Genomic DNA, 142,776 nt, shown 5'->3' on the forward strand with positions numbered 1-142,776 from the left:
CTCTTGGTGTGTGCTGTATTTTTTTTGACAGTACAGTCGTCAGCTCTCCCTCACAAAAGAAACGCACTAGTTACAGTTTTCAATGAATTACAAAATCAATTTAAACAGAGAGACAAAGAACAATAAAGACAGAATGACCTGCAGCATTTCTGTACATGTGATTGTGAAACCTGCAGTATAGGAATGTTTTCATTTCTATGGAGTACGATGTAATTTAACGTTATTTAGGAGGATAAAGAAGAAGAGCAGACAGTCTCAGTATTTATATCTCTCTGTTGATCAACAAGCTGCTGAATCCATGATTGAAGCTTCATCCGTTAACAGCTGATCGTTTTTATTCAGAGTTCAGGGTTAAAATCTGAACTCCTCTCTGCTCCTCGCTGAGCACTGCTCAGGTAGAACCTGCAGTCCAACAGCGCCCTCTGTTGGTCAGTCTGTTCTACTTGCTTAAAAAGGCCCCTCTCATGCTCTGGCTGTGTGTGTGTGTGTGTGTGTGTGTGTGTGTGTGTGTGTGTGTGTGTGTGTGTGTGTGTGTGTGTGTGTGTGTGTGTGTGTGTGTGTGTGTGTGTGTGTGTGTGTGTGTGTTTAAGGAGTTTGTTTAAAAATGTGTGTTACAAAGTGATTGATCAATGCAGCTACACCTGGCCTACCTGTCCTCTCTTAGATTTATTTAAACTAGTCCTCCTAATGCAGGTTTGATAAAACTAGTCCTCCTGGTGCAGGTTTGATAAAACTAGTCCTCCTGGTGCAGGATTATTATACTAGTCCTCCTGATGCAGGATTATTATACTAGTCCTCTTGGTGCAGGTTAAATAACACTAGTCATCCTGATGCAGGTATATTAACACTAGTCCTCCTGGTGCAGATTTAATAAAACTAGTCCTCCTGGTGCAGGTTTAATAACATTAGTCCTCCTGGTGCAGGTTAAATAACACTAGTCCTCTTGGTGCAGGTTAAATAACACTAGTCCTCCTGGTGCAGGGTTATTATACTATTATGCTATATATTATTATACTTTATGTTCTTTCTTTAAATTACACATATATTTTTATCCCTGCACGGGTTATGTACATTTCTTGTATAAGTCTATTTTTAATTGCACAGTTTAAGTTTGTTTAATATAGGGGTATTCTTTAAATCTTTTTTCGGGTTAATATATATGTATGGGGGGGGGGGGGTCGGTTTAATCTGCCTTTGTAACAAATGTTTCATGTCATGTACGTCTTTGTAACCTGCTACTGAACGCTTTGAATTTCCCTCGGGATCAATAAAGTATCTATCTATTTATCTATCTATCCATCTATCTATCTATCTATCTACTAGTCGTCCTGATGCAGGTAGTGGGTGTAGCATAGTTAAGAGAAGAGCAGCTATGATCATGTGATCATTCGTGTGTGTGTGTGTGTGTGTGTGTGTGTGTGTGTGTGTGTGTGTGTGTGTGTGTGTGTGTGTGTCTGATGAAGAGGAGAACAGCAGCCCTGAAGCACAATTACTGACATCAAAGATTAAATTATTTCTTTTATAGGGAAAATGCTAATGACAGATTTATTTAGAGAGCGAGCGCATACACACACACTAATGATGAGGACAAATGAACGCTGTGTTAAACAGAATCTTTAAGAGCTCCTGATTGGTCCATTGAGGCGTCATGTCGAAGTGATATCAAACCGTTTTTATAAACTCCTGCTGACAGGATTAATGATCGATAAAGACAAAATGAGCTTGAGGCTAAAAGCTAAAGGAGCACAGGGTTTCAACAGGAGGTGGTGGAGACCAAAACAGAGCTAAAAGAGCGTTAACAGTTTTACCTCTGGTTTTTGAAACTCTAATCTTTATGTGTCACAGCTGTTAAAGTAAGCAGATTCAAAGTTTTATTCACACAAAAACACCACATACATTAAAATGTCAATGTTTTATTTTACGTAATTGATGCTGATTCTTCAGGAACTTCATCAAGTAAAAACACTTTATTGTGTAAATTATAACCTGCTCTTATAGATACAGTAGGTTTATGATGAACAGCTGGAGGGTGAACTCGTGCAGGTTAAAGACAAAAAGGTGAGGAAGCAGAACAGCACAACACTGACTCACCAGAGAAACAACGTCAGACTCCAGCAACTTTTAAAGTCAGAAAATCTGGACTGCAGGAGGCCGAGGTTCTGTAAAGGTAAAGACAGGTAAACATTTAATCATAGGGCAGACACTTTGTAAAGATGAGGATGGGCGGGCTGATGACAGCGAGGTGAACTTCAGGGTTAAGCGAGGGTTCTTAACAGTTTTAGAGAAGAAACAGGGAGGATTGTGTTTCTGTTTTGTGATGTGAGGACGAGCACACAGTGTGCAGTGTTCAGTCAAATAGAAGCTCTCAGGCTCAGTGTTAGTGTGTCTGTGTGTGGTTCTCTGTCCTGTGCTGCCCTCTGCTGGTCACCCTGTCATTACATCATTACCACACACAATCTGATTTATTTACAACTCAAACCTCCTTCAGGTAGAATCAGCTGAAAGTGTAAAGGAGCATTCCCTGCAGCCAGGTGTTGATGATTCAGTAGAAGAGGCTCTACCAGGTGACCAACCAGGTGAGCTGCCAGCGTGTTTTTCACTCATCAGGTCGTTGAGAAAAGGAAGAAGACGAGTGAAAGAGAAGACGAAAAATAATCTCTGGGGAGATTTGAGGCCGACCTCCTTCCTCATACTGTGTCTCTACATGTGTTTATTTTAATTTAAGACAAAACAAGGTGTGGGGGAAGCGAGTCAAAAAAAACAAACTTTCCCAGGTGCTGGATCAGAAATATAAAACTGAAAGCAAGTCTCAAAAAAGGATCTGCACACTGTATTAAAATCCCCCTGTAATGTTTCCATCTCACAGATCTTCAGGCATCGTCAAACGTTGCACACATTATTTTGGATAAATAAAAACATGTAGGCCCACAAAGCGCCCTCTCCAAGGCGGCTGCGTAGTAATGGGCCGAATGCAGCACCGAGCCAGAGAGCAACAAAACACTATTCATCACAGAACAATGAGAATAAATATGTGAGAAAAAACATAAATATACATATTAGTATGATTGTAACTTCTTGTGATGAATCTTTTGATTAAAGCAGAACGGTTTCAACAAGTTGCAGGAAACCTCTGAAGTCGCTGCTGTAGTCTCGAGAGGCGAGTTGGATAGCCGACGTCTGAGCTGGTGAGTGGCGACCGCAAAAACGATTGTAAAATGATGTTCTGAAAGCGGAGGAATTAGACATGTGATAGCTTCCGTCGACCGGTTCCAGCCTTCCCGGTTGATCTGTCTCATTTGTCCACAATAAGGTTAGCCTGACACCGGCTCTCTTCTCCTTCACCGGTCAACGTGACGCGTATTTACTCTCAGGTTAATCTGCTATTGTTGAACTGGAGTATTTCCCTGCAATGGCAAGAGAGTGTTGAAAGCAACGAGGTCGGGGGCAGGACCAAGACGGATGAAAGTCCTTCATATAACTCGGAGCTGGTCCAAGCTTGAGCCAGTCAAAAGTTTTTAGCTCACTCTTAAAAGTAGAGAGTGTGTCTGCCTCCTGGACCCTGACTGGTAGATGATTCCAAAGGAGAGGGGCCTGATAACCGAAGGCTCTACTTCCCATACTACGTGGTCACAACAGTTTTGCATGCTTCTATTTTGGTCATGATAACCCCGCACCCCCAGCCCCCGACGTAAGTGGTGCTTTCTTAGTAGATCAGCAAGGAGTTGGTGCTACTCTGGAACCGTTTTTTCCTGGCACAGAGCCGGTTCTTTGGCGGTCTGGTGCTAGCTTAGGCACTGGCTCTGAATCAGCTCTGGGACTGGCTGAGTGGAAAAGGGGCCTTAGAGACTGTAAGTACCACGAGCAGGCCTGCAGTCTGGGAGGCGTAATGTTCTCAAAGGGTAATACCGCATTATGAGCTCTTTAAGATAAGATGGTGAGGAGATGAGAGCCAGTGCAGAGAGGCTAACATGGGAGTAATGTGATCTATTTTCCTAGTTCCAGTCTGTACACGAGCTGCAGCATTTTGGACCAGGGGAAGAGTCTTCAGAGACTTAGAAGGGCAGCCTGATATAAGAATAATATCCAACCTGGAGCTAACAAATGCATGGACTCGTTTTTCGGCTTCATTTTGAGACAGGTTGTGCCGGATTTTTTTTGCAATGTTACGAAAGTGGCTCTTTGTCTGGGAGCTGAAGGACATATTCTGATCAATTTGAACTCACTGATCCAGAACGGTGGGACTGGATGCCAGGCTGATGCCATCTAGCACACTTCAGTCTTGTCTGAGTGAAGTAGCTGGTCATGTTTAGATAGCTGATCAGTGTCCAGGTGTCCAGGTGAGCTGGTACAGAGGAAGGAATAATGGACAGAGTTTCCTTCTGAAGTTCTGACAGAAAGGAGAAGTGATAAAGTTCTGTGACTGCGTTGGTCTTGGTGCAGAGTTTGAGCAGCGCGAGACTATAAAAAGACCTGCAGGCTGAACCTGGACCTGATCTGAGCCTCACACTCTCTGAACTCATTATTTTACTCTCTGCTCCGTCCTTCACTCCTCCTCTTCATCACACACCAGCCTGACAGTCAGACTGCAGGGCAGGAGAGCCCACGGTGCCAGGAGCCATCACATCACAGCGCGAGAGAGACACACACACACACACACACACACACACACACACACACACACACACACACACACACTGTCCACCTGAGGACTCACAGTACTCGTGGTCAGACACACAAGGGGGTGTAGAGGGGTGGGGGGCGGGCAGCAGGTCTGCAGGATTTTGGGTCAGGCTGGGGGTGTATGTGGGGAGTGATGAAGATGAGGAGGGACACTGTGGGCCTCTTCACCGCTCAGTGGTCAGCTCACCACGCGCGCGTGTGAGGATCAGATCTGTACTCGTCTCCTGACAGGCCGTCACATCAGGACCTTAGAGGAGGGGTGGTGTGGTGGAGGACCTGGATCAGGTCCTTGAATCTTTTTTTTTAATATCTTCTCCTTGAAATCTGTAAAAGCTTTAAACAGTTAAACCAGAAATGATTCAACTACATGTTATTAAAGTTCATGTAAGTTACTGACAAAGACCACGGCAATAAAGATATAGCAATGTTAATATGACTTGGGATGAAGGGACGAGTGTAAAGGTAGAGGGACGGAGAGACTAAGAAGAAGGGATGAGGGTAAGGTTTGAAGGATGGGTGATGAAAGGATGAAGGGATTTTAATTATCCTTTTTTTATGCAGGAAAAGAAACTTGCTGAGAACAAAAAAAGAGTGTAAGGGTTGAGGAATGGCGGGATGAAGGGTTAAGTTTAACGGTCGAGGGATTGAGCGATGAAAGGTTGAAGAGTCAAAAGGGATGCGGGTAAGGTTTCAGCACACTGTACAGTATTATATTACTGTACCTGTGTGTGTGTGGTTTATGGTATCGTGGTAGCTGACAGTTTGTGTACGTTACCGTGGGAACCTGAGAGATCAGTTAAACCGTCTGATGCTAAATCTGACTGATATTTATAAGTGTGTGTTTGGTTTTGTATAGGTGTGTGTATATACAGCATCTTTGAGGAGCCTCACTGTACGTGTGTGTGTGTGTGTGTAGTTCATCAGACTGAGGTCTGAACCACACTGGTTGCTCTGCAGAGTTTAACTGTAACTGTTTGTCTTCATGCTAACTCTCCTATTTGTGGACACACCGCATGTTAAACCACACTGATGTTACTACAGCACAGTGTGTGTGTGTGTGTGTGTCTAAAGGAGGACAGAGAATAGAAGTCTGTGACACTTGTGTCCGAGACTTTAAGTTGATGTCAGGAAAAAAACATTTAAAAATCCTAAATCAGACATAATTCACCTGTTTGACATCACCTGTTACCATAGCATGTTCAACACCTGTGTGACCATCTCCCTTGTGTCCTTCACCTATTTGACAACACCTCCACCTCACAGTCTGTAACTTGTGTGTCCATTTGCCCAAGATTTCTGCCTCTTTCTCTCCACTGTAACTTTACTAAATGTTGCTAAGTGCTAATGATGGATAGACATTAGGTCTTTGTAACATAGCAATGAGTTAATTCTTTCACCTGCTCCTTCTGTGAAGTGTCTGGAGATAACATTTCTTATGAATTGGCGCTCTACAAATAGTCAACAACGACTCCAAAACTGTCACAAATGTTGACTTACACAAATCTGTAGTCGTGCAACCCTTAGTCTGCAGATTTAAGCTCCAGGAGAGCTCAGCGTGATTTTAACTTCACACAGATGAGACTTTTTTGTGATCAGACTCTTACATCCCTGTAACTTTACTGCACTGGACACAAAACACTAGACTTCCTGAAGATTTTAGATTTACCTGCTGAGAGAAAAACAATTAGATTAGATAGAGCTCTAAAACGAGTGACAGAGTTCTCGTCTCGTCTTTATTAAAGCTCCTGGTTTGTGCCAAAATCAGCTTCAGGTGTTGCATTCGAGTTTCACAGGTGACACAGAAAGAGTTCAGCTGCTGAAAGAGGAACAGATTCACAGAGACAGTCCGAGAGCTTTAAGAATTCATTCGTCCAAAGCGTCGTCCATCAGGGTAAAACAAAGTTTCTACAGAGTCCTGTTATAAAACACAAAGTGACGTAATGAGGGAAGGCGACGGATTAAATCTGGAAGTATCCACATTATGTTGACAGTAAGATTTAATGTTTCTACTTGTGTTTAAATCTGACTTTTCCCACGTGCTGCGTTCACTGTCCCTCTGTGTTTTATATAGACGATTCATTCAAACAGAAATCTTCATTATCGTCGTCCTCTTCAGTGTTTACATATGGCTCTAACATCAGCAACTCACTACATTCATTAAGACACCAAATCAAACTGTTTGTAAATCAAAGGAAGCTTCAAACGTCTCAATCATCAAATTTCGGCTCCACCTGTGGAAACCAAGGGACTCACATCAGCGTCTGAGCACCAACTTTTTAAATTTAGAGCTCTTAAATGAGTTTCAGCGCTACCCCTTTAAATGTTGTGCTCGAACAGAAACATCTGAGCCTTTTACAATGTTAAGCTTTCAGACGAGGGTCTGGGTTACTCCCATTTAAATGTAGAGCTGTAAACATGAGCGCATGAGCTCCACAATTTTAAATGTAGAGCTCTAAAACAAGTGTCTTATTGACCCCCACTGAACATTAGAGCTCTGAAACGAGTGTCTGAGCTGCACCTTTTCAAATGTTAAAGCATGTGAGCACCACCTTTTTACATGCAGAGCTTTAACATGAGCGCCTGAGCTTGAGCTCTAAAATGAGTCTTAGCGCTGCCCCTTAAAATGCTCTGTTCTAAGACGAGTGTCTGGGCTCCACCACATACAGTGTAGAGCTCTAACACGAGTGTCTGAGCTCCACCTTTTTAAACCCAGGGTGTCCGAGCTCAACGTTAAGAAATTAAAGCTTTAACAGAAACATCTAAGCTCTATTTTTTTTCAATGTTCAGCTTTAAGACGAGGGTCTGCGCTCCACCTGTTTAAATGAGGAACTCTAAAACAAGCATCTGAGCTCCACCAGTTTAAATGAGGAGCTCTAAAACAAGTGTCTGAAGCTCTACCTTTAAAAATGTGACAACTATATTAGCGGCATTCCTTCAAATTAGTGAGCTCTAAGACGTGTGTCTGACTAGAGCTGAGACCTTTTAACATTTAGAGCTCTTAAATCAGAGTCTTAACGTTATCCCTTTTAATGTAGAGCTCTTGCAAAAACTGTATGAGCTCCATCATTTGAGCTCCGTCGTTATAAATGCAGAGCGTGCGGAGCTCCACCTGCCTAAACCAATCCATAGCACAAGCGTTTGCCGCTTCCTTTAGTTTTTTGTTTTTGTTTACAGAGCAGAGCTGTTCGAGGTCAGCTCACATGATTGTCTCAGACACACAGAGGACACATATGAAGACAAGCAGCAGACACATCGTGTCTGTGTGAACGATAATAAAATAATTCATCACTTTGATTTTTTTTTTTTTGTTTTGAAATGTTCGGATGTAAATCTACGTCTTGAACTGAACAAACATTATTTTTATTTATTTATACGATCTATCTGTCAGCGCTGATGAACACAGTAAAGTCCATAATTGTAGTTTTTGTATTTCTCAGTCTTCCAAAGACAAATATAAATAAATGTCGTTGTCATGGTAACCATCACTCCTCAGTCTTGTCTTCAGTCCGGCTTGCTGTCAGCTCCGCCGACTCCCTTTGACCTTTCTCCATAGAGTCCAGATCTACGTCTCCTCTGACCTCCTCCTGCGTCTCCTCTCCGTTCGCCTCCTCCTTCACGCCGTACGCCTCCTTCTGCCCATTCAGCAGGAGGCTGTGCTGCTCCTCCTCCTCCTCCTCCTCCTCGGGAACCTCCTGCCCCTCCTCCACCTCCTCCAGCTGACGCAGGATGATGGGGAGCTTCGACTGGGAGTTCTCCAGCAGAGCGATGTCGCTCTCCTCGTAGCGAGGCAGAGGAGCGTCCTCCTCCAGCTTCTTCTCAAAGTGAAGACGTTTAGCTCGTCCGCTGGCCAACGCCCTCTCCAGGATCTGCTTCTCTGCCAGACGCAGCTGGATCGCCAGACGAGAGTGCAGCGACAAATCCGGCTTCTCCAGAAGGGAGCGGTCCTCCTGAGCCAAAATGGAGACGGACGGGGGAGAGAGAAAAGAAGAAGTTAAGAACAAATCATTTAAATTCTCCATGTCAGATTCCTCGTAACTTGTTTGACCTTTGAAATATTGTCCTTCATCTTTAACTTTTCAGAATCAACAATGACGTCGTTTTGTTGCGCTTGTCAGTGCCCATGACCTCGGTTTCAGAGCGCTTCTCACCCCCGCTTATTGTTGTTGGTTACAAAATTCAACTTCTGCATCCCTCGATAGCGACAGGCCGGTTTTAATTGCTCTGTTTGCTTAATATTTTTCTTTACTCAAAGAAATGTCACCAAGAAAACATGAAATCTAAGTTAAAGATTCCTGTCCTTGCAGGAATAATTGACCCCTGACGTCTATACCATGTTGTATTGTGTAGATTGTGTGTGGACCCGGGCTGACGTACCTCTGATGTGGTCTTGTAGGTCTTGAGCAGCAGAGCGGCTCTCGTCTCGAGGAAGGTCCACAGTTTGATCTCGTTGTCCCAGCTGACAGGGAACTCGCTGTTTCCGAGAGTGAAGATCTTACCGACGGCCCCCTCCCCCAGCAGGTAGTCCTTCAGCTCCTCTGAAACCAGAACCATGATGAGATCCTCCTCACAGGGATCAGGGGCCGTTGCAGCAGCTCTGTTTACCCTATGTGTAAACTAGTTAGCTGTAGCTTGTAGCTTGGGAGACGTAAGGTTCATTACATCTCTGAGGGATGAACTCTAGCCACTGAAACCCTCTGCACCTCCTCCTCCTCTTTTAAAGTGACCCCGCCTTTCAAGACCAGGACAAGACGACCCTGACACTTACTAGGTCTACAGATAACATCTGACCCCGTTGGACTATCTGAGTTTGTGCAGCACCTTAAATGTTAGCAGTGTGTGAAGTCCGTCCTCAATTAGAAATGAAAAACGTATTAGTCTACGTCTGATCTTCTCCAGAGCTGCTGCAAAACCAGACCAGAGACCAGAACCAGTGACAGACAGACCCTGTCCTGTCAGAGTCCAGGTCTGCAGGGGCTACTGATACTGATTAGTTCATGTTTAAAACTAACTCATACATTTAGTGGAATCATGGACAGCTGGACAGATGTGACAAACACAACTGGACGACAGACACGATTCAGTAAAACACACAAAAAAATATCTTCTAACCTTTGACACTAAAAAGGTCTGAAACTATCGTATGTGTGTCTCACCCTCGGTCATACAGAAGACTCGGAGAAAGGCGAGCAGCTGAGCAGAGATCGGCGGTTCATTACAGTGTAGAGCAAAAGTAGAAGACCTGAAAAACACATACACAAGCACACACACACAGTATTAATAAACTTCTGTTCTCCCCACCTGTAACTTCTCCACTTCTTCTCTCTTCATCTGTTCTTTCTCCAAAAGTACTCGCTTCACTTGTACCCTCCCCACCTGAACCTTTTCCACCTGTACCTTTCCCCCCTCCCTGCTTCTCATATTGACCTATAACTGTCTGTTGGACAGATTTTAAAGGAATGCTCCACCTGATGCTGTCTGACCTTGTAGTTCTAGAAACAGCTGATTCCCTGACATGTCTCTGATCAGTTTATCTGTCTGTGTCCTCTCCTCCTCCTCTCTCTCTCTCTGTATACGATGCTGTTAATCACAGACTTCCTCTCTCAGTCTATGCAGCTGATCATGTCGTCACCGCGGTCTGTGTTTGCTTTGAAGTTGATGTGTGATCAGATCTGTCTCTCTCTCTGTGACAGAAACATCGGGACTGTTTCATCTCTCTGTGCAGAGTCGGAGCGTCACCACTAACAGATTAGAGGAGTCACATTTAAACGCTGCTTTGAATTAACAGGCTGATGATGAAGAGATTAAACTGGTTAATGATGAAAGTATTGGAGGGTAAATGATATGGGGGGGGGGTGCAACATTTAAACAGTTTAATTAAGAGTGAAGGGCTCTGCTGTGAGCAGCAGAGGGTGAGAGGAACACAGATTGTCCTGCAGATCACACTTTTAAACCTCAGCTTAAACACAAGCAGCATTCAAACTGCAGTTCCTTAAGTGTCCACTTGGGGCTGCCTCTAAAAGAACCACAAGTCCCAAACACACTCGTGTTAAAACAACAATTTTTAAAGCAGAATTAAAACATTTTCTGCCTGGAACTAAAAGACAAATACAGTCTGAAAAGGGGGGGAGACTCATCCCTTTTGATTAAATGAAGGATAAGATTTAGTCATAGTTAGGTGTGTGACATATTTGACTGCAAGCAAGCGGGCTGTGGTTGTTTTCAGGTGGCTTAAGACCGGCTTCAGCTGCACCTCTTTGCCTGTTACTAGATTAAACGTTTGGCTGAGACAGCAGATGTCCCTAATTTATACGTACGCAGGTATCCCTGCTCTGGAGAGCACCTCGGCCTTCATGGCAAACAGGCGCTCGCTCTTGCTCACGCCCAGTTTGATCTTCACTCTGTCATGAGCATTATCCTGGAAGAAGAACCCGTTGTGGATCACAAACTCTGCGTTCGATCTCGTGCCGTAGAAGATGTAGATCTGCAGAGGGAGAAAAAAAAATCATCACCAGTTTAACCCTTTGAACCACAGACAGGGATGTGTGTGTGTGCGTGTGTGTGTGTGTGTGTGTGTGTGTTCACCTGTTCGTTCTCCTTGTAGTCCTGCAGAGCGACACACTCGCAGCGATCGTCCTCCAGGTTATATCCTGTAGTGATCTGTTTAAAGACACATCTATCCATTAATTGTTTTGTTTTAGAGTTACATCTGTTTTATATTATGGATTTCACTCTGTGTGTGTACCAGTCCGTTGGTGTGGTTGCACATGTCCCACAGGGGGATCAGGGCCAGAATGAGCCTGCCGCCGTCCTCAGTCGGGATCTGGTTCTGACGGGTCATCACGGAGGACACCGCCCACCTGTCACAATCAGCCAATCACATTTGTAATTTGTAATTTTTGTAATTTCTTTCAAGGATAGCCCCTTGAGATGCATCATCTCATTTTCAAGGGGGTCCTTACAAAACATAAATTAATCATCATAATACAAAATCAATATAAAAGGTAAATCCAAAACATAATACCAAACATTTAAACACAGAGACACCCACACCACAAACACACACACACACACTCACATTCACTCACACTTAATGCTCCCCCAAGCCTAGCCACCCACCAACCAGCCAGTATTACACAATCAGAAAAAAATCTGAAAAAAAATTAAAAAATAAAATATATATATAAAGAAAATCAAAAGCAAGAGCAGGATGTTTGACAATGAGTAAGTAGAGATGATTTAAAGATATGGAAAGAGGTGATAGTGAGCGAGGTAGGTTATTCCAGTCTAATGGAGCTTTAAATTTAAATGCACGGCGACCAATTTCTTTCCTGATTCTTGGTGTGAGGAAAAATAGATGATCAGTATGCCTTAGGCTATACTGTGAACTGAAAGGGATTAGAAATTGTTTCAAGTACGGGGGAAAATTAAAATAGATACATTTAAAAGTAAATAGCGACCAATGAAATGTCCTTCTGGACTTGGGAGCCAGCCAATTCAAGGACTCATACATTAGGCAGTGATGGGTCCTATATGGACACCTCAGAACAAATCTACAGAGACTGTTATATAAGGTAGTGAGAGGTCGAAGATTTGTCTCTGAGGTGTTCCCATAGATAACATCAGCATAATCAAGGATTGGCAGCACCAATTGTGTCACAATTCTCCTCCGGACATGCAGTGAAAAACATTCAACAGAACGATAAAGTGATTTTAGACGGGCATATATTTTTTTAGAAATTGAGTTGATATGAGGTTTGAAAGATAACTGGGAATCTAGCCAAAGGCCCAAATATTTAAATTCATCTACTTTTTCTAATGCAGTTCCATCCAGGAAATTAATATGCCAGTTTTTTGTTAAGGGCAAAGAATCTGGTCGAGTGCAGAACAACATAAAATATGATTTTTTCTTATTCAGAAGAAGTTTATAGACAGAGAACCATTTTTGGACTAGATTAAAATCAGATTGTATTGAGTATTGAATTTGTGAAATGTCCGAACTGGAGGAGTATATTACAATGTCATCTGCATATAAATGAATTAGACAGTCAGAACAGACTTGTGAGAGGTCATTGATGAAGATCATGAATAATAGAGGACCTAAAGATGAACCTTGTGGCACACCTTTATCAATAATCTTGAAGTCTGACTGGCTGCCCTGAAAAAAAACACACTGACTTCTATAATGAAGAAAAGAGTTGAAAAACAACAAAGAGTCAGTAGAGAGACCAATAGCATGTAGTTTATCTAAAAGGAGATAGTGATCAACCATGTCAAATGCTTTAGCAAGGTCAATAAATATAGCACCTGTAGACATATTGCTGTCAGATGCTGACTTTATGTCATTGGTGAATTTTAGTAGAGCAGTGGTGGTCGAGTGGTTTGGTCTAAAACCAGATTGGTGTGTTGATAATAAGTTGTGATCATTAAGATATTTAGATAATTGATTAAAGATGAGTTTTTCAAATATTTTTGCAATGCTATTAATAATTGAGATTTCAGGGTTAACAGATTTTAGGATGCGGTTAAAAGGATGCTGAAGTTAATACATCATGTTGGTGATTCATAAAAAAGTCTGAATTCATGATGTGGTGACAAGAAAACCACTTTAAAATATTTGTTTTGATGGAGTTTGGTTTGACCATTTGTGATGCAACATCCCGATAATCTCAACTAGAGCAGTTAGGTTTATTGATTTACCATCGTAATTGGGATGTGCACATGCGTAACATCACATCACATGGCGTGTGATGTCAGTCATGTGACCTGATGCACGTCGTCATACTGCACTTTTGTGTTGTTGTTGGTTTTGTTAGGTTTTGTTGTTTAGGGGTGGCTGTAACTCAGTTGGTAAAGTCGTTGGGTTCGATCCCCAGCTGAGCACCAAGTCCGATGTTAAGGGTAAGACACTTAACCCAACATTGCTCCCGCTGCTTCGGTGGCGGTGTATGAATGGATTACTGTTGTACATACTCTCTGATGTACACGCTTTGAATAAAAGCGTCTGCTAAGTGAATTGTAACATTGATGCAAACCAGAAATGGATGTTAGTTCAGGGAGTCACGCTCTACTATTATACCAGTTTCGACAACAACTGATCTCTAGCGAGCCTCATCAGCTGATTTGCTTCAAAGCATCCTATTGGCCAAACAGTACTTTTGCCGCCTTATTTAAACTGCTCTAGCCTGCCTACTGCATGTGCATGTAGAGTCCAAGTGTCCCCTGCTTGTAAAAATGTGAATTCCACACTGACGCTGTCTTTCAGTCAGTTATTATCTGGTTTATTTGACCACACCTAAACACACGTACACACACTGACCTGTAGTCATCAAAGGTGAAGCTGTCCTTCAGAGGCAGTTTGCTGGCAGCAGGATGAGTCTGCAGAGGTGGAGGAACACAGATCAGACCGGGTTTCACTGTGCGTGTGTGTGTGTCACTGATTAATCCGTACAGGTGAACACAAAGGATCATACCCATCAGATTGAACACAGTGACCACTCATCACCACATACACAGCACCTGAAACATTAACTGGAGAGCTCCTCATAAAATGGAGGAGGAGGAGGAGAAGGAGGGGCGCCGGTAGGCTAGTGGTTAGTGCGTCCCTGCACTACTGTACGGAGGGTATAGTCTCTCAAGCGGGCAGCCTGGGTTCAAAATCTGAGCCGTGGCTCATTCGCCACTCTCTCTCTTTCCCAGATTTCTGGCTCTATCTACTGTCCTATCTCTACAATGAAGGCCCTAAAAGCCCAAAACAAATCTTAAAAAAGAAAACAAATGTAAGAAGTCCATCCTTTAGGCAACGTCTGAACTTATGCAGAGCTGCTGCAACACGGTACAGAGCTCATTTAAGGAGGTAGACAGCTTAGTTTAGCTGAAAGCATCTCATTACAAAAACTGAATGTTTCTTGTTCATCTTTTGAAGAAGATATTACAAGGAATTATAACATCTAAAAACAGATTATTCTGATTTCACTACATGTGGAAAAACTGTGTATCTCTCTGTGTGAACATCAGCATATATCTGTGAGTCTGATCTCACACACACACACACACACACACACACACACACACACACACACACACACACACACACACACACACACACACACACACACACACACACACACACACACACACACACACACACACACACACACACACACACACACAGTGATGAAGGTACATTCAGGTCAGTTCAATTTAAACCCAATGTGACAGCCCGGTCATCTGAACAGGGCGGGCAGGAGCTACAGGAGGAGGACGTTTGGTGTGTGTGTGTGTGTGTGTGTGTGTGTGTGTGTGTGTGTGTGTGTGTGTGTGTGTGTGTGTGTGTGTGTGTGTGTGTGTGTGTGTGTGTGTGTGTGTGTGTGTGGGGTAAATAGTCTTTTAACCTGAGTATAGTCGTTATCAAACTCGGCTTCCTGGACCTTTTGATAAAATCTTCGTTCTCCATTCACGTTTAGATATGAACAATAATCTGATAATCTTCAGACCATTAAGACTTATATTTTTATTCCTCCCCCCTCACTGACATCAGGTCATTTAGATTACAACACTGCCACCTAGTGGAGTGCAATGGAAGTACACTGTAAAAAAATAACAGCTAGAGAAGGAACAAAAGCATTTCTCCATTGAAGAATTTTAAACATTTAATTATTTAAATCTGTAAAAAATAATAATAAGTAACAACCTTAAATATTCAGCCATTTACACAGAGCTTCATCTCACTAACCCTCCGGCTCAGCACTGACATACTGCATGCTACCATCGAGCGCATCACGCTGTATGTCCTGCATTCAACAATAGTCTGTAGTCTGACCTCCAGTCGTTAGCTTTGTTGCAGTATACCCGGCCTAACTAAACTGGTTTCTGGTCTTTGAATGAGGAAGTAAACTGCATTTTGGCCGAATCAGTACATAAGACTAGTGTAGCAGCGGATCTAAAACAGCCATACAGTTCTATTCATAAATACACCTGAACCTGAAACCAAGACATACCTGAGACCAGAGTGCTCCGAGAGTGAAACAAGACCAAGACATTTAGGGATCAAGACCAAGGCCAGGAGAGACCGAGACAAGACAAGTCTTATAGAGTACTATAACTCTACCTGAAACCCTGCAATCAATGAATCAGCCTCACCTGCAGGTCGTCACACAGTCTGCTGTACATCGTGTAACTCAAACTAAATACAGTTTCTGTCAGAGTGTGTGTGATGTTACAGAGCGAGATCAAAGCTGCCCGTCTCTGCTCGACATCAACACTGACTCATTATCATATCCGCAGATTATGAGATTATAATTCTTACTATCGGCCGTCTGTGACATATTTCATCATTATCTGTGTCATTACACTGAGGCAGTCTGTGATCGTTTCAAGTTCACTAATTAACACGGCGCTGATATGAATGTGAATCACTGGGATGTGTTCATTTATTAATCATGAAGTTTATAATTAAAGTCAGAGCATCGCTGTGATACATCGTTTTATGACTTATAAAGTTTATCAAACAGAGTGTTTAAAGGGTCGAAAGTTTATTAATTAAGTATCAGTGACCATCAGCCTCAGCCTAAATAAACCTCAGATCTCTTCTTCACAAACTAAACCGGGATCATTCCAACATCTCTGTCTGACTTAATGCTGCTCCCTGCTGGTCATAGTGCAGTACTACAGGCACAGAGGAGAAAGATAATGTTCTTACAGCTTCACCTTCTGTTAGCAGACGGGTGAGGCAGCACCAGCTTATCAGAGCAGAGGAGGAACTGGCTCATGTATGACATCATGACTGTTTGTGTGTTTGTACCTGCAGCAGTTTGTAGAAGTACGCATACTGTCTCGCGGTGTTCTTGTACTGGCTCAAGACGTCCTGGATGGCCTGAGTTCCCAGCAGCAGCTGCACCTCCTCCTGCTGAAAGTAGAGCGGTGTGTCGTACTCCTGAGGGAGACTGTGGATGTACGGCATCCACGGTGAAGACGGGTCAGCGCGCTCGCACAGCAGGTGGAACGCCAACGTCACGTTCTCCATCGCCTGCAGGATCCTGTCCTGACTGTGCAGAGGACCTGAGGGGACAAGGACGAGACAGGGAGGGAACCGGGACGAGGAAACGAGGGAGAAGACGAAGACACAGAGGGAGAAGGAGGAGACAGGGAGGGAACCGGGAGGAGGAAACGAGGGAGAAGACGAAGGAGGATGAGGAAGACACCGAGGGAAAAGGAGGAGACAGGGAGGACAGGGAGGAGATGAGGGAGGATGAAGAAGATACAGAGGGAAAAGGAGGAGACAGGGAGGAAGGAGGAGGAGACGAGGGAGGATGAAGAAGATACAGAGGGAAAAGGAGGAGACAGGGAGGAAGGAGACGAGGGAGGATGAAGAAGATACAGAGGGAAAAGGAGGAGACAGGGAGGAAGGAGGAGGAGACGAGGGAGGATGAAGAAGATACAGAGGGAAACGGAGGAGACAGGGAGGGAGGTAGGAGGAGATGAGGGAGGATGAAGAAGATACAGAGGAGACAGGAAGTAAGAGGGAGAACACAGGGAGGGAGAATGTGGAGACAGTGATGGAGGAGGAGGAGGCGAGGGAGGATGAAGAAGACATGAAGGGAAAAGGAGGAGAAAGGGACAGAGAAAGTGGAAAAGAGAGAGGAAGAAGAAACAGGGAGACAAGAGGAGATGGGGAGGAAGAGGAAAAGGAGTTAGAAAAGGGTTGATTGGTACAAGACAGAACCTGTGTTTTTTGTATATGCTCCAGGTTCGTTGAGGACTGAGGATGAGGATCTGTCTGACAGTCTGTAATGTCACACTTTGTCTTAAGTGAGCGTTTAATGTTTATATCTTCAGACCATGTCACAGTATGTCAGATAGTATGGCCATTGATGATTTTTAGGTTGTTTCTCTATTTCCCCGACAGATCCCAACGTTCCTCTTCATCACATGTCCTTACCCAGCACGGAGTTCTGAGCAGACTCCACCGTCATCAGCATCTTCCTGGGAACCCACAGGAACAGCTCCTCTGCCTAAACACACACACACACACACACACACACACACAGAAAAAAGTATTAGACAATTTAGGTATTTAACGAGCCCAGTGTAGGTTACAGTCTGCAGCCAAGAGCCACCACAGAGACCTGAGCACTACAGCTTTAACCATTTGTTAACTTTGTATTTTAACTGGACATTAAGGGGCTGCATGGTGTTGAGGTTAGATCCTCTACTGGAACACTTTCCGTACTTGAGTTTGCATGTTCCCCCTGTGCATGTGTAAGTCCTCATTAGGTACGACCACCTCCTCCCATAGTCCAAGGACATGCCAAGTTAGGTTGGGTGGGTGGACCTGTTTGTTTCTATAGATGGATGAACGTTAGGGTTTAAATCTCTGCTCTGACCTTGATGTCTCTGGTGGCCTTCAGTCCGTATCCCTCTGATCCAAAGTCTGAGACACAGAATCCTTCAGAGGGTCCTCCGTTCTCCTGAGCCCACGCCATCAGGTCTGAGAAATACTCCTCTCTGCTGCCGTCGAACACCACCGACAGGCCTGAACAACATATTTATAATAATAATTATCACAATAATAATAAGAAGAAGAAGAAGAAGAACCGGCTCAGAGAAATACTCTTTTCATCAAAACACTTAAGTAGTTTCTTGTTCTCACCTTTCTGTTTCTTGCGGATTTTCTCCACCAGGCCTCGGATCTGGACATACTCCTCCCACTCTTTACCAGCAGAGGCTGCACTGCTGCATTCTGGGAAACACGTGCAGACCATAAACACCTGTAGCACTTTAAATCAACATGAACAAATACCTGTATACTGCATGAATCTTCTTTAGATACACAGGTTCAGGTGTGAGGGTACAGGTGTACGTACTCTGCAGCAGCTCAGAGATCAGGTTCATCATCTCTTTCGGAGAAACGGCAGTGCTGGCTCCTCCTGAACCAGACTTCTGAGTCTTGACTCGACTCTTTTTACCCATGATGCTCTTTGTCAACAAGCTGGAAAACAAAGCAGTCTACTGTTAATAGATGAATCTGGACACATTGTCACATAAACATCTGTTGATTTATTAACATTAAACAGGAGTTTGATAACATGTCATCTGAGAATATAGGTCTCGGTTTGTCTCTGAACCGAAAGCATTTTTACTCGGCCTTGTCTCAGTCTCAGATTGGGAGGTCTCCAGATTTTAAATCAAGACCGGTCAAGACCACCACTGATCGGCAATTTTCCACGTCAACACTGTTTAAAGTGATAGTCATTACAAACATTGAATATTGGAATGTAAATATGTTCAGACATTGACTCTGATCAACCGTGTAACATTTAATGCAGTTTGGACTCCGTGTGTTTGAGTTCTTGCTCTTTCATAAGACTTTGATCTCTCACTCTGACTCTCTGACAGCCAGTCACAATGTTCTACATCATCATACAAACGCAGGCGAAGGCGCCCATCTAATAGAATGGTAGGGGAAACACTGTGGTACCTACACCGGTATTATCCCAGTTTAAAGTCTAACCTTCATTATCACAGTTTCAGGTCTGATCTGGTAGCTCACAGCAGCCTCAAGGTTCATTATGCAGAGTAAGTCTGAGTGTTAGGCCTGAGACTTCACACCGACACACACACACAGACAGACACAGAGACACCTTTAAATAGACCAAGTATCAACGTTCACTTCACACCAACAGTTCAATCTCCTTCAGGACTTAACACAGATAATATGAATCCCTGCTTCCTTTGCAGAAGCAGCTGCCCCACACACACACACACACACACACACACACACACACACACACACACACACACACACACACACACACACACACACACACACACACACACACACACACACACACACACACACACACACACACACACACACACACACACACACACACACACACACACACACACACACACACACACACACACACACACACACACACACACACACACACACACACACACACACACACACACACACACACACACACACACACACACACACACACACACACACACACACACACACACACACACACACACACACACACACACACACACACACACACACACACACACACACACACACACCTCTTTAACCCCCCTCACAGACTGTGTGTGTCTCTGAGTGTGTGTGTGTCTCACAGCTGCTCGGTGACACTCAGCAGCAGCTGCTCTCTAAAAACATTGAACATAAATGTCCTAAAACGTTCTCATACTGAGACTGAGGAGAGGAACAACAACGAGCTAACAGAGGATAAGTACCCGCCCTGTGAGCACATTCACACAGTAAGATAAATAAAGATGTATTAAACACTAAGCTGTCAGGTTTATCGGCCCCTCTAAGGGTTCATACTCATTAATGCAATCAAAAAAAAAAAACATTTTCGTTAACTGAAACTAAAATAAAAACAAGGTATTGTGTGCTTAAAAAACTAACTAAAATAAAATGTTAGTATGAGGGTAAAAGGTCAAATAAAAAAAGTGTCCTCAGTTTTCATCTTTGACACGAGCACACTGACTGACACACATCCTATCCTTTTGATGTCTTTCATGAACACCTACGCACTTAATGGTGATGAAGATGATGATATATTTAGGATGGTTTTGATGCTGATTAGAACTCTGAAGAACAGCTGTCCATGTTGTGCTCTGCCTCGTGTCACTTTCTGTCAGCACCTGTGTGTCCAATCAGACTTAAAGCTGTTTGTTTGCACTTCCTGATGTTGTCTCCTCCTCTGTAGATCCTCGCTTGTCTTGTTCTTATTCTCTGATTTATGCCGCTTTGGATAAAAGCGTCTGCTGAATTGTACAATTATTACAGTTAAGATGTTGATGAGCTTGCTGACTGCAGAAGTTTAACATTTTTGTCCCATACTCACACTATATTTTAAAACAAGTTGCTTTATATCTCACTCTGAACCATGTATGCACACACAGGATCCTGTGGAGATGTCAGAGTGATGCGGCTGCAAGGGTAAGCTGGTGGTCAGGGTCGGTGCCTTGCTTAAGGGCACCTGGGCAGTGCTCAGGAAGTGAACTTGCCCCTCTCTAGCTATCAGACCAATTTCTGCACCGGCGACGCCCCCGGATCCACAACCCGAGTCCCTCCAGACTGAGCTACAGACAAATCAGCATTAAAAAGTGATGAAAACTAAACAGAGAAAGTCTTCATGGTCTCATCACATTATGACTTACTGCACTCCAAGTTAGAACTTTCTCTGCTTCATTGTGATATGTAGACCATATTTACATGAGTATCTATCACTGTGTGAAGCAGCAGTGGATCTGACTGTGTGTTCCTGAAGCTAACACACCTGAGTGACCACAGTAAACACAGGTCAATCTTCAGGATTGGACCTGCAGGAAGATTCTTCCTTTACCTGTCCACAGGTAAATTACAGTGAGTTTATCACAGACGTCCAGTCAGTCAGGGTGTTATCCCTCTGAACTCCACAATCACTCAGGTTTTGTTGTTTTTTTGTAGGGTTAAATATAGGTACCCTGGCTACAAGCTAAACCAACAACCAGTGCTCCCAGTTAGCCTCCCGTGTTACCAGCACCCTGTCCCAGTAGGCCAGCAGCTAGCATTAGCTTCCTAGCAGTGAGGATACACGCCCCTCCAGCTCATTCATCTCCACTGAACGATCCCAGGCTAGGTGTTAGCTGCTAGCTGTTAGCTGCTAAGCTGTCAGGTGGTAAAGGATCAGGGAGCTAATCTGCTGAATTAGCTCACTAGCTACTAGCATAAACCCGCGTGTACAGCGCATGCGCACATCAGCACAGAATAACAGTAGTCAGCAGGTGAGAACTTTTTAAAAGTGAATAACAAACCCGTTTTTCTCCGTTTTAATACACTTACCTTAATAAGTGACAGAAGCACTTCTCTGTTTCTACGCTGAAACCTACCGTGACTCAGCGCGGCCTCTGATTGGATGACAAAAGGAGATACACCCACATACAAAGTGCTGGATTCCTGCGTTCTGATTGGTTACTGGGCAGCACGCCCAAAGCGCATGGCGTTGATGGTGCATTCCGGTGCTGCTCGGATGGTCCAAGTTTCCGAGTTGGGAAGTTGTTTTTTCGACATCAGTGTGTTCACGTGATTTCAGTTAGGAAAGTCTGAATGTTGTAACAACAGTAACAAACAGCGTTGATGCGAAGAAGACGTGTGAATGTCTCTATTAAAAGATATATTTGAGCAAAAAGTTGATGTGCAATACGTGTATAAATAAAAAGTATGTTAACATTGACAAAACATATTTTGCCCCTCATGTGAAGACGATTCTGACGATTCAGCAGGTGTTCATGTGCGTTTTACAACTAAACAACAACTCGTTTTTCCGAAGTATCCGACACCACGTGAATGTAGCATAAACAGCAAGCCATCCCCGCGCGGCTTGTGATTGGACATTTACTTTTAGAACGCTTAATAGTACCATATATGGTAATGTTCGCTCGTCTGTGATTGGATGAGGTAAAAGTCAATCATGCGATGTGTGTGCGGCGGTGTTTGGTGCTCTTTGTTTGGATGAATGTGGAGAGAACAGCTAGCAGCGTGACTACAGGATGTTTAAGTCTTAATAGTTCAGAATAATCAGTTTTAAATTACGTTAAATACTTCCAGCTTCATGTGGGAGCATATCATTTAAACAAACTGATTTTATTTACCTTTACTTTCTATGTATATCAGCAACGTTAGCTGCTAGCATCGCTGGTCGGTGCAGGTAAATGTAGTTTTCCTAAAGCCGGAACTACAGAATCCTCCTCTAGCTTCAGGTCCTGCTCCCCCGCAGGACGAACCGGTGCCGGACACCCTGGAGCTCCTCAGACCCCTACTGTACTGGGACCGGAAGGACCCGGCCGGCCTGGACCACATCAAACCATGCTGGTACTGGGACAAGAAGGACCTGGTCCACACTCCGTCCCAGGCTGAGGGTCTGGATCCCGCCACCGAGGCCCGGTACCGCCGAGAGGGGGCCCGGTTCATCTTCGACGCGGGGACTAGACTCGGCCTGTATCCTTAAAGATTTCAAATATAATGATTTAAATACAAAATATATATAATTAAGTTAAGATTTAGTTATAATGTAATGCTTATATTGTGAAAGGTTTGCACACACTGACAGGTGAAGGTGAGGATGAGGTATCACAGGGTAAGAAATGACACCACATTGTGTTCCTACCAGGACTTCTAGTTTTGTTGTTGAGACATCCAAACATGATCAATATCAATAGATTTTAACTATCAAATCAAAGTTTAACATGTTGCTATGGTGAACAACCCTGTTCTCTCTCATGTCATTGACCTTAACCTGAGCGGCTGCAGACACTATGACACTCTGGCTACAGGCATCGTTTACTTCCATCGTTTCTACATGTTTCACTCCTTCAAACAGTTCCCCAGATATGTGAGTATGAAGATCACTTATGTGTGTCTCACTTAGATAAGAACATACTGATTTTCAGTCATATTTTTAACTAAGAAGAACCAAGAACAAAAGTGAGAGCATGGAGTTGGTTCAATTGAATTCATAGATTGGCAAATACTGACACTTCCTTTGGCTGAAATTGAAACTGAAATTTCCTTTGGCTTAAAGTCGCATTCATGTTTCTTAAAAACCTGCATGGAACCCTGAACTGTGTCTGCAGGTTGTTGTCATTTTAAACCCTGAACTGTGTCTGCAGGTTGTTGTCATTTTAAACCCTGAGCTGTGTCTGCAGGTTGTTGTCATTTTAAACCCTGAGCTGTGTCTGCAGGTTGTTGTCATTTTAAACCCTGAGCTGTGTCTGCAGGTTGTTGTCATTTTAAACCCTGAGCTGTGTCTGCAGGTTGTTGTCATTTTAAACCCTGAGCTGTGTCTGCAGGTTGTTGTCTTTTTAAACCCTGAGCTGTGTCTGCAGGTTGTTGTCATTTTAAACCCTGAGCTGTGTCTGCAGGTTGTTGTCTTTTTAAACCCTGAGCTGTGTCTGCAGGTAACAGGAGGATGCTGCCTCTTCCTGGCAGGTAAAGTGGAGGAGACTCCAAAGAAGTGCAAAGACATCATAAAGACGGCTCGCGGTTTGCTCAACGACGTCCAGTTCGCTCAGTTTGGAGACGATCCAAAGGTCTGTATCAGAGTTTGACTTGTGCTGTCTGCGCTGATAGAAAAGACTGTCCATGTTGCTGGAGAAAATCTTTCTAGAATTTGGGGTTGTAAATGTAGAGTGTGTGTGTGTGTGTCACAGGAGGAGGTGATGGTGTTGGAGCGCATTCTGCTGCAGACCATCAAGTTTGACCTGCAGGTGGAGCATCCATACCAGTTCCTGCTGCGCTATGCCAAGCAGCTCAAAGGTTCCTACATTTCTATCAGCATTAATCCATACCAGACTTCAGACCACTGAGCCAACCCTGAAACATTTTCTGTCTCACAGGTGATAAGAACAAGGTGCAGAAACTGGTTCAGATGGCCTGGACCTTCGTCAATGACAGGTGAGATTACACACCTGGGATGAGACCTGTGACTATGTCTGAAATATGATTTAAGGATTGGTGACAGTATCCAGCAGATTTACCTCCCTTCAGCGACACAGCGAAAAACCACAATAATATTAATGGAAGTAATCTCTTACAGTCTGTACACCATGGTGGCCCTGCAGTGGGAGCCTCAGATTATCGCTGTAGCCGTCATGTACCTGGCAGGTCGTCTCTCTAAATTCGACCTCCAGGAATGGACCTCCAAACAGACGAACCGCCGCTGGTGGGAGCAGTTTGTCCACGACGTACCTGTGGAGGTTCTAGAAGGTATCAGAACAACCCCGACCCTGATCATGCAGCACGGCCCGGTTGTTCGAAACAACTTTAACCGGGTTAAAGCTATCGGATCGGAAGAAACAATTAAGATCAGGCTCCTGTTTTCTATCTAGAGAACACCTCCAGTTTGTGTCGTGTGAAAGTGTAAATGAAACCTTATGAACAGCCGGGCCCTGATTATTAATCTGATTTGATATCATACAGCAGAATCTAAATTGACCTAACTCTCCCTTCTCCTCCTCCGCTCAGATATCTGCCATCAGATCCTTGATTTGTACTCTCAGGCCAAGCAGCAGATTCCTGATGGAGGGATGAGTGCTGGAGACACCCCCCTCCCCCCCTCCATCCTGTCCCCCTCAGTCCCTCCCCCAACGAAGAAGACTTCCCCTCAGACCAGCCCTCGACCCCCCCGACCAGCACAGGTGAGCCGACCTCTCTTTGACCCACAGCTGGGTTGACTGTTTCCTTTTTAACAGTACAACTCTGCACCAGCGCCGTAACCAAGCTCAGTCGTCATTACGTCTTAAGACTTAGGGATGAAGTGTGCTTAGGCACGGGACGGATTGCCAGTGTGACCGCGGCCTCACATTAGCTCACCCCTGACCTCATGTGGAAAATTTACTAAGGAGCTGGCAGGAGAAAGTTCGAGTCAGAGTGAAAAATTTTGCCTTTTGGGTTCAGACATGCAAACAGGATATGACCATCATTTATCTTAGATACAGTCATGTCCCTGTTATTATGTATCTCATATAGAGTCTCTGTAGTTTATGTATTACATAGTTTAAATTCTGAATGTTATTATTTGTGTTTAATTTTCAGCCGTCTCCCAAAGAAGACAACAAAGTCATCAGTGAGTTCAACATAACAAACATAGAACAAGAAAATGTCTGTCATCTACAAACACACACATTTCAATACAGGCCTTTTGTTTTACAGAGCTCACTAATCCAGAGCTGCCGCCTCCGCCTCCTCCACCTCCACCTCCTCCTCCTGTTTCTATGAACACAGGTGAGTGTCTCCTCACGTTTCACAAACTCTCGGTCCGACTCTGAGCTCTAAGGTGGCAAACTCTGAGTTAATGGTTCCAGAGCAGCTGATTTGAGTAGGTTCACTCAGAGTTCAGCGCCTACACCACGACTATAAAAAGCCAACATTAATGGAGCCCTGATACTACTATCACCACGGCAACAAAAAAGAGCTCCTCACACTTTTCCCCTCTTGAACTGTACATCTTCATGCGCACATACGGTGAATATGAACAGGTTTTTTAGAGACATGAAAGTAACGCTGCTGCAGAACCAAAGGGCTGCTGCTCGAGTCTGCATGTTAGCTTGAATGAAGGCTACTCTATTTATTCAATTTCAATTTTGCCAGTTTCTGGCTCTGAAAGAGGGCGGAGACGGGGAGTAAACTCAGGGTTCATTGAAGAAAACCTGCTCCCCAGGTTAGGTTCACAGACTCGGTTACCATAGTAACTGACTCAGAGCTAAAGTTATTTCTCTCTCTTTCTCGTGTTTGAGTGACCTCCCTTTTTCTCTCCGACAGATCTTAAACCCCCCTCCTCCTACCCTCCAGCCCCTGAGCCACCCTCTAAACCACCACCCCCTCCTTTACCCCACTGCCCCCCTCCGCCCCCTCCCCCTCCTATAGACCTGCCCCCTCCCTCCAGCTCTCTGCTGTCCAGTGAGGGTTACCAGACCATCCAGTCCATGATGAACACCTCAATACCTCAGGCCTGTGCACCACCCATGAACTATCACCACTACCCCCCAGGCACCACCGCCTACAACGCCCCTCCTCTGTCAGTCTACAGCTACCTGCTGGGTCCGCCCCCCTCCGTCATGGGGCTACCTCCTAGTCTGAGCGGGGCGTATCACCCTCCTCCTAACACGGGACAACATCAGCTGCCCCCTCCTATGCCACCTGGGATGCTGCCGCCCGGACAGAACCACAGGACCTGGATGAGATGAGAACCACGAGGACTCAACAAGTAACACTGACCTCGGATCAGATATATCCAATCAGAGATCAATCCAATCAGAGATCAATCCAATCACAGATCAATAATCCAATCACAGATCAATAATAAATTACAGTCCAATCAGGATTTAGTAATCCAATAGTCAATCATAAATCCAGAGATCCATTGTCTAATCAGAGATCAGTAACCCATCATGCATCAATTACGGTATCCAATCAGTAAATCAGACTGTAAATATAAACTCCATTGTTTATGTTTTAGCTGTTTGCTATAAAATCTGTTTTTTTTTTCACATTTCTCAGGTTTTTAAAGTTCTAAATCCGTCCGCTCTGGTTTCTGTTTTCACACATAATCTATAGAACTAAACTGGTTAGAACTGGTTGAAACTGGTCCATTGGGGTACAAAACCCATTAAAAGTGTTTTATTATGTTGTTTTAAACTGGTTTATTATCGTACTGAACTGGTTGAAACTGTTTATTTTGGTGTCAATCTGATTGTAGATCTGGTTAATGATGGTGTTAAACTGGTTCAAACTGGTTTATTACGCTATGCAGGTTAAAACAGGTTATTTCATTGTGTCTAACTGATTTAAACTGGTTTATTGTGGTACCAAACTGGTTGAAATTGGTTATTTCATGGTTTTAAACTGGTTCAAACTGGTTAATTATGATATACGACCGGTTCAAATTGGTAAAAACTGGTTTATAATGCTATGTTGGTTAAAACAGGTAATTTCATTGTCTAGTTGAAACTGTTTTATTTGGTGTCCAACAGCACCATTAACTAGTTTACATCAGTTAAACTGGTTTATTATGGTTTCAAATTAGGTTTATTTTATTGTTAAACTGGTTTACAATGTTATTACCCTGTTTTAACTTTGTTTCTCATGGTATTAAACTGGTTTCTTATGGTTTTAAACTGCTCTATAATGGCATACATGTTAATTTGAAGGAGGTAAAGATGTTGGTTTGAACAGAAACCGTCTGTATTGATCCTGATGTGAACACATGAGCAGTGATTTTAATGTTTACTTTTTTTTTTTTTTTACTGTAAAATAATAAACCTGATAAAGAAGTCACACCTGAGGAGAACGTTCAGTTATTGAGTTCACTTTAGGGTTCTTATGTAGGACTATGATCTCTGCAGCTGTTTGATTTTAGACTCATTATGAGCTTTAACTTCTTTTCTATTACAGTTTGCATTTGACATTAAAATGACGATCAGCTGACAGCAGAGGCGCTGCTTGTCAACAGGCTTGGGGCCCCAGACCAGTAGGGGGCCTCTGAGGGCTCACAATCTTAAACCAGAGCAGTGGCTTAAAGTGTGCACATTTTGCAAAGATAGTAGGAAACCTCCTTTGAGGGGCCCCATGTGACAGCACTCACTCTATTGCTGTGAAAAGTTTTTCAATGAAAGTCACTGAAGACAACTGAAGAGGAATTAGACATCAGGAGAGAAAAAAAGGAAGAGGAGAAAGCGTTGGCTGGCAGACACACTGGTGATGAACGCTGGTTGGAGGGTCCTCCAAATTATTTTTGTCTAGGGCCCTGACAGAGTCTAGAATCGCCACTGCTGACAGCAAACTTGTTTTATGATCATGGTAGGTTATTAAAGAAGTTAACTCTGCCCCCCTCTTATGTGAACACACTCAGGGAAACTGAGTGAACTTGTCAGGCTTCACGTGACAGTCCAGTGTGATCTCATCTGTCAGGTGAAGCCAGGTAACTTAAAGATCCCCTCATGTTGGTTTCATAATGGGACACATTCAGACCCAGTATGAACTCACAGACAGCACTGACGCCCGACTGGCTCCAGCGAGGATCGATTTGTGTGTTTACATCTCCTGAATTTGAATACACTGATTTAAATTATCATGAGAAATAACAACAATAAAAGACTCTTATTTTGAAAATACAGAGGTTTTCTCTGCCTGTGCTGCTGATTGAATCACAGACATTAATGTCTGACTTTATTATGATGTCATTATTTATGTTTTTACATCAACAAGACACATTATTTAGTTTACAATTATTGAATTTAAAGTAAAAGTTCAGACAAAGTTACACAAACAAACCGATAAAAGTTTGAATATAAAACTCACTCTCTCCACTAAAACAAGTTATTACAGGTAACCTATTATGTTCTATCCTGCGGCTCAAATACTTTGAGGGCGCCACCTGCCGGACAGCAGGAGTAAACACATTTTCTCAACATTGATTTGTTGCAAAAGTTTTCAGTTTCACACAAAAAACTACAATAACTGAAGCGCCCGCATACCCACAATGCACCGCGCTGTCTGAGAGGAATCCATCAGACTGAATGAAAAACAGAGTTTTTGAAGAAACAGTAGGGGAACCATTACACACACACGCACGCACACACACACACACACGCACAGTCTGTCTTGCAGCCTCTCTCTCTCTCTCTCTCTCTCTCTCTCTCTCTGACAGCAGATTAACCGGGTCAGCAGCTGATCCGGACAGATGGTACCGGTCTGCAGCGCTCAGTCCTGACGCACACGGCCCGAGTCTTCCGAGGTCTCGGTGCAGGGAGAACTTGGTGCACGCAGGACTCGGTGCACGCAGGACTCGGTGCACGGAGGACTCGGTGCAGGGGGGCAGAGCGAATCACACGTCAGAGGACAGACCGATGATCGGAGTCAAAGTGCAGACAGGAAGCTGCTCCTGATCAGCGCCATCATGGAGCGGGGTTCTGTTCCTGCCGCGGGTCTGATGTGGATCCTGGGGGTCCTGGTGACGTGTTCGGGCCCGGTTCGGTCCCACCCGCAGTGTCTGGACTTCAAACCTCCGTTCAGACCGCTCCAAGAGCTGACGTTTTGCGTCATGTACCGAGACTTCGGCTGCTGTGACTTCGACAGAGACCAGCAGCTGATGAGAAAGTATTACGTCATCATGGATCAGTTCGACTACCATGGCTACGCGACCTGCGCGAGCTACGTCCAGGACCTGCTCTGTCAGGTAGGCACGAGGGCAAAGGTCGACCAAGGTCCACACCTGACCCTGCATGCATGTACACACACACACACACACACACACACACACACACACACACACACACACACACACACAATCTGATCATTAAGAAGGTGAAGGAGATTTGTTTGAAAACAAGCAGGTGAGGATTGTTCAGGTCTTTAACCACTTCACTGCCAGTTTCACTGTAACCATGGCAACAAGTACACCGGTCTTTACTCCAAGAGTGTTTCAGATCATTTATAGACTTTTGGAGGTTTCATGTTTCAAATTGTAAACAGGTTGTGTCTCTTCTTCATCACTCCCCTCCTCCTCTTCTCCTGACCTCTGTCTCTCCTACTCTCCCTCTTGTTTTCATCACTCCTCATCCGTCTTTCGTCAACACTTCTCTTTTTTTGTGAAGGAGTGTTCACCATTTGCGGCTCACCTGTTCGACGCCGAGGACCCGAGCACCGCGGTCAGAACCATCCCTGGACTCTGTCCGGACTACTGCTCCATGTTCTGGAGGAAGTGCAGCTCCACCCTCCCCCTGATCTCTGACGACCCGGTCGTCTCTCGTTTCAAAGACGACGAGATGCGTCTCTGTCGACACCTAGAGCTGGAAGATCCGGACTACTGCTACCCTCACCTCCTCAGTAACGACAGACTGACCCAGAACCTGGGCCGGGTCCAGTCCGACTCTGACGGCTGTCTTCAACTCTGTCTGGAGGAAGTGGCCAACGGGCTGAAGAACCCCCTCGCCATGGTGCACGCCAACGACGGCACGCACCGCTTCTTTGTGGCCGAGCAGGTCGGCCTGGTGTGGACTTACCTGCCGGATCGGTCCAGACTGGAGAAACCCTTTATGAACATCACGAAGGCGGTCCTGACGTCGTCCTGGGAGGGAGACGAGAGAGGATTCCTCGGACTCACCTTCCACCCAAAGCACAAATTCAACGGGAAGCTGTACGTGTATTACTCTGTGGAGGTCGGGTTCGACGAACGGATCCGGATCAGCGAGTTCCGCGTGTCTCCCAACGACATGAACCAGGTGGATCACCGTTCTGAGAGGCAAGTGTACTCGGGTATGGAACGATGTTACTAATGTGAACGCAGTCCAGCGGGGGAGAGGGCTGGGGGGAGTAATCTTACTCGGGCATGGTATGAAACAATTGTGCTTAATGTGAAAACGCCCTTAATGTTCTGTCTGTCCTTCATTTAAGTCCACATTTGCTTCATTCATATTCATTTTCTGGCAATGTGCTAACGACACTCTCTTGTCTGTCCTCGTTCTGCTGATGTTCAGTCCTCATTTTGTCCACTTTGTATTAAAGAGGACATATGATCCCCCTTCTCCACCTTTTCAAACAGTCCCCTGTGGTCTAAATGAAACATCTGTGCTGTGCTTTGGTCAAAATATAACATGAATCAAGCACCAGAGGAGGTTTGTGACCCTGTATAAACCAGCTCTCTCAGAACGCTCCGTTTTGGTGTGTGTGTCTCTTTAAATACAATGACCCCCCCTGAGTTTTCCCGGTAGACATCACTCCTTCACTAGCGAATAAAAATGGCAGACCTGTGCAAAAGTTTTGTTCTAGGCTGGGGGTGGAGTCCATGGGTGGAGATACCAGGGGAGGGGAGGGGATTTTTTTTTTTACCAGAATCCTACTGTGACATCACAAAGAGAGCACATTTGAAACAGAGCATTTTCCCCTGTGTTGTAAGACTTATGCAGACCACAAACAAAGGACTGGATGGGTTTATTTCACATTTTGTGGGTCAGTAGACACTCAGGTTACCCAAATATATGTTCAGAAACACTGTACAAGTAGATTCTTCATAATATGTCCCCTTTAAAATTCTTTCCATGCTCCGTCTGCATTGTGTCCGTGCTCTTCCTACATTCTGTTAATGTCCAAACACTTCTGTCTGCATGTTTCTGTCCACATTCTGTTTAACAACCTGTCCGTGTTGCGTTCAGGGTCATTCTGGAGATTGATGAACCGGCCTCAAACCATAATGGAGGACAGCTTCTCTTTGCAGATGACGGCTTCTTGTACATTTTCACCGGGGACGGAGGGATGGCCGGAGACCCGTTTGGGAAATATGGGAACGCCCAGAACAGGTAAGACGTCTTCTAACAGAAGTAGAGGATGAACGTTACTTCAATGAAGAATCTGTTCATGTTTGAAAAGTTAGTTTAAATGGATGAACCTCCTCGTCTTCTGCAGGTCGGCTCTGTTGGGTAAAGCTCTGCGTATTGACGTGGACGACAATGAAAGAGGTCCGTTGTACAGGATTCCTCCCGATAATCCCTTCATACACGAGCGTGGGGCTCGTCCCGAGATCTATGCGTACGGCGTCCGGAACATGTGGAGGTGTTCCGTGGACCGGGGGGACCCGCGGACCAAAGAGGGCAAAGGTCGGATCTTCTGCGGGGACGTGGGTCAGAACAAGTTCGAAGAGATCGACATCATCGAGAAAGGACGAAACTACGGCTGGAGGGCCAAAGAGGGATTCTCCTGCTATGACAAGAAGCTGTGCGCCAACAGCTCGCTGGGTGGGTGAGACGTGAAGGTTGTTTCAATTTAACGTAACGCTGGCTACACACAAGACTATTTTAGGCGCCATTTTGGACCCGATCGCCCCTCCCAACAATCAGGGATCGGACCTGATTAAAGGTTTGTCGATACGATTATTTTAGTGCTCCAGATGGAGTCAGAGCCTCACCGACCTCGAATCTAAAATATCCAACATGTTTGATTTTGACTTTTTCCAGCCAGGTCCCACGAGGGCCAATGAGAGCGAGCAGGCCGTGTAGCGCCACCAACTGGTTCTCGATGATGAGAATGATGGAAGGCTGGTTTCTAACCCTACTGATTGTGTGCTGTGTTTTCAGACGACGTGCTGCCGATCTATGCGTACCCTCATAAGATGGGGAAGTCGGTGACCGGAGGCTACGTGTACCGAGGCTGCGAGTACCCCAACCTCAACGGCATGTACATCTTCGGAGATTTCATGAGCGGGTGAGCTGCTTCACAAACGCTAAACGGCTCAAACATTGCATCTGTAAACACAAAACTGACCAGACGCAGCTACTTATGACAGGTGTGTGTGTGTGTGTGTGTGTGTGTGTGTGTGTGTGTGTGTGTGTGTGTGTGTGTGTGTGTGTGTGTGTGTGTGTGTGTGTGTGTGTGTGTGTGTGTGTGTGTGTGTGTGTGTGTGTTTCAGGCGTCTGATGAGTCTGCAGGAGGACAGGGTGTCAGGTCAGTGGCGGTATAATGAGATCTGCATGGGGAAGGGTCTCACCTGCACCTTCCCCGGACTCATCAACAACTACCAGCAGTACATCATCTCCTTCGCTGAGGACGAGGCTGGTACAACACACACACACACACACACACTCACACACACACACACACACACACACACACAGAAACACACAGTTGTAGTATGTCAGTCCCTCCTCTTCCTGTGATGTCATCCTTTGACATCATCCTGTCTACCAGGTGAGCTGTACTTCATGTCCACTGGAATCCCGAGCGCCACGTCACCTTCAGGAGTCGTCTATAAAGTCGTCGACCCGTCCAGGTGATTCTTCTGATATTTATGAGGTTACTTGTCTATGACTCTGTTCATATTATTACTGTTACTCGGTTACTCTGTTTTCATGCGGTTGTTATCATTCTTTGTTTCAGACGAGCTCCACCGCGACACTGTCACTATGACCCTCAGCCAATCAGAGTGAAGAGTAACCTCATCAAGTTTGTCCCTCAAGAGAGTGAGTCACTGTCTGATTATAAATATAATAATATAATTGATCTCCAGCACTGAGTAATAATTATTACTTTGTTTATTATCATTAGCATTGATTAAAAGCTGTTTTTTGTTTACCGATAGCATTGATTGGTGAGGAACCTCAAAGCAGACACAGGCCCGATGCTCCGCCCACAGAGTCATATGATTGGATCCAGGAGCTCATAGACCAACTCGGGGAGTTGGGACCAGACCTGACCACGGCTCCGCCCACCACCAGCACCTCCAAACCCACCCGACACTCGAGGAGGAAGGGGCGCCGCAAGAAGGGCAAATCCAGGGCTGAGAGTCGAGTGGAGTTCCAGGATGGAGCGGTGAGGCTGGCGGGAGACGAGGAGGGGCGGAGCGACCGAGGACGGGTGGAGGTGTTTGTGGGTGGGGAGTGGGGCACCGTGTGTGACGACCTCTGGACCACCAACAACGCGGCGGTGGTCTGCAGACAGCTGGGCTACAGGTTCGCTCTGAAAGCAGCGAAAAACTCTGAGTTCGGGGAGGGGCGGGACCTGCGGATCCTACTGGACGACGTTCAGTGTGAGGGGAGCGAGGCCACCCTGCTCGACTGCAAACATGCAGGCGTGGCTACGCACAACTGCGCCCACTATGAAGACGCCGGAGTGATCTGTGGAAACTCAGACTATGTTATACATGTCTGAAGGATGACGGTCAGAAATAATCTTTAAAAAACATGGCGTCTTAGAAGCACAACGTGAATCTAACACCGTGAAAACAGACCTCATAACACAACGAGTTTTAACAGTGGTAAATAAAAATAAGTACGTATTGAAGGTGATCTAAAATAATCTGTGATCTCTGTCATCACGATAATAACACAGAAATGGTTTAACCTGGTAAAATAAATAATAATAATAATAATAATAATAATAATAAGGGCTGTCAAACGATTAATCACATTTTTAATTGCGTGTTTAGAATTCCATTATTTCGCATTTAAAAATAAACATTGTGAGGCTTTTATTTTGAATTGTTGTGCGATCTTAAGCGAGTGCTTGGCTCGCTGTTTGACTTCAACCATGCTTTTATTTTGAAATAAAGTAGGGTGGAAGGTTAGGACATGTTTTCAGCAGGTGGCGGTATGCAAATAGTTGGTTTGCAAATCCGCTAAAAGGTAGAAAGAAGAAGTAGCAACCATGGCTACCATCCGCTGGCTAAGACCATACTGCTAACTGTGGATGTTTTTGTTATTTCTGAGACGCTGACGACGACCCTCGTTCCGTTTGGAATGACGTCATATAGCAGTCCACCTCTTTGTTTGAGCAGGGTTGCGTTCACATCTCCCGCGGATGTAACTCAAGTACACATGAATCGTGCCAGAGACTACCTTGACTCGGGCACGGTACCAGAGTACGGTACGAGTACCAGTACGTTTGTGTTGAACCAGACTTTAGGGTCAAGTGTACTCGCATCCGGGACCCAGGTCCCTAGTGTGAAACCAGCCTTGACCACAGAAACAAGAAGTGGTTAGGGATCCTAAAGTGACATCTAAACAGCTCAAAGGAACGGTAACAAAGGTCAATGTGTGATGTCATAAGGTGGATAATACTTCGACTTCGTCAGCTGAGCTGTCTCAAAGTTTGTTAAAGTGAAATGAGACATTCAAAGATGCAGCAGTGTCCTTCTTTTACATCACTGCGACTACAGGGAGACACTGATGAGGGTGATCTACGGTGAGCCTGAAGGGACAAAATAGCATGTGATTAAATTTCAGACCTTAATTAATCGTGATTAACTAGTTAATGCTGACAGCCCTTATAATAATACAACAGATAACAGACATGAACACGGGTTTACTCAAACATAAATCAGCTGAATGTATTGATCATCTCTAACACTGCAGTATTGAGTTTAAATGTTTATAGAAAAGTATTTTTTAATGGTTCTCTGCAGACGTGAATGTTTAATTGAATGTTTTTTTTTTGCACTTTGCATGAAGATCATCTCAGTGATTTAGTGATTTATCACAGGAACACATTTGAATGTTATATTTCCTCACATGATGTTGAATGTTTATCAATCAATCACTGGTGGGTGTATGAATGTATTTGTTATAATCACTTTGATAGATGATTTTATTAAAGATTTTATAGTCTATGTTGTTCCCAAGCTATGACCCCTCCCCTCCTCCCCTGAATGAGTTTTAGATCAAAAAAGAGAAAGTCTTTCCATGCACCTGAGGAGGAGACGAGTCAGTAACCATGAGGAGGGGAGTTCGAGTCCCGCATCAAACCAGCACCACGGTAACTTTTTATTATTCACCGCAGTCTCGATGAACAGACTTCTATTCATGAGTTTAAGCATTAAACTGGCCAGCTAGAGACAGCCGATGTGCCTCTAAATAAGCTGTTTGAATTTAAAGGTTTATTGTCCTCAACAGGACAAGAACAGTGAGACGTATTACTCCATAAAAACGTGAAAAGCGCGCGGCTGAAACCGTCAGGCTCCATAGCTCAGTGGTTAGAGCACTGGTCTTGTAAACCAGGGGTCGCGAGTTCAATCCTCGCTGGGGCCTTGTGAATAATTATGTTCCTTGTTTGTATCGTTTAATGTTTGTTTTGTGAATAGATAAGTCCGCGTGAACTCTACTCTACTATGCTAAAGGTTAGCATACGGGTACACGTTTAGTACCGACTGAACCACAGCAGCTCCATACTGACACCTGGTGGTTGTTTATGAGGACTGCACCAAGCTAAAAATAACAGAGCTGCATAAAAGTGTTAATACAATATGTCTAAATATTCACGAGCCCCTGAAATCCCCAAAAGTGAATGTTTTTTTTTATCATGTGTATAATATTATGATCTTGTGCTTAGCTTAGAAAGTTGTGCTTAGATCGTTTTCTATTTACTTTTTAGGATTTCCGGGGCTCCGTAAAATATAGAATCAGAGTTATGGTGAGTGGAGTAAACATTTGAACTTAAATAATACACACGAGATAATAACATCTGACACACTCTAAATATAGTCCCGCTGAGTTAAATAATTACCTGAGTCATCAGCAGATTGAACACAATAAATGCATCCGTCATGTGTTCACGTTACAGAAGACAGAAAGTAGAGTTTATTTTATATAAGGCAGAAAAACAAACTCGGCGAGGCCATATAGTAGAACAGAGCAGCATACCAGCACTGAATCATAGTTTGGATTGTTGCAGTAATAGCGAGTTGCCACCAGGGGGCGGCGTTGTCACATGTACAGAGCATTGCTGCAGCTCAGCTTGTGTCAGTCTAATCAGAGAACGAGAGAGGAAACAGACGTTTAATACATGTTAGCATGAATAATTAAAGACACACAGCTGCTCCTGAGTTTTGACTTTCACATGAAATGTTCATCAAGTTTAATTTGAATGTGTGTTTGTAAAATAAAAGATAAAACGACGACTGCAGATGATGACATCATTTTAGGTAACAATCAGAGGGACTTTACTTTAAGGCCTATTGATTGATTATGTGAAGTTATGTTCCTCCTTTGCTACTGCCTCTTTCCTTCCTCCTCCCTGAGACATTTTAAAGACCTCACATGTTAGCGTTTGTCTCTGATGTAAAGCTGTGTGTGTGTGTGTGTGTGTGTGTGTGTGTGTGTGTGTGTGTCTTCTCAGTGATAACCTCTTAAGAAAACATGGTTTTACGATGTCACTCCGTCGTCTGGACAGAAGGAATGGTCCGGTGGATGAGGTTCATAAAACTCAGTAAATAAAGGTAAACATCTGTTTATCTCAGAGGTTGAACCAGGTCAAAGCTCTGAACCTTTAAATAAACTCTCCATTCAGGATCTGAGGATATCACTCCAAACCTTATCTCTAAATTTAAACACTCAATCTTCGTGCTCTGTTGTGTTTTCTCTGAAACAACCTCGAAGATAAATGTGTTCATGTTTGGATCAAAACTGAGACGTTCAGCAGAAACACAAAGCGGCTGATTTTATGTTTTTATGAGGACGTCTCCTGTTATTTAACCTCTCTGACCGACTCTCTCTTCTTTTATCTCTCTGCAGGAAGTAAAGCAAACACACACACACACACACACACACACACACACACACACACACACACACCCCTGCCCCCCTGCCCCCCTCGCTTGTGTTCCCACAATGCCTTGTTTTCAGAGTAAACAGATGCTGTGTGTGTATCATTAAACCTTTGTCCTCCTGCTGAAACTTTGAAGTCACAACCAGAGAATCAGAGGCGACAAACTGTCACACATCTCTGCAGCGGCAGGCCTCCCCTCCTTACACACTGAACACACTCTGGGTCTCGTTCCCTGAGAATGAATATGCATCGTTCGCTCCCTCAATCTGCTCCGTCTCAATGCCAGTTCACAAAAACTATCAAACTTATGAGACTTGTGGCGAAAAGCTTTGAGCACGGAGTTGCCCTCTCAAGCTGACGGATCTTGATTTAGTCCATGCAGAGATGCTGAGCTAAGAGGGGAGGGGAAGCTTTCTCGGGTTGCGACCTTGTCTTGCTTAACGGCTCCAGACCGTCTACACACATGTGGATGAAGTGTCGAGTCACCAACAGCCCCGGGACTGATTTCTGATGGACTTCATTTCCAGATTGATGTGACATCTCGAACAGTAACTATCATTTGTTCCTTCTAACTGCACATGACTGTTAACGCTGGTGTTTGTAAATTCTGCAGAGATCAGGGTCACATTTCCCCCTGAAGTACGGCATAGTGGCTCTTTCAAGTATACCCGAACAGCTCCACCGGGGGCGCTGTTTGCTCTGCAGCGCAGTTAGGGAAACATTTAACCCGTTACATGTGTTTTGTGAATTGGACAGTATATCATTGACTCATTTGCGCAGCTGTAGCAGGCACAGAATCCTTTTGTGTATCACGCCCTCTGTGTGTGTAGGGCGCCATCATATATATGGGGTCCTCTTCATCCATAGAGGGCGTTAATCATTGATGGAGTCCCTCATATTAACGAGGTAATGAACATGGAGTGTTTCCCACATAGGCCTATAGTGTCTACCTGGGCATCCTGCACAGGTTTATTACGGTCACCTGAGTATATCTGGTTAACCACTAACATCATTATTGTTTTAGGAGGTGGAGCCCCTGGTTTGCCTCCATAGGTAGAGCATGTATCCCGTAGGAGGGCTACAGTTCATGTCATTCTCCAATCTCTCTTCCCATCATTCCTTTCTCTCCAGAGATCATAAAAAAAGGCGAAAGCCCGAAAGATTATATGTTAAAACTAAATACAATTAGTGCTCGACCCCACTTCTAACGACACTCCTTGGCACCTCACTACGTCATGTGTGACATCACCACGTGTGATTAACATCGACCTCCTGAACAGTTTTACACCTTTTTTTTTTTTTGGCGCAGTTTGCAAAATTTCAATATTGACTTTGCCAGATAAAACACCCCTGAAATCTTTTTTCTTTCTTTGATCTTCTGAAAACATTTTTCTATCACTTATTACCTGATGATATTAAACCTGATCAAGAGACTTCTGTACGGATCAGGTTTTATTTTTTATAATACTTCTCGTATATAAAAAAAACAGATCGGTGTGTTTCTGAGTTTTAAAGCTTTAAACGCTCGCAGGAGTCAAACAGAGAAAGTCACTGAAGTTTAATCCAGGTTGAAATCATCATAAATAACGGAGCCAGCGGCGTTCTCATGCAAACCACCGAGCTCTGAAACAGATGTTTTATTTGAACTCTGGAACAACAACACCAACACTGAGCTTTGTTTCCTTGTTACAGCGCCAGCTTCTTCTTAATGACCTGCTTTGATTTATTGATTTTTTCAACACACACACACACACACACACACACACACACTCACAGGTAACACACTCTCAGGAGCTCAGGCTGTTACCATGGAAACAAGACATGATACCTTACTGGCTTCCTGTCAATCAGAAACATTTAGTTTTAAGGAATAAAAAAAGATATTAAAATACAGCGACCAATAAATAAACATACACACACACACACACACACACACACACACACACAGTAGCAGCAACACAAAGCGTCCTAAGTTGCTCTAAACAGTCTTTGTATAACCTTTAATAAATGTTCAGCAGTAGAGGTGTGTGTGTTTCTTGTCTTCACATTATTGAACGTTCAAACTGAAGTTTCTGTAAAAGCGTTCGACTGAAAGATTCAGAAAATAAACTTCAAAAAGCGCCCGAACAGAATCAAACAGAACTCCAGCCTTCAGGAGGCGGCAGGGATTAAATGTCCACAACATCCAACATGTCCGCACCCCCCCCCCCCCCTCCCCCCTGTTGTCCCTCTCGTTGGGTCTCCTCCCTGTCATCAGTACTCTCTGGCTTCTCTTAGTTCGGTCTGAAACTCTGCGTCGGGGGGGTTCGGCACACAGTCCAGCCCGTTGTTGGGGGGTCTCACTGAGTGGAACAGGGTCCAGTCCCCCTTGCAGAGGATCCAGGGCAGCACGTCCACCTTGTAGTGCAGCTCGGGGGAGAACTCGGTGCTGATCAGGTTCGGGGCTCCGGCTCCTTTCCCCCGCGTGATCAGTCTCATCTGGTCGTCGTAGCAACAGTGCTGCGCGGCGAGCGTGGTGCTGTGGTAGGACAGCATGGAGCGGATGCAGAAGCGGGCGGAGGGTTTGTAGATGTCGAGGCGCTCCTTGGGTCCGCTGGCGTCCCTCCAGCGGTACGTCTTCCTCAGGCTGGCGTCAGCGATGTTGACAGCGCTGTAAACGGCCTCAGAGGGGTAAGAGCAGGGGCAGCTGGGTAACTCCGTCAGCACCTGGTGCAGGTACTTCTGCAGGAAGTTGTTCTTACAGCTCAGCCACTTCTCACAGCTGTCCACATCTGGAGCAAGAGAGGGGGAAGAAGAATCAGTAGAGTTTCACCAACAAGACCTGTCTGCTTAGACGCTTCTTCACATGTTTCTGAGAGTACACACATGTTACATATGAAGTTACAGTATGTTTAATGTTTATGTGATGTGGAGGAAGAGAAGAGTAAACACTCTTCATACTTGTTTCCAGAGAGTCTGAGCTGTTGGTCGTCTGGACACTCGGATGTTCAGTCACTGAGAGAACAGAGTCTGTGTGAGAGAGAGAGGATTTATTAATGATCAACCATTACAGCAAAGGCATCCAACACATGCACGCACGCACGCACGCTCGCCCGCAGGCTTGCACGCTCGCACGCTAGTTTAACAAATACATCAGTAAATATTTAACATACATTTATAATCCTGTTAAACTTTCCTTAGCTGAGTAATTTATCTTCCTGTCAGGAGATTGATCTGTGATCACAGAGAGACTTGGATTTTTTTTTTTACCTGTGCAGCTCTCAAGGTCACACGAGCGCGACTCAGTGGCGGTGCACGCGTAGCCGCAGGGCCGAGTGCGTTTCTGAGTGCCGTGTCCACAGGTGGCGCTGCAGGGAGCCCAGTCGCTCCAGTCCTCCTCGAACTCTGAAACAAATAACCCGAGAAAAGAAAACGTGAGAAACGAATACAAACAGAGGAAAGTTGAAGCGAATGAAACGAGACAGAAAAAAAAAAAAGCCAACGACAGCACAGAGTGTAAAAACTTTCAACTTTGCGGTGAAAATGTGGCGAGCTTTGAAGTCGGCTGTGAATTCCTCACCCAGCTGGTGCATGTGAGTTATGCGGCTAAAGAGGCGAGTAACGACAGCGTGGGACCTCTGAGACATGCTGCTCTGTGTTTAAACTGACCCAGCAGGAAGGAGAGTCTGCTCTCAGCGAGAGGGAAGAAGAATGTGAGAAGGACTCGGTAAAAGGAGAAGAAGAAGTTCTTCATTATTTCTTTTGGATATTTTTTTGTTGTTTGTATTTTACACTATCAGTGGCTTCACATAGTCACAAAACTCCTGAAAACGTCCTGAAGTTTAAAAAATGGCCACTTCTGTGTTGTTCTTTTAACATCATGTCCTGCCTCCTGAGACCTAAGACACCCTATGCGAGCGGAGCGAGGTACGTGACGGTGTTAGTTGGCAGATTGTGAATGAGTTGGGATGTTTGCTCGTTCGAAGAGATCGTGGATTGAGATGTGTATGTTGTTGTGATTCCTACCGTAGTTTTCCTTTGCATCCCAGTCTTTGTTCCAGTGACCTCCCACGTCCCCCCCGACTCCGCTCAGGACGGGCTCTTTGGGGTCGTAGCTGTAGTCCTCAACCTGGTCATCCAGACCGGCCCTCCCGTTCTCCAGCTGATCCGGGTACTCCCAGAACAGAGGCCAGAACAGCTTCCTGTGGCTGTTGGCCCACTCTGATGACGTCGCTGACCAGTCGTTACGCTGGTTCTCTTTGGCGAGATCCATCTCCACCTCGGTCTGGGGGTCGTCCACCACCTCGATGGTAAGCTGACACAAACACATAGAAATATATTATTCAAGTAGATGGAAAGACACACTGTATGATCACTATAAATCTTTATATATGGTAAAAAAAATACTAAGTTAACTTGTTTTTTAAAGGAGCAATATGTAACTCTGACCCCTAGTGTTTAAAATGGGTACTGCAGTCCAAATTTAAAACATTAGATAGAGCTGTCTCCCCCCCCCCCCCCCCCCTCCTCTCTAGAGTCGATGTTCACGCAGGTTACCATGTGGTGGACACTGAAGCTTCAGTGTTTATCCAGCTGTGCATCGGTCTGTAAACCTTTCTGTGTTCTAACCTCTCTCCACTTTTCAAAAGCTTCTCCAATATTGATCCTAGTTTGAGCACGTTTCTGCTCGTGGAGCTTATTAGAAACATGCAGAGGCTTTTTAGGTCGGGTACAATCACTTCTATCTGAACCACTTCTCTTGTCCGCTTCCATCGCTGCAACACCTGTTGGTTTGACCTGATAACTGCTCTCATATCTGGCAAACCGAGGGGCGTCAATGTCGGACACATAAGCTCTCAGACACATTAAAAATGAGAGTGATGTCACTGCCGTCTGTTTATTTAAAGATCAGATTAAAAGTGAACTTTTATGAAAGAGTTTATTGTGCAGCAGGGAGGCAGGACAGAGATGATGGTGGGGCGTAAAGATGAACTGATAGGGCCCACACCACATCAGACATGCACACACATAAACACACACATGTCCAGACAAACCCCAGATTTCCTGATTACAACAGAAACTGTTTAGAAAGAAGACGCAGCAGCTGAGAGAAGAGACTCAAACATTCAGCTGAACATTGAAAACAGATGATGACGTGTTTGAATTTGAACGTTGTTAATATTTTCATAAATGATCCTTCATATTCTGTTTGACTTTTCTGTTAAACAATGAAGCAGAGTAGCTGATGCTGTGGAGGAACTTTATTTTGCTCCGGTGTCTTTAACTGTAAGAGTGGAAATATATGTTTTCTGTGAACTACCCGTACACCTACGCATGCCGGCTGCCTTTTGTTCCTTGTGTCTGTTTTGGTGCGACTGCTGCGCACATCCTCAAAAATTATGACGCTGACATGAGTTACAGCAGGGGTTCCCAAACTTTTCAGCCCATGATCCCCCAAAAATAAGGTGTTAGAGACTGGGGACCCACTCTGTCCATGGAGGTGGTTAAAACATTTACCGTTGTGCACAGCCGGGTACACAATCCACACACTGGAATTAGAACGACACAAAAGAACAGCCTGAACACTGTATTATTATTTTCATAATGGTAGCAGAATTAATCTCTTGATCTTTTTTTTTTTTTTCATATGTTTTGACAATAATGGGTAAAATAGGCAATTTTAAGTGATTTTTAATTTTCATGTGTTTGGATGAATTCTCACGACCCCCTTCTCAGTGTCTTGCGACCCCCCCAGTGGGTCCCGACCCCAACTTTGGGAACCACTGAGTTACAGCATACGCATGACCAGTAGGGGGCAGTGTAGAGGCAGAGGGGATTGGACAGGCCGAGTGCGTCAGTGGCTGCATTTGTATTCGATCAGAGTATCATTAAACTAAAACACAGCCGCTGCTACGTCTCTAAACGGAGGAAAATGTTGGAGAAAGTGAGCGTTGACGGCGCTGATGGTGTGTTCTGTACACCGCTCATCAGTCGCCTGACCTGATCTGATCCATTATTGATAATATTTTATTTGTTCTGATTTCCATATTAACATAATGGTAACTTCTTCTAGTGTCACCATGTTTGTATGTACGGCCTGAGCTCTCTGTCGGCCCTCTAGTGGTGACCTCCGGTAACGCGCCATGTACTGTTAAGTAATGTATATAAACAATTACACTCCTGTTGCAGCTGGTCGTGTCTTGTGCTCTATACTATATTTCATTGTCTTGGTGTGTTACACCTCAGTAAAACGACAACAGAGCTTTGAATTTGTAATCATGTTGATTTACTTACTTTCCTTTATACACAGAAAACATCCAAACACGTGTGATAGTGTGACCACCATTGCATACAGAGATTCCTCTGACACCACAAAGTTCAGCGTTAACTGTGTAAATGTACATTATTTAAATCTGACATGAGGTCACATTGCTGAACTTCTGATTGTCTTTCTATGTCGCTGTGTCGACGGGACAGCGAATTCCTGAGTCACTGAAACCGTCTTCCTGAAACCCGACCTATTCGACTCTCATGTGTGATTTATTTTCACCTTTCTCCTTTTTCTTTTATTCCTCTTAACGCTGAGGAGATGTCTGAGCTTCAAGGACTCTTTTGGAGCGCCCTGCTGTTTAAGGTCCTGCATGTGGAAACTTAAGACGCCGCTCTGACTCAAACCAGCTGTTCAGTGAGACGAGCAGTATGGAGAACGAGAGAGAGAGAGAGATGGTGGTGAGCACATAGAGTGATGAAGAGGATTCTGTAACACCCCCCTCCTGTGACTGATGGTTTAACCTAAAACACCTGAGAGTGTTAACCCTTCACGCTTTGAGAAGACCTGAACACACCTCGAGTGACGACGACGACTTCACAGCATTCACACTTCTACCCAGTGGATTGTTTCCTACCTGGATGTTGGGGTTCTGGGAGCCCACATCTGCGTTTGCCAGTTCTGGAAAGTTCCTCAGGTCCAGGACGAAGAGGTCGGGGTCTTCTTCAGGCGCTGGTGGGGGGATGACACCCTGCTGATGGCGCAAGGACCAGCGGAGCCTGGACCCGGGAGGAGACGGAGCAGCAGGCAGAGTCTGCAGCAGATTCTCCTGCTGGAGGTCCTCGAGAGTCTGGAGGTCGTTGCCATGACGACTCCCTTCTGTCATCTGAGAAGGGAAAAGATGTTTCCAGAAGGGAGAGGGAGGGAGGGAGGAGGGGGTTAACATTTTTTTACCATGACTGCACTTTTTGAAAAGTCTTTAGCCACATTCACATTTGAACTCCTGAAAATGTCTTTCAGGTTGGCTGCTCCGGAAATCTTCCTGAGTCGGTCGTTAACACCTGAACCAAGTCAGCCGGAGACGGATGAGGAAGGGGGGGTCAAAGGTCTGACGCGGAAATGGAGCAGGAAGCAACAGAGTCTGACGCTATGATGACAGTTTTATGCTTTTATATCGATCCTACATGTAGTTAGACACATTAGTCACAGGATATAAACATCATGACCCCCTCTCGCTAGCTAGCAGTACATTTTCCCGAATATGTCCTGCTGCCTATCCCGACTGCATGCAGACAATATGCAGGAACATTTTCCTGTTGAGATAGAGTGAAAGATTTGGATGCAGCTCACGCCTAACATTTTCAGGAGTGTTGTGAATGTGTGAAAGCTTCTTTTGTTTTTCTTCGTTTGGGGTTTTAAGGACGCGAGTGGGAACTGAATATTGAGAAAAAGAACTGCTGCTGAAATGAAACACTAATGATAACAGTTCATTTGTTCAACAGCCGTGTGTCGCCACAACGGTTATCCGAGAAGAGAGGAGAATTATCACCCTTCTTTCCGACCCGGAGAGAAATCTGTGTCATCCGGAGAATGCGGAGGGTTGAGTTTGGATCAATTTAAGAGGTTAAGAGAGCAGCTCTCCGAGAGACGGCCTTGATTTAATTTAACTGTTGAGACGTCTCTTTATTCGTCTGCCGCGAGTTAACAACTCTGACGGACGCAACGCAGACACAGAAGAGACGCTCTGAATGATTCTCTCAGACTGTTTAACTCGATCTGGGCAGAAATTTGCACGGCGGCTTCCCAGTTAGAGTTGGAGAGGAAACTTTGGCTGCTTGTGTTCACACGTGCAGCTCATCCTCAAAACTTCATTTAGAGCAGTGGTTCTCAACTGGTGGGTCAGGACCCAAAAGTGGGTCGCGGAGCCATTTTCAGTGGGTCGTGAAGGTGTGTCTGGAAGAAGAATTGTGTCCAATGGTCTATGAAGCGCTTTTTTTAAACAAGATTAGTTCAGTTTCTTTGTTCTATCACGCTTTGTACCATCTGAGGTCCAAACTGCACACTTTTTTATTAAATACAATCTGATAGATTAAGAAATATCAGAAATTTGGGTTGCAATTTTTCATGAAGGAGTTGGTGGTGGGTCCTGAGGCTCGACCAGCTGAGAACCACTGATTTAGAGAAAAAACTTCAGGAAGTTTTCAAGAATAGTGAAAAGTGAAAGCCGTTTGACACGTGCACTCCTGAAAATGTTAGAAGCTCCGCCTCTGAAATTTACAGGTATGCTTGTTAAAACTCTGTCAGAGGCGAAGGGGAAATTTACCAGGAGGCTGGCAGGAAGAAAGTCTGAACTGCTTTTCGTTCACAGGTGCAGCTCACCTGGAAAAAAAATCAGGACATTTTCAGGAGTTTTTTGTCGATGTGAAAACATCTTATGTGTCTGTAGTTTGACGACCCCAGCAGAGAGAGGGCTCAATTACGTTTTGAAGACCTTGACGCTTCACATACTTTGAGCTTTTAAACGGGGAGCTCGTGTGATCTCTTGTGTGTGTGTAGCTGTCGGATATTGAGCCTCACATTGAAAGCACAGACTCATGATGTCACTGTATCTGATACTGAGCTCAGCAGTGAAAGCTCATGTCTCTATATATATATATATATATACATATGTAAGATGTATCAGGTATATCAGCTGAACGTTAAATGCTCATGTCAGGCCATTAAACACCCACAGAGGAAAAGAATCCAGCACATGCACACAATTATCACACAACACACACTCTGAAAATAAATGTGTGTGTATTTATATATGGAGAAGTGTGTTTAACTGAAAGGTGAAGGCTCATCACTCCACTAAAACACACACACACACACACACACACACACACACACACACACACACACACACACACGGGACATTGGAGAGCGTCCATCCCACACAGACCCTTCCACAATAAAAGCACACAACTTAAACTTGAACTGGCTGAAGAATTTGACGCCCTTCACCACATGTGGCTGCAGCTTGGACTTCAGCGTGCAGCACGGAGAGAGAGAAGAGCGTCCAGCTACAGTAGCTCCTCCTCCTCCTCCTCCTCCTCCCCCGGAGATTTTCATGAATGTTCCCTCTGAAACACAAACTCAATATGTCCCTGTTCGTGTTCCCGCATGAAGTAAAGAGGCTGTTTGTGTGTTTTCATATATTAACCTGGCGCTGTCCGCGTTCCCCACTCACTTCCTGTTCCCTTTAATGTAAACACAGAGTGACAGGCGAGGGAGTCGGTTTACACGTGATGCGTCTCGAGCAGGTAGCGTTAGGTTCTTCTCGTTAGGTTCTGGGCTACATCATTCGTTTTAATGATTTATCTTTCCTTACATGTCTGAGGCTGTGGGGTCCAAAACACATTGAACACACACAATGCAACACTAAGGATGACATCATCACTACAAACAATATGACCTTATTTTAATTACTGTAGTTTTTTTTTAATTACAACAACACATCGACCTCGAACAAGAGAGCAGAGAGGAAGAAAATTGATTCAAATTAAAGTTTAGTAGTAGAGATGAAGAGATGAGATCAAGAGTAGAGGTGAACGTTAGAGATCGAGGGCGGAGATGAAGAGACAACGGAGACGAGAGATGCAAAGATGAAGAGTAGACAGAGGCGCTGCTTGTCAACAGGCAAGACAGGCAACTGCTTGGGGCCTCAGACCAGTAGGGCCCCCCCCCCCCCCAACGGCTGACAAACTGTAAACCGCAGCATTGCCTCAAAATGCGCAAATTTGGCAATGGTAGTAGGAAGCCTCCCTAAGGGGGGCCCCATCTGATAGCACTGACTCTCTATGCCCTGCACCACATGCATTATTGCTGTGAAAACCAAACTGTGTCAATGAAGGTTAAATGAGGAGGAATGATCTGTCTGTGAGTGAAAAAAAGAAAAGAGGAACATAATAATGAATGCTGGTTGGAGGGCCCCCCCCCCCCCATTTTGCCCAGGGAACCGACAGACCCTAGAATCACCCCTGAGAGTAGAGATGAAGAGCAGGTATGAGAAATGGAGACACTGAAGAGTCAAGTTGAACGGTAGAGACTGAGGGCAGAGATAAAGATTGAGGAAGATGGTGAAGAGTAGAGAGGAAGGTCTTTAATGAACTCTTCATGTTCTGGTATTTCTGTATCTCAGAGATGAAAAGAGTCTGATGGTTAAATAAAAAGTGAGATATTAGAATGATGACATCTGAATAAATCACTTTATTACATCTCATGTCTTCACACCTTCTCTTCGAGTATGTAGCCTATATTATTTATTTGACATCATCACTGTTATCCTGTTTGTTTTTTAACGTGAGTCAGTTTCAGACTGAACACCTTGAACCTGTTCACAGAGTCACGTGGTGAGTTCATGTCTTTAGTTTATTAATGACTAATATCAGATTTAATGACATGGCAGAGTTCTTCTTTGTCCTGAACCTGTTGCACGTGAGTTTATTTCGGGAAGAATTCTCTTTGATGAAGTTTGAATCTTCTGCATGTGACAGAAGAGAGAAGAAGTTCAATGTTTAAACACGCAGATCAATCTGAGCTTACAGGGAGCTGAACAGTCACACACACTTCTCTGCAGCGGGTGTGTTTTCGTCATTGTGATCATGCATGAAGTTTTTTTTTTTTTTTTTTACCTCTGTAGAGTTCCTGTCCGCTGGAAAGCTGCACACTGACACCGAGACCACCGCGACGATCAGCAGCCGCACAAGAGACGCTTTCCTCGGCTCCATCGGCCCCCCCAACAACCCGCCCGGATCTTTTCCTCAAAGCGACAACAATCCTTTTCAAAATCCTCCAGATCCTCTAAAAACCCCGCAGAGCGTTTTTTTTTAAATCCGTGAGATCCTGCAGTCTGAAGCCAGACTCACACTTTACGAGACTCTCCTAAATCTGCTCTCATGTTTCCTCTGCAGCTCCGTGCGGACTCTCTCTCCTCCTGCTTTGAGAATGAAACACAGAAAAGAGCCCCCTGATGTCCCTCTGATCATTTCACGAAGAGCTCCTTCTTTTAGTCAAAGATTTCAGGGATGAAGCTTCGCTCCGTCCTCAGGTCCTCAGGTCTCCAAAGTCTTCAGGTGTCCAGGTCCTCTGATTCACTCAGTTCTCGGGTCCTCCTGTTTGTAAACCACTTTGAGCCCATTGACTTAACCCCCCCCCCTCCCCTTCTCTCATGTGTGACGTCACTGCGGAGGTACGGTTTTGTAGTTTCATCCAGCAAAGAGAAAAACTTTAAATGAAACCAGATTATTATTCTGTTGCTTCCAGAGGACACAAACAAACAAGTCATGTAAGTTATTACATGTTTTAATATTTAATAATGTTATCAAAGGACGCAGCAAATCCTAGCTCTACTGAAGATATCTACACAAACACTTTAAATGAGTTAAAGGTCCTCTGTGTGAACCAGCTGGTCTCGATGTGTGCCTCTTGCTGATCCAGTAGGTGTCGCCCTTGAACTCCAGCATGAAACCAAAACAAACTGCTGTTAGGCCACGCCTCCTCCATACTGAAGCCTCCGCCCTCCTCCAGAGACACACCTCCAACCCCCCTACACTCACGTGCCAACTTCAGAGTCAAGCACAAGCGGCGGACAAAATCGTCCTTGTCTCGAGCTGCAATCACCTGTGACCTGCGTTGTTGTGTTAGCATGCTAATGTTAGCGCTTCACGTTGCATGTAAATAAACACAGAATGAGCGTGATCTAAAAACTCATCCAAATAATCAGTGAGTATGTTCTTCTTCTCTCTAGTCCTTCACTAAAACAGCTTTTATACTCAAGGGGAGGAGCCGGCCGTCCCGTCCATGTAAACACGGCTCTGACAACAACACAGCCAGCGGGACTCGAGCTTCTCACTCATTGTAGACAGTCATGACTCATCAGAGATGTTTAGTATTCAGTATGTTCTTCTACGCTCTTTTGTTTGAGATTATGAATAAGTCGAACGACATGTAGAATCGATATGAAGGCAAAACTGTCATCTCTGCGTCATTCTTTTGACGTCATGTCTGGCCTCCAGAACCCCCCCCCTAACCCCCCCCCCCCCCCCCATCTGACAGGGATAGTCTCCAGCTGTGAGGTGCATGTGTGAACATAAACTTCAGGGCTTCAGTGGCAGGCTCTCTGAAATGTACCTGACATTTTCAGGAGTGCATAATGTGACAGTGGCTTCATGAAACTTCACTGGAGATCTTCTTTTTCTTTTTTAATATTAATGCACTCAGGGTGTGTTAGTGTATTCACTTAACTCCTTCCAGACGGAGCTGCAGAGAGGAGAGACCTGGAGAAGGAATGGAGGGGGGAGGGGGTTTGTGTGTGTGTGTTTGTGTGTGTGTGTGTGTGTGTGTGTGTGTGTGTGTGGGTGGGTGTGTGTGTGTGTGTGGGTGTGTGTGTGTGTGTGTGTGGGGGTGTGTGGGTCAAGGGGTGAAAGAGCTTCCAGATGTTTGGTCTGTTTTTTTTTCAAATGAAAGTTCCTCCTCACTTCCTTTTCTGTGGCTCAGAACGTGTGTGTGTTTCTTGCACACAAATCTTCAAACACCTTTCAACGGAACACACACACACACACACACACTTTGCTCAGGGTTAATTTACGATAATCTGATGAGTCGTCTCTTTGTGTTCAAACTCATGAAACATGTTGGTACACACCTGCACACATAAGCACTTTTCACACATGCATTCCTGAAAATGCATGCAGACCTCCCCTTCCTGAGTTGCTTGTTCACACATGCACCTCACAGCAGGAGTCTTTCCCTGTCAGTCGGGGGGGGGGGGGGGGGGGGGGGGGGGGGGTCTCAGGAGGCAAGGCATGATGTAAAAAGAGTGAAGTGGAAGTGGTGGAGGAAACAACTGGATCCAGTGCTATGATGATGATAGTTTATCAATGCTGCATGTAGTTCAGCATATTCATTGTTTCAGCTAAAGAGCGGAGAAGAACATAGAAGCAAACAGAAAACATGAAGCAGTTTCGGTCCCGTCGTTGCATACCGTCGGTGTGAGTGTGCGTCGGTTCCCCCCCCCTCTTTGTAAATGGGGGGGGGGGGGGGGGGTCTCAGGAGGCAAGGCATGATGTAAAAAGAGTGAAGTGGAAGTGGTGGAGGAAACAACTGGATCCAGTGCTATGATGATGATAGTTTATCAATGCTGCATGTAGTTCAGCATATTCATTGTTTCAGCTAAAGAGCGGAGAAGAACATAGAAGCAAACAGAAAACATGAAGCAGTTTCGGTCCCGTCGTTGCATACCGTCGGTGTGAGTGTGCGTCGGTTCCCCCCCCCTCTTTGTAAATGTGATGCTTCTATTGCAGCCGCTTTACACTATCCTGAAACCCTGCAGTCTCCCTTGTTGCTCCTCCATCCATGCAGGACACGTCTACTAACCTGTGATGAAAAGTTGCTGAAGAGGGTCATTCTGGAAATGTTTTACTAAAGGAAGGTCAGTCTGACCTCCCAGATGTTTTAAAGATGTTGCTTAAGTCTGACTGTCAGTGTCTGTCCTGTCTCTCCCTCAAACAGAACGCTACAAGACTGACACACTAGAAAAAAAGAATTCCTGGCTCTGAAGGGTGAGTCTCTCCATAATTTGAGCACTGGCTCCCTCATGTGGCTTAAATATGAATTACATTGGTGAAAAGTTCCCAGGTTGTTTCCCCCTCTCTGGTTCACCATCTGTCTAAATGTTATCTGACTTTCATCTTTTAGATTTTAGTTTTTTCCAGTGCTGAGATTACTCTGTAGTGGATTGATTTAATGATGACTAAACTTTATTCTTCACTTCATTTAGTTCATGCAGATAAGGTTTGAATGGGTTGTAACCAGAGAGAAAACGTTTTTCTGGCCTACTGTGGCTTCTTCTGTGAAGGTGCCGATGCGCAGAAGCCTCGAAACACAGACAATTACCTGAGCCAGTGAGGGCAAGTGATGCTGGTGTGCAATCTTTTGATAGATCTGAGAAACGTGAGGCTTTGGAAGTGATTCATCAATTATTATTAGTAATGCTGCTGTACGTTCACACTTTCACTTCTTATTTGCATTTATTGCGTTTATTTGCGTCTGAAGGGGTTAATCTATCTCTTGGGAATCTGTCTGTCATGTCAGAAAAGTAAAAGTAAAACACAGGCGTGTAGTTGTTCATAAAACAGACTGCAAGTTATACAAAGAGGTATTTTTGTTTAGTATAAAAAGTTTATTGTTCCCAGGCAGCAATAAAAAAGTTCAAAAGAGTTTGTACACTTGCAGAAATTTAATTAGAATAAAACTGATTTACAGTTTGTGCCAGAGATAACAAGATCTGACGAGAAGAAGAACATGTTAGGATATGTAAAGATCTTAAAGGGATCAGTCCGCTGTTGAGCAGTGAGTGATGGGTCAGGGTCTCCCGCGGCGCCTCATTGGAACATACGTTGTCCCCCCCACGCACTCTGCTCTGCTGCACAGACAGCTCTCCACGACGGTGTAACTGTGCTCCACCGTGGAGCCGTCCGCACATTCGAGCTCCACCTTCCCCTCGCTGGTCGTCGCTTCTCGGCAACACTCGCACCGGTGCATCATCGTGTTAGCTGGGGCAGAATACCTGCACACACACACACACACACACACACACACACACACACACACACACACACACACACACACACACACAGGATCGTAACAAGTCCTAGAGTCCTAGTTTTTCATCATTGATCAGAAGCCGATGCTGAAGTGTAAAATCCTGCAGTTCCTCGAGTGTCCACTAGAGGCTGGCTGCAGAAGCACAGGAAGTCACATACACACCCATTCTAAAAAGCCTGTTGTTACAGGAGAGATTAACATGTTTACAGCCTGGTTAAAAAAAACAAACAGGTGTGATTAGCTCATGTCTCGATCGACACACACTGTACGGGGGGTTGCGCTTTTGGATGACTCACCTGTTTTGATTTTATGAAGAATAAGAGTTATTCACAATAAGGCGCGTAGCTGACATGATTGACAGGTGGGCGCGGTGTAATGGTTTGTCAGGAGGCTTAAAACCCGCTGTTGTTAGGTTTTACTTTAAAATCCATGATCTTCATGATAAAAAAGTGTTTTCAGTGATTATGTAAATACATAACATTTGATAATGAATAGACTCACATGGACGTGCTTCCACAGTGTCCAGAACAGTACGTCATGTCGACCGGCTGCAGGCTCTTACAGTTATTCACCTCGATGACCTCCTGCTTACTGTGGACTTCACAGACGCTGCGCAGCTTGCCTGTTCGGACAAAGCAGCTGTTCATCAGTGTTTGAAACACGCGCTGATAATGACTCACAGCTTTCTCCTGAACATCAGGAGTTATTCTATTAGAATGAAGACTCCTCTAACTTACAGGATCTGCAGCATCCATTAGCGTCAGATGTCTCTGTACCCTGACAAAAAGACAAATATGTGATGTTTAGTGTGAGATATGGATATGAATGAATTTGTCTGGAGGTATCGGCTGCAGAGGTTTGAGTGACTCACAGGTTCACAGTCCAAGGGGTTAAAGGCAGGACAAACCGTCTTCATCTCCTTAGTAACAAGCTGTCCGTCGATATTCTCACAGGCATACTGCACGCACTTTGTATCGGGGTGTACAAATGTTTGATTGACCTGTATCATCAGAGAGAGCAGAAGAGAAGTCAGCTGACAGATCGATCATCTTTAACCTGTTCAGCTCTTAGACCATCCGAGTGTGATCTTAACAAAACTACATTTATGGTTCAAGGAACGTTCACCCTTTTGACACGATCTGATGTGCATAGGGTTATAAAGAACCTACAGTGACCGTTGATAAACTGACCTCTATAATCTGTGTTGTGTTGTCAGGTAGGATGAGGAAACAGCTCTTCTGGACACACTGCCCACAACACTTTCCAGGTACAGCCAGGTGTTGGAAGCCCTGCAGAGAGAGCGACGAGGCAGGAGGAAGAAGGAAATCACTTCACTGTAGGAAAAGTCATCACATTTTCAATGTTGTTCTCGCACAGACAGACACAAGCTAAATCAGAACAAATGTCCCCTGTCAGCTGGAGGTCTGCATCTATTTCTGAAATCAGGAAATCAGCTTGTGGCTCTGCTCTCACTGCGCATGAGTGTGTGCAGTCGTATTACCAAAATATCAAACTTGCCAGAAATTCATCCGACTGCTCAGGAGCAGCTCATTGGGTCGTCGTCGGCAAAGGACGCCCGCTCTGGCCCGATTTAAAAAACCCTGGTACCTTTTTGGCATCTCTGTCCCTGACAATAATGCATCTGTGTGTTGTCGTGTTTAGTTTGCGGTTAGCCTGGTCATGTGACCTGCTTCAGCCAGGTAGAGACAGGTGTGTAGGGGGCGTGGCCTGGGGAGAGCAAAGAAAGCGGTAGAAATGTTTGTGGGGTTTTGAGTGGAGAAGAGATCGGCTGGACGGCTGTTTTGGAGGGAGAAATAGAAACATTAGCTCTTCTTTTTTATTGTGTGTCCTCCTCCACATGAGGAGCAGAAGGAGATCTGTGCTTAGGAGGACCATGACCACTGAGCTCAAGTGAGAAGGACTCTGAAGACTTTAAGAACTCCATTCCTGAGCTGTGTTCCTGAAGAGTGTTTCAGCTCAGGAAGAGTGAAGTAGTGTTGGTTTGTTAATAAGACCAGTGAAAGAGCTTACCTCGGAGCAAGTCGTGTTGCAAACAATGGGTTTGCAGTGAATGATTTTCAGATTGGTGATTGGGTCCGTTTGTGGGCCACAGAAACACTTCTGACAAGAACCAGGTGAAAAAGGCTGTCCCATTCCTGTTGTTGATGGACCTGATGGTTGTCCAGGTGTTGTTGATGGTCCAGGTGTTGGTCTTGATGGTTGTCCTGGTGTTGGTGATGGTCCTGATGGTGTTGTTGATCGTCCTGATGGTTGTCCTGGTGTTGGTGATGGTCCTGATGGTGTTGTTGATCGTCCTGATGGTTGTCCTGGTGTTGTTGATGGTCCTGATGGTTGTCCTGGTGTTGGTGATGGTCCTGATGGTTGTCCTGGTGTTGGTGATGGTCCTGATGGTGAATCAGGTGTTGGTATCTCAGCCCCAGGCTAAAGAATGCACATACATACATACACAAGTAAAAAATGTACCTGAACTTCAGTATGGTGATACCTGATACTTTAGACTGTACACTTACCATGTACTCAGTACCTTCATGGACACATACACCTGCGGGTACTGTAAAAAACAACAAAACAAGAGTAATATTTAGACTTGTTATATTTAGCTCAATAACTCTTATTATTTAAAACATATTCACATCTAATGACCTTTTCAATACCTACTTTGAAGATATTTCACTGTTGCATATCACTGCATCTTTTTAGCAGTTTCATGTTACATATTGAACACAAGCAGAACTATTCTTATTCAAACGGATCATGACTTACCACAGGTGAAGGACTGGCAGCAGGTTCTGTTTGTGGCAGAGAGTTTGGAACCAGGCAGGCAGCTCATCGGAGGGAGACACAGGGCGATGTCACATTCTGTTGAGGACAGGATTCAAGATTCAAAAAACAGAAAATGACCTTTAGTTAGAGGCTCAAATAACATGAAAGCATTCACATCCATTAGACCCACATACAATCATACCAAAGGTGCCATAATTAGGTAAAATTAGGTTTAAAAGTAGTTTAAAATGCCTATAGCAGTAGGAATAAAAGAGTTTCTGTAAGTTTTCTTTTTAGCCAATGGTATTCTGAGACAGCTGCCTGAGGGGAGCAGCTGAAACATTTGGTGAAGGGTCCTCAGTGATGCAGACTGCTTTCCTTTCTGCTGCTCACATGTAAACTTCTGACAGTTGGATAGGATGATGATCACTTTGTGATGAAGATTTTCTGTTTAATACGAGTTATTGACTCATAATGAGCTGATGGCCGAGCTTTTACAAAAAAGTGTTCCTATTTGTTACAGTACTAACAGAGTGATTTTTTAACATGTGCATGGATTGTGGATTGTGGATCGGGGGGGTCGGGGGTAATGTGTTTCTAATTGATTTTTTTGTATTTAAAGTTCTTTCTGCTACATTATTATAGTTTGAAAGGTGCTGCGCTAATTAGTTTGATTGATTGATAAACTAGAACAGACCACATGAATATGTTGAGCAGCAGCCGTCTGTCTTGGTGACCAGTTTAAAGCCGGCCTCGCTGCAGTCGGGGATCTGTGTGGTCGGGCATGGAGCGGGCTGACACTGGACGCTCATGGAGTCCTGGTCACAGACGCAGACGTCACAGCCACTCGTCCATGTTCCACCAGGCTGGTCGACAGAAGAGAAAAACATCAGAGGCGTAGCTTTACTAATTTACACAACGATATATGTCTAACGCAGAGATCTCACCAGCTTTGGTTTTCCATCAGGTCCTGTACAATCTGAAATTGAAACGGAGAACATTGAATACTGGCATCACAGTCTTTGTGGTAAATAGTCCAACACATGTTTCCTGTAGGACCTTCTCTTACCACAAGAAGGCACACATGTGTCATAGACTTGGTTGAATAAGGTGGTGCCCTCAGGACAGAAGCAGCCCTCCTGAGAGGATCCTGTGTTGTACTTGTCGTTGTATCTGAAGTCAGAAACAAAGAGGTTATTACAGCTCTGTGTCAACGTTTCTTTGAGGAGAGCTTACAGAGGAGTGCTCAACTTCACTCGAAATACATCACTGTCCCAACAGTCTGTCCAGGATATAGTGACTTGGTAAATGGACTTGAGCTTGTATATTTATTTTCTAGTCTTCTGACTTCTTAAAGCCCTTTTACACCGCAGGTCACACCTACACAATCACACATTGATGGTAGAGGCTGCATTGTAAAGAGTCCATCAGAAGTAACTAATACACAGCAGCCAAAGCAGAGGGAGCAACTTGGGGTTAAGTGTCTTGCCCAAGGACACATCAGACATGTAGCTGCAGGCACTGGGGATTGAGTCTGCTGCCGATATTTTCTCTTTTTCTGACCATTCTCTGTAAACCCTTGAGATGGTTGTGCGTGATAATCCAAGTAGATTAGCAGTTGCTGAAATACTCAGACCAGCCTGTCTGGCACCCACAACCATGCCTTGTTCAAAGTCACTGAGTTCAGTCTCAAGTCATTGAGTTGCTGCCATGTTGCTGATTAGATATTTGCAATAACAAGCAGTTGAACAGCTGAACCTAATAAAGTGGCCGGTGAGTGTCAGCTTTAATTTTTAAAAAGGCGCTCTGCCTGTCAGCACATCTGGTCACTTCCTGTCAGCACCTGTGTGTCTGATCAGACTTAAAGCTGTTTGCACTGCTTGACATTGTTTCCTCCTCTCTCGATCCTTGTGTCGTTCTTACTCTCTGATGTTCGTTGCTTTGGATAAAAGCGTCTGATAAATGAATTGTAGTATACACATTACCTGTCATTGCATGTCGACTCTACAGAGGGGCCGCAGGCGTTGTACACTTTGTTTCCTGGACACGTTTTCTCTGTAAAATGGAAATATATTCATAAAAACATTTCTGAACACTCCACTCAATAACTGCAGGATTTCCACTCTGGACTCACCACACGTCCCATTGGTGGCGTTCCTCCAGTCTACACAGATTCCTTTATCGGCACACTGAGCAGCGTAGGCCTCCAGGATGGTGCAGGTCATATTGCCGATGTCAACGCTGCAGATGTCAGTCTCACAGGATGTGAGAAATGGGTGCACGGGTATGACTGAGGAGCACAGCTCGAATACACTAGAAGGATCCACAAACAAGTCAGAACACTGTCAGAAAAACAACCCTAGAAATAAACCACTTCTTTAACTCATTGCTAACTCTATTAAATGTCCTGACTCTTAGCTGGAACACAAAAAAGCTGGCTGTGCAAAACTGGACCAACCAATCGGTGACCCAGTAGTCGCTACCTGCTGGTCAGGAGTTCACAGACGGGCGGTTTGCAGGGGAGCTTTGTTGATGTGCCCGTTGTTCCTGCGGTCGTCTCGGGTGATGTTGTCGTTGTCGTTGTGGAGACGTCACAGAGCAGACCTGGGACCAGCCAGGTGTCTGCACAGTCTGAGCAGCTTCCATTGGGATAACAGCACTCGTTGACCTGGGAGTTGTCACAGGTCCCTGGAAAAGGAGAAGGAGCACGTGCTTATATATTTAAAAATGCAGACGGATTAGGACTGTTGATATACGGTGAAAATAAAAACAATCTTGGCTTGACTAATTGTTAAATAGGACCCTGACAGGATGAGACAAGACATATATGTCTATGTTGCATACTTTATCACTTTTTAAATCTCTCTCCTCCCTTGGTAACCTTGGTAACCATTCTTTCTCTTTTCTCCTGCAGTAAACGAACCAACGTCAAATTCACCAGACTTCTATCGATGGATTGGTACAAAGTCCTCAAGAGTCTCAGGTAAGAGCCACGTCCCTAGCAACCGTTTGTTTTTCTTAGTAACAGTGACCTATCGAGGGATAGCAGACCGTTGCTATGTTTAATTCCCCAATCAGAATCAAGTATTAAACACAGCTGAAAAAAAAGAGACAGCAGTGTGTGTCTGTGTGTACATGCTTGTGTGAGTTGGGGTTACTCACCACAAAGTCCCTCTGTATTTCCACTGAAGAGAGAATAAGGAAGGTAAATGCTGAAGTAATCGTTTCTATAAACTACTTTCAGTTTAATCGCAGGTAATTCCAGTGTGATCGCCATATCTGTGCCGGTGAGGAGCAGGTCAGAGTTTGAGTAGGCGGGGTAGACACGCTTTTGATTCACATACACCTGTAAAGACAAGGAGACGAAACAAAGACGACACTGACACTTCTAAATCCATCTGAAGTATACATCGCACTACTTACTGACACATGAACCGTCAGGTTTGAAAAGAATTCATGGGGTGACACGTCATGCTTACCACGTTCCCCACGTCCTTCAGCTGAGTCAGAAGTATCCCGTAGGACGCGAAGGAGACGGTGACGGCCTGCGGACAGAACGAGCCGTCTGCAGGATCACACTTGTGATTATCCACCGAGACAGACAGGCTGGATTTATGAATGATCTCTCTGACCAGGAAGTGCTCGCAGAACTGCTGGGAAATGTAACCCACTCCGTCAAATGTGATGTAGTGCTTTTTAGACCAGAGAGAGCACACACCTGGAGGAACAGAAGAACCACATCTCTGTGTGATCAGGCTCTTAGGCTGGACGATTGAAAACTAAATATTGACATTTAGACTTACATTCACATTCATAGTGGAAGCAGCATCCATTCTCATTAAAGACCTTAACAGCTGGCCGTCTGTTGGCACATGTGAGGTGTTCTACCGGTGGACAGGTGTACGGTTTCTTTATGACCGTGCCGTTATCGCAGATAGCAACGGTGCAGTTTTCAACCATCCAGGACTCTCCGTGCTGCACAGAGGAAGAGAGGCAGAACGTTTTATTGGTGGAAAGCTGTGAACTGAGAAAATCTTTCTTGTGTAAATGAAAAACATTCCAACAGTCTAAACCCATAATTCAGTCAAACATAGTTCTCAGTCTTTTCACATCTTTACAGCAGCTTTTTTGTTATTCACAGACTTTAATCTGTCCTCAACACAAAGTAGCTCCTGCTGTTCAAGTCTTTTGTAAACCACAGATTGAAAAAGTATATATCTCTTGTCCCTGCCTTATTGGTTTGATTCATATGGATGCAGTCCTGGGGGGGTGTTGTTGGTGGTGGGGGGGTTGCTGAGCTTGAGACTGTGGTATATGTGGTGCTGAATTCAGTTGTAGTGCCCGGGGCTGTGGTTGGTGTCGGTGTAGAGGGACACGGACCGGAGCGTGTCTCGACTTTACAAGATGTATTGCAGTATGCAACAAAACACCAGCCTGCACCCTCAGCGACATTCTCCACAACATCTCCTGTAAAGGTAGAGGCGGCATAGTGAAGTAAAGTGCAGGAAAACAGACAAGCTGTACATTATTTAAATCATGTATGTGAACAGGTTTTGAGTGCAAAAGTTCTCTCGAATGTTTGTAGAATTCGTTTTTAGCTACGGACAAATCCCAGATAAGAAAACTTTGGTGAATGTTGAGAGCAGGAGGTCAGATTTTAACTCTCAGATGAATTTCAGGTGTCCAACACAACTTCCACCAGACCCTTTCATGACGTGATCGTCAAGATTTTAAATCCTAAATGTCAAACAAAAAATCAGAGCGTCACTGATGCTCTCTGAGCAGAGAGGGAAGGTTAAGATTGGATCTTTACACAGCTCTTATACGGCCTACAATCGGTTTTGAGCATCCTCGATGAATGATGAATAATGAATAGGGGAAGGGGGGTATTGGTCCTCAAGTCTGCCCGATTATCCTGCAGTTTGAGTCAAGCTTAAGTGATGGTTTATGAATAAGGTCCATGGTTTGTTTTCATATTTAAAAACAAACTTTAAAAAGATGCGAAAATGTGTTAAATATTATCTTAAAGTAAAAATGGAGGAACACCCACCAGGATGATAAGCTGTTCCGTCGGAAATGCAGACACATTGTGTAGTAGTTGTCTCTACTGGTTCAGTTGTTCCTTTAGCTGTAGTTACTGGTGCTGTAGTTGTTATGGCAACAGAGGGTTTGGATGTTACGACTGTTGTCTCTGTTGTTCCTTCTGGCTCTGAGGTTGACGTTTCTACACCAGCTGTGGTAGAAGCTGTCGTGATTTCAGTCGTCTGAGTTTCTAACGTTGTTTCCTCTGTCTTAATCGTTCCTTCAGGTGTGGTTGTGCTTTCTTTGGATGTTGGTAACGATATTTCCATGGTGGTGGTCTCTATATTTTTTGATGGAGTAGTAGGAGGAGGGGGGGTGACTTCTGTCGTCTTTACGCTGAGTGTTGTTTCTTCAGATGTTGTCATGGATGCTTTTGTTGTTGTTATAGCAACAAGGGAGATTGTTGTCTCTGAGGTTGTAGTTTCTTCAACAGCTGTGCTAGACGATGGCCCTGGTCCTGTTGTGAGTTTTGTTGTCTCGGTTTCTGTTGTTGGCCCCTCTGAGGTGGAATAAACCAATAGTGTGATCAATGTAAACATTTGAACCCTTACTTTTTTTGGTTATCATCGATAAGACATAAATGTAAATATGACGTCATGTTCAGTATATTACTGCACCTGAAGTTGTTGTGAAGGGGGTCGTTGTTGGGCCAGGGGGTGAGGTGATTACACATGGGTAGGTGGTGCTGTTGACGATCCCATTGGATCCACACACAGCTATGATGCAGTTTCCCATCCCGTCAGTGGTACTGTAGACTATCTCCCCGTATTTGTAGATTTTTCCAAAAATAAAGCATGTACAGTCTGTGGGTTGAGAGTAACATCCTTTTTTAATTCATTACAGTGTGAGTCAGTGTGTGTACTCATGTTGATATATGTACCTAAATAGATCAATAAGATTTACTTTGAGTGTCTTTGTGTACTCACAGTTCACGTTGTAGAGGCACTTTATTCCAGCTCCTGTACAGTGACTTTAAAACAGAAGACATTAAGGATATATTATCTCACATTTTGTCTATGACTTGAAAAAAACAGTTTTTCTGCAAATTTACTTCAAAATCTTCAATAACAAAAAGACAAAGTCATGCCATCTATATTAATCCTGCATACTGTGTCTCGTTTTGTAAAATTAACTTCTGATGTAACTGAGATTACCGCACTAAACTCTGGCATTTGGCAGTGTTGCCAGGTCCGTTTTATTATAAGCGACTCTTGGCTTCTTTTTCTGTAAAGTCGCTGACAAATATTGTCAGTCAGAGCTGCCCCATAACGATGTGTTCAAATCAACTTTGGATTTCTCGAGTACATTTCTGCCAAGTTGCGTCTTTTTGGCTTCTTTCCATAGACCTGGTTGCTTGTTTCTCTTCGGAGATCTGGCAACACCGGCATTGGGGCTAAATCCAAAATTACCAGAGGTCCCCAGGTAATACTAATCCTGTGCTAATAGGGCTTAGGTTGCATGCCTAAATATGGTTTCTACATCAATGTTTACTGTGTTTCACTCCGTTAATTTGAAAAAAAATTCCATGAATGAGACTCACCAAGAGAAACAGTTTTCCGATGGAGTCCCATCTCCAATGTCGTAATGGTTGCCCAGGTCATCAAAGCAGCCACATTGGTTCCAAGTAACACACTTCATTGAGTCTTCATCAAAGTATGGCTGGGTATGGGGACACTGTGGATAGCAGCCTGCAAAACCGGGTACCAGAACACTTTACATATTGTTTTCCATCACATGGATCCGTCGTGTGCAGTCGGTAGCGGATGCACTTGCTCTGATGGGTGAGCATGTCTCCGCATTTTAAACTGGTATGTTGGTTTTATTACTTCTGGTTCAGAAAACATGCCATTGGTCAAGCATACCTTCTAAGGCAGTGGTGAGGTTGGAACAGGTTCCTGATGGATTTTTACATGTCTTCATGCAGGGAACTCCGCAATGCTTGTAATGCCACTCACAGCCACCAGGGGCGTTGTAGAAGTCACAGAAGATAGCTGCAATAGATCAAATAAGAACGTTGGTTTGTAAACTAATGTGATTCATATGTCTAAGTCTTGAGGATACTGACGGAGTGCCCTTTAATCCTCACTCCCTGGCTCTGAATAATCTGGTATAAGTGGTACCAAACTAGTAGTAGTATCAAACTCACGGCATATATTTGGAGTTCTCCATCTCACGCAGGCACCGACTTCATTACAAGCTTTGGCATAGGCAGCCACAGACGTGCAGAAACACTCGCAGTCTCCACCCGTGTCACAAGCAGAAGAGTCTCTCACACAAGAATCAAAGTACGGACCAGGATCCACCTTTAATATAAAACAGTATGTCATCCATCTATCCATCCATCCATCCATCCATCCCCCCATAGTTACCTGTGAATGGCAGCTCTGGAAGGTGACACTGTTGATGATCCTACATTGTTTGTTTGCCCAGGATGCGCGGTAGCTGTTGGAGGCAATGGGATCAGGGATCCGTTTGGCATTTGGACAGCTGGATGAAACCTTCCAGCTGTTACCAAACTCAAGAACATCTGCCACTATGTCCTGGGATGGGGTGGTGAAGTCGTTCTGACTGTCGCCGTCATAGTTTCCACATAGACCACAGACTCGACCCTAAGAGGGAGGGGGAGGGATCTCATGAGGCAGGACATGACATAAAATGTCAATCACGCCATGCAGTCTTGAATATTTACCTGGAACTCTGGACTGAGTTTAATATAAAGACTGGTCTTCTGGTCCCACATCAACACCAGTCCAGGCACGACCGTCACCACAATGAAAGCGCCCATTCTGTGCACCTGATCAGGGAACATCTGGCTGTTGCCCTTAACCACGTGGAAGTTCCCGTCTCTAAGATGGAATTCATTTTGCTGTGGGTATCAACATCAAATAAACATGGATTTTATAATGCATCATTAAGGGGAGGACACATTTCATTGGAGCCCCATTCACCAATATCTTCCTAAATGTTTTCTTAGATTTGTTCTCAATAAAAGTCTGAGTTAGATTCATGACCCTGCACCTGTAGTCCGCACCTGAAGTCTTGATTTGAAGAGTGCCACGTCCTCATATGTTGGAAGCTCCTGCCAGTGTTTCTTTATTATCAGAGGTAAATGCCCATCCAATGACAACATGAGGGCGGGAGACTGCAAACAAAGAAATCACACAGGGTTGAAAAGACAAGCCGAGATAAATCTAAAAGCAATCGACCACTGGACTCCAAACGTAAGAAAATGTCTGTGATTGAGGTCCTGCAGCTGGAAGTTAAAAAGACAATCAAGCAGATTTAATTACCCCCAGGAAGATCTTGATGGTCCTGGCGCAGGTGGTTCCTGAGCTTCCACATTGAACATTTTCAGCGATTATCCTGAAGCTTTCATTGCCCTGACCCCCTCTGCAGCCATCCTAAAGAAGGCACATAATACAGGAGGCAATGACGAAAAGTTGTTTGTGTTATACCTCCGACCAGGGTTGGGAAAGCTACACGTACACTGTAAAATCTCACAACGACAAAGCTAGCCCAAGGGGAAATGTAACAAGCTAATCACAGAAACAGTAGATTGCTACTTTTATAATTCTTGTATTGAAATGATTTTGTTATTTCAGCCGACTCTCCATCAGTTCTCAAATGTCTTTACTGCAACCATCACTGTGCAGGATTCACAGAACAGGAAGCGGTGCAGATTTAATGCAGTTCTATTTGACTGACTGTTCCTGCTTCATAGATGTTTAACATGACGCCACAGACACTCATTCAACAAAACAAGGCAGGACTTTTCATGGCGTGTTCATGGGAAGTTTGTTTTGGCTGAACTGGGCAGACAGGGCAGCAGCAGCTCAAATTATTTATTTTACAGAGAAAACCTCTGTGGTTGAAAAGTGGTTGTCATTTGGCCTCAGACTGACAACATCAGGAAAAAAACTTTTTTTTTATCTGACCACTTTACCTGGAGGAGTGTGTATTCACACTGTCCATTGAAGTCAAACCTCTTCTCATCAAACGTGGTGTAGTGCCCGTCGCCGTAGATCCCACACACGGCTTCACACACTTTGTTGGTGCATGTGAACTTCCTTCCATGGCAGGTACTGAGGACACAAACACCAGACACTAAAATCAATCATGTGTTCACGTTTAGACTGCAGGTTTTACGCCTCGTATAAAAGGGAACATAACTGTTAAAATAATACATATAATACTGGTGTGTATGTCCTGCCCTGTACTAACCAAGTGTTGCAGCCCACAGTCAGAGTCTGTCCTGCCTGGTACACCTGCCCATTGTACACACACAGGCATTCATTTTCTTTGATGCAGCGTCCTGCTTCGTCTGACACCAGGCCTTCAGGACACATGCAGCCGGACGTGCAGCCTGTGCTGACCTGTAGCCAAAGCGTAGGGTTGTCAGACAAACACAGTCTTTTGTGAATATGTGAGCGCTAAGTGACACTTACACAAGTCATGTCCACATTGCTGCAGCTCCTCTCACACTCAGTCCCAGTTTCCCCGGGTTGAGCACCGGAGCAGTCAAAGTAAACCATGGGAGAAACGCACTTCAGAGAGCCTGGGAAGTGAGAAACACATTCATGGCTCACCGGGCTACCACACTTATAAAACTCCTGAAATTGTTCTGGGTGGCATCACGACATCACAAAGGGCAGTAACCCCTCCCCCAGGTGGGTGACACTCCCACAGCTAGGTGTTTGTTCTGCCCTCTGAGTCTGCCTTCTCACTGTAAACAATAGGACATGGAGCGAGAAAGCCTGAGCCACCCAAGCCCTTCCAGAGAGGGGGCGTAGTCAGACACAGCTCATTTACATATTTAAAGGTACAGACACAGAAACAGCCTGTTCTGAGCAGGGCTGAAATAGAGGGATTTATAGGCATGATCAAATACAGGATCAGAGTGGATTTAGAACAAGAAACTTCACACACATGTGTTGAGGAGCTCTGAGACTTATTTATGCTGGTTTAAGAGGAGGAGGATATGTGACCTTTAAAGAACTAAATACTGCAGAGACCCCTGCAAGGAAACTTTATGGGTTTTACTATCCATCAAATGCTTCTGGTGATTAGAATGATAAAGATGTTGATATTTCTGACCTTGTTGTGATCCTCCTGAGCAGCTGAGAGCTCCATGTCTGCAGATACTGTGAGAACAGAAACACTGTTAATGTCTTCGTCAAGCATTTGTGGATTTTCACATTTTAACATATATTAATAACAAGAATTGTTAATGTTTGCATCAGACATACAGTGAACCTAATATATTTACATGTTGAATTCTGTACATTTATAACAGATGGCGTTTTCTTTTTTGTTGAAGAGTCATTTGCATATTAACCTAAAATACTTACTTACAATATACAGCTTTCTGTGTGAATTTGTTCTTATTGACACTGATCGAGCTCCACATAGAGTTGCCTCATACAACCAGCTCTAAAGGACACTAATAATTTAGCTCTCCCGGCATGATGCAGGTTGCATTACAAGTTTGTTAATTGGCGGCAGAACACTTCAACATGCCCAGCTCTTGACATCTTTACACTTTGTATTCACCAGTTGTGGCCATTTCTTGTCACAGTTTGTCCTGCAGGAATGATGTCATCTTTATCGTAGCAGGGACAGTTTTTAATGGGCACACATTGGCCCATGTCGTTCATGTAGCTTCCCTCGACACAGCCGCAGCCGTCCACTGTGGTGAGCCCGGCCTGGCATGAGTAGTCAGGTTGGCTGAGCGATCGGCAGGTACGTCGGCAGGTTGTCATGTTGTATTGATAGGCTTTGGTCGCTGGACATATGCTGTATTGGCCTGGAAGAGGAAAAACTGGATGAACTAAAGCATTGGAGAGATATCAGTGAGCTATGCTTAATCTTCTTGCTGGTCTATTGCTGTTTTATACAGGATCAGAGTGGATTTAGAACAAGAAACTTCACAGACGTGTTTTGAGGAGCTCTGAGGCTTATTTAAACTGAAGAAGAGGAGGAGAATATGTGACCTTTAAAATACCGGATTTCAAAACATCCAAATTATCCCTTACAGTTTAAACAAGGTGCTTTTTACAACCCAGGCATTCTATAACAACAGTAAGTAAACAAGCTCCTCACCACAGATGTCTTTACGCCAACCAATGAGATGGATTCCTGCTGCTGAGCAGGCGAACACATATGCAGAGACGGCGGCACACATGCAGTACTCACTTTGATCACAGTTACAGCTGTCATACATGCAGATCTGTAAGCAGACACAGCAGGCATGGACAAATTAATGTGGGATCAGCCGTTAAGATCAATTATAATAATCACCTTCGTGCAGACTCACATCTTTGTACGTGTGAGGGTCGACGGCGTAGTGGCACGGTGCAAACACTCCTTTGGGATCCATCAGTGTGAAGCACCAATACTGTGCAAACTTTTCTGAGACCATGAAAATAACAGAAATGAGTGCTGAGTAGTTACTGAATCTCTGCTATATTTATATTACATCATCTCATAATAAAGAGTTACCATTGTTGATGCCATGGTTACAGGGATGTCCAAAGTGTGGAGGTATGTCGGGACAGTTGGCCGTGGTTTTCCACATGTTAACGAAGGCTGCGGCGGTGCCCTCCACCAGACCAGAACTCCCAGTGAAGTCATCGTTCATTTTGCTGTTAAAGTTTCCACACAAACCTGTCGGAACAAGGGCACGTGTGAGATAAAGCTACAGATTACACCTGGGAGTCTGTGATGTGTTTACACAACAATGTGAAGGCCTACCACTCATGGTTCCTCTAAGAGAGGGATCTGCCGTGACAAAGACCTGCATCCTCGGGGACAGCTGGACGATGATCTTGATGCCCATCTTGATTGTAACAAACATGTAGATGGATGATTGCATGAAAGCTGTGAGCTCCGCTGCAGAAGTTAGAAAACATAGAAAATCTTTATTGATCCCAAAAACATGCTGTCCTTTTTTGGTGAATAGATAAGGACTGTACCTCGTGATTTTGCAGGCCGTCTTTGAGCTGTTGCAAACACTTAAATATAATTTAAAGTTACTCACTGTTGGACAGAGGAAGCTCAGAAAGAATCTGGTTCACACGGACCTGCCCAGATGAATGGATTTTCATCACCTGTCATTTTGTAGAGATACACTTTACTTTCATGAAACATGATTCCAACAGTAACTGCAATATGAATAACAATAATATTTCCATATATGACATGTAGTAATGCTTTACAGACAGACAGATACAGAGCTGGCTAAACACTGAAGCTTCAGTGATCGCAAGGACATGTTGCTGCTGTCAGTGTGTCAAATGTGAGAAACAGACTTCTATTGTTAAAGGAGCAATATGTAACTCTGACACCTAGTGTTTAAAATGGATACTACATTGTAGAGAGCTGTCTGCCCCCGCCCCCTCCTCTCTAGAGTTGATGCTCACGCAGGTTGCCATGTGGTGGACACTGAAGCTTCAGTGTTTAGCCAGCTCTGCAACCCTCCTCTACAGAATGTAAATCGTTTGTCGATAAGCGTCCCCATCATTTACTGGCTTCATTTTCAAAACAGAAACCAGCTGCAAAGACCAAGGAACCCAGAAAATGAGGCAGATAATCAAAACAATTGTGTTTGTTTAAATCCTTCTGCAAAGGAGGTCGTGCCTTTTAGTCAACAAGTGCAAAATTATGAATTATTAAATATTTCCATGAGAAATCATTTTCACTTTTCGTTAGTGTGTATCTGGATTAATTGTCCGTGTGGAGCTTACCAGAGCATGGCTGTGTAAGGCTACAGTCACAGCGCTGAGGCAGGTCTTACTGTCGGATGTACCGCACCTCTCCACGTCCACCAGCACCGTGAATAAAGAGCCATTACTCTGCTACAAAATACATGAAAATAAAGGACTTTATTAATGGCTGATAGACAGAAAACTGCATACAGTTATTTATTCCAGCTGGAAGTATGTATGGGAGTGTGTGGGATATGCACTACCTTGACAAGAGCATAGGAGCAGTCTCCATGGAAGGTGTAGTCTTTGCCATCAAAGGTGTTGACATGAGATCCTCCCATCACAGAGCAGGTTCCTGGACAGTTCTCCTCCGTGCACTTCCATCGACCACTAGTACACGTACTGTCAGCACACATGCACACACACACACATAAAACACATTTGGCAGCAGTGTTAGATTTACTCGTCTTTTTTTTCGGGAAAGCCTGGATTAAAACTTGTCCAAAATCTGTAATTGTGAATAATTTTTCCGTGGCAGATTTTCTTTAAAACTGTGTGAAGCAGTGTTGATTTCATTGACATGACGAAGACGAGACAGACACATGCTCCACCTATGTGGGCATGTCTCTGACCTCGACTCTGTAAACGAGTCTAAACACTCGGATACTGACAAGCGCGTTAAAGAGCTATAGTCTGTGACCACTTCAGATCGAATGCAGGGGGCTGGAGCCGCCCTTTTGGAGCTGCAGAATTTTCTCACGCTGAAGCACATGCTTGCAGTTAATCCAACACTTGGAGAAGTCTTGCTCAGTTCTGATCACTTGAGTAGGTGAAAAAGTTTTCCGACTACGACTCTCTGGCTTGAGTAGCGCTGAAAACTCCAGTCTCCAGTGAGGCAGCAGAACGGGGAAGACCGCCATGTGAACTGGTCGCAAAACCTGATGACCATCGCCCCCGCTGCTATCCCCCCCCTGGGGGTTTGATTACCCTGAAGCAAGCTCTCGGTCTAAGTCCACGCGGACCAGGAAAAGGTTTGACATTCAGGGAACAGCTGATCACATGAGTCTGGTCGAAGTTTTTTATTTTATTTGAATAATTCTGTAAAATGTCATTGTTAACATTTGCTTGCTGTCCATGGTGTTAGTGTGCTGTCTGTTAATCTTTCATGCTCACATAAAAGCATTACCAGTCAGTTTGGTCTTCATTTTAAATAAAGGTCATGTTTTATGATCATTGGAATAATTAACCTGACGGATAATAACACAGTGTGACAACAAAATGACAGACGGAGAGAAGCTCTAACGCATCCTCGGGTTGACATTAGTGTCAATATTTAAAAATCCACTTCAAGTTTTCACGAACAGATGTGTGCCATGTTTACTGTGAGCTGAATAATCCATCACTACAAGTCTCCGGTCTTACCAGGATCTGCAGTTATGATGGTAGGACTGTCCCGGCATGTAGACTTGGAGGTTGTGCACACACGGGCACTGATCCACTGCAACACATCCACTTTGAGCGATGTCATCTAAGACCGTTCCTGAGAAGGGACGGAGAGAAAATGATCGTTACTGTCATATTATATTAAAACAGTACATGGCCCATGATTGCTGATAATATGAGCTATTAAATGTGTGTGTGTGTGTGTGTAGGTGTGTGTACCTTTAGGGCAGCCGCAGCCATCTTGACAGTGGTCATCACATATCTTGCTGGCCTGAGGTGTGGAGCAGGTGTCAGGACATGAACTGCCACACTCCATGAACTCCATGTTGTATGGGCACGACTTGTCTGTGGAGACAAACACGGTAAAATGCTGACAGTGATGACAACAAGCACATCCATCTGAACAACGCAGACACGTTGAGTCATCTGTCGGCGTTACGCCCTTACAGCAAAAAGATTGAGTCCTCCATTGTTGGGGCGAGCCGCCTGCATGCACACACTGTCTGGAGAACTCTGAGACTGTCTGGCAGAGCACGTGGTGAGTGTTGTTTTCAGAGAAGCACATATCAGCCGTACAGATTTCAGCAAAGGCTTTCTCATCCAAGAGGTCTTTGCAGCTGCTGAAGGGAACGCTGGAGAAGATGTTGTCACAGAATTGCTGAAAAAAAAAACAGATTTGAAATAATTTTTTTCAGATTTGTATTATAAGAAATAAGATAATTGTCCTGCTTAACCACAGTTCTTGAATGTTTTGCACATACACATCCAGATGCAGCTGGGTGCTGTATGTATGTTCACACATGCACTAAACTCCTGAAATCTTCCTGATATTTTCAGGGTGAGCTGCATGTGTGAACGCAAACAGATACATTTTTCACCCTGACTTCCTGCAGGAATTTTCCCTTCCAGCCTCCTTGTAAGTTTCCCTCGTGGAGTCAGGGTGAACTGATGGGTGGACAAAGCTAGCATAAAATATTTAGGAAAATTCGCCAGCCAGAGGGAGGGGTTTGTGACGTCTATATCCTGTGACCAGCGCATGCCCAACCGTAGACTGAGTGCATGTAGGCACAGGCAGTGCAGAAACTGCTTCTCTATGTTTTCTGTTCCCTAGTGTGTTTTATATATCCAAAACCTCCCCACCAATATTTGTGATTTTTTTTTTTTTAGAGTATTCCACTTAATATTTTTTGCCCGATTTATTAAATTAGTCTAACTGTGGTGTATTTTCTCTTCATCTTGTTGTTACTGGTTTCTCTTTCTGTTAATGGCTGATGATGATACAGAGTTTAGACTTACCTCGTCCCCACAGCTAAGCTCTTGGGTCTGCTCCTGCTCATCACATTCGTCCACCTGGTTGTTCTCAGCATAGTCTGTGACAGAAAGTGGAGCCCCTACAGAACAGCCAATCACAGACAATGTGTTAAGTTATTAAGCTCAGAATCTTGATGAAGATTTTGTACCCATATTTAGAGACATTTGCACTTAATGCATAAATGTTAAAGAATTTAAAGTCCATGGGGATTGCGGGATGCTTTCGTTAATAATGTCTATAATGTACAGAGTAATACTTTCCATAACACTGATCAGGACCTTACCGTCCATGATGAAATCATTGGCGATGCCGTCAAAGTTCCCACAGAGTCCACATGTCTGCTTCTTGTATTTTTCATCCATTTCGATCTGTGAACACCCGAACAAACAGGTGTCTTCAGTTGTTGGTTGCATGTTTTGATTTATGTGCATATATGAGGGTGTGCTTCATACCTCCAGGGAGTCCTCCAGGTGCCAGATTACTTTGAGTCCCAGCTTGGAGTCAACAAAGATATTAGAGGTGGTCCTTTTGATGGTCACACCGTATTCAGTATGTGGCAGAGTCACTCTGAAGGACACACAGAGAGTTAGAGTCAAAGGTAAGACAGATAGCAGCGACTGAAACATTACAAACTGAGTCCCCTGGTAGTGAAAAGCCACAGACTGTCAGTTCTAGGTTTGCCCTGGGGGGATCTGTCTTCTCTTCTCTCATTTGGCCTCAGGGGTACTGGAGCCGGACGCCCAATTTAAAGCTTAAACTCCATCCTCAATTAGAAATTACATTCAAAACAGGCTCAGTTGAACAAGGCTACGTTTGAACTTGTGGTGCAACCTGTTGCTGGACTTTACTCACGTCTTTTCATCGACCTCCACAGAACTGTTCGTCAGCTCCACAACGACACCATCCAGCCTCATGACTATTCTGCTGATCGTTGGGAAGCCGTACTCTGCTGTGCGTCTCATTTGGATGTTGAAGCTCTCGTAGGATTCCTTACACTGCGACGCCAGGACATGACTGCAGCTGGATGGCAGGCTGAAGAATTCTCCGTCAAAGGTCTTCCAGTTGTAGTTTCCCCAAGTGGTGCACACGGTCTCGCTTCGAGTTCCTCCCACTGAAACATGAACACAGCGGTTGACATTTTTGACAGTCAAACATGTTAAACAGTTTCTTGTTCCAGCCCATTCACTGTGAGAATGTGGTGCTTTTCTACTCACCATTATGAGTGAGAGTACATACCAGAAGCACCAAATAGATGATCCATAATGTGGATTGGAGATCTGTGGTCCCCATGTTGAACCTGAGCACTGATCGTCTTTTGATAGCCCCACCAGGGGGATGTTTACTTTTATACCCTGCCAGTCAAGATGACGCTCCACCACATTTCCAGGTAGGAGAGACAGAGAGAGACATCCCTGATCCCTCCCTCACCCTAGATGTCTTCTATACGCAGTCGACCAGCTACGCGGGCATGTTAAATATATACCTAACAATGTTCACAGAGTTACTATGTGTTTGCTCAGCAAACATGTCATCACCTTTTACAGTGTATTAAGCAGCTTGTTCAACTTGCACGCCTCTGAAAGGCAATATTTAATAATCCAGATACACAACAAGCTCCAGGAATTATTATCCAGCATGCTCAATGACCCAGAACAACTTCAAACATAGAAAAATGGATTTAAGATGAATGGTGCATTATGGGTTAAATGATTTGTAGTGACCAAGCAGCAATGTTAAAAATGAAGAAAGAAGCCGAAGCTGAAGTGCAAAATCCTGCAGTTCCTCGAGTGTCCACTAGAGGCTGGCTGCAGAATCACAGGAAGTCACATACACACACATTCAAAAAGCCTGTTTTTACAGCAGAAATTAACATGTTCACAGCCTGGCAAAAAAAAATAAAAAATACTCCTGATTTCCGCAGGAGGAGCTGTATCTGTGAACGTAAACAGTAACCAGAGTTTCTCCTCCAGCCTCCTCGTATTTATTCTGCAGAAAGTCAGAGTGAGCTGATGTGAGAATGCAGCAGGATATAATCAGGAGAATTCACCTGGAGCGAGTGGGAGGGGGTGGTGACGTTTATTCCCTGTGATCGCTGCACGACCATAGACTGTCTGCACGCCACCTCTACCATCTCCGTGCTCTAATGAACCTGCTGCTGCATGTTTCCTGTTCTCCAGTATGTTCTTCTCCACTCTATAGTTCAGATTGGGATTCTGTTCAACTACACGTAGCATTGATAGAAATGTATCTAGATATTTTCAGGAGTTCTACTTCAGAGTACATTTCACGGCTCCTCCAAACAAACAGTTTCCATTACTGAAGACGAATTATTGGCATCTATCAGCTGCTTCTAGCCGAGTCAGTTGCAGCGACAGCTCATAAGAGCTAATTTGACCAATAACAACATTGATTGTTGTGCGTTAAGCGTGTATGCGGATGCAAAGTACTGACGCAAGGGGAGGGCTTTAAAAGATGGACGGCTTGTTTTCTTGGCCTGCTTTTGGAGCGGTAAAACATTTGATTGCGTGTAGGTTGAACCTGGCAGAGAGAGCAGAAAACAGTGGTGAGGTGAACCTGTAAGCGGACTCTTTGAGTGCCTTGATCCGGCAGACGCCTACTCCACATCAAGACAAACACTCAGAGAGACTCAGGGAGAGCTTCTTCCCTCAGGCTGTCGGAACTATAAACTCTGCCCTCCTCAGGTCAAACCGGGACTCATCTTAAAAACACTCAGTGGAGCTGTGACTGTTAATGTATGCGTGATAAACATACTGCACACAGAAGCTTCATCTCTGGGATGTGAAGGCGCAAGGAGATTCACTGAAACGACTATCCATGTATCGTTTGCCATGCATTTGAGATATTATAAAGAAAATGTTGCCGTCTGTTATAAATTCATGATGCACGACTTTCAGTCCCAGCTTGGAGTCAACAAAGATATTAGAGGTGGTCCTTTTGATGGTCACACCATATTCAGTATGTGGCAGAGTCACTCTGAAGGACACACAGAGAGTTAGAGTCAAAGGTAAGACAGATAGCAGCGACTGAAACATTACAAACTGAGTCCCCTGGTAGTGAAAAGCCACAGACTGTCAGTTCTAGGTTTGCCCTGGGGGGATCTGTCTTCTCTTCTCTCATTTGGCCTCAGGGGTACTGGAGCCGGACGCCCAATTTAAAGCTTAAACTCCGTCCTTGATTAGAAATTACGTTCAAACAAGGCTCAGTTGAACAAGGCTACATTTGAACTTGTGGTGCAACCTGTTGCTGGACTTTACTCATGTCTTTTCATCGACCTCCACAGAACTGTTCGTCAGAACGACAACAACAAAACAAAGATACCTAACGGCTCAAACAGCTGCGAGTACATGTTGTGCATCTGATTCCTTTTTTATTAAATGTATGATTTTTTTTATGACACCTGATGATATGAGTCACAGATCATCGGGATTTGATTTCATTGACGTATCAAGGTAGATAAATGTTTAATTAAGTCAACATCCTTGTTTACCCAGACGGATTCCTTTAGCTCCTGCCCCCTTTGGGTCTGCGAGCTCTCAGGAGAGGCCTTCCTCAGAGGCCTCGTGTTTGTCTGCAGCAGAGGGTGGAGCTGTCTGTGGGTGTAGGCCCCGTTATTTGGCCGCTCTGTCATCACATCTTTGCCGTGATCTTTCTGGGAGACCTTTATCTCTATCTGTCCTGAGCAAATACCAAACCATGAAGCAGGATGTGACAGTAGCGTGCGAGCATGCTGCTTGATTGATGAGCCACATAGCTGGAGTGGAGTGTCACCGCAGGTAGGTTAGTTTACACAGTTTGTCATGTTATATAAAAACCATGTGTCCTAAGGAACCCCATGCATCCATTCAGCTTGCAGTTTGTACTTTGCAGTAGTTCAGAGAGCACTGATGTTTCAGTTTTCACCAAACGACCACAGGAAGGATTCAACATCTGTCAGTAAAAATTGTTCCTTTGAAGCATCGCTGTACTGGAAGAGGAGCGGCTGAAGGCAGGGGCGTGTCCAGAGGGGTGGCATTGGGCCCCCTTGAAATCCTATTGGCCACCCCAAAATTCCTTGACTATGATTGGCTGTTTGCCTTTCCAGAGGTGGGATTCAGGCTGTGTTGCAACATGCAGCTCAAAGTTTTCCGTGTGCAGATGTTTGTTTGCAATTAGTCTGCTTTCATTCAAAATTTGAGATTTTGTGTTTGTTTGTTTTTTCTTAACTTTATTGTTTGTTTGAATGAGATAACATTTACAAAAGAATAATAATGAATAATAAATTGTGACTTTGGATTATAGATGTAGATGTTGCCGTTATCGTGCAGACAGAAGGGGTAAATAAACGCTCTTCATTCTCCCTCCACAAGTCCGTATCCCAGTTGGGCCCCCCCAGTCCAAAAAGTCCCGATACGCTCCTGGCTGTAGGTCTCTGATATCATGCATTCAGTCACACTCTATAACATGAGTATTACTATGTAAACACTTCTCAGTAACCATCATCTATCACCATTTATCTGACAGCTACTTTACACAACTTTTGATATCCCCGTTCGAAGATTCATTGACGCCCCTCGGTTTGTCGGATATGAGAGCAGTTATCAGGTCAAACCAACAGGTGTTGCAGTGATGGAAGCGGGCAAGAGAAGTGGTTCCGATAGAAGTGATTGTTCCCGACCTAAAAAGCCTCTGCATGTTTCTAATAACCTCCACGAGCAGAAACGTGCTCAAACTAGGATCAATATTGGAGATGCTTTTGAAAAATGGAGAGAGGTTAGAACAGGTTTACAGACCGATGCAGAGCTGGATAAACACTGAAGCTTCAGTGTCCACCACATGGCAACCTGCGTGAGCATCGACTCTAGAGAGGAGGGGGATAGAATATGGACTTCAGTACCCATTTTAAACACTAGGTGTCAGAGTTACATACTGTCTCTCAATGATCCTCATATGCCGCAGTTTTTTCCAGTGTTGTGCACTTCCATATGCAAACAGCAGATGGCGCCTCTTTCATACTGAATTTCAAACAAGCTCCTGAAGCGGGTCATTCTGAGCATCTGAAATAGTTTCTTTTAATACAGGAAAACTTTCATGTTGCACTCACAAATTTAAAAAAACACTAAAACTAAAGACGGGCTAAATCCAAATGTTTGGTCTCCCTCTTTCTTTATAAGGTCATATTGCATGATCCACCTTCTTATTTATGTTCACTACTGACTTCTACAACTGTCAGTAGCTGTAACCTTCTATATTCTCGGCTATAGAGTCCCATCAAACGAGAGGATTTTATCAGCTTGTATGATTTTAAAATCAGTATTAAGGATCATCTGTGCAGTGTTTGTACATGTCCTACTTTCTGACACTGTGAAGCCATTCTCTGACGCAATTTCTGTTTGTTATGGTCTGTTGTTTGTTCTCTGTGTGAGACTCGTATGCTGCACACACACAGGCTGATGAACACACACATGCACAAACATGATCCTGTGGACATGCACTCATGGAGACATGGAGAGATGTCAGAGTGAGGGGGCTGCACGTGAGAGTGTGTGAGCAGTCTGGGGTTCTGTGCCTTGCTCAAGGGCACCTCAGCAGTGCACAGGAGGTGAACTGGCGCCTCTCCAGCTACCAGACCAATTTCTAGACTCTGTCCATACCGGGACTTGGACTTCAACCCTCCAGTTCTAACCCAGAGTCCCTCCATAGTCAGCTAATGCAGCCTCTAGAGTAGATACTGGATACATAGATGCTGATTAACATGATGTAATTAATGGATTCATCTCTTTCTGCATGAGTGTGAGTCATCACAGCTGAGAGCAGAAACATGAATACTAAACCGCATTCAAATCTATTAGTGATTCAGGTTATGTAAAGAAAACATTTTAATCTTCTCACTGCAAATACAGTCAGACGCTCAAACTGAATTCCTTCTAGATTAGAGTTGATTTAAGCGAGATTTACAATTATTAACATCTGTAGTTCGACTGTCAGAAACATCAAGACTGGTGATGCTGGAGCTTGTACAGCTCCCTGGGAAGACAGGATTGAGGAGGCCACTAAGAGGGAGAAGGCCAGATGTGGTGATCTGGTCGGAGACTGCAGCAGACAGAGGGGGAAGACATGGTGCCTGCCCGTTGAGGTTGGCAGCAGAGGGATTGTTGGCAGCCCCCCCCCCCCCCCCGCAGAGCATACCATCTCCTGGGAGAGGAGAAGAGGCAGGCAACAGAGAGGGCCTCAGGATGGCTGCTGTGAGAAGAGGCGAGCTCAGATACAAGCCGAGGTCTGATCCGCCTCGGATGGGTCGCCCGGGTGAGGGTGTCTGATGTTCGAGACCCGAAACCCCCTGTGACCCCGGGAACACTGATGATGTGTCTCAGCGCATCATAAGATGTATGCTGCAAAGCAAGCTAAAGGTGCAAGATGAATTATGATTGTTTTAAAGGAGCATTTAGCCTTTTATAATCTGTTAGTCGTCTGTTTCAGGTAACTCATCAGACTTACTTCTGTGGTGGTTTTACAAGACGCTTGCATAACAAAGATGAGAAAAATATTCTGAGCGTACATCAAATCGTGTCGGTTCATCTGCAGTTGAATCATGTCCGTCCTTCATCCGGCAGCGTTCCCCTCGTTCTGTCCTTCTCTCTTCCTCATTCTGTCCTTCTCTCTTCCTCTTCGTCCTCTGCTCGTGTGTTCACCTCGTTTGTGCCAGTGTTCAGTTTGCTGTGCTTTTAAAAAATAATCATTTGTGTCACCGCCTGTGCCATGAGTAATGACTGTGTGTAATAATCTTTTTGGGACTTATATGCATGTCACATGTGTATTACTGTGAGTTTGCATGCTCTTCAAATTAGGCTTTTTTAGCTCGAGTGTTGATTCAGTTTTCTGTGTTTGTGAGTGTGTATTTGTGCTCTAAATGAAATGTAACCCCTCATTGTAATGGAAACCACATCCTGCATTCCCAAATGAGAGAAAAAGGAAAGAAGAGAATGACTTTTAGAGACGACTTTCCAAAAAAAACATCCTCTGCGTGCGTCTCTGTTTGGAGGTGCAGGTGAAGACTGCGATTTGTAAACAACAAGAAGAATACAGAAATGTTTGGAAGAAGAAGAAGAAGAAGACGGCTTGAGTGTGATAAGAGTCTGTATAAAAATATGTTCACATTACTTTCTCACAATAACTGACAGACGTTGCCTAATTAGGGCGAGAAATGACACAATAACAGAGCAGAGTGTTGATTTATTATGCAACAGAATAAAACAGATGCTTTCTATCGTGTTTCTAGAGATACAGAAAGTCAGGATGTTAGACCTCCACGAGAACGATCCACTGAAGACGGGAACGTTCATGGCATAGAGGTTGGTAATAACTGCATGTAAAACACTGCTGCCGTAATTAGACAACCAGAGTGCATGGTGTAGCCAGACGCTTTCAGGGCACGTCACCTTTTGCTAGGCGCAAAATCTGGGCACACTGGTGAAGTCACAATTTAGGGACTGCATCCTCTGAAGGGCGCATTTGAAGAGCAACTATCGTGTTGCATGTTGAAGGCTGTCCCATTTAAAAGGCTCCTTCAAATGCGGCCGTTTTTTCCCAACAAATGAAGGATCCATCCAAGGTTCACTGCGCTCCAAAACAAATGAGTTGGAGAACTCTCTGTCATTTCAACTCAATTGTAAAGCTATCAGTACTCATGTAAAAAAAAAAAAAAAAGTTTCTTGTAACTTCAAATAAACTTAAAACTAAATAAGTTACTCTGGTTTTGTTTGCCGGTCCCGAGCAGCTATTGAGGTTGCTAGGGGACTTGGGCAGGCAGCGCTTAGTAACAGAGGAGTGAGGTCGGGGGTGACAGCTGGTGACGCAAACAGGCGATCCTCTGTAGACCAGACTGTTCGGTCGAAGGAGTCTACATAGACTCCGACTGCTGGGTCCTTCATAAGCATGCAGTCCTTGCATGAATGATCCAATCACAGTGTCAAAACATTGGCTCCCCCTCCTGACTGTGTGCCTCCAGTGTGACTTCCACGGACAGAAACACATTTCCTATGTTCTCCCTGATTCTCACACACACACACACACACACACACACACACACACACACACACACACACACACACACACACACACACTTACACTCCTTGTTAGGACCCTATTGGAATGCAATTAATTATTGACCTTGTAGCTTTGGAGTGATAGATCGTAACCATGATGACGCTGCTGAACTGCTTGCAGTCGGATAAACGGCAGCAGCTGGTACCAATTGTGCTGTGTCACTGTGGGTGTGTGTTTGTGTGTGTGTGTGTGTGTGTGTGTGTGTGTGTGTGTGTGTGTGTGTGTGTGTGTGTGAGTGTGAGTCCTCTCATTAAGGAGCAGCACCCCCACACTCCTCCACATCTTCCTCTTGGAGAACAGGATGAAAACACACATCTCTTCTCTTCCCACCTCCATTGCTCCTCTTTCTTCCCTTCACATCTGCAGCTCACTCTTTGCTCTTCTTATTTCATGAGTTCAAGTCTTCCTCCTTTCAGCCACCTCTCCCTTGACCGTGTGTAAAGATGGACGACGCGTCTCCAAAACCTCCGGCGGTCACAGTCCACGGCAGAACAGGTTCTTTTGTCCGTTTGAAGCGGACACTCGCGGTTAGTTCAATTACTCCTGTTAGCGTCGTTATGTTTCCTCTATACTGATCCTCCTCTGGTGCACACAGCAAAGCAGCAGCTGCATTTGTCAACAGAGCTGTCAATCATGACCTTATACCCCCTTCAATAGCATCAAATAACTAAATGAATCTAAACACTGCAGAAAAACGAACTCTTGTACAAACATCAGCGTGATAAGAACCGACTATAACGACAGGAACCATGTTTGAGAAAAGTTTTATTTGACGTGTATTTTGATTTCAAAGTTTGACCTGTGTCCCATCTGTTAACATGGAGGAGGCGGAGCTTATGACCTACACTAGAACGGGTCTGTAGGGGGAGCTCTAAATGTTTTGGCCTCACTTTTGTGGAGCTGTCACGTCGTGCAGCTTTTTTTTTTTTTCTCTGAATCGTCTTAAACGTAACAACGTTGACTTTGTGTGTCAGTTGACGTCCATGCAGTGGAGCAAACCGGACACAGCAGAAAAAATTCTCGTGCACCAGTTTGCTGCAGAAGTTTTTATCAGGCTTGCTAACGCTAACACTCCATCTTAGAGAGGCACATGCTCAGATGTTCCTCCATCCTCTTCTCACTAACAGTACAACCATTAGATTTATTCCTGTATTCCTTGAGTTGGCGATTGATTGACACAATTAAGAGAGGAAATGGGACATGAAAACCCTTCCCCCTCTTATTTCCCATGATGCTATGCTCTACTGGTTCGAAACAGAGAGCAAAGATGGAGCACTACATTGTGTTCACTTTGCCTGTACAAAAATGGAGCCTCTCTTTGTGTGTGTGTGTGTGTGTGTGTGTGTGTGTGTGTGTGTGTGTGTGCGTGTGTGTGTGTGTGTCTGATTTCGGGTTAATAAGCTGTGTGGCTCACCTGAGTCCCTCAAGCCTCAGGACAGAAATCCAGACGAGAGTGTCTGAATAATTTATGGCTTTAGAAAGAATCACAGTTTACTTTCTTTAATTGCAGTTCTTCAACGCTCACTACAATTTGATAAAGATGTTGATGATCTGCTGGTTCTGAGGTCGTTAATTTACTTTCCTTGCATTTTAAAGGAAGAATGTACAACTTTTTGATCCAGTAGATGTCTTCCTTGAGCTCCAGCATGAAAACAAAACAAACTGCTGATAGGCCACGCCTCCTCCATACTGAAGCATCCGCTCTCCCCCAGAGACACACCTCCAACCCCTCTCCACTCGCGTGTACAAGAAGGATTAAAGCACGTATGGTGGAAAATAAATTCTCCTCGACTCGAGCTGCAGTCACCTGTGTCCTGCATTGTTGTGTTAGCATGCTAATGTTAGAAAATTTTTTTAAATTGTTGAAAGACAAACAATGAGCACACATATTGAGCTCTCTGGCTGTTCCAGTGGTGAGAAAGATCCGTCAGCTAAAATATGAAATGTTCTTATAAACACACGGCTGGAGGTTCCTCCGAGGTCGTGCAGCGGGAGAAAAAGAGATGATAGCGAAGGAGTAAGTTCAGTGCAGGTGTGACAGACTGAACACAGAGGGATGAGCTGACTGACACTCGTGAACCACATTTGAACCTCTAACATCAGATCGACGACTGATAGAACATCCCTCCGTCCCTCTGGGAGACGACGCCTCCGAGCGCAGTGTCTACGTGTGTGTGGTGTGTGGTGTGTGTGTGTGTGTGTGTGTGTGTGTGTGTGTGTTTCAGTGAGCATCGATACATACGGTGTGTCTCCACAATCTGTGTGTGCGAAAGGAGATGAAAGGGATGCAGACTGGCCTCGGGCTCCAATTAAAAACAGGCTGAGGTTGCTATGGCGATATAGGTGAACTGCAGCACTTTATGAAATATTAGTGTCTGACGGACAGTTTACACCTCCAGCAGGGAACAAATTGTTCTGTGTGCTTCACGCAGGTGTTCTGGTTAATGTTTAAACTTTAATGGTGTTTGCTCTATTTCCAACCCGTCTTATTGTCGGTTTATTTTTTTGACAATTCCTGTGTCCATGAAGCGAAGATGGAGTCTTCCTCTGCCTGTTTTTGTATTCACTACTTCTGCTTTCTCTTGCTCAATCCCCTCTTTACTGCTCTTAATCTAAGAATACGTGACTAATGCATGCACGACTTCCGCCCGATGGGAAACTGAACTTTTTTATAGCCTTCTGAACCGTCCATTTCTGAACTCGAGAAGAGAGAATAAAGGTTTACCATCCATCTGATGTCTGCCAGGAGAAGGCCAAATAAACGAGTTGTTGTTGGTTAAAAAAATTCACAAAAAGAGTCATAAATATGAGATCTTTTGCAATAAGCTTCTCTCTAAAGGCCGTCTGTGGCGTCACCTCACGTCTTGGGCAAAAAGTTGCACTTGAACACACCACAAAGACTACAGCCGACGGCCAACCACCACATACGTTCTGCTCATGCATGAGAGGAATGAAACCTCTGAACAGCCAATCAGAGAGATTCCTCTCACCGACCGCCGGTACCGATTCAACATGTCGAATCTACAAAAAAGAATCCAAACGGGGGCGACGACAAGTGACAGAGCCGGACACACCGCAAAAACTAGGGCGACGACGGCTCACCGACGGTCTAACTAGGACAGACGATCTCCTCGGTGTGTCAGGGCCTTAAGTGAAAGCCGACACATGCAGGCCTCTGAGTCTTTGTGAAGTCAAAGTGAGCGTGGAGCTGCGGGGTCGGCGATTGTCTCAGATGTTGTTTTTGTTGTTGATCCGTGAAGCTCTGAGCGAAGGAGCTGCTCGGTCAGAGGTTACGGGAAAGAAACAAAGTAAAAGCTGAGAAAGAGAGAGAGAAGTGATTCATTACGGCTTTTGTTTCGATTGTAAGGCTGTTTCCTTCTCTGGAAACACACACACACACACACACACACACACACACACACACACACACACACACACACACACACACTTTCAGGCTCTTCCCGTATATTTTGGCTGAGCTGGCTGTTCCTGTAAGTTTGTTTTCATTCAGCTCTTTCATTTACCTCCTGCTGAGTAAGTCTTAAAGCAGAATGTCTCATTCACGTTAAAAAGAGTCCTTATTCTGAAGGGACAGGTCACTTCATTTTGCTCTACACTAATGTCCCTTCTTTCTGAGAAAAGGTGAAAGGATGCACGTACACCCCACTATGTGGCAGAGCCTGATGAAAATTGGCTTATTGTCTGATACCAATAGATGAACTACCATCAAATACACTTGACTTACTTTTCAGTTCCCTCTTGTTCTGTCCAGATGAAGCTACTGATTGGAAATCCTGTCTCAGTCTAACTTTCAGTCAACCTAACGACAGACTGAGAGCCGGAGCTGAGGCGGGTTTTAAGCCTCTTGTCTTTATATAAAATGTGTTTTTCCTCTCCCAATTAGTGTAGTTTTTGTAATAAACATTTTTAATCTGATTTAATCTGAGTGGAGATGTTCAAAAACAATTTCACAACTTGTAATTTTGCTCTGCACTTCCCAGCCACGGTAGGTTATGTTTGTTTGTTTTTTTTGCAATATGTTGCATCTTGTTTTGTTATATAATGTTACATTTTTACATTTGTCTGCTTGTTTCTTCACTATGAGTTATTTTTTCAGATGTGTTTGTTGATGTCAGTGTCACCCTCCTATCTGCCTCACACCTTGTTCGTCCTGTTAAAAATGGCGTAAGCACACCACCTGGAAGACTGCAAGGTTGTTGGGCAGAGAGGATCATTTTAATATTCCCTGGATGAAGTAAAACCGCTGCACTCACACAGTCACACATCCTCTCCTCTGTCCTCTCTATTTTTAAACACTGCCTCGCCCTCTCTCTCTCCCTCTCTCTCTCCCTCCCTCTCTCTCTCTCTCTATCTCCCTCCCTCTCTCTCTATCTCTCTCCCTCTCTCTATTCCTCCCTCTCTCTCTCTCTCCCTCTCTCTCTCCCTCTCTCTCTCTCCCTCTCTCTCTCTCCCTCTCTCTCCCTCTCTCGCCCTCTCTCTCTCTCTCTCTCTCTCTCCCTCTCTCTCGCCCTCTCGCCCTCTCTCTCTCTCCCACTCTCTCTCCCTCTCTCGCCCTCTCTCTTTCTCTCTCACCCTTTTTTTCTCCTAATTATGCAAACTCACACCTCCTCTCTTCCTCTCTCTCTCGTCTCTTAATCCCTCGCCGTACATCACCTCCCATATCACTCCTTTTATGACATCTTTTCCTTTCTCTCTCCCCAGCTTCAGTTTTGCCTCTCCTTTCTCGTGAACGTGTCCAGACCTATTCAGATTCTTGAGTGGTGACTTAATGTAGAAGGTAAACAGCAGTGGGATGTTGCATAAGTTGGAATTTGGACCCGGGCGTGCATTTTATTGCTCTTATCGGCGTTCAATTGTCTGACGCCGTTGTCGATCAAAGCCAGAACTCTGTGGAGGAAGTCGTCCTATCAATCAGTCCGTCTTCATTTGTTTCGCGCCATTTCATCCTTTGAGGACATTTATTATCCTTTCTGAACAGTGATCAAGAAAGGAAATGTAGTGTTGGGAGTGTTCAGAAAAAAAACATCAGATACCACAGGAATAATAACTCCTGCATGAGCTCTGTTGGTTTTATTTTTGATGCTTTTTAAAAGAAATTCAAGGATATATTTCTCTGAAAGAGAAGCTGTAGGAAACAGCTCTGATATCGTGGAAAAGAATCAAAACTTTTAGAGGAGCTGCATTGACGGAAAATAACACAAATAATGCAGCTTTGAACAAAATGACTTCTATACTTTGTCATGCTGGTGATTATTCTACAGACTCCAAATATTATAGTCCAAGAAAGCAGAAAGGGAAAATGCATGCATATAGAGGTTCGAGTCTCAGGGGAAAACACTGTACATGTAGTTATGTTAGTTTCATCACAGACATCACATTATAAAAGTAAAACAGAATACATGAAAGTAAACACACTCACACATCTTTCAGTGATTAGTACGAGGCGGGGCGAGCTGCTCTCTGCTGCAGAAAGGATCTCCCGTAGATCTCTGTGAAACCTCTAAGAGATAAATGCATCATATCCAGATGAAAATAATCAAGAAGGTCACCAGAAACGTGTCCATGTTGCTTATAGTGTGTGAGCGAGAGAGAGAGTGTGATATATTAGCAGAAAAGAGTGAAGCGTTGTTAAAGCATGTTGTGTAAAAGTAAGGGTTTCTTTCTTGTTGTTAGCTCACAGCGGATGTATTCAAAGCTTCAGACGGGGGCTGCATGTGAGGACTCATCACAGTGAACTTTGAAGTTTTGAAGCAGGAATATGCAGAGCGGAGCTGTGGCTGCTGTTTCCTCCCAGCTTTAACGTGATTATCATCCGACTCTGCGGCTCGTACGAGGATGTGACAGAGTCTAATCTGAGTCTGTGAACCAGTGTGAGATCTGAGCACTGCAGGACGTCTCTCTGCACACTGCTGAATAATCCTGCTTTCTACAAAAACACTTGATTACAACACGTCGACTTCAACTACATATGCATATGTTTGGATTTAATATATATTATCAGGAAGTAATGGACGAATATTAGCTTCTGCAGAGTAATTTTTTATGTATTATTAATAATTAATAATACATAAGTTTTGCAGCATCCATCCAGCCATCTTTTTCCGCTTATCTGAAGTCGGGTCATGGTGGCAGCAAATCAACCCAGACTTCCAACATTTTCCAGCTCCACCTGAGGGATTCCAAGGCGCTCCCAGGCCTCCCAGGTTTTATATTATCCCTCCAGCGAACTCTGGGTCCACCTCGGGACCCTCCTCCCAGTTGGGCGTGCAAAGGGAGGCGTCCAGGAGGCATCCTGATCAGATGCCTGAACCACCTCAGCTGGCTCCTTTCGATATGAAGGAGCTGCGGCTCTACTCAGAGCTCCCCCTGAATGTCTGAGCTCCTCATCCTACCTCTAAGGCCGAGTGTAGACACCCTCCAGAGGAAACTCATTTAGGCCGCTTGTATCTAAGATCTTTTAGTCACTACACATAGATCATGTCCACAGGTGAGGGTCGGACGGAACGAAGATCGAGCGGTAAATCGAGAGCTTTTGTCTTCAGGCCCACAATGGTCGGCACAACGCCTGTATCCCTGCTGACACTGAGCTGGGATTGGTCAGTCTATCTCGCGGTCCACCCTACTAAATTTTGCAGCAGCCTTTTGGAAATGCATGCATTATTTTCAATGTTTGCAAGTGAGAACCAATATGTTATTCATGACATTAAGGCTGTTGTTCTTGTTATTCCAGGTGCTGTGCCATTTTAAAACCATGGTTACAATTCAGGGACATAAATACCTACTAACTTAATGATGATGGTCTCGATGTTATTGATGATGATGATGGTAATGACGATGGTTTTTGTTTGATAACGACGACTTATAAGATGGTTTCTATACATAATTATCTGACTGTACAGAACAGAGTGTCGCTGTGAAGCTCCTCGGCAACATTTGACCCCTGAAAATGTAAAAGAGTCGACTCCACTCTTTGCTCTATACATTCATCGCTCCCAGCATGGCGTCTTCTTCCCAGCCTGCTTTGCATATGACTGCAGGGTCCTGGATCAAAGACGGGGAGCTTTTACGAGCAGCAGACCCCACTCTGATGAAATGCTCTATGCTGCTATCAGTAGGCCTGTGAGACGGGTTACTGTACGGCTTTGCATTTGCACTTTAGACGTCTAGCTGATGGTTAAAGGCCACTTGCTGGTCATGCAGGTGGGGGGGTCGATGTATGGCTGAAGGACTCAAAAGAAGAACTCATAGTGCCTCCAACTGGTGACCTTTAAACTACAGGAAAGAAGTATTTCATGCTGCATTTCATCAAACCCTTTCACATTTAAGTCTCACTATCCAATTTATCGTCCAAGCAAGCATGCAATATAATCTGTTGAATTGTATGTTGTACAGTTTAAGATTCATGTGAAGAACCTGTTCGTTGAATAGAGGAAGACAGAAACAATGACGATATGAAGGTCATAATCGTCTGCAAAGCAAAGAAAAAGAGTCTTGCAGTTTCGGGGTGAGTCACTGTGAGATCCTACTGGATTTGGCTCGTTCACAACTCCGTATTGTTGGAGGGGAGGGAGATAAAAATACTCAGACAGCTTCCTGCTTCACCCTGCTGGGGTTCAGATCACAGCTGAGCACACACACAGACACAATAGATCGGCTCGGACCGCTTACATGAGGCCCGGCGGACAGAAGGAGGCCAGCGCCGAGGATTATCCCACACACACCTCCTTCATGGTTCTGTTCAGAGCGAGACAGAATGACGGACACACAGACTGAGACCCCTTTAGTCTGTTATGTTTGAATAAAAGACACGAGGTAATGAAGTCATGTGGAAATGTGCTGCAGATTCTTCTTTTGGTGTCAGACTCTCACAATGCCAACATTTCTCTCACACACGCTTGAATGAAAACATATATGAGTTTGTCCAACAGGTGACTGCATCTGCCCAGTAAAAAAAAAACTCTTCTCTGAATCAGCAGCTAGGTTAACTTAGATGAACAGTATTTAATTGGTACATCACAAAGGATAAACATCGGATACTGACATCGCTTCGTGCCACATGATTGCCGACTTTGCTGATGTCTGTCAGCAGGGCCAATATCGATTTAAAACTGCCGCATCAGTGCATCAATAAAACTTAAGTTAAACCATCTCTGGAAAATCTGAAAACGTTCGAGTGTATGAAAACTGACATCCTAAAGTCCTGAAAAAAAGATATCTACCGCAGGTTGCATGGCCTGTTGATCTCACCTGAAGGATGTAGGATTTAGATAGTTGACTGTAAATATGGACAACAGATCTCCACCTGCTCTCGCACAAAAGTGAAGCCAAAATATCGCTGCCATCTTGCACTCATAACATAATTTGGAGAAACGTCCGCACAGGAGTGATCAGCTGTATTGATGCTCTCCATTAAAGGCACAAAAAGCCCAAAAATAAAATATTTTTAAAAAATCATGTACATCAATGTGTTGTTCCTGTAAAGACAGTTCATTAGTTGTAGGCTCGTATATTAGTGGCTTAGTATAAATATGCCTGTGGTTGAGTTTCCTGTGTACATATCTGATATCATTTACCTCTCTTTCACTTTCTGAATCAGCAGCTGACCCCGTTCACCGCACACAGCCGGAGGGGAAACGGGAGAGTCAGCTGGGCCCATCTCGTGTCTTTTCAAAGCTCTCACACCCTCAGGGTATTACTCTCAGAGAGAGAGTTTCACAGAGATCTTTCCCAAGAAATAAAGGTTTGTAAGCCCTGGGCTGTTTCTTCTCCATGATGTGTGTGATAGAGGGTGTTGTTGTCACTGATGCTTTCTCAGTGAGTGTTGTTTTTTTTTAGGCTTTACGGTAAGATAAAACTGTATTCATCCTGAGGGAGGTCGCTTTGCAGCAGTGGAGAGCAAATATAAACAAGTATACATAATAAAATAAAGATAAGGACCAAGAATAGAGCTTCTGTTGTGGGATGCTGCTCTATACGTACAGCGCCTGAAAACACAACACATACATTTAGGCAGGTTGCATGGTGGTGCAGTGGTCAGCGCTGTTGCCTCACAGCGAGGAGGTTCCTGGTTTGAATCCCCGTCTGACAGGAGCCTCTCTGTGTGGAGTCTGCATGTTCTCCCCGTGCATGTGTGGGTTCTCTCCAGGTACTCCGGCTTCCTCCCACAGTCCAAAGACATGCTCATTAGGTTAACTGGTAACTCTAAATTACGTATAGGTGTGAATGTGAGTGTGGCTGGTTGTCACAGCCCTGTGATTGGCTGGCAACCAGTCCAGGGTGTAACCCCGCCTCTCAACCAGTAACAGGTGGGATAGGTTTCCCCCTGCGACCGCGAACAGCAAAAGCGGTATAGATAACGGATAGATGGATGGATTGACTTTTAGGCAACCCACCTACCATCTTAATATCTTCTTACCTCCCTGCCTACCTCAACTGGATTCCAGCGTCCTGTCTCAACAGTAAAGGCATAAAAACCCCCAAAATAACTATTTTATAAAATGAATGTAAACCCAGTATCAAATACACCAGCACATGTGGCTTTTAGCATGCTAGCATGAACATGTGAGTGACAACGCATACTAACAATGAAATAAAGTCCAGTCCAGACACTAAGATTGAACATCCTTACGTTCAGTGACATTCGGTTTCGCTCTCTCATCCACGTCCGACTCAAACGTTAACTCTCTTCTCCCACACCACACTGCTCAGGTGCACAGAAGATAAGCTGCAGCTTCATTTACAGCACCTGTCGGTTTACGAGAGTCATTATGTGTCCCACCTCGGCAGAGTGTTTCATTTGCAATGCTAATGACCGCTAATGTGTTCGACGACAGCCACCGTCGTGAACGTTATATAGGCACCGCCAGTGCTTTACATTCTCCTCGTCACCATCGCTCATCACGAGCTCTCTCATGGCTGAGGAAGTGAAGCTGTTTCCGGGCAGATTTATGTTCAGGCATCAAACTTGTGTGTTCAGTGACAGTGAAGCTGCAACCTGAAGGCAGTCAAAGAAAAATGTCTCTGAATGAAGACAGATAGTTGCTGCTTGCCATTGCTCATACTTTAATACTTTTAAGTTTGCCAGAAATAAAGATTCAGTATGTCACAAAACATGCAGAGAAGTTAAACATGCATACCTTAGCTATAGCCAGCATGCTTTTTGTGCTATCTCTGTAATCTATCTCTGTGCTATCTCTTTTTGTGCGATCTCTGTAATCTGTAATCTGTAAATGACTGTATGATGTAAACTGGTGATTGTTTGTTGTTTGTCCACAGGGGACATCATCATGGTCAGAGAATGAAGGTTCCTCACAGGAGCTTTGAGCTCCAGCTGAACCTCCTGCTCCTGCTGCAGCTTGTGTGAGACGCCGCCACGTCAGAAAACCCTCGTCAGCAGAGGTCAAAGACGGCGAGGGCACAAACTCGAAGGACTCGGAGAGAAGTGAAAGATCTGAATGCTCGCTGAGGAGAGAAGAAAATAAAATGTCCTGTCAGGATTTTACAAACCAGAAAGGTGTGAAACATGAAAGGCTGACGGGAAGTGAAAAATCTGCAGATTCCATGAGGAGGTGCTGATGGTGCAGCGCCTGCAGCAGGGGGTCACCCCCCCCCCCCCCCCCCCGCCCCGCCCCGCCAGCAGCGACTGACTGCACCACACACAGTGCTCAAATAACACACACGCACACACAACCTCAAACTTCTAACTGTGCGTTTATTTACGACATTTCAATGAATACATTGCAATGAATTAATAACTTAATTTGTTGGTGAAAATACATCAAACCCACCACTTTGTCTTCAGCAGAATAATTGTTTAATGATGTCGCATAACTCACTCGTATTAGTAGCCAAAAACACAGCAGGACACATTGCGCAGACCGGTAACCTGCATGCATTTGTATTTTTTAGTATATTGTTCCACATGCCTCGTTTCATGAAGGTTTCTGTCCCACAAATGGCTCTCTGTGTTTCCTCCTCTCTGATGGATTTGTCTCTGTGGGGTTGTGTAACATCATCAGTGCAAGATGGCCGCTCCACAAAAAGCTTCCAACTCTGACCCAGACAATAAATCATCCTTGTTAAGTCGCAGAAACGCTTTTAGTGATATCAGATTGAAAAAAGCTGCAGGGTTTTATTCTGAGGTAGACGAGGAAAAACATCAGAACAACAAACATCACCTTTAACTGTTATTTGCTTCTCGGGAAGAAGGGCAGCTTAAGAGTTATTTTTAATACAAACGTTTAAAATTCAGCCAATCTAACATAAATGTCTTTTAATCTCAGTTTGTGGTCAGTTAATTTTAGATTTTCTGTCCCGTCTCCACAGAGGCTGCTCCCTCTCATCAGAGTCTCCTCTCTGAGCTCTGAGTCTCATTAACACAGCAGCGCACTCAAGGGAATCCTCTGGAACCAGCGGCCCATATTGATCCGAGCCCTGAACAACTGAAATATAAATGAGAGATTTCACCGAGGACTCCTTTGTGCACCCACGGCCTGCCGTTATCTAAGAGAGGCTGCAGGGTTTTCTTTTCATTACTGTCAACACGGAGACTGCATCAACAAAACAAAACGCTGTTTTAACCGACTTATTTAGAAACATGGAGAGGAACATCTGGAGAAACCTTCACAGAAATCAAGTTTGGAAATCAAGCACAAGTCTCCTCTGAACTGTCTTAGACTCCATCATGATGATAACATGGATCTTCATATTCATTTTGAACAAAATATGCTCTAAAGGCAGGGTTGGTAATTTCCTCCAGATCCACTTTTTAAGATTCTGGTTTAAATTGTCTTTAGGTCCTGACAGAAATTAATAACTCATGTTCTCTGAAAAAGGAACAAAGAAAATCAATCCTCTGTAGCCTTAATGTAAGCCTGTAAAAACTTTGACCAATGTCTGCCACGAGGTACCAATCTGATGAACCAATCACGCGCTTCCCTGTCTCCCTGCTCGCTACCTCTCGCATGCTCTAGCTCACACTCAAAGTGCGTCACCAGGAGTTTATACTGTGAGTTTACTTACCGCTGAATGAGATGATGTAGTATCTACACAATGCAAGAGATGAGCTGAGGTCCACTTCTGAAGCATCACAAAACACACAAGAAAAAAGAAAACACAACGACATTAACTTGAGTGCAACCAGTGATTCAGACTTAGTCTCTACTATCAGAGAATATTTTGTCACGATTTGGGCAACACATCATGATATTTTCGATCCTCCTGCTCCGCTTCCTCCATTAACTTATCTCTGCCTGGAGCTGCTGTTGTGCTTTGCACTTCAGGGCCACCGTAGGAATACGATTATTTTTGATGTAAAAATAATCAGAGAATGCTTTATTGAAAAGTATTTGGCAGATCAATGAACACCTATATTTTTGGTATATTTCCTTGATATGAGTGACATTTTGTTGTGCTATTTTTTATCAAATCACTGAGTAAACACTTGTTTTAAGGTTCTATATACACAGATATATTATTATTACGACTATTATTGTTGTTTTTATTGCTATTTAGACACTGTACAGGATTTTAATTGCAACTTTTGACAATTCAAAATTTAAAAAACTGCCCATGTTGGATGCCTAGAATTCATTTTTTTACTTGTGTGGTATCGAAATCGTTTTATTATAACTAGTACGATATCAAAGTATCATGACAACCCCAGTTTAAAGTTGAACCAACATTTGAAGAGAGAGAGAGGAGAGAGAGAGAGAGAGAGAGGGGCTGAATGGAAAGGGAGAGCGACATAGACTCAGAGTGTAGAGAGAGAGAGCGAGATAGTCGCCATTACTGCCTGGCAGTGCTGCTGAGGGGAGGGAGCGGAGAGACGCAGGTTTCGGCTTACAGCGCATACCACACTAACGAGAGCAAAATACAGTAAAATACTGTCGACCCGGCCGTCTGGAACTACAGGGGACTAAACCTTCAACTAAAGACAACTTCGGATTTTCTCGGAGGGCACCTTTGAGAGCTGATTTTGGATTGTAAAATGAGTTTTTTTGCCTTGTAATGTGGGAATGCTTTCTCCTCTTTTCCGTGGTATGTGGATCTGGGAGCGACCATGTTAATAGGTGGGTAGGGGAATGTATCTGGACTGGGATTTAGGACTTCTTTAGCTTGAGCTAGCACTCTGTTCTGCGGGCGGACACTTGCCCCACGATAGCGCTATCACGGGTTAAAGGGAACTGACACGGTAATGTGAATGTTGGCTGCTAGAATAACCCGGGTTGAGCTTTTATAACGCATCCAGCGTTAGCCTGGGTTCGCTGTTGCTAACACTAGCGAGCTAACTATCCTCACCCTCTTGGCATGCGATGCTAAAATACTAGCTAGTGTTAGCTCATCGGGATTGGAAAGGTGGGTTCTTTTCTCTCCCCTGCTTTTATCAGGGCAAAGACAAGCCAGGCCGGGCCGGGTTTGGTCTTCTTCCCTCCAGGAGGAGATATAACCCGCCGTATCAAATCCTGTGGTTACGACTATTAGCTCCGGAGAGTTGACGCATTAACGTTGACGTGTTGGTTTAATTTCAACATCAAACAAACTCGTATCGTTAACTCCAATAAGTCTCTCATTACCCGGATGGGCCCCTTTTTTCTTAGGGTTCGAAATTTAACGTGACACCCCCCTTTTTTCAGTTGCTTTTAATAAAATGTAACAGGGAGAAAATCTTAAAAATCACTTTGGATAGAAATGAAAAACCCTCCCACCTTTACGACTGTACCGAGTTCAGAGGGTCTGTATTGATAGTGCAACGTTGATATCTCTTAATATTTTCTAGCTTCGTGTTGAAGTTATGGACTCCCTGTTTTTAACATGAATGTCCTGCTAATCGCTTACACTAGCATTGGGGATGGATGGAGGGTCTGATTAATCAAATGTTCCCACATTAACAGCCCCCACCCCCCAAAAAAAATCAAAGCTATGATAACAAGTTGTGGCCACGTTTGTCATTAGCAGCTTATTAACTTTTGTTTATTCTGTGTCTGGTAGTCTGTGTGTTGTCCTGCTGCTGCAGCTCTGCATGCCATTTACCCACTCTGTGTTTAAAGGGATAGTCCGGCTTTTATCTCAAGAGCATCCTCCTGCCTCTGTGCAGTCCTGCAAGTGTCCTACAGAAATGAACATGTCTGAATCCTTACGTCCTGTCATTAGTTTGCAATGCATGTGGCTTTGAATGATCAGAAAAACAAGTTTCTGATTTGGAGATTTGTCTGAAAGCTCCCCAATGTCAACAACAATGAAAGCCTGAAGAAACTATTATAAAGCCCCATTTCCACAAAGAGGTCAGGTTTCGTTCAGCACAGTTTGGTCGGGTAAACCAAATCGATGATCGAATATTGAAAAGTTCCAAAGCTTTAAAACATTACAAGACAGTCGGAGAGGAATGAATCCCTTCAAAGATTGCCAGCAAACTACTTCTCACTGTCTAAAATGCACAAATATGTCTGCAGCAAACCAAGAAATGACCCAATATTTGCTGCCCAGGACTTCGGTTGGTGTTGCTATGGTAACAAAACGGCTATCGATATCGTTTGATTTTTAGTAGGATCGTATCGACGTTTACATTTCTGACATTGTGACAACCCGAACCCTGACTCGATTTCATGTTGAGCTTCACATGGCTGATGAGAGTGATGACCTCTTGAGGTCAAAAGCTGTGTTTGAGTTTGAATATTGCATATTGATTTTGGGCTCACTGTAATTTGTACGGTGTTATGAGGCGGTTTCTTTCCGATCTGTCCTTGATGAGTGACTTGTGATTTGTATGTTACCCTTTATTTGAAGCTTCTGATGTTTAAAACTCGTGAACAAACAGAAGATTGAATAATGATGGTTGAAATGGAGCAGAGGAAAACATGGATGCAGCAATTATGAGAGCATAATTAATGTTTACATGTACAAAAGCTGAAGATACAATCAAACTTTAATCATCCCGATGACAAGTCTAATCACAGATGTCTCCGAGATAAAAGCATTTTCTAAGTGAACTTAACGTATCTCAGTAAATCAACACGATCTTAATCTTTGTAGGCGTGTTTCCTCAGCTATTTAGTTTAGTTTGAAACTGAGTTCTTGACCAGATACATTTAATTTATTTAGATATTTCCATCAGCTTTTGTTCTTGAGGTAACAAATGTAAGATGAGAGAATCTATTTTAGTAACCATGGTGGTTGTTCCTTAAAGGTTTCCTTTTCTTGTGAATGTGTTAAGAGGGTTTAACTTGTACTCTCATGCCCGTTTGACGAGCTGACTCACCTTCATATCAGTTTGATTGATATCAGTATTGTTATGGGCAGGCATGTCAGGAGAGCTTTAGCTGAATCTGCTTTAAGACAAGTAGAGATGTTTATTAGTATTGGCATATGCTAATATGATGGGAAGCATTCAATATCAACATCAGCCTGAAACTACCACCTTAGGGTTTTGGTACAACAAGCCCAGTTCAGAGTAATGGCCTCGTTGATCGTGTCAGTCAGCCTCCAAACTGAAGCCTTGTTCACACTTTGCACAAAACTCCTGAGGTTTTCGGGGTACAGCTTCATGTATGAACGCAAACAGCTGAATGTTTCTCTCCGACATCAACCGGAGTTTCTCCTCCAGCCTCCTCGTATTTATTCTGCAGAAAGTCAGAGTGAGCTGATATGAGAACGCAGCAGGATATAATCAGGAGAATTCACCTGGAGCGAGTGGGAGAGGGTGGTGACGTTTATTCCCTGTGATCACGGCACGCCACCTCTACCATCTCCGTGCTCTAATGAACCTGCTGCTGCATGTTTCCTGTTCTCCAGTATGTTCTTCTCCACTCTTTAGTTCACATTGTGATTCTCTTCAACTACATGTAGCATTGATAGAAAGACAAATATTGTCTTCACAGCATCCTAGCGGACAGTGTTGCTTCGTCGGCCACTTCCACATCATTCTTTTTTCGTTATATCTTGCCTCAGGAGACCCCCCCCCCCCTCCTCCTCTTTGACAGTGACAGTCTCCTGCTGTGAGGTGCACGAGTGAACAAACAGATCATGAGGAATTCATTGGAAGTCCTCCTGGAATTCTCTAGAAATTTTCAGGAGTGCATGTGTAAGAACGGCTTCATACTTGCGTCATCAACACACCTGGAAAGGAAAGTGAGACACGCTCAGCTTCAGGTCTGGACTCGACACTGGAAGGAACGTCACTCTGCAACATCTTCACACATTAAAAATCAGATTTAAGTGTGTTTAGAAAGTCTAAAAGATCAACAACTTTTAAAATATTGTAATCTTTCATTGGAGGGTTTTTATAGGAAACTATTTTCCAAGAAGAAGCGTCAGCCCGGTGCGTTTGACAAGTTACTGGAGTTTAATATGATGGAGCATTATTTACTGGATGCTAAAAAACGTTTAAAGCAATTTCAGAGTGAATCAAAAATATACTTTTCTTAGCTGTAAAAACACATCAACAGGAAGTCTAGCTGGAGCTACGGTTTAAAGCATTTATAACTTATAATTTATAGTAGCTATTGTTTGGTTGTATTGCCTTGAAACATAGCTCTTCTGACAGCTCATATAGTGAACTTTGTGCACTATTCAAAACTTTATTGCATTATTTTTGAAAGGTTTTCCACACTTTTGCAGAGAAAGAACTCACAAGTGGCAGCATTAACGATCCTGTTCACTTGCCTTGCTGACATATCTCTCAGTATCTGCAGTTATTCGCGATCCACCCTCTAATAGTTAGCTCGCTAGCTGTTAGTGTGGCAAAGTGTTTTTCCATGTTGCATGTTTCTGAAATTCTCTGCATTGAACTATAAACATGAAGTGTCAATTCTGCACTGAAAGCGTTTTCCTTTGGTCACAAAGAGTTGGAAGATTATTCAGCTTTAAGTCAAACGTTCCGCTCATCGATGTCCCTCTTCACAGATCCTCACTGATCACAGGAGAGAGGAGAGGCAGGACGTTTGGTCCTGTCTTAAAACAAGTGCTGAACACCTTGAGGAGCTTTTTAACACTGCTGCTCTCTCTGTGGTGTCACACAAAGGGCAGGCGAGTCTGTCCTCTCTGTACATGTGACAACATTTACCTTGCCCAGAGTAAGTTTGTAAACCTGTGCTGACATTTTCTACTTGGACCAGCAACAAAAGTGTCTCAATTTTAAAATGGCTGCACTCTCCAGGGCAACCAGGTGGGTTTCCTCTGAAGAATGCCTCAATGCTATCAGCTGGCCTAATGCAACTCTTCTAGATGAGTAGCTATAAAGATGGCCGTGACAGGTAATGGTGGGCAGTGTCCGCCCTGAGTTCCTGTGAAGTGGGGGGAGTGAACTGCCACAGCTCTGGCTGCGTCTTCATGATTTACTCTAAGAGGAGAGATGAAAAGATGTGATGTTTGGGGAGTCCATTTCTCTCTGACCAAAGAGCTCAGGCGTTGCTTATTTGAAGGCAGTTTGGATTTTGCTCACAGGTTTTGATTCATCTCTTCCTGTGGGAGGAGAGTTGTCTGTTCTCTGGATCAGATTTGCTTTTGGGGAAACATAATGAGCCTGTGGCGCCTCATTTGCAGCTGACGGGCTGCTCTCCTCATTTAGAGCTTTGCTTTGTGATTTGGACTAGAAAGAAAAACAGAATCAAGTATATATTTTTTTACCTTAAAAATCCTTTAACAGGTCCGCCATTATTGGCAGTGTGTTCTGCTGTGTTTGAGGGCTTAACAGCATTTAGTCATCTCTAAAACCAGCCTGCCAAGTGATACCTTAATCCCCCTGCAGCCTCACAGTGAATACACTTATCATGATGCACAAGGCCACTTTTAGCTATTAGTGCAGCACAAATGCAGTTTGGGTTGTAGTGCTGGCTGACTGCAGTAATAGGAACACAGCTCAGGCTTCATCAAGGTGTTTACAGCCAATTATCTGCAACACTACCATCCCTCTCTCCATATATAAACATCACAAGTAATGAGAGTTAAATCAGCCCTGCATGTCCAAGGATTGTCATGATTTAAGAATTTTAAACTTCTATATGATGCTTGTTAAACTGTGATTCACATGGCAACAAAGAAAGAAGTCCTACGATACCACTGTTGGGTGATTTATTGTTTTTTTTTTAGCAATCTCCTGCACGCTTTCCAAATTGCACAAATACATGAACGTTCCCAATGTTTTTTTTTGTGCAATTAAGACTGCGTTCTCTTGCTTTTGCTCGCGACAGAAGATCTGAAGTGTTTTAACCTTTGGGTATTTTTTGATACTATCCGCCATTAAAATAATCTGAGCTTGCATCGTTTTAAAACGTGGTATTGAAGAGTATCAAAGTATTGAAATTGTTGACAGCAGAGGTGACGGGAATTTGGATTTTAGAGAATAATCTTAACACACCCGATGTTGATGGAAGTCACAGGGGAACGTAGGGCTTTAATTTGTCATTAGTTTCAACAGGGAATTAAAAGATTTCACTTGTACTTGGTTGTTTTAGTCTTTTGCCAAGTACATATTACAAATGTTCCTAGTTGCAGTGTCTTTTGAGCCCATTTAGCACCTTTTTTTTTATCATACATTTAATCAAATGTAATATGAAGGATTGTTTGTTGCTGTTGGTCAGACGAAGGCAGTGATTTACTACCTTCACTTAGCCAATAAGATGTCTAAATTAATTAACAACACCAACATAACAATCAGTGAGCCATTGAGCAGTGAGTGGAGGAGTTGATAGCTCTGTCATCGAGGCATGAATCTCTTTGTTTGCAGGCGTTTGCACCGCCCCTAAATGTATGTGCACATGTGCTTTATAAGCTCAGATATGTCTCTCTGTCTGCCTTCCACAGTCAGGTGCGGCTCAAATAGCAGCACGGAGGCCATTGTGAGGGGGATTGGCTCGATTTGTAAACCTGACAGACCTGCTGGTTTGTTTGCCCTCTGACATCATTTAATCATCAGGGTGTGTTTGAAGGACAAGGAGCTCCTGGCCCAAACCTTAGATCAGCTGACTTCACATTTAAGGCACACTTCCTCGTGGTAATTCAGCAAAATGAAGTTTACTCGCCATTTATGCACAAGTGTGTGTTTCTCTATGAAATGTAAGGTGTTGTTGTGTAGTTTTAGTTATTGATTAATAATTGATTAAGCATCCAAACTTCCGGGATTAAAAACCACAACACGATCTGTGAGTTTATTGGTTTATTTTTCTCTCCAGCCCTGATTATATCAGCATGTCTGCAGACATTAAAAGAAAAAAAAACACAGTAAAGCTTTTTAGGAGCCTGCAACTGAACTTTAGGAGATACCATCATCCCTGTTTGACTCTGCAAGAGAACTGGAACAGAACTAGAAGACTCGCTGCTTTCTTGAAGTCTCTGTTGTGGAAAATGTTGCTTTCCTTGTGAGACTGAAAAATCCAAAGTTATGCGATATATATATATATATATATATATATATGTATAAAACTGTGTGACATGCCAATACCAGTTTACACTTCAATTTCTACTAACTATCTATTCGTTTACATGTTATAGTGATAATGCTGCTGTAACTAGCCCCCACCCTGCAAACTGTCGGCTACTTGGTTTCTTTGAACTGTGCAGAGTGGACTGTAAAACAGCACAAGGCTGTGTTTGTCGCTGTAAGCATGTCCGATATACTTGCTCCTTTAACCTGAGGAAAGATTGTTGTAAAATCTGGCAGGTCCTAGTGAATTGAACACATTAATTTGGCCTAATTTGGATCCATTGCTGTCTGAAAGCCTTGATGAACAAGCTTTACATCGTGGTTATTGTTTTAAATTGTATTTGACGTTATAAATTTAATTGTATTCAGTGAGACACATCCATTTATTGTCTGTGGTTTGGAAAGATGAATACATTTCCACAATCATTGTTTAATTCTTCAAGTAGCCGTACAGTAGATCTGTTATATCTTTGCTTTCACAAAACAGCCACACAGGTGACATCATCACCTTGGCCTCTATAAACAGTCAGGGGAAACCTTATTGCTTCGACTCAGTGAACCGAATTCCTGCTCTGGTGCAGTTTCTCAGGCTCAGCATGCCTCCATGCTGCAGCTAGCAGTTCCAGCTCACGCAGGCAAATTCACTGGCAGATTGCCATCGCACTGTAAAACACAACAATGACTGCAATTCTCTCGGCAGCTATCAGCCTCTAGTTGAGTCATGGACGGCTTCATGCTGATTTGACTGTTGCAATCCCGGATGATACAGAAAGGCTCAGTCAATCAGATGCATTTGCCTCATTTATTTTTCACACATTATTAGTCTCTACAATCTCTAATTTCGGAATCGTTAAACATTTAATTTCCTCTGGTTGTTAATGTTGAATACACAAAGGGAAAGCAGCAAAACAAATCCTTCCACAAATACTCAAGACCAGTTAATATATTAGGAGAATGGCATGCAAAATAATCAGGATTATATGTTTAGCCCTAATCATGTAGCCGTAGGATGCGCCAACAGTGATAACAAATCTGTGAACTGATTTATTTTCTCTGTTTTATTCTCACAGCGGAGCAAATCATTTCTAGGTCAGTGGCTGTCAAAGGGCTCGAGTTGCATGCCATTTTTATCCTGCCTCGGCACAAATTGGTTGAAAGCACTTATTTTTCTCTGTGAGGGGAGAAGTGACATTGCCGAGCATGATCTATGATTGAATTACTCTCCCTCTCTCTTACATAAGTTGTACTACCATACTTGTGTTTTTGTCATTTTTAAATACCATTTTGATATTGCAGTTAAAAAAGAGTTGATTCTGCAAAAATAATGTCTTCATATTTTTATTGTGTATACTATTATAATTGTGTTTGAAGACAGTCACAATTTTTCTAGTACATAGAGGTCAAATCAAAACCTCTTTAGTAGGCTTTTAACTATTTATGGGGGATAATTTTGCCCTGCACATCAGTGATAATGTTTACCTGTGGCTTATTGTCTGACTTTGTGTAATGCCAGATCAACATGTTTGATTTGTTGTTTGAAGTCACTGCACTGCTTGGTGTGAGTGACTGAATGCTAGAGGGATAGAAACAGAAACAAAACATGAATCTTGTTTCTCGTGATTAGAAGACTGAAGTTTTCCGAGGATGATTGAACGCTAATTTGTATTTGTTTGTTTGGCCTTTATCAACACCTAATTGTAAACTCTGTGTCTCGCAGGTAGCTGATAAAAGGAGAAGCCGGCTGTTCTATCCCAGCCAGAAGAGGACACAGGATAGAAACTGATAGAGCAACTAAGAGTTGGAGTGGGACACATCACTACCAGCAAAGAAATCAGGATGAAAGTTCCTCTGTACCACTGACAAGCAGAACTGGAATGATCTCTTGACCCTTTTCCTGGAAGTGACCAAGTTAGCGATGAGAGGGGGGATATAATGGCCAAAAACAAGGATGCACGGCCCCCGACATTCGCTGTCAGTGTGGTCGGCCTCTCGGGGACGGAGAAAGAGAAGGGAAATTGTGGCGTAGGCAAGTCCTGCCTATGTAACAGATATGTGCGTCCTAATGCGGATGGTTATTACACAGAGCACACCTCAGTGCTGAGCACAATAGACTTTGGGGGACGTGTGGTAAACAATGACCACTTCCTTTACTGGGGGGATGTGTCCCATAGAGGGGACGATGGGCTGGACTGTAAAATCCAAGTCATTGAACAAACAGAGTTCATTGATGACCAGACGTTCCTTCCGCATCGGAGTACAAATTTGCAGCCCTACACCAAAAGGGCAGCAGCTACTAAGCTCCAATCGGCAGAGAAGCTGATGTACATCTGCACCGATCAGCTGGGCCTGGAGCAGGACTTTGACCAGAAACAGATGCCTGATGGGAAGCTGAACATTGATGGGTTTTTGCTTTGCATCGATGTTAGCAAAGGTTGTAATAGGAAGTTTGATGACCAAATGAAGTTCATCAACAGCCTCTACTCCCAAATAGTTAAGACGAAGAAGCCTATTGTTGTTGCTGCCACAAAATGTGATGAGTGTGTAGACCAGCACCTGAGGGACCTGCAGGCTTTTGTTGCCAGCAAGAAAAACCTGTTGCTAATTGAGACGTCAGCACGCTCCAATGTCAATGCAGAGCTCTGCTTCAATGCCCTCATCCAGCAGTTGGATAAAACGAGGGGGAAGCCAAAAACTGTGCCATACCTGGAGGCCTATAAAATCCAACGGCAGCTTGTTGCCTCAGTGTCGGATAGATTTGAAAAATTGATGGTTCACTCGGTCAGAGATTACCACACCACATGGAAAGGTGTTGTCAACAATATGAAAGGCCAACCAGACTATGATGACTTCATCACCTTGGAGGGCTCCAGGAAAGCACGTAACATGTTCACAAAGCACATAAGTCAATTGAAGCAGGAGCACATCAAGAGGAGAAGGGAGGAGTACCTGACAACACTCCCCAAAACCCTTAACAACCTCCTCAATAACCTGGAGGAGGTGGAACCCCTCTCATGGCCTGAGGCACAGAGTGTCATACGGAACCGACCAGATTTTCAGTACTGGTTTGTGATTCTGGAACAAACACCGTGGGATGAGACTGACCACATTGACATCAGTGACCGCAGGATACCCTTTGACCTCCTCGATACACCTGATGGCGAGAGAATTTACCACAACCACGTCCAGCACCTGCTGTCCGAAAAGAGACGGGGGGAGATGAAAGAGAGGTTCAAGAAGACGCTGGAGAGGGTTCATTTTATCAGTGCGGGGCAGCCTTGGGAGGAAGTCATGTGCTTTGTCATGGAGGACGAGGCCTACAAGTACATCACAGAATCAGATAGGAGGGATGTTTATTGTAGACACCAGCAGGAAATAGTTGAAAGGGCCAAAGAGGATTTTCAGGAAATGCTTTTTGAGCATGCCGAGCTATTCTATGACTTGGACCTGAATGCCACCCCCAGCTGCGACAAGATGAGCGAAATCCACAGTGTGCTAAATGAGGAACCCAGATACAGGGCGCTGCAGAAACTTGCCCCAGATAGAGAATCACTCCTCCTCAAACACATTGGATTTGTTTACCACCCTACAAAGGAGACATGCCTGAGTGGGCAGAACTGTGTGGATATGAAAGTGGAGCAGGTTTTAGCCAACAGGCTGGTACAGCTTGACCACGGACGCTCTAATCTCTATTATAACAGTGCCAACATTGATAAGATCAACCTCTGCCTCCTGGGAAGGGAGGGTCTCTCACAGGAACTAGCCAATGAGATCCGAGCTCAGTCCACAGATGATGAGTACACCCTGGATGGTAAAATATATGAACTGGAGCTTCTTCCTGTGGATGTCAACTCTACACTCCTCTTCAGCCACACCTGGGTCAACAGTTTTAAGCCACATGGCTGCTTTTGTGTGTTTAATTCCATAGAGAGCCTCAACTGTATTGGAGACTGCATAGGCAGGATCAGAGCAGAGATAGCACAGAGTAGGAGAGATAGGTTTGCTCAGCCACTACCCTTCATTCTTATCCTGGCTAATCAAAGGGACAGTGTTTGCAAAAACATACCCATCCTGAGGCACCAGGGCCAACAGCTGGCAAACAAGCTGCAATGTACCTTTGTCGACATCCCCTCCGGAGCCTTTCCACGTAAATTCACTGAGTTTCAGATAAAGCAAGGTCTTCGAGCAGTGCTGGAGGGGCTAAAGCATAACTTTGATGTTTTGGCCCCATTGCCCTCTATCAAAGACATGTCAGAGACGGACCTTAGGATAGTCATGTGTGCCATGTGCTGGGATCCTTTCAGTGTTGATCTCATCCTCTCGCCTTTCCTGGACTCACATTGCTGTAGTGCAGGGCAGCCAGGTCAGAGCAACACATTGATACTGGACAAGATCATCGGGGACAGCAGGAGGAGGATCCAGGTTACTGTCCTCTCCTATCACACTGCTATCGGTGTTCGCAAAGATGAACTGGTGCATGGCTACATTTTAGTGTATTCTGCCAAACGCAAAGCCTCTATGGCGACCCTGCGGGCGTTCCTGGCTGAAGTCCAGGATGTTATCCCAGTCCAGATGGTAGCAATCACAGACAGCCAGGCAGACTTCTTTGAGAATGATGCCATTAAGGAGTTAATGACGGAGGGGGAGCACATTGCCACAGAGATTGCTGCAAAATTTACTGCACTCTACTCACTTTCTCAGTATCATCGGCAGACAGAGGTGTTCACACCGTTCTTCAATGAGGTGCTTGAGAAAAAGCAGGGTATTGAGAGTTCCTTCTTGTTTGACAGCTCATCACGGGAGTGCACTACTGGTGCCAGTGAAGACGTCTTCCCCACGTCCCCACATAGCCATTCCCCAGCCTACAACACCTACTACCCTGAGTCTGATGATGATAATGAGGCTCCCCCACCTTACAGTCCAATTGGTGATGATGTTCAGCTTCTCCCCACACCCAGTGAGCGGGCCAAGTACCGGATCGACCTGGAGGGCAATGAATACCCAGTTCACAGTACACCAATTGGAGACCATGAACGCAACCACAAAGTGCCTCCACCTGTCCGCCCAAAACCAGTGCTACCCAAACCCAATGTCAAAAAGCTTGACCCCAACCTGCTCAAAACCATTGAGGCTGGCATGCGGAGCAACCGTAGGATGCAGAGAGGCCCAATGACACACAGCGAGGACGTGGAGGCGTCAGACAACTATGCAGACCCAGTGGACACTTTGCTAAGGTCCAGGGGCTTTCACAACGACGACATATATGCTGTTCCTGATGACGCACACAGCCGTCTGGTCAAAATAAGAAACTCCTTTGGTGGGTTACATAGCCTTCATGGAGGTGGAGAGGAAGAGAATGGTTTTGACAGGAAGTCTCAGGCTGGACGGCGGCCATCAAAATACAAACATCGTTCTAAAATCCTGTTCAGCAAGACGAAGGCCTACCAAAGACGGTTCCACTCTGACAGCGATGGTGAGGAGTCTGGCCATGCTACGCAGAAAAAGAAAAAGGGAAGAGCCCATCGGGGCAGTGAAGAGGACCCCCTGCTGTCCCCAGCAGACCCTTGGAAGGGTGGGATCGATAACCCTGCCATCACATCGGATCCAGAACAGGAGGACAAGAAGATGAAGAAAAAGAAGACGCCCAAGACACCAAAGGAACCCAAGAAGGTGAGTCTTTAGCAGAGTTTTAATGCCAGGTCTCTTTTATCAACTGCTCTTAGGAAAGCAGATGGTTCAAATGTGCCATATAGAGCCAGGGAAGAAAAGTAGAGAAGTGAGACAGCGTAGATATACTTGTCACCAAGACTCTGAGCAAGAGCTTTCTTGTGTCTTTTTGAAGCGAGACTGAAAGAGTCTTCAGTGCGTTAAATATAAGCAAGAGTATGAAACCAGAAAGATTGTGCAAAGTAGAGTTTGAGCCAAATAGTGGGGGCTGGTGTGAAATAACATCTTTGTAAGAGGTGCAAAACTCAAGCTGAGAATGAACTCATTTGATAATTAACTTATTGTCCCAACTGCTAAAATGGTTTATGAGCCTCCCCGCCTTTGTAGCCTCGGACAATCAATACAAAGCTTGATAAAATATGCACTGCTGAAAACAATAGGGCTCTGTCAGTATAATCTCAGAACAGGGGCTGCAGCTGTGATAAGATTCCTCCTTATCCTTTAAAATGCCTTTCTTAAAACTTTTCTGAGACTTTTCTGAGCATATTTATATGCAAGCGCACAAGTCAGCCCCTGACATGCGCGCCAAGAAAAGTCCTAGCACTTTCTGTAGCCAAAAAAATAAATGCAGAGGCACAAATAAAAAGGAGTGCAGCTGAAAGTACACATTAGGAGTCATTTCATTTACACCAATACATTCACTATAAAGATATTTAGATAAAGTCTTAAATGGCACAATGAACTACCTTCAGTTTTTAAAGTCAGTGCTTGCTGTTCAAAATGAAAGACATTTCCCTTTTCTTAATCTGACTTTGTGAAAAGAAACAAAGTTGATTGAGTAAAATAAATACTGATACATTTATTGGAAACATTTCCCTTGGATAATAATGTTGGTAGACCTGAATAGTTGAATTATGTTGGCAGAGCTGCTATTTAGCATTTTGTGCACTAACACATATATTTATGCAAGATGGCACTCAGGCACGCATCAGATAGGAGTGTGCAAATCAGTATAGAAACAGCCGCCAGTGCTACATGGGCGTTATGAATGCAGGGCATTGTTGGAACATTCAAACTGTGTTTGATGAAAAGAGAGGGGAGCGAAAGGTGAACTGCAAGGTACAAAATGGAAGGTGTTTAGTCGCTGTCCTGTCCAATTAGAGAGGAGCCCGAGCCGCTGTAGGCATGACAACACTTTGGAGGAGCAGAGGAGTGTGGGAAATCAAAGCCACCTCAGAACCTCGTTACTCGTCCCAGCTTCTGTCTTGTGTAACTGTTGTTGTCTTATACTTGTTCCTGTCTTCCTCCACATGGACTTCTCTCTGGTTTCTCCCTCTCTTTCCCTTCATCCCACTAACTTTCTTTCAGATCTATTTCCCGATTGTCCTCCTCCTCCTCCTCCCCCTCCTTCATCTCTGATATGCTTTGCTTTCTATTCATCCTCCCTCCTTCTCCTTCTCTGCTCTCCCTCGTGTCTTTTTCTCAACTCTCTCTTCTTTCATTCCTTTCTCCTCTCTTCTCCAACTCCTCGTGCTCTTTGTTTTCCCTTTGAAACATTTTTTCCTTCCATCGTTGTTTATCTCCTCTTAATCCACCTCCTCTTTGAGTTTACTATTTCTTCTTTTCTTTCTTTTTTAACTTCCCTTTTTCCCATTCCCTGTTTGCTCATTTTTTCCTCCTTTCTTCATCTGCCTTTTGTTTTAAATCACTTCTTGTCTGCTGCTCTTTTTACTTTCTCCTCCTTCATATTCTCTTATTTTCCTACTTAATAATATTTTCTATATCACTCACTCTCTTTTATATCACTCTTTGCTCCTTTTTATCTTGGTTCCTAATATTTCATCTCATCCCCCCGTACAGCCAAGATCTTCCAAACCACCCAAGCCTCTGTATCCCCCAACACGAAGAACCTGGGAGAGCAACTACTTTGGCGTTCCCCTGCAGAGCCTGGTGACCCTGGATCGACCAATCCCACTCTTCATCGAGAAATGCGTGGACTACATCGAGCGCACGGGTGAGTCAGGCGTTTCATCACTTTCTCTCTCTTTCTCTGTCTCCAATCCCACTCTAGTTTGTTGTTTTTTGTTGCTTTTATTCGGTCCTGCTGGTGCATTCAGGTGCGGCCAGTGTCTCTGGTATTTTGTTACTCCTACAAGGAGAAGGTGGTTTGTTTTTGCATGCATACGCTTTGAGGTTATCTGGTGTGAAAATGCCTCTCGTGTTCTTTCAAATGAGTAATTGAACAAGTGAGGGAAGAAGGGAGGGATGGGGGGAGGAGTTGATATTTCGGTGGTTGGAGGAAGGAGCATTCATTGCTTTGCTCTGATGTCACCTGTCTAACATGTTTTGTCTGGTCTGTCAGCCTGCAGCAGGCCAGCACTCAATACCAGTCGATCTCAATTCAATGAGCTCTATTGGGTTGGTAGTTGATGTGTGGCCAAAGAGCTGCTGGAATGATTACAGAATAAGATGGGAAAAGATTACAGAGATCAGAGAACAGATTGAGGGACAGCGGTAGAGAGATTAACACAGGTAGGCATCTGACATTAATCGACTCTACTCAAGAAAGAAGAATAGAAAATGAGATGGTACCTTTAAAAACATATAATATAATAGGTTGAGGAGTCCCTGGTGACTGACTAGTATCTAAAGATGAATCAACCTCCTGTGGCAATGGCAATTATATGTTGGTTTCCATTATAGATAATCAGATTCTATAACCCGGGCTGTAAGATAAGTGTTATCTTATATCCTGGCATAAGATTTCCTCTTTGGTGTTCTGGTCATTGTTAACAGCCTGACAAGAAACTGGCTTGTGAGAATAAGAGTGGAGTTTATAGAGGACATCAAAGAGCACATTTTTATCTGCTCTCATATGAATATCTATCAGAGAGACCTTTATGAAAAAGCTAAATTAGTAGTTGAGCGATAGGTTCATAGATTGCATTTTAGCCAATTCTTCTCTTTATGTTTTATTTTTGAGCTTTTTGCCTTTTATTGGATAGGAAAGTGGACAGAGTAGGAGACTCCTCCAAGTGGCAGGCCGGATTCCAACCCAGTCTGCCTGCTTAGAGGACTGAAGCCTCCGTACATAGGTCGCGACCTAACCTCTAACCCATCTGCGCCTCTCCATCTGCATGTGTTGCTCCCTACATTGACTGTTTTAGTTTGGAAATTAAAATTAAAAGATTTGGGAGCAAGTTTACCCCCTAGTTTACTACAATCGAAATGGTTGATTAGTGAAGGTCAGTGGTTGTATTAGGAGAGAAGAAAGCTCTTTAGTCTAGATTTAAAATGGTTTAAAACAAGATGTGTGACCTGCTTAGACTTCTGTACAGATGCAACAGATGCATGCTGGGTATTTGTCTGGCTTCCTACCCAGCTGTCGTAGAGAAAGCCTCCCTCAAAGTCTGAGATTCCTCAGTGAAGACATGGATCAGTCTGATGGATATTTATACACCATAGAGCCCACACTTTGTCCAAAACGTGTCTGCACATTTTTGTTTCCTTCATGAATGGCTGTGGTGGGATTTAAACCCACAACCAGTATCAAGTTTCTCACTGCTCTAAAATAACCATACAAGCCATAAACAGCTAAGACCTTCCCTCTAACCCAAACTGTTTCCCTCTGACCGCTGAAATGAATATTTAAACACACTTCAACTTGAATGAGCTTGTTGCATAATGTATTTACTCACGGACCAGTGCTCTTTTCCACATTTAGAGCCTCGGAATGAGCTCCAAGAAGCAAAAGTGTCTCTTCAAGACCTCAAAGTAACTTTCCCCCGGGTCAAATGCTTTAAATATCTGATGACGTGACGTTTCCTGTCGGGTTTCTGTGTGTTCAGAGGGGATGACACTTCCTCATGAACTCAACATTTTAGTCAACATTTATATTAGGGATGTGAGCGTTAAATTGAAAATAAAATTAAACATTGGCACCCTTGTTAGACGGCACCAAGATTATTAGCAAGTTAAATGCATTACTATATTTTTACAAGTCGGCCCTCAATGTTGGTCAAATATGTCTAAAGCAGCTTCCCTCCATTAGCAAGGGGTGGCTGTAGCTGTGGCTAATGGACGTTCTCTTCTGGCTCTACTACCCAGATGTAAACAAGCACAGTAAACGGATAGCATCTCACAGGAGCATCTGGAAAATGGAGATAAAAATGTATGTAGGCTGTGTCAGATTAACCTTGCATGTCGACTGGAGCAATGGCCAACAACATTATGCACTGGCTTGTGGACGTTAACCTGCAATGAGGACCAAAGGCTAACAGTGCTAGTGTTGCTAACATTAGCTACACTCAGCAAACTAAATGACATTGCTTACCTGCAGATTATTTGATAAATTGAGCTAAATTTGAACTGTTTTCTTTGTGTTTTTTAACCTGTAGACTATTGTCAGTTAGTCTGAATTTAAATTAGCAATCAATCAACTTTATAATTAGTCATGTCAGAACATCTGACTGGTTTTGTGTTTTGTGAAGTTAGATAATGACTTATTGGTATACAGATGTTGTTTTGAGGACTGTTAATTTGTAATGGTGCCCAAAGTGACTAAATGTATGTAGGAACGTCTTACCATCACAGTCTATTTTTCTCTCCTTGTTTGTCCTCAGTCTGACGCCATTTGTGCAGGAAATATATAAGCTAAAAGTTAAAAGAATGTCCTTCTGTTTTCCCACCAGTGTTTGTAGCAGTGATCATTTCTGTTTTCAAGGTAGCGTTTCTTCCTCTCTTTGAGCTCTTTCTGTTTTGGGGCTGTTAATTCCTGTCCTGAAAATCCCTTCCGAATATGTTTTGATATTCAGCTGGATCTACATGATCCTGTTCGTGGCTGCCAACCAAATTTCGGATTAATGCAAGCACTCTGTGTGTGGATGTGTGTACAGAAGCCTGCCAGCTGACAGAACTATATTGGAGATTTCATGGCAATGCCGTGAAACTCAAGTCCAGACGGTCTGTTTGGTGGATTTAACAGCTTTTTTCTCTCCTGGAATATAATTCCTCACCGTACAGAGAGAACATCTTGGTGCTTTTTTTTTAAAAAGCCTGCTGTTGTATAATGTGTTTCATATTCAGGCAATTTAAGAGCTTTTACAGCAGGATGATGTCATTCAGGTTGTTTCTGAGAGGAGGTTGAGATCGTCTTTACATGGAGCTTGGTTGCCTCATCAATCTGCCTGTTTAACATTATATAGTTTGAGTTTAGAGGGTGGGGTCGCTTTGTGAATGCAGAGAGTTGTGAGTGATTGTGGGTGTTGGTTTTAATATCTTGGTGGTTAGAAAGACCCTCCTTCAGTGTAAGAAACGTTAGGCAGAGACTCTCCTGTCTGCAGAGATCCACTCTGCTTATGTCTACTAAAATAAGATACTGAGTCTCCAACGACTGCTGACCTCTGAGCAGGGCAGCAGGACACAGGATGTCCCAAAGGGAATCATTAAACTGTCCCTTTAATATTATGTTATTGTTGTGTTCCCCTCAGTCACCAGACCCCTGTCACATTAATTCCCGGGGGAAAGTGAGGTGTTAAAGAACTCGTCCCTTGTATGGTGACCCATTTAATAGAGTGGCTTCACTGGCAAATTACTCACAGAGAAGGATTTGATTTATGCTCGTTGTCAGTGGATGTGAAGTGCCCAAAGAAGTAAGGCTACATCCACACTTTAAAAATGTTTGGGTAAATTGCAGAACTTGGCTGCATTTCCGCCTTTAGCTTCCAGATCAATGGATGAGTTTGAGCTGCTATACTTTTAAAGAGGTTGCTGACCTTGTTATCGTAGAAAGCTCTTGGGCTGCATTTTAGTGTGGCCAGGTAGCGACTAGAGGAGGCAGCAACAAATCGTACTGACTCCTGTGATACGATTATCAAGTCTCTGGTGCCAAATATTGATACTTCAATAAATAAAAATAGAGCGCTCCAACAGATTTTCCTGCCAATTTGGCTCCACAGGGTGCAGCTCATAAACGAGGGTTATATGAATGGAAGTTAATTAGCTAAAGAAGAAGTTCAAAGAAGGATAGAGTTTAAAAAGCATCGCAAAGAAATTAAAAAGATGGAGCTCAATAAGACGTGAAACTGACACCAAACCTTTTAAGGGTCATTCTGTGGTGTTCAGTTAATCAGACCTTGCGATGTATAGATGTGTAATTATCTTGCAATATTTATGTTATTGCAGAATCGCTTTGTTGTGACATCATCATTGTCGTTGGCAATGAATCTCATATCGTGTTGTGTCAAGAGTTACCCTGGGATTATCCCACCTCTGATAGAAACAGAGACATTCGTAGACATCGATCCAGACGTCCCCATTGGCTTGATAAGATTAAATACTCATTATTTATCACTGTTCAGGGAATTTGATTTTTTCATCAGACTCCTATCTTGTACTCTTTGTCCTGGGAAAAACAACGACCTCTGAACATGAGGCGTGCAAACTAACCTCTCGTCCACTGATACCCCAGTGGCGAGGGTCTTTCATTCAGACGTCACCTTGGGCCCTTGGAATTTGGGATTGGTATTAATTTTTTATGGCCATTACTCGATTCAATCAACTGATTATCCAGAAAGTCAGAAATTATAATTGTTGTTTTGAGTTCAATACCCTAATTTCCCATCATTTAAGAAAAGTGTTCAAAATGAACGAGCTAAATCCACTGAAGAGACTTCCTTTCTGCTCAAACTGTAACTTCTTCTTCTTCTGATTAATTTATGTCAATCTGTTAATATATTAATCATCCAGTTTTTAACTCACCACACTACACCTATCCATCCATCCATTGTCTATACTGCTTAACCCACTACATTTAAATATAAACTCAATGAATCCAAAATGAAACAAACCTTATCTGCAGCGCCAGTATGGGCACAGTTGTGTTTTTGTGGTTGCAGCACTGAGGCCAGACTGCTGGTGTGTTTGGTTTAACCACATGTAATAAGCTGCCGTCTGCGAGGCAGAGAGGTGATGATGGCTGTTTGTGGTGCCTCTGGTTTCCGTTCAGAGAGTGTGAGAGGAAAAACTGTGATTTTCTGCACGTGTGAGACGGGAGTGTGGCTGCAAATGTGACTGAAAGTGTGAAGATGTGAAGCTGTGATTGTGTGTGTGACCTTTATTTGTGTAAGTGATAAGATTCTGTCTGCTCCTTTCAGCAGATCTCAGACTATTCAGTGGTTTTGATGGTGGAAACTCAGGATGCCTTCTGGAGGCTTTTTTAAAGGCAGGGTTGTTCATTGTTGATAACTAGCATGATTTTGAAAGTAGCATTCCCTCAGTGCTCCGTCTGCACCCACCCCCTCGCCTCTGTGCTCCCTCAAAAGCCACGCCCATCACTTACATGCACGAGCGCCGTTGCTCCAGAAGTAGACCTCAGCTCACGCTTTGAGTTTGGGCTAGTGCATGCAAGGGGTAGAGAGCGAGCAGGGAGGTTGTGATTTGTTCATCAGATTGGTACCTCGTGGCAGACATTGGTAAAAGTTTTTACAGGCTTACTACTGCAACGGATTTTCTTTTTATTCCTTTTTCAGAGAAAATGAGTTATTAATTTCTGTCAGGACCTAAAGACAATTTCAACCAACATCTTAAAAAGTGGATCTGGAGAAAATCACCAAGCCTGCTTTTTAATGATTGTCTGAGACGTTGTGACATTTGTTTTCAGTGTGCAGCGTCAGAGAGTTTAAAGATAGTCTTGAGATGAAATGTTCACATCCTTTGTTTCCTTTAGGAAGAGATCTGCTTGTTATCAGTTTTAGTGCGTTCCCGACCTGTCAACACGTTCTTATTATAGACAAGTTACAGTCTTCCTGCAGGATTGTGGATATTTAGAAATATAAACCAAAGCCTTACCCGATACTAGATATAGAATGGGTGCTCCTAAAAACACTCATGAAATCAGAAGTTTAAAAAATGGAGTGTCCGAATCATTCAGTGTCTGATCTGTGTCAAGAGGAGAAGCCAAGGATTCTTCAGGGGGAGATTTATTGTCTTGAAGTGGCAAATGTAGACATCAAAATGTGTTCGTCTGAATGATCGTCTGAACTCAGAAAATGGCTCCTTACAGAGTCGTAACGTCTCAGCTGTTCCTCCGCTCCGTAGATGGATGCTCTATCTACAGATATCACATGATTTATTTTAGTGACTCCTTTTCTGAATGTCAGTGTACTATATAATACTCAACAAATAGATGCTTAGGCTTTAAATTACTGACCAAAGAGACTAACAAGCTTCTGGACAGTTTATTACTGAACTGTGACACTAAAAGAGGCTTGTAGGATGTGGATGGTTGTCATACCTTTGTGTATATTTAGGGCCACAGACTAACCTTTTTTAAGAAATTGGTGCCATATTAGACGTTGAACCCTGGGATTTGTTGTCCGGTATTTGGACACAGGAATGTGAAAATTGGCCCTTACAGACTCTGAAGGATTACAAATGATCCTTCTTTGGAAGTTAATTGAAGCTGAAAAGAAGTTGGAGTCCAAATCAGATTAAGGAAGAGAAAAAACAATATTGCTTGACAGGGCTGAAAATCTTTGGGTGTCTCACAATTTGATTAGATTTGATTCAGAATCTATTTTCGATTCAAAACGATTCTGGATTCATTGATTCATGATTCAAAATCTATTTTTGAATTAGTACCCACTTCAGGATCTACTCCAGTCATCTCTGAGACTGTCTGAATATCTTGCTGCTCTATTGTACTGTGTTACAGAGCTAGTGTTAGCACTTAGCAGGGAGGGACTGATAAGCCAAAAAAAACTATTTTTGTAAGTTATGAATCTATTAAGAATCTTGATTTTTACATAAATCAAGTTTTGAAGATGTTAGACCTTTTTTTATTCTCTGCACGATTCCTTCTTTCATGTCACCTAAAGCAGGAAACCTCTCCGTCTTCTTCTGTTGCTGTGCATTATCGAGAGTGTTAAACACTTTCATGTGAGCATTCACAACTCCATTGGCTTATTCCTATGAAAATATCTAAAGTAGAGTTAGTCTGTTGGTGGATAAAGACTCTTTAAGTGTGCCTCTGCCCGCAGTATCTCTGTGTGTGTGTGTGTGTGTGTGTGTGTGTGTGTGTGGCCTTTCCAGCACACTGAGAGGTCCTGAACTGACATTTCTCCAAAATGAAGCAGTCAGGGGATCATGCTTTCAGACCGCCGCGGTATTACCCAACTGTACGAGGTCGGGCACAAATCTCTACTCTGTATTTTCTGCATTAAGCTCGGTGTTATCCGGAACGGCACTCAGAGAGGTCAACTGCAGGAAAAAAAACAACTTCAATTTGACTGGAATCAGATATTAAGGAGTCGAAGGGGTTGGAGTCGCACAGACCTGATAATACTCCTGAGAGAGGAGTGATGTAGAATAAAAGATGAAAGCTTAGGGGAGGGAAAGACGGAGGTGAAAGGATTTTTTTTTTTTGTTAAAAAATAGAGATTGAACAGTAAGTGAAGAGACAGTGACACAAGCTCCTTTCTGCCCACGCACTCGGTGTAAGAAGTGAACTCCCACAGACGTTCAGACAGCAGCAGTTGTATCTTTTAGAAAAATGAATGTTTCAGTGAGGGACGGGCGTGTTTGGTCTCTAATGACAAAATGTCACATTGTCAAATCGTCCTGCAGGGAGACAAAGGGGCGTCCTGCTTGTTCTCACTTCAGAGCTGGAGAACAAATTCAGTCCTCGTGTTTTTCACAGAGAGTTTTGGTCTCTTGTTCAGACAATAAACTCTGATGATAATGGATGTTTTCTTTTGCATTGAATAGATTTAAGTTCCACCATAAGATCCTTTTATTAACACAGAGCACACAAGTGAATAATTAACTCAGAGTGCTCTCTGATTTCATTTTGAATATGCCCAACATGCTGCCTTTCAGCTGCACAGAGCAGTCATAAGTTACCTCTGTATTAAACAACGTCTGTGGGTCTCATCAGATAGAAACCACTTATTCTTTTGTCTTGAAAAAGTAGGCTAAAGAATATGCAAAGCAGTGAAACTGAGGCACCAACTCGCTCGTTTTTATTCCCCCCAAAGTGATCTCTGCTCACCAGAAAACGCTGACATTTTGGTATTTAAAATGGCTAAAGCAGACACGCCCCGGGCTCCAGTCTGCACCGGTTCAGGCTGCATATATTTAGATCTTGTACCAGTGAACCCTGCTTCAATCGCACATTTGTTATCACGTCCGGTGAATGAAGTATCGAGTGTAACCATCCTGCTCCACTCTCTGTGGTACCCCTGGCAGTCTCTGAAACTTCATTTTTTTTTTGCAACTTCTGGGCCTGAAGCCAAAAAAAGTGAAAGGCACAATAGGGTCGGTTTTTGTCAGGTCTGCTTACAGAAAAGCAGTTCAGCTTCGGGGGAATAAAAAAACCAAAACCTTTTGACGGGCCAGAGTCTTTGAGATGACGAGCAGACAGCTGCGACCGCGTGAGCGAGGCCACACAGCTCTCTGCCGCCGAACTCGATTAGAGAAGTTTTATTAAATGTTTCCTGCTCTCCAGAGACATCAAAAGAGAGAGAGAGAGAGAGAGAGAGAGAGAGAGAGAGAGAGAGAGAGAGAGAGAGAGAGAGAGAGAGAGAGAGAGAGAGAGAGAGAGAGAGAGAGAGAGAGAGAGAGAGAGAGAGAGAGAGAGAGAGAGAGAGAGAGAGAGAGAGAGAGAGAGAGAGAGAGAGAGAGAGAGAGAGAGAGAGAGAGAGAGAGAGAGAGAGAGAGAGAGAGAGAGAGAGAGAGAGAGAGAGAGAGAGAGAGAGAGAGAGAGAGAGAGAGAGAGAGAGAGAGAGAGAGCTTTTTGATGTTGATGCATTTGGAAGTCCCATTGGTTGTTATCTTTCCCAGCACTTAGTTTAATGTGAGGAGGGGTGGAGGAGGGCGGAGAGCCGCTCTGTTCTCCGCTTTTGAAAAGAAAACTTCTATCGGCTATTTGACTGAATGAAAACACATCTTGAAGTTCACTCCTGGAAGAGAGTGCCTTTTCTTTCTTTTTTTTAATAAACAATCTGAGATGTAGTTTCATTTCCTTTTTTTAAACTTTCTAATTCCCTCGCTCTTCTGCTTGCGTAATCGCACAACTGGGCTACAAAAAACATTTCATAATTAAATAACCATTCAGAGCTGTTCTTGAACTCTCTTTGTGATCAACAGATTAAATATGAATGTGACAAAACAAGTCCCCAATGAAAGACACGAAGCAGATACAAACAAGAAGAAAGAAAATATTGTATTAGATTTTTGATTTTATTTTTTCATGAGTTAATTGCTCATATTCTATGTTTTTCATACACTTCTGTTTTAACATTTTTTGCTGGATGTTTGTCGCTTTATAATGACGTAATTCTGTGACCTGTGCACCCTAATGAAGGCTCTGATGAGACTTCATCACGTCTGTGCAGTTTAGTTGTATTAAACTAGCAGTTCTCTGTCACCAGTAGAGGGCGCTATACGGATTACATCCGTACAATCATCACTCTCCAAAGTGGTGACACACGTACATGGGTAGTTCCTTTCCAGTTGAGTGACCATCTTGTCTTCATTAAGTGTTTCAGAACTGCAATTGAGGGAGCAACACAAAAAATGTGAATTATCTTTTAATTTAAGAATTTAAGATTTAGGATTTTTTTTCATTTTCATTTTTTAATTCCCAAATATGGATATCAGTACATGACCCAAAAATCCCATACGGGTCGGGCTCTACCTTGGATATGTTTCTTTGTGTTTGTCTACTTTACTCCAAAGAGCTTCTGTTTGATTGAGGACCCACGCAGCGCTCCTAACCTTTGATGTCGTGTAATATCGCTGCATATCGGAGATAAAAGGAGCCGATACTGATAATCACTGTTGTGATATCGGACGACAGTATCGACTGGCTGATCAATCACTCGGTCTCTTCTTGTAACTAATCAAATTATATCTTTAGCAAACATACCGTGCAAAATCACAGGAGGCCGCTGCATGAGCTGTTGGATGTGCAGTATAAATACTGTCATGTGGCCGACTGCACAAAAAAAGTGATTTTGGGTTTAAATGGAAAGGACTCAGCGATTAGCTTGGATGTGTCCTCTCTGCCGCCTGTGATTTTGTTTTTCACATAGATCTCTTCAGCCCATTGAAAAGGTTGAAATGCTGCCAGGTTTTGTTGTGGTCCAGCTGGTTTCGTTGTGAAAGAGGCGGGGAAACCCCAGCAGACTGTTTTTAAACTTTCACTCTGAGCTCTGCTGGAGAATTATTCAGCAGCAGTGTCAACCCGGCTTCATACAAAGCCGATTATTGCCTATTTTCAGACGGCTTTGAAGTCAGATCCCTGCTCCTGAATATTAGTGGAACAGAAGGATTCTTGTTGGAGTGAATGGGTTTGTTTTGAAGCAATCTTTGTTACATCTTTTAGTATTTTCTACTCCTTCTGTGGACCTAGAGGCTGAAAAAAAGAGGTTAAAAAACAGAACTGACAAGAACTGAGGGATATTTTGAATGTTCTGTGTTCTTCCAGTCGTCGCTGTCAGACGCTCTCTGCACTTCTCTTTATCATCTCTCTGCTTCCTGCTCTGAGCGCTCCAGCAGAAGAGAGAGAAATCAGCCAAAGTGAGAGTTCAAGTTGAACATTGATCGGCGGCTGGCGTGCCTCCCAATCTGTACACTTCCATTTCTTTCATTGTATATGTGTGTGTGTGGTGGGATCACGTGTGTGTTGTTTTCCTGCCTGCAGCTGGGCTGACGTCATGTTCAATGGAAACGCACTGACTGAGCTTCCTGTTCAATGGTCAGTGTGTGGCCAGTGCTCCCAGCAGACCAGCGGGACTGGTCTGACTGTCTGACCTGCTGCCTTCTGGTGTTTCTGTCTGGAAAGGAAAACCTCCGTAATCACTGCCACATGAGTAGAGATGTAAATCTCCAGTTTCATCAAGATAAGATATGATACTGATTATTTGGACAACGATATTACAAAGTCTTCCACGATATGATTTCCATTCAACTTAATTCAGGGGGCTAGAATCCAACGCACATGATATGTGACCATTTGAAGGAAGTTTAAGACATGTTCCACATAAATACGTCAGAAGTCAAGTCTATCCTGTGTAAATATCTCTCTGAGTCATGACTTTTTTCAATAAGTGAGAAGCTCGAGTCCCAGCAACCTTTTGTCTTTAAACACAGTATCATCATGATCCAATCTTGTGTCCTCTTTTACTTATTTTAACATATTTTTAATACATTTACACACAAAGCGAACAAAATCTGAACAACATGATTCAAACTAAAACATTGAATGTTTCATATTTAATGTGAGGCGTTGCGCTACAGTCAATGTTTCTAACTAGGCACCTCATAGTGGATGTCTCTCTCTCTCTCTCTCTCCCTCTCTCTCCCTCTCTGTCTGTCTCTCTCTCTCTCTCTCTCTCTTTCTCTCTCTCTCTACCTGCACAGCATGTTTCAGATGCGACTCGCACTACTTCCCGGGAGGGGAGTGAATATCTTCTTCACCCTCTTAAGCTCAGCTGCTTGCCTTTGTCTGCTTGCCGCTAGCATTGTTTGAAAGTTCAAGATAATGCACGCCTAGGCTGCTGTTTCACACACACACACACACACACACACACACACCGGTACATATATTACAGACATACACAGCCCCCACACACACACACACATATATGCCACTACATCGTGCTCCGTAGCCTGTAGTCTTAATCTGTTCCTTGTGGATTTCCTGGTCATCGACTCAGAGACACCGAGAGATAGGAAAATGTGTGTGGTGCCCGTAACCTCCTCTCCCCAACCACGCACACACCAACACACACTCTTCCAGGCCCTCTCTTCCTGGTTGAATAAGTGCGACAGGGATTCTATCCTCTTTGATCCCCGCAATCCCCACCCTTCTGGACAAATTTTGCCCTCTCCGCCTCTCTCCAACGCCCTCTGGATTTCTGCGTGCGTGCGGGCGTGCGTGCGTGCGTGAAGAAGAGAGAGTGAAGTGGCCGTGGCTCTGCCTTTGTAGTTTATGTTTGATGAGAGTTACTGCAACATCCTAACTCTGACCTTCTCTTTGTGACGGCGCCCACACTAAGTCAGCTTAATGTGTTTGAACCTGATGTACCTGAGCTTTTTTTTTTGTAAAGGTAGACTTCAAGAAAGGCAAATATGAAATTGTCATCCTCTTGATTTTTTAAAAGAATGAGGTCAGCAGCTGCGTGTAAGCACATTTACAAGGACATGTTGTGAGTACAGGGTGAACTACACGGTGTTTTTAGGAACGGTAATTTTGTCTGAGGAGCTGTGTAAGAAATAATCTCTTCATGCACGCCAATTAAACCAAATACCATGTCCTGCATGTGTGTAGAGACCTCTTCTGATCCTGAATCGTGTACAGATTGGTTATGAAGACCAGGCCTGCATGATATGAGAATAACATGTGATGTGTGATAACATTGTTCTATTGTGATAACGATATGAAGTGCAATATTTCACAGAAAAATGTGGACTTTTTACGAGCTATAACTCAGTATTTTATGTGCTGTTCCTCATGTTTGACACAACAGCTGTGTTCGCATCACGTCCCTCCTGAATCAAAGATGCAGTTTTTTTCAACACTTGATTGGCAGTAATTAATTTGAAGTAGCTGATAACTAACTTGAGCTTCAGCTGACTGCATCAAAGGTGTGACCACACGGCCATTATCCTCAGACTCCAACCCAACAGGTCAAATACACTTATGAAGCCTTAGTTTAACGTTCTTGTAGCCTAACAACCATCGTTAGCAGCGCTTGTAATTCAGGTTAAATTAAGCGCTGGTGGTCAGGGCTGATTATTTGTTGCTTATTTGTCAAGGTGAGGGATGGAGATGTGACTAATCGCGGTAGGACATGTCGTAATTCATAAAAAACTAAAAAGGAAAGGATTGTATCCGTCTAGGTCAAAGCTTCCAAAAGTCTCTTGTTCCTGCCGTCACACACTAAACTGTTTCCAAACAGGCGTTTGGTCAGCAGTGTTATCGTCCCAGTTTAGGTGGATCCTCATAAAACCATCCTGTATAGAAACTCACCATCTTCAGATTTAGCTGGCATATTGTGGCCATGAATCACCGTCCCTCTCTCTCTCTCTCTTTGCTTAAAGTGACGGGCCACTGCAAGGATTAGATTAAGGCAATTGGTTCTGGCCGCTAGCGTGCATGTGTGTGCAGCAGAGTATTAAGGGGGGACGGGCGAGGCCAGTTTGAGCAGGGCTGGGGGCTACAGCAGGCTCAGGAGGGATCGTGTAGCGTTTGTGTGCTTTGGGGGCAGGCTGTGAAGGGAGAAAGAGGGGAAAAAAGGGTGAGCGAGAGGAGCTAGTGCTGTGCCACCTCGCTCCGAGGCAGTCATCTGGTCCAATGGGGCTTGTGTGTGTGTGTGTGTGTGTGTGTGTGTGTAACAGGGAGAGTGTGTCCTGTGGCTGTATCTGAGCAGTCCAGTCTTCCATTAATGTCCTTTGAAAGCCCGTATGTTGCCCTTCTCTCTCTCTCATTTTTACCGCTTTCTCTCATGTTTTCTGCCACCACGCCGCCGGGGAACATGTGAGTGTGCTGAAAACAAACCGGTGTGCAGAGTGTATATCAAGCGTTTGCATGGACTTCAACGAGAGCAAATAAGATGATAATATATGAATTGCAGCTCAAGAGTGTCCTTCCCTCCGTCCTATCCCTTTAAAACTGGGTCACCTTGGATTACATCATTGGCCGTTTGCCAAAGTCAGCTAAATATGTCACCAAAAAGGCAGAGCAGAAGTGTTTTTTCTTACTACTGCTTTTGTTTTCTTATTTCACTACTAGATTTCTGTCTCCTTATTCTCACTATTAGATTGTATTTACTTTGTGCTTTTTGAGTAATGACAACATCTCTCAGTATCGTCCTGGTTAATCCACAGACACTCTGTCTTTAAAGGAAGAATGTGCGAGTTTTTGATCCAGTAGATGCACCAGTATGAAGCCAAATCAAACTGCTGGTTGGCCACACCTCCACCATACTGAAGCCTTCACTCTCCTCCAGAGACACACCTCCAACCCCTTTCCCCTCCAGTTGTCCTTTGCTCGAGCTGCAGTCACCCGTGTCCTGCATTGTTCTGCTAATGTCAGTGCTCTTTAGTTAGCACGTAGCCTCACATTGCATATACATTTTCAATAAACTCTGACAGAGTTAAAACTCCACAACTCCCCTGTTTCCTGCAGGTAACAAGGCAGCAGTCACAGTGTCGCCCAATCAGGAGTTAAGTGGCAGCTTCATTTCCAGCTGCTGTTCTCGCTAACAGCTGTCACTCGGAATACTCTGAACGATGGTTTCCTAAATTTTGGTCCAAACAGGATCAGCGGGGAGCGAGACTCTGACGGCTGAACTCGTCTTTATTTTTAGCTGCCTCAGTGTGACTCGAGTTTCTGCTCATTTCCTCCCTGACTCGAGCTGATGTCCGGTTGGAAACGTGGTGGTTGTTGCACATTGTTGTGTGTAGATGGTTACAGGCGAGCGAGCATGGCTTATGACTACAGCTGGCAGTGTTTCTAATCGCTCCGTGATAATGGCCTTACATAACCACAAAACCATCCAGATTTTGATGAATGCTCACAAAAACGATGTCCAGCCTTTTAGGCCCTGAGAATAGACTACTTTATGTCTCATTGAGACTGAAGGGGATTTACAAACCGAATCACATGAAGTGAGAAGGTCCTTTAACCTTACAAATAAAAACACGCCCAGTTTTTAATGACCCTGTTGAAACTGTTCTAAAATAAAGACTAATCCTTTTTGCAGAACAAGCCAAGGCGTCTGTCCTTTCGCTTCATCCAGTGACTGTTGATGACATCATTTCAGAGTCGATGATGTCATTATATTACAGTCATCATAACATCATAACAAAAGGGCAGCAGGAGCTCCAGAGAAAAACTAGAAAATTTGAGCATTGATTATTTTTGCAACAGAAACATAGTGTGTCCTTCTTTTGTGTCAGGGTGTTACGCTGTCTTGATGACATCACTACTTGACGCTGTATGCTGTGTAATACATGGTGAAGCAGACGTGTAACGGGGGGGGGCGACTACAGTTTGGCTTTTTGTTTTTAAATCCCTGTTACATTGTTGTTTGCATGGTGCTAATTGAATATATCCTAGAGTGGACACAACCTTAGCCCCTTTCAGGCCGTTCACTCTCGTGTGAAGGCGTAAAACAAACCACAGACAGAACGTCACAGAAAGCAGCGATGTCATTGTGATCACTGGTGGTTCTCCTGTACCGCAGAGCCGTGAGGGTTAACAGCTGGACAGCAGCTGTAAATGGAACAGTGATGAGAGGATTTTGAAATCCTGCTGTTACAGACATGCCAGTCTGTCGCCCTCCTGAGCTTCAGTGACCTCAACCAGCACCTTGCTGCAGGCTCCACACACACACACACACACACACACACACACACACACACACACACACACACACACACACACACACACACACACACACACACACACACACACACACACACACACACACACAGTCAGCAGCAGTACTTGTGTGTGCTTCTGATGATGCAGTGGCTTTGATGAAGGTCTCTGGAGGGCGTTTTAGTCGGCCATGTTGTACAACACAAGGTGCTGACTCTCCCTGCCCCGCTCTCTCCTTTGTAATCCTTTCTTTACTTCTTTCCTTTTATCTTTTCTCCTGAATGCTATTTTCTTTTGTTCTTCTCATCCTCCTCCTCCTCCTCCTCTCCTTCTGCCCTCTCCTCTTTCTCCTGCTTTTCTTTCCATTTCATCTTTCAGTCTCATCCTTATCTCCCCTCTCCATCCTCTTTTACCCTGCTGTCACTTTATCCCTGCCAAAAATAAATGCTTGTGTGGTTTTTTGTGTGTGTGTGAGATAGTGAGTGCTTATAAGTCACTGAAAGAGCAGCTAAACATCACCAACCCCATCCTTAAAATAGTAAATACCCTTCAGGATGAGGAAATATCAAAGTAGAAGAAGCTTAAATGTTGGACATGTGATGCAACAATGAAGGCATATTTCATACATGTTATCAATAGGTTTATAGTGTCCACCAATTAAAAGCATTCAGAAAATGAATTAAAACACTGAGTGCAAGAACAGCATCTTTATAGCTTAAAACAGCACCGACTGTTCTTCATCAACGCCTCAGGGCTCAGTTATATCTTAGGTATGTGTTTGCTTTTCAAAATAATAAAATGTATAGTAAATCAGACCTATTTGTTTTTTTTGAACCAGGCTGTAAACATGTTTGTTTATGCTGTAAAAACAGACTTTTTAGAATGGGTGTGTATGTGACGTCCTGTGCTTCTGCAGCCAGCCTCGAGTGGACACTCGATGAATTTCAGGATTTTGCACTTCCGCATTGGCTTCATTTTTCAACATCTGAGGTTGCCGCTTGGTTTAAATTCAAATTATAATCCCTAACTATCAGAATCCCATTCAGCTGCAGGTACAGAGAAAATGTAGAAAACACCAAATACAAATAATGAAAGTGTTTGTGTGTAAATAGAGCAGTGACCAGGTAGCTGCAGCTTCACAGCTCTATTTATAATGCTGACCCATCTGTCTCTTTTACTTTAGAAACTAGTTTTTGTGCATGTTGATGCGCGCGCGTGTGTGTGTGTTAGTTACAGCGTGGGTGTGTTGTTTGCTGCTCCTGTTGCTTCCTGAAAGCCGGACATCTGTCCTACCCTCAGCACATATTCACACGACACACACACACACACACACACACACACACACACACACAACAACTGAGACTTTTGGGAGCTGAACTTGTAGGTCAGTCTGTGATTTTAAAAACCTCACAGTTGAGCTCAGTTTATAATGATCATAAACAGATTTAGCAAACAAACAGATCGGCTCTCTGCAGGTTGTTTGTCTTCGTAAGCAGTTCTCAGACCAAATGCCAGATGCTAAGTAGACCTGCACAATCTAAGGGAAATATGAAATGTGAGAGTGCAAAATCAACAAAAGATGAAGAGTGCATGTAAACTATAACTCACCCTTTATTCTGTCTGTTCGTTCAGAGTCTGTTTGTCTGAGCCAACATAATCACGATGACTTGACTCTGACTTGACAAAGCTCCTCCAGAGACTCTGAGACATTATACTAATGTTTTCACTGGCTGGCTAGCCCGCTTCATGACAAGTAAACTGAGCTTGATGTGCACACTCGGGAGACTTCCCCTTTCAGTTGTCATCCTGAGGGTTTTTGGATATTTCTATCGGTGGTCTTCCCCCTCTGAGTGTTTGAACGAGCCGATGTGTCTGTGAAACAACAGCACAGTAACGCAAGACATCGTCTGCTGGTTCTCTCTGCAGCCCTGCTCGTCACATTTCAGATCTTAGTTTCAGGTTTGAAGCTATAGAGAAACAGTGTCAGTGTCTCAGAGTGTTGCAGAGAATCAGACACAAACAGAATCTGTGCATTTGATGAAATCAGGATTTAGTCGTCATGAACTCCACACTGCAACCGTCTCAGTGCTGAAAGCAGACTGCAGCAGTGCAGCTGCTTGTGTGCTGGGACTGTGAGTGTGTGTGCATGTGTGTGTATGGATCTCGTTACCCAAGGTGCCCAGATATTAAATCATACTTGCACACAGACATAAACACACACACACACACTCATTGTGGCCTTTGTATTGATTTATATTGACCCATGGTTGTGTGGAGGGCCAGTCATTAAATTAACACACCAGCAGAGAAACTGATGACTCCACCAGACCACAGCTCTGTGTGTGTGTGTGTGTGTGTGTGTGTGTGTGTGTGTGTGTGTGTGTGTGTGTGTGTGTGTGTGTGTGTGTGTGTGTGTGTGTGTGTGTGTGTGTGTGTGTGTGTGTGTGTGTGTGTGTGTGTGTGTGTGTGTGTGTGTGTGTGTGTGTGTGTGTGTGTGTGTGTGTGTGTGTGTGTGTGTGTGTGTGTGTGTGTGTGTGTGTGTGTGTGTGTGTGTGTGTGTGTGTGTGTGTGTGTGTGTGTGTGTGTGTGTGTGTGTGTGTGTGTGTGTGTGTGTGTACAAAGAAAGTGCACACACTTAAGGCTTCCTTTAACACTCCCTCTCCCCTCTCTCTGGAGGAGGGTGTCGGGAGCAGAATGGTTTCCAGACCAGAAAGCTCAGCCCGAGGATTGTGGGAAAAACCTGCGTTTGGCCCCCTTTGGGAAAAACGGGCACTTTTACCTGCACATTTATCTTCCTCATAAGAGTCAGAACGTGTAAGCCTGTCGTATCCCATCTATAATGAACACAGCATTAAACCCCTCAGTGTCCTGGATATGAGAAAGTGGAACAGGCGACCGGGGATGTGCAGATGGAAAGTAGAAGCAGATGATCCTGTTTGCGGAGGGTTTTAAGAGACATGGGTTAGTGTGTGTGTTTCTGTTTGGTTTAGGATAAAAAGACTGACACACTCCAAACTAACACAGATCAGAAGACTGTCACTGCATCTCAACTCTTTGGCCTCTTTATTGAGTTGTTTGAACACTGATACCAGTATCTGCAAACCCTCCGATACGACCCCTAAACACAGACGGTGACATATCCAATTCTTCTCCACAAGTTCCAAATAGTAGTCTGTACAGCTTTTTATCTTCAACATGATGGATTAAAAAGTCTTAAATCTAACTTGTTGAAACCTGCAGGAACCTATGTTACAACCAGAGGTCTGCCTTTTCTTCCTGGATAGCCATCACGCCCACTAGAGGCCCCCTCCTTTAAGTCAGGATGTAAAAATACCTCACGCTCCAATTCAAAATCTCTACAGATAACGGACAACAGAGGGCGCTATTTGCTCTCGGCCTCCCTTAATCACCATCACTAGCTGAAGAAGAGAGGCGTCAAACCGTGAGGAGTCATATAGTAGTGCCATGGGAGGTCAAAAAAGAAAGTTAAATCTCTTCAGAGCATCATTTTGTGGAACAAGTGATGACGACGTCACCTGGTGGTGCAACCTGGACACACCAGCGTGATGTACCCCGGGGTCATCAGGTGTTTGGGGTCTTATCATCAGACACCATCACCCTAGCGACCAAGCGGGGGGTGATCCGGCCCCCGTAGCATACACTGCCAAACACGATGTATTTATTGTTATCAGCTTTCTTTTGAATAAAGATTTAAATGTCTAAATGACAAACTACAAACATCAAAGACTCCTCCCCTTATGTAACCACACAACGGCAGGTGAACATGTGATGCAGGGAATAAAACAGTGTTGACACTACAGTCCTCAGATCTGGTTGTAAATGGTTTCCTGTTCACAGCGATCGCATGTCAGCACGGAGACAATGAGGCCGTGTTCAGCTGCTTTATCTTTAATCTGATTATCTCAGGCCTATAGAGCCTGACATGTCAACACCTTTAAGTCATTATCTTAATGAGAATAGCATGTTTAACAGTCGGACGTTTGTGTCCACTTTGCGTGTTTTTGAGGACGAGAGAACACCTCGATGTGAGGAATCTTTGTCCTACAGCACAGGTCTGCTTTTTGTTTCCGAACCTCTTTGAATGAATCCCTAAAACAACAGCAGGGACTTTTTTAGGCTGAGGGTTTGGATCTTTTTTCTCCGGGTGAAACACAGTGTTTGTAGTCATCACTTCACTCAGTCTCAATGCAGGAGTTCATACTGTTAACCTAGTTCTGTTTGTCTGGTCCAGAGCCGCGACACACTCCTGTATCAGCCTACACAAGCCTCATGTTCCACCTGTTAAACGCACTGTTACACAAATGAGTGGGTTAAGTTAGTGTTGGTCTGGCTTGCAGCTCTTTAAAAGCACTTTATTCAGTGTTATTATCTGCGTTATATCAAACATCTATTTATTGGAGCTGACTTCTGCTGATCATTTGACTTTAGGTGCAACAACTTGTCAACATAAAGGAGAACATGGTGAACAATGAAAACAAGTTTAATTTAATCTGACAATCATGCTGGCCTGTGCCCCCCTTCTGAAGGCCTGTGCCCGCTCCTTAAATCATGTGCCCCTCCTCTTGACCCTAACCCAGAATAATGAAAGCAGGAGATCTCTGTAACAGCTTCAGGGTGAAAACTTAGTAAACAATAAACAGGAAAGGAATGCTAACCTTAAAACAAGCTGAGAGTGAGACTTCCTGTTTTGGTATTTGTTTTTACATCTACATCTGCAGATATTTTGGATCGAGGTAAATTATCTGGCTTATGGTTAATGAAGGACGACAACATCTTCCAAACACAGGAATCATGCTTCAAAAACAAGACGTGCGGCGTCAAACGAGCTAGCTGCAGCTCTGCCAGAAGCCAGTGCTAACCCAAGAACAGCGTGATTTAGCTTGATTCTGCTTCTGTTCTTTTACCGATTTTAATCTTTTGTTTGGGAAAGGAGGATATCACTTTGGATAATTCACCTCCTGTCGAAAACCTTGTAAACAATAAACAAGGAAGGAATGCTAACAAGCTGAGAGTCAGCATGTGGTGGTGCTTGTTTTGTATCTGATATCAATGGAAGTGTTGTTGCGAGCTTTAAGCCCCACGCCCTGTGATCCCATTCCTACAAGTTCTACATTTTATGCAGAATCTCTAAATAAAGATGACTTCTCTTTCCATTGGTTCATCAGCTGTATATTAAAATGGTTTACGTTGCAGTCTATGAATGTTTTGACCATTTAAGTTCATTTAAGAACAGTGATGGAAACTTCATTTGGTCACACCGATGCGTCCCATCGTGTAAAGTTTGTGTCAACTGTATCTGCAGGATGTTTGATAAAATAGGCGAGTTGGAGCATTTATCAACGTCGGTGTTGACTCTCTGTTACTGTGAGTGTTTGTGTGTTTCTGTCTGGAAATATAGAAGAGTTAAAAATAGCCGATGATTGACTTTCACTTATTGAACTGGTTTCTTGTCCGCTCCCACAGCAGATGGATGTCACAGCAATAAAATAACTGCTGCAACCAGCCAATGTGCTGACAGACAGGTGGGGCGAGAGAGAGAGTGAGTGAAGCAGTTTAGAGATAAGACAGAGATAGAGAGAGAGAGTTAAAGAGACACTGTCCTACACTAAGTGTCTCTGTGTGTTCAGTGTGTGTGTATCAGGATATTAGATCATATCGCAGCAGGACGAGTCTTATCAGATCCCAACATGCAAACATGAGCTGCACTGTTAACTTCCTTCCCCTCAGGTCTGCCCTGAATTTGTGTGTGTGTGTGTACTGTGTGTTACATCCTGTTGAGAATCAGATGTCCTCACAAGGACAGAGGGATGTACAGGGTGCCTAGCATTCTGTCAGGGGGCGTCGGAGGGGTCATGCAAAGGTCAGAGAATGACTGAGGGGATGCTGCATTAAGGGAACATGGAAGATGTTGGAATTCTCTGTGTGAAGTGACTGATGAGCAACAAAGGAAATAGATGCATTCATGATTTGTTTACTGATTGTGATTGGTTGAAATTAAGCTCTGGAGCAGAAACAAGTCCAGCAGTATAGATGTTGTGTTTTTCGTTAATTGTGATGCCATCTCCATTTCTCTTGAATCACGGACAGTTTAAAACATGGATGTAGTCTCAGTGACTTCACCCGTTGTTTTTTTAAGAAGCGTTTTGAGCCCAACGATGGTGGCGGCCATGTTGGAAATGCTGCCTCTACATAACTATCGATCAACCTAGCAGCAGGCAAAGAGGTGGAGTTGAGGCAGGCCGTAAGCTTCTTGGCAAACGCCTTCAACGCACCTAGCAGTCAACTCAACCACGCCCCTAATTATGCAAATCAAATGCAAAACTCTTAGCCTTAATATTATCGGATTAAATGACTTATATGAAATATATTTCTGTACCCAGCTGTAAACATGTTTAATTCTGCTGTAAAGTTGGACATTTTAACATGGGGCTCTATGGGGGACTGACTCACTGCAGGAGACAGACTCTAGTGGACATTTGAGGAACTGCAGGTTTTTTGGAACTTGTGTATTGGCTTCATTTCTCTAAACCTGAGGTTTCAGCTCAGTGCAAATTTAGAAATCTTAACATGTTGAATATTCAGAAGCAAACATTTAATTGGCTTTCCACCCACTTTGTACTTAGTGGGTTTTTTTCAGCTATATAACACACACGCACACACACACAAAGTAAGTCAAGTGGGCTGATGATTGCAGAAAGGTCCCTTTAAAAAACGCTGCTTTCCTCAGATTTCTTTAAACTTAAGAGCCAAGACAAAGTGTTCTGTGGCACACCCTGAGTCAACACAGACATACATACACACACACACACACACACACACACACACATTAATCATAAAAACACAGGAGTCTCAGATAAACACCTTGATACCACTAAACGCACACACGCTCCCACACTTGCTCACACTTGACACGATTTACTGGAATCCATTAAACTGAATTTACATAATACTGTCTATGCTTAACTGCTGCCTCTGCAGACACACACACACACACACACACACACACCTATACTGCAGTGTGGGTGACCTTGCAGCAGCAACAGAGCAGAACACAACCTGTATTGTGTGTGTGTCTGAACACACATTAGAGCCTAATTAAGATCCTCCAACTCCATATGTGCTGGTCTGGGATCAGCTGTCAGCTTCCAGCTGGTTGTGATATTTATGGTTAGAGACGCTCACGAATCAGCAGAAGGCTCAAAAACACAAACAAGCTAAATTGTTTGTTTGCTCTTTTCATGTCATTGTTGCTGCAGACGCCTGACGGCTTGATGTCTGTACTTTTATTTTGGGGTTGCAAAGGATGAAAGTTCGGCCATGTTTTCTCTACCATGAAGACATAAAAAGCCCCCAAAACATCTAAAATCTGCAGAGCAAATCAATAATTATCAAGACTTTAATGAGAGAAAACTGAAAAAGAGCTCAAAGACCGAATGAGTAAAATTCAGAGAAAAGTCATTTTTTGTTTTGTAATTTATGGTCTGAAAGTTTTAATCCATTAAAATCTCTGCATGTTTAAACAGAAAACCACTTTATCTGAATCCTATTACACTGCTCACGTTGGCCAATCTGTTTTAAATTCAAAAGTTGGAACATTGTTATCGTCTCACTAAACCAAAGGTGTGTCTGTGTTTGCAGGATTGACGACAGAAGGCCTGTACCGTGTCAGTGGGAACAAGACGGACCAGGACAACATCCAGAAACAGTTTGATCAAGGTGAGACACACCTGCGCAGCCACATGCTCCCTGCACAGCCTCACAAACACACTCTCAGGAGCAGCACATGTGGAACTGAAGTTTCAAAGCACTGAGGCAGGCGGTTCTCGTTATTTTCACACATTGTGATTCTAAATTATTTTCCCATGAACTTAAAATTGTGCCTTCTAAGAACTCCGCTCAGTATGTTACCAACCAAGTAGCGTTTGTGTGATGTGTGTAATAAATCTGACCCCGCGGAGAAAGTCCAAAGCCGAGCGAGCGGCAGAAGTTCTTAAAGAGAAACACATGCCCTGTGGAGCTCGGTGAAACCTGCACATGAGGGCTGGTGAGCTGCCAAACCGGCTGTTAGAATAAATAAAGTCACCACAGGAATGTGACTTCACCAGCACACACACTCAGCCGTGTCAGTCATTTTACAGCCAGGCGCTGAAATATGGAGACAGGACTGAGATGAAATGAGCTGGTTTGTTTTTTCACTCCCATGCTGATTATTGATCCTTTAATTTCCTCTCCTATTACACTTAATGTATTTCACAAATGCTAAGATAGATCGCCTCAGTATGCTTTTAAAAAGTCTTAACATGAAGATCCCTTAAATCCACTTCACCATGTTCCTCTAACTCTAATATGTGTCTCTAGTCCGTCTACAAACCCCCCAATGATGAGAAAAGTCCATCCTCTTCGTCTTTTGCCTGCTCCTCTTTTCAGAAAATGTGTGCTCAAACAGGCCGATTGGAGATTTTCCCTTCATGACATCACAAAGGGCAGTAACCCCTCCCCCAGGTGGGTGACACTCCCACAGCTAGGTGTTTGTTCTGCCCTCTGAGTCTACCTTCTCACTGTAAACAATAGGACATGGAGCGAGAAAGCCCGAGACACCCAAGCCCTTCCAGAGAGGGGGCGTGGTCAGACACAGCTCATTTACATTTAAAGGTACAGACACAGAAACAGCCTGTTCTGAGCAGGGCTGAAATAGAGGGGTTTATAGACATGATCAAATACAGGATCAGAGTGGATTTAGAACAAGAAACTTCACGCACATGTTTTGAGGAGCTCTGAGACTTATTTAAACTGGTTGAAGAGGAGGATAATATGTGACCTTTAAAGCAGAAAACAAGCGTCACTCTATTCATAAAGTCAAAAATCACTCTGCAGTAATGAACATGTGTACTATAGTTCCTTTGAAGTCCTTTTTAAGGAGAATTTCAGCGTTTTTAAAACCTTGGTTTGTGTTTCTGCATATTTATCTGAATGATTATTTCAACATATTTCTGGGTCAAAATGATTAAAAGGTACAAAGAGGTTCAGAGTTACTCCTGTAGATTGCTTAAACCGGCACCTTGTGAAACTGAATCCCTGCAGTGTAATGCTTTGGGGCGATTGTGTCAGATCAAAGTCTGTTTGTTTTTGGCCCCTACACACTCCGATTGTTATGTTTAGTATCTGAAAATATCAGAAAGCCACCTTTGTTAAAATGCCATCTCAAAGCCCCCAGACTGCATCAACATGTAACCCATCCATCACTGTGTTGACCAGCTTGGTTGTTTGTGTTTTACAAATACTGTGTTTCTTCTAAACTCACCATGTACACAAACAAACTGACCGGTCAGGCCAGAGGTAGACGGGTAGCTGCGAGGCTACGGGAGGTCAAATGTCAGTTTTTGTCCTGGAATCTGGTGTAACAGAGGTTTAGGGAAAAGGCTCTATCTATGTAGGGATTCTTTCCGTAATGTCATCAAACTATAAATTGATTGAAGTTATTTGTTCTTTTAGAAAGAGGAGTTTTCTTTTTAATCACAGTAGAGCCGTGAAAAAATAGACTGTCAGTGGTGGTCTTGATCAGTCTTCATTTAAAATCCGGATTCTGCCCAGTTTGAGACCGAGACAAGATCGAGTAAAAAACGCTTCCAAGAGGAGACTGAGACCATGATAAAGTGGTCTTGAGACCGGTCTTGAGTACTACAACACTACCTCAAAGCGAACACCGCAGGGCGAACACTTTACATTCAGGTGTGCTTCTGTGAGAAATGTTTGAATAACTGTTAATATAAGGAGAGGAACGTGAGAAGAAGTGTCCAAAAGTGTGGAACATAAACACCTTCTGGTGATGGCATCTGATTTTCTCCCAGCAGAGTCATTTTGTGATTTCTTCTTCTTCCCCTCGGTTTTAAAAACGCAGCCAATCACACGTCACAAGAGGACAAAGTTAAATCCTTTAAATAAGTGTAAAATGATTCATATCAGGGAACTAATGAAATTCTGCAGAAGGTTTCCGTTTAGTTAGGCTCTGTGCAGACACACTAAAGTATGTCTTATTTCCTGTAGTTTTTTCCCATGATGACTTGCTGTAGGCGTCTTTGCTGGTTGTATATTCCTCTTTAAACTCTGCACACACATCTGCTGCAGCTCATATCTGTATGTATGTGGGAAAAAAAACAAACATCATTATAGTGCATAAGTTGCTGTGTCAGACGGGCTGCAGGCTGCATCACTAAAGAAGCTGCATGTGAGTTTAATGGAGGAAGTGGAAAAAGGAAATGAATTATCTCGGCGAGCGGAGCAGAGTGATGATGGTTTTCTTCTGGGATTCACGAGGTCACTCGAGGTTCTGCTTCATTAACAGTTCGGGCTGAGGCAGCGTTTGTTTGGCTGTTCATTAGCAAACTTCATTAAGCAACAGCGTCTCCTCCTCTTTTTTCTTTTCTTGCCCCCCCCCACTTAAATCTCTCTCCACCCTTTTACACCTCTTATATTCGTCCCTCTTCCCTCCCATCTTCCTCCCCCCTTCTGTCCTACTTTTATCCACTTGTGCATTTCCTGTTGTTTATATCTCTCCTCACTGCCCCCCCTCATATCTCTTTATTTCCTTGAGAGTATTTCTGGTAAACTCTGTGTGTGTGTGTGTGTGTGTGTGTGTGTGTGTGTGTGTGTGTGTGTGTGTGTGTGTGTGTGTGTGTGTGTGTGTGTGTGTGTGTGTGTGTGTGTGTGTGTGTGTGTGTGTGTGTGTGTGTGTGTGTGTGTGTGTGTGTGTGTGTGTGTGTGTGTGTGTGTGTGTGTGTGTGTGTGTGTGTGTGTGTGTGTGTGTGTGTGTGTGTGTGTGTGTGTGTGTGTGTGTGTGTGTGTTGGCAGGCGTTCAGATTCAGTGTGACAGCTGCCATGTTACCTCAGGGCTCTGTCCTCTTTCTCTCTCCCTCCGCTCCTCCCTGTTTCTCCTCCTTCCTGTCGTCATTTGGCCGTTGCAGTGTGTCAGAACAGGAAGTGGTGGATTTTATTTTGCACTCGGTATCTTTCTGGTTGCAGGGTGAATTTGATCCCCTTAAAAGCCACCATTACTCGTCATGTCATCTTACCTTGATCACAGGTGTTTTAAGGGGGAAGAGTTTTGGAAGTGCTCTGTGAGATTGTATCATTGTATCTGGCTGCAAAGAAATGATCTCATAATCGTCATGTTCAGAGGTCGACAGAGGGATAAGTGCTTGTACTTTCATGGTGCCAGTGCAAACAGGAACGATGGATGATGAATTTTCACGGTGCACATTTTCACAAACTAAATACTTGGCTTATGGTTTCAAAGCCAGAGGCTGATTCATGGGACACATCCAAAGAAAAGCTCAAACATATACTGACCAAACAGTCCCTGAATGAACAACCTGCACAGGTTCTTACAAGGATCAAGGTCTGTGTCCACAGACGGCGCTGGACGACGCTTCTCAGCAGCAGCAGATCTACACCTGGAAACTTCTCCCTGGAAACAACGAGTCACACTAGCTTCTCCTCCGTTTTTTTTATTGACAAAGCTGATGTTGCAAGTCCCGGCCGTCTTGATTCTGATTGGTCTGTGAGGGACAAGTGACATTGATGAGTTGAACTGCTTTCAACTGAGAACGCTGCAATCGCAGTGACTATAAACGGCTGACGCTGAGGGCGTTTTTTTGCGCTAAGGGAAATGAACTACATTGGTTTTGTACTGACAAAAAGCTGTCTGTGAACACAGCCACTTACGTTGCAGCCATTACATCCTGTTTCTGTCGCTGCCAGCCGAAGCAAACAACGGGATCAAAATGTTTAGTACCTGAAAGTCTGTGCTGTGAAAGTGAAAAATCAAAGTTAACTTTAAGTGGGAGAGCCGACAACGGTCTGATGTTTGTTCAGATCTGAATCTACAGTCTGCAAAGACTTTCCATTCTGCTCGTCTTTTTTGGTCATTAAACTTAAACATTATTCTTTCAAACACTACATGTACTTGAAGTGATGCTCTGGAGTTGGAGCTTCCTTGTTGTGTTGACCGAGCTGAAAAACGATTGTTTGGAACTGAAAGTGTATTCTCTCCAGCCTCGCCGCTCCGTCACAGAAACACTCGGGCCTCTGTGCCTGCAGACAGACCGATGATGATAACCTCTGTTAGCTGTGATCAGAGAGCAGCTCTGTTCTCCGGCTCAGACACAAAGCTCCGCTGTGAGCCTCGCTGCTGCAGGCACGGCTCCTCACAAGCTCTTTGATATCCTTTCGAACTTAAGCATTGAACCAGGGAAATCCCATAACTGAATGGATCAGCATGGCTTATTGGACCGAGGTCTGAAAGTACTACTCCAAAGCTAGTCAGGATTAACATGGTTCTTAAAGGGCCTCAGTATGCAAAGATGAACTCTGATTTCAGTTTTCATTATCTCAATAATTTCTCCTTTCTCTTGCTGAAAAGCCCACCGTGCTTGGTGACGCAGTGGTTGACAGTTTCTGTATGCTTTGAAACAACAGACACAAGTCCTGATAAATAAACCAGTGAATCTGCTGCAAACTGTGAAAGTTAAATATCTCTCTCTCTCTCTGTGTTTCCCTCTGCAGATCACAGTATCGACTTCGTGGTGATGGACGTGGCGGTGAACGCTGCAGCCGGAGCTCTGAAGGCGTTCTTTGCAGACCTGCCCGACCCGCTGATCCCCTACAGCCTGCACCCGGAGCTGGTGGAGGCCGCAAGTAAGTATTAGCACACTAACACACAAACATAATCTTATGATCTGAGATAACACCTGAGCCATAAATCACTCGAGGCTGGTCTTCCTCCAAAGTACACAGAACTTTCAATCCCGGGTTAACTTTAATGCCTCAAAGGTTCCTTCCACCCGTTGTAGTCTGTGTTAGGTCAAGAAAAGTAACCACAACTGACTCATATTTATTCAATTTTTCATGGTGAATGGGAAATGGGATGGGGTTAAGTGTCTTGCCCAAGGACACATTGGCAATGTGGCTGCAGGAGCGCTGGGGATGGAACCCCATCAGTTACACAGTAAGTTCCTCCTAAAGGTTCCTAGTCCTGACTTTAATCTTGAATATAAAGATTCCTGGTATTTTTTTAACAGTTCATTTTTGGCGTTTTATGCTTTTTATTTAGAGACAGGACAAGATAGAGTCATAAATCGAGAGTGTGGTAGTGACATGCGGGAAAAGAGCCTCAGGTCAGATTCGATATGGGCCACCCGCTTGGAGGACTATAGCTTCCGTACATGGGGCATGTGTAAAAAAACACTAGGCCACCAGTGCTCCAGAGCACATAGCTTAAAGGGTGATTCTGTTATTTTCAATTGTGGGCACTATATGTACACGTGTCTGGGCCTGAATGTTTATCAGGTACATATCAGGTTTGGATTTCTTCAGTCTGCAGCTGAGATAAAAAAAACAGGCTGTAATGGCTGCATTGTAATCCTTAAGGGGGAGGGGGGAGCAGCTGATCAAAGTATGTCCACTTTGATATCCAGCTGTCAGGCTCAGAAAGTTATCCCAACACTCAGATATATCTCCTGTGTTTGGTACGTTAAATTGATGTTTTTGTCAATGGAGTCTGGCGGCTTTGAAGAGAGAGTGATGTAACAGCTGTTCAGCATCGTACCCTTCAAAATAAATCTCTGAATGGATCCTTTAATAAAACACATGAAGACACACTGTGAAAATGAAGGTTATACCACCGGACTTTGTTTAAAATGTCATTAAACTTATTTTAAGTTCTGAGAAGTTCATTAGTCTGAAAAGATGAAGGTGGATCAAAAACCTGTTCATTTAAATTTGGAGAAGATTAGAAAATAATAATGAATAAAACACTTTTAATCTTGTGTTTTCTGTCTTCTGATCTGTAGAGGTTATTTAAGTTTACACACACAGATTTATGTCACAAACTCTTAAGAGGCTTTTTTCAGCCCCTGGGTACTGTCACTGTGTGTGTGCGTGCGTGTGTGTGTGTGTCACTGTCTCTGTGTGTGTGCGTGTGTTTCCTGATTTTTGTATAAGCTGAAACCAGCAGGCTGACGACAGCAGATTAATGAGCCTGAAATACGTTCACAAACACAAGAAGAGAAATGTAAGAAGAAGACATGCACACTCTCTCTAACGAGCGTCTGAAACTGAAAGAAGAAGAGAGGAAGTGCTTGTTCTTCTTCTGAGTCAAATATAGCTTCCTCTTCCTTCATTTCTGTCTCTCTTTCTCTCATCCTCATCTCTTCATCTAAACTTCTCTAACGTAGGCGTTTGACGTTTTCAAACATTCTCCTGAAAATACAGAACATTTCAGTCCTGCCCCTGAAGTCTTCCTGAGCATCTGTTTCAGACGTGTTCCTCATAGCGGGACAGTTCCCCCGTTGGATGGGGATGGGGGAGGGGATGGGGGAGGGGGGTTCTCAGGAGGCAAGATGTAAAACGGACACCACTGAAGTCAGGGCTCTCTTCTGAATTGCAAAGTGCCTCCACACTCTGACAGTAAAATACTGCAGAAAACCCAGAAGTTAGCATCCATGCTGAAATGTTGAGTCTCTCCCTCTCACTCCATACTGAACTTCGGCTTTTTGGAAAGGACCGGGGTAACTGTCAAAACACATCCAAGATGGCGGACAAAACAAGAGAGTCTGATGCAATGATGACAGCCTTATTTCAGCACTGCATGTAGCTTCATTACGTGCAACAAAAAAAAAACGCAGCCGTGAGTGATCGCAGGATATAAACGCCGTCAACTCGCCCACTCGCTCACTGTAAGTTTCATGAATTTTTACACGTGGACTTACCCTGACTTCATGTGGAACTTTTACATGGCCGCTGTCTGGAAAAGTGCACATAAGACGGATTGAAAAATTCAACCACAAGGTTCACGCTTGCAGTCTTTGTGACATGAAGCCCTGGCATCATATTGCATCAAATCTTTTTTTGCATTTGACATCAAATACAGATCTGGTAAATGTAGGAAATGGGAGCGCTTAAATGACTTTAGTTTTCGTTTATAATCTCCAACACTTTCCTGGGATTTTTCCTGCACAGAGAAATACGTTTCAGTCATTTATGTCTTCAGGAATATTTAGGACTGATGTTAAAAAAGCTCAAGTTTCTCCTGCCAGCACAAACAACAACTAGAGCAAAGAGAAAGTGAGCAGTGTGTTTGTGCAGAGTGGGGAAGAATTTGATGAGGTGCTGATCGTGTTATGGAGCTGTCGTCCTCCTCTCGCTGTTTGTGATGCAGAGGATGAACCGGCTGTGCTGAATCTGAAGCTGCCAAAAACACAACAGATGAAAAAGCATAAAAAATAACTCTGTGGATCTGCAGCAAACTGTTTGAAATAATAAACCTGGGATGGTGCACAACCTTTTGTCTTTGTGTTCAGGAGCCGCTCTGAGGTCAAGATAAAGTTCTCTGAGATGTTCAGTCTCCTTTTTGTTTCCTTGAATCTTCTTTAATCTCACACGCTCACTGTAGCTGTGAACACGTAGATGATGCTCATGGTGGAGGATTTTAAAGAATCTTTTTAAAAGATCCAGGTGTCCATGTGAGTACTTAATTCTCTGACATTTAACAACTGTTAATTAAATTATCGATAGCATCGAAAAGTACCAAAACGATGCTAACTACGTCTGTTTCATGAGACAGGTGTGAAGGAGAGGAATCAGTCTATCAACAATTGCAGGTAAACTCCTACACACTGTCTAAACGTCACTAAAACATTTTGTGAAGTTTAGACAGTGTGCAGGAGTTTCACTGCAATTTTGTTTTTTGAAAAATAGAACTTACCCAATATTTAGTCACCAAGCCAGTGCCTAATCAAGAACCAGTTTTTGTGTGAGAACTGACAGGAAAAAAAAGGTTTTAGAGAAGTACCAGCTCTTTGCTGGTCTACAAGAATTAACAGCTTCTGTCAAAACTGGTGACGAGGTTATTAGGGACCTGTCTTCCCAAATGTGATCGTTGTCCATAGCAACCAAGTGGTACTTGAAACGAGATGTTGTAGTCCTTCATTGTTGATGTTGTGCAACAAGTGTTGCTGTGAATCAGTAACGTTTAAAGTGATATATTCAATGACGTGTGCAGTAATGGTTACTCAGACCGTTTGTGAACAGAACTAGCACCGCCCGTGAACTAGTCACAGGTTCACCTTTGGTGGAAAAGAGGTTTAGGATTTCTCTTGTTTTTGCTGTTGTTTCCAAACAGACGTTTATATTATTATTTTACTGCCATCATATCAAAGCATTACATTACATTCTGATACGGCACCAACCCAACTAAGCACACTAAAACATTTTAAAGTCAGTTTAATCTTCATTTAATTTTTCTCTCTAAAATTAGAGTTTCACAAAATGAAATCATTAACTCAACAGTCATATTTAATAATCGTATTAAAGCCGTTAGATTGAAGATAAACAGTGAAGCCTGCAGCACGTTTCCCACCACACTGATTCATATCTGATGAAATCAGTTTCAGTCGTTATATCGGCGCTGTGGTTTCTTTATTTGATGTTTCTGGTGAACGCTGAGTTATGGAGCAGCTTGTAATGGAGACCTTTGAGCTCTTACAGCCGTCAGAGGGTCACAGGCGCCCGTTGGCTCCTCGTTAAGATGATTGATGACGATCGCCGTGAATAGATCTCGAGTCTCGCCCGGTTAGAGGATTTAAATTGACTTCCTCCTGGTCCTGGAATCTCCTGGAGAATACTCCAGTCAGGGAATGCAGGTCAGGGTTGTGTCAAAGAAGCGTTGTTGTGGCACTCCAGCGGGAGAAGCTCGTGTTTCTTATCTACTCTTTAAATATTTAATGACGGAAGAAGCGAGAGCAGCATTTCAGCTCCAACGGGCTTTCGCCAGCGGGGAAGTGAGCGTCTCTCTGGGGAGGACGAGGAATATCGAGGAACCTCACAGACGGTTTACTTTTCAGGAATACAGACGCATGCTTTTCTATTCTTTATTTGCTTTCTGTCTCTTTTTTTCTTACTCAAATCTAAACACTTTAAACATACCGGCAGCCTGGCGGCCATGTTTTCCTCTTCATACATATTTTGAAATATATCGCTCATTAGCAGCTGAACAACTTCCTGTTTACATTTCTCACCTTTTTTCATCGTAAATACTTCAAAGAAATCAAGAAATCTTTTGATTTCTTCTTTTATTCTTTTGACCTGCTCGTTTTCTTTCTCTAATTGTTATTAATTTTACATTTTCTTTTCACAAAATTAATCATTTTAAACCACGAGAAGCTGCTCTTCCTCGCTGTAAGGCATTTGTCTTCTGTTTGAAAAAAGCTTTAAAGAAACAGAATGAAATGCATCGGCGGACTCTGTATCTTCTGCCAGCTGGTAAGAGCTCATACTGCGAGTGGAGGTCAGACAACTCTCTGTGCCTGCCTAAAAACAGACCGCTCATACTGACTGTAAGGAGAGGGTTTTCAGTCCTCATAACCTTCATGTCACTCTGACTCAAGAGGGGTGTAGATGCAGACCTACTGTCTTCTCTGGCTGCACCAGACGAGTAAACTTAGATTTGAACTCAGGAGAGATTATCGTACCACGCTGACATCCCGTTCCTGAGGATGCTCTCCAACACGGCCTGATAATACAGAAACCATTATCCTCTGATCCGCCCCCCTCAGCCTGCGTGAAACCTCAAAGTCTTTGTTCATCACCGTGAGCTTTCCAGCTAAACAGGTAATCCAATCGATGCTAAGATACCTGTAGGAGCTGTCCGGGTTGATTTTTTTAATACACTAACACAGGAGTGTGATCAGCGACTGAGCGAGGCTCCAACACCTTCTCCTCAGCAATTAAACCGAGGACACGGTGCTTCCTCACTGCTTTGGACTCGGTGCATTGTCCTGACAAAGTAACACCGGATTCCACTAGTTATTAAAGGGATACTTCACCTGTTGAAACATGAATCTGTATTGACATTGGGTCATATATGTAGTAGAAATGTGAAATACATTTTGAAGTTGGTGCCTTCTTTGCTGAGAAAAGGCAGAAAGTGTCTTTTTGGCTCATGTGGATGAAAGACACCAACTCCCAGAATGCACAGCAGCTGCCTCCTGTTCCTCCATCAGCCTCAACTGCTCGTCGCTATATTGCGGCTTGTGGAGATAGGCACAAACATCCGATTGGAGCACAAGACCTCAAAATCCTCTTCATCCATATCAGTTTGAAGTTGAAACATACTTTCCTCCATTGTCTTCTCAACTTTCTCCATAGAGCCTGTTAGCATAGCTTCCAAGCAAGATGGCAGACGTTGCGTTTAGATTCTGCGAGTGAGGTCCCACCCACTGATCTGTGATAGGTCTGTAGCTTCAGTGGGTCCCCAACCCCATGTGGGCAGGTTGAAAACATGAGGAACTAGCGATGTAGTTTCACCCCCGCTTTGCGTCATCAGAGGCTCCTTTTCAGACAAGAAATACAGAGCTTTCCCGTCTCAGGGGAAAATAAGGGGTGCGGGATGCACGACCATTCAAAAACACTACCAAGTTTCTAATGATACAAAGCTCAATGCAAATGGGTGAAGTATCCCTTTAAGTAAATTGCAAATTTTGCATCCTATGACCGACCTGCTGGCTGTAACTATGTGACGATGAATTGGGTGAAATAAACTACAGCAGGCCACTTTTATGTTACATTTTGTTTCAACCGACAAACTTTCTGCAGCCATCTGTTCCGGCTTAATGCCAAACCCGTCATTTCTCAAAATTGTCGCACCTCTCAGTTTGTTGCAATCACAAAAACGATGTCCTGTTGGTCTGCACTGATAAGGAGATTAATTCCCTTACAGAAACTAGTGAGAGTGGCGTCAATAAACAGAAGATGGGATGGAAAGTTGTTGACGAAGCTGTCCGATATCAGATAATTAAGTCGTCCGAGAACAAGTGCTGCGTGCTCTGTTCAGCTGTGGCTGTGATGCACAGATGTGCTCACTGTGTCGGCCTGTAAAATGGGACTTGTTTTGTTAGTAACGGGTGCAGAATAAGACGCGGTGCTGGCTCGTATGGTGTCTGCCCACGTCGCTCCGCGCTGCCGGGTCACTGAGAGTGTGTGCGCACAGCGTGGGAGTTCCTCTTGGCAGCATCGCAGCCTTTTGTCTTTCCAGAGAGTATCATTTCCTTTCCCAAGAGAGAGTTTGTGTAAAATATAAAACACCTTCTGTCTTCTCTCTTCCCTGTGTGTGTGTGTGTGTGTGTGTGTGTGTGTGTGTGTGTGTGTGTGTGTGTGTGTGTGTGTGTGTGTGTGTGTGTGTGTGTGTGTGTGTGTGTGTGTGTGTGTGTGTGTGTGTGTGTGTGTGTGTGTGTGTGTGTGTGTGTGTGTGTGTGTGTGTGTGTGTGTGTGTGTGTGTGTGTGTGTGTGTGTGTGTGTGTGTGTGTGTGTGTGTGTGTGTGTGTGTGTGTGTGTGTGTGTGTGTGTGTGTGTGTGTGTGTGTCAGAAATCGTGGACTACATCGAGCGTCTGCTGGTTTTGCGGGAGATCGTGAAGAAGTTTCCTCCTGTGAACTACCAGGTCTTCAAATACATCATCACACACCTCAACAGGTAAGACACCACACACACACACACACACACACACACGCAGGGCTTAGATGCACTTATCACACGAGCAGTAAGCCCACAAACAGATCAAACACACATCAGTGTGTGTGTGTGTGTTTCGGAGTTAAATCCTCAGTGTGGAGCTCCAGCATAATCTAAACCACTTCGACGTTCAAATTTACCTGATGACAGTGAACACATCACAGCGGGAGACTTCATTTAGGCTTACAAACTGCCATGTGATTCTCTGCAGGACGTAAACAATCCAGATGTGACATCGAGAGTGTTTGCAGCAGCTCATCTGAACCCTTAATGTTTGACGCGTCCTGCAGTTACGATGACTCGTGAAACATTTCTGTTTTGAGGTTCTGTGAGAACGTGCCGGAGTTCTCTGAGTTGATGAAATAATCATAACTCACTCCTCGGAGCAGAGACGGACTCTTCATTGTGCTCTTCACTCAGCGACACATCAGCGCTGACTAATCACGCTGTCACACTTCATCAGTTATTGATTGAGAACATCAGCTGGCTGCTGAGCGAGTCTGTAAACACACCCTGACAAAGACCTGATCAGCATCACTCACCCGCGCCTTCACTTCAGAGGACACATTATATTTACTTCACCTCCTATAGGGCGACCAGCAGTCAGTGTTTGTGGTCATAAATCAAGTTTAGTCCACGTGTGAAGGCCGTTCACTGAGCCAGGAGACAAACACCGACATAATGGAGCTTAAAGTGCCTCCGCTCTGTGACGTCCTGACAGGGCCGGCTGGTCATCACTGTACAACCCGGTGTATAGGACGCTCGTTTAATACTGTTGATGTTTCTGTAAATGTTTTGTTTCCTGTCTCGTCCTGCAGGGTCAGCCAGCACAGTAAGATTACCCTGATGCCGCCCGACAACCTGTCCATCTGCTTCTGGCCCACGCTGATGCGGCCCGACTTCGAGAACAAAGACACGCTGTCCACCACCAAGCTGAACCAGGCCGTCATCGAGTCCTTCATCGTGCAGAGCGACTACTTCTTCCACGGCGGCGAGGTGGCCGAGAGCTCCAGCAGCGAGGGCACGCCGCCGCCGCACTGCCACAACATGGTGGAGGCTCTGCTCCCGCTGCAGCTGCCCCCGCCTCTGCAGCCGCAGCAGATCCAACACACCCTGCACCCCGACCCACTCATCTAAGAGCCACAGCAGCATGCTGGGAAAAGACGTCTGGGGATGTTTGTGTGAGCTGCCAGCCGCCGATGGAAGCCGTCTTCTGCTCTGCAAAACGCTGCTCGACTGTTCAAACAAAATTAAAAAAAAAAACCTGAATGAGATTTGGGGATGAGCAGCAGCTGTTTGTCAGCGACTTTGAGGTGATGAGCTCTGGGGTTTAGAGACACGTCGAGCGTTTGTTGGATTAAACCTAATCTGTGAGATCGAGGTAAATCCTGGATTAGAGAATCGCAATCAGACGTCACCTTTTGGAACAATTATTTTGCCCTTTTAAGACACGAAGGCTGAAGTAGCCGATGAATGAACTGATTTGATTTGGCACATAGCGACAACAGTAATCGATAAGCAGGGTCTGACATGGACTCTGGGGATTCTTAGATACGTGGTGAGCAAATAAAAAAAGACTCTCCTCTTACCTTAGCCTGATGAATAGCACACAAGCCCCCCTTAAACCCAGCCCACCCTCTCTGCTCCCACACAAGAGAAAAGGGAAGTTCGCCCCCACGACTGCAACTCAAACATTCAATCCCTCGACACTCGTTGACTGACCGACTCCTGACACGCTCCACTGACTTGTTCCTCCACTTTCTGTTGGCTGAAAGAATTCTCGGAGTCTTCCCGCAGAGCTCCACATTTCAGCACAGAAAAACATTTCTTCCTCTTTGCTGTAGCTCTTCTGTCGACGCCTAACAGGCTCACAAACAAACGGTGCATTTGGGAACTCAATGAGAAAGAAAAATGTGGATTTTTTTTAAAGGTGTGGGCAGCAGGAAGCTCTGGATTTAAAAAAAAAAACAACAGAAGAAATTAAAATGACACAACATATGGGCATACAGGACAGGACAGCACATGCACGATTTGTGTCAAAGGTCCCTCGAGCCAATTTCACGACTGTTTGTGTCCTTTAAGTTTTTATCATTTGGA

The 142,776-nt window shown here is 44.0% G+C and overlaps 6 protein-coding genes and 1 non-coding gene across 8 annotated transcripts in view; 4 read left to right on the top strand and 3 right to left on the bottom strand.

Annotated features, from left to right (window-relative positions):
- Positions 1-7,462: 7,462 nt before the first annotated feature.
- On the bottom strand, positions 7,463-21,662 carry setd3 (SET domain containing 3, actin histidine methyltransferase). The gene is made up of 14 exons (XM_061062655.1): positions 21,539-21,662; positions 18,543-18,667; positions 18,329-18,418; positions 18,063-18,211; positions 17,618-17,690; positions 16,481-16,737; positions 13,997-14,055; positions 11,423-11,537; positions 11,263-11,337; positions 10,995-11,161; positions 9,834-9,919; positions 9,055-9,215; positions 7,536-8,627; positions 7,463-7,493 (listed from the first exon to the last, which is right to left on the bottom strand). Exons 2-13 carry the CDS (start codon positions 18,646-18,648, stop codon positions 8,163-8,165), a joined length of 1,803 nt encoding a protein of 600 aa, XP_060918638.1. The 5' UTR covers positions 18,649-18,667; positions 21,539-21,662; the 3' UTR covers positions 7,463-7,493; positions 7,536-8,162.
- On the top strand, positions 21,445-26,731 carry LOC132993619 (cyclin-K-like). Its single transcript, XM_061063552.1, has 11 exons — positions 21,445-21,480; positions 22,386-22,693; positions 23,006-23,087; positions 23,653-23,784; positions 23,905-24,010; positions 24,091-24,148; positions 24,291-24,460; positions 24,719-24,891; positions 25,289-25,319; positions 25,406-25,477; positions 26,015-26,731. The coding sequence occupies exons 1-11, from the start codon at positions 21,445-21,447 to the stop codon at positions 26,437-26,439; spliced, it is 1,593 nt and encodes a 530-aa protein (XP_060919535.1). The 3' UTR covers positions 26,440-26,731.
- A 1,701-nt stretch (positions 26,732-28,432) lies between these two features.
- On the top strand, positions 28,433-35,348 carry hhipl1 (HHIP-like 1). Its single transcript, XM_061062641.1, has 10 exons — positions 28,433-28,988; positions 29,037-29,429; positions 29,848-30,494; positions 31,405-31,548; positions 31,655-31,983; positions 32,323-32,449; positions 32,655-32,800; positions 32,933-33,014; positions 33,122-33,204; positions 33,324-35,348. Exons 2-10 carry the CDS (start codon positions 29,151-29,153, stop codon positions 33,890-33,892), a joined length of 2,406 nt encoding a protein of 801 aa, XP_060918624.1. The 5' UTR covers positions 28,433-28,988; positions 29,037-29,150; the 3' UTR covers positions 33,893-35,348.
- Positions 35,349-35,693: 345 nt separating this feature from the next.
- On the top strand, positions 35,694-35,766 carry trnat-ugu (transfer RNA threonine (anticodon UGU)). The gene has a single exon. It is a non-coding gene; the product is annotated as a tRNA-Thr (tRNA).
- Positions 35,767-38,883: 3,117 nt separating this feature from the next.
- ism2a (isthmin 2a) lies at positions 38,884-48,847 on the bottom strand. Its single transcript, XM_061062631.1, has 6 exons — positions 48,206-48,847; positions 44,167-44,415; positions 41,288-41,576; positions 40,532-40,666; positions 40,223-40,291; positions 38,884-40,053 (listed from the first exon to the last, which is right to left on the bottom strand). Exons 1-6 carry the CDS (start codon positions 48,299-48,301, stop codon positions 39,536-39,538), a joined length of 1,356 nt encoding a protein of 451 aa, XP_060918614.1. The 5' UTR covers positions 48,302-48,847; the 3' UTR covers positions 38,884-39,535.
- Positions 48,848-51,876: 3,029 nt separating this feature from the next.
- Positions 51,877-71,792, bottom strand: LOC132993620 (mucin-5AC-like). Its single transcript, XM_061063553.1, has 46 exons — positions 71,722-71,792; positions 71,355-71,660; positions 70,955-71,069; positions 70,786-70,870; positions 70,487-70,581; positions 69,638-69,848; positions 69,410-69,535; positions 69,170-69,287; positions 68,011-68,149; positions 67,787-67,897; positions 67,081-67,150; positions 66,795-66,932; positions 66,543-66,707; positions 66,358-66,452; positions 66,147-66,270; positions 65,595-65,847; positions 65,139-65,185; positions 64,490-64,599; positions 64,266-64,417; positions 63,988-64,126; positions 63,335-63,445; positions 62,734-62,910; positions 62,414-62,653; positions 62,191-62,347; positions 61,907-62,035; positions 61,585-61,732; positions 60,971-61,014; positions 60,013-60,207; positions 59,269-59,429; positions 58,766-58,937; positions 58,442-58,680; positions 58,125-58,308; positions 57,446-57,650; positions 57,097-57,275; positions 56,948-57,017; positions 56,032-56,135; positions 55,910-55,941; positions 55,660-55,828; positions 54,963-55,058; positions 54,710-54,750; positions 54,210-54,620; positions 53,369-53,467; positions 53,050-53,178; positions 52,916-52,955; positions 52,680-52,800; positions 51,877-52,140 (listed from the first exon to the last, which is right to left on the bottom strand). Exons 1-46 carry the CDS (start codon positions 71,790-71,792, stop codon positions 51,936-51,938), a joined length of 6,528 nt encoding a protein of 2,175 aa, XP_060919536.1. The 3' UTR covers positions 51,877-51,935.
- Positions 71,793-91,428: 19,636 nt separating this feature from the next.
- The window catches only part of arhgap5 (Rho GTPase activating protein 5), a 51,799-nt gene continuing 451 nt past the window's right edge, over positions 91,429-142,776 (top strand). The window contains exons 1-7 of one of the 2 annotated variants that reach the window (XM_061062616.1): positions 91,429-91,696; positions 99,761-103,710; positions 105,568-105,721; positions 128,756-128,833; positions 133,679-133,810; positions 140,535-140,640; positions 141,498-142,776. The exon at positions 141,498-142,776 is cut by the window's right edge and continues 451 nt beyond it. In XM_061062616.1, the coding sequence (XP_060918599.1) occupies positions 99,976-103,710; positions 105,568-105,721; positions 128,756-128,833; positions 133,679-133,810; positions 140,535-140,640; positions 141,498-141,816 (4,524 nt within the window). In that variant the 5' untranslated portion in view covers positions 91,429-91,696; positions 99,761-99,975 and the 3' untranslated portion in view covers positions 141,817-142,776. The remainder of the gene's footprint in view (positions 91,697-99,760; positions 103,711-105,567; positions 105,722-128,755; positions 128,834-133,678; positions 133,811-140,534; positions 140,641-141,497) is intronic. The other variant, XM_061062617.1, reaches the window with a different exon arrangement.

Source organism: Labrus mixtus, chromosome 18, assembly GCF_963584025.1.
Source record: "Labrus mixtus chromosome 18, fLabMix1.1, whole genome shotgun sequence".
Classification (NCBI taxonomy): Eukaryota; Metazoa; Chordata; class Actinopteri; order Labriformes; family Labridae; genus Labrus; species Labrus mixtus.

What these genes read in the sequence shown, in the direction of transcription:
- hhipl1 (XM_061062641.1), top strand. Translation starts at nt 29,151, where the DNA reads ATGGAGCGGGGTTCTGTTCCTGCCGCGGGTCTGATGTGGATCCTGGGG. An exon ending in GTGGATCACCGTTCTGAGAG is followed by an intron (nt 30,495 to 31,404) that starts GCAAGTGTACTC and finishes TGTTGCGTTCAG; the next exon opens with GGTCATTCTGGAGATTGATG. An exon ending in TATGGGAACGCCCAGAACAG is followed by an intron (nt 31,549 to 31,654) that starts GTAAGACGTCTT and finishes CGTCTTCTGCAG; the next exon opens with GTCGGCTCTGTTGGGTAAAG.
- setd3 (XM_061062655.1), bottom strand. Translation starts at nt 18,648, where the DNA reads ATGGGTAAAAAGAGTCGAGTCAAGACTCAGAAGTCTGGTTCAGGAGGA. An exon ending in AGGCCACCAGAGACATCAAG is followed by an intron (nt 17,691 to 18,062) that starts GTCAGAGCAGAG and finishes GTGTGTGTTTAG; the next exon opens with GCAGAGGAGCTGTTCCTGTG. An exon ending in TGCTCAGAACTCCGTGCTGG is followed by an intron (nt 16,738 to 17,617) that starts GTAAGGACATGT and finishes TTGTCCCCTCAG; the next exon opens with GTCCTCTGCACAGTCAGGAC.
- ism2a (XM_061062631.1), bottom strand. Translation starts at nt 48,301, where the DNA reads ATGGAGCCGAGGAAAGCGTCTCTTGTGCGGCTGCTGATCGTCGCGGTG. An exon ending in CGGACAGGAACTCTACAGAG is followed by an intron (nt 44,416 to 48,205) that starts GTAAAAAAAAAA and finishes TTCCCTTCTCAG; the next exon opens with ATGACAGAAGGGAGTCGTCA. An exon ending in CCCAGAACCCCAACATCCAG is followed by an intron (nt 41,577 to 44,166) that starts GTAGGAAACAAT and finishes TGTTTGTGTCAG; the next exon opens with CTTACCATCGAGGTGGTGGA.
- LOC132993620 (XM_061063553.1), bottom strand. Translation starts at nt 71,792, where the DNA reads ATGGGGACCACAGATCTCCAATCCACATTATGGATCATCTATTTGGTG. An exon ending in CACATGTGTGCCTTCTTGTG is followed by an intron (nt 55,942 to 56,031) that starts GTAAGAGAAGGT and finishes TTTCAATTTCAG; the next exon opens with ATTGTACAGGACCTGATGGA. An exon ending in ACCCCTTGGACTGTGAACCT is followed by an intron (nt 52,956 to 53,049) that starts GTGAGTCACTCA and finishes TCTTTTTGTCAG; the next exon opens with GGTACAGAGACATCTGACGC.
- LOC132993619 (XM_061063552.1), top strand. Translation starts at nt 21,445, where the DNA reads ATGCGCACATCAGCACAGAATAACAGTAGTCAGCAG. An exon ending in CTATGCCAAGCAGCTCAAAG is followed by an intron (nt 24,011 to 24,090) that starts GTTCCTACATTT and finishes TCTGTCTCACAG; the next exon opens with GTGATAAGAACAAGGTGCAG. An exon ending in TGGACCTTCGTCAATGACAG is followed by an intron (nt 24,149 to 24,290) that starts GTGAGATTACAC and finishes AATCTCTTACAG; the next exon opens with TCTGTACACCATGGTGGCCC.